Genomic DNA, 144,179 nt, shown 5'->3' on the forward strand with positions numbered 1-144,179 from the left:
GCAAAATTAAATGAGGATTAAAAGAGGAATGCATATAAAGTGCTCAGCTCAATGTTGGACACCAGAAGTACTCAACACGTATTGGGAACCATTATAACTTCGATTCCCAAGTGACAATAATGATAAAGAACCCACCAACCAATGCAGGAAATATAACAGATATGGGTTCTATCCCTGGGTCAGGAAGATCCCCTGGAGGAGGGCATGGCAACCCATTCCAGTATTCTTGCCTGGAAAATCCCATGGACAGAGGAGCTGGCGGGCTATAGTCCACAGGGTCATAAAGAGCCAAACACAACTGAAGTGACTTAGCACGTCCACATGCATTATGACTCCATACTCCTGCACAGGGATCCATTCAACAAGAGTTTGAAGAGTCCTTCCTTCCTGCGTTAGTCGTTCAGTCATGTCTGACTCTTTGCTGGGAACTGTCCTGTCCTCAGGATCCCATACCTGAACTCAACTGCTGACAGTCAAATGGGAAAGACAGATGTGTGGTTGAATAAAAGCTCTACCTCAGAGCTGGGCAAACACAGCCCATGGGCCAGATCCATGCCTCTTTTTGTATGGCCCACAAGCTAAAGATGGTTTTTATACTTTCAAATGTTTGAGGGGAAAAAAATCAAAAGAAGAAGAATATTACAGGACATTGAAAGAGTCCATGAAATCCAAATCTCAGAGTCCATAATTAAATTTTGATGGGGCACAGCCACACTCATTCATTTCGATATTGTCTATGACTGATTACACCCAACAGCCAAGTTGAATTTAAAGAGTTGCAACCAACACCATATGGCTGGCAAAACTGAAAATGTTTACTATCTGGCCCTTTACAGAAAACCTACCAACTCTTGCCCTATGCCTTGGTAAATATTACAATACATATGTGTGATGAAGGATGCTACAGAAGCATGTGGTAGGGTGTGGGGGTGACTAACTGTGTCTGAGAACTTGTGGAAGCTTCACTAAGGAACTGAATCTTAAGACATGAGTAGGTGTTGCCAGATGGAAAAGGGCATATGGATGCATAAAGGTTCAGAATCATAACAGAGCAAGAGAGGTTCTGGGAAAACAGCAAGACACTGGGTGCTTCTTAAAGTTACCTCTGACTTCACTGTCCTAACGACATCTACAGTTGTCATACTCTATGTCCTGTGCAAGAATGCATTAGGTTTTCAGCTGTCTAGTAATCTCCAGAACATTGTCCTTGATGCCAGAACAATGCTCTTCTCTAAGAAAAATCACATAGAACTTGAGATCCCTCGGAGGCTTTTAAGTTTCGAATAGAAATGAGGTTTAATGGCCTCACTATGAATATGCTCTTTCCTTATGTCCATGTCTGGTCTCATTAGTATGTGTCACTGAATTCATCAGTAACTGTGACTGGTACTTATGGCGGTTAAAACCATACTTGGCCACAGGTTTAAGGAGCACTGAGACATGTGATCCATGGATTTAAAAAGAGTAGAAGAAAAAGAAAATAAACAAGAGAAGTTTAGGACTTAGCAGGTGGCACCAAAATGATACTTGGTTACCTGGGAATGGATGGGACAGGGGATTAGTGTCTTCCAATCCTGGGGCCAGAAAGTGAGCAGCACAGACAACCAGAGACATTCCTGAAACTTGGGACACAGAGGAGAAACAAATGGCAGATGCAAAAGTGACTAGGGTCACTAAGATCTGTGACTGGTACTGACTTCAATTAGTGAAATCGACTGAAGGCTCTGCTCTTGTAAACTAAGAGGCTGCTATAAACTTGAAGTCATACGGTAGAAGCTAAGAAAGACAGAATACAAATCTGAAATGTGTACCAAAACAAAAACCAACAACCCCCAAAAACAAGTATCAAGCTCACTTCTGACTTGGAAGGGTTGATTGGCTGGTCCACCATTCAGCTCTACTCCCCAGCCCTTCCTATTTCCATACAAGGCCCAGAAGCTCATCCCAGCTCTTCCAGGCACCCCAGTGCAGCCTTGAGCATCACTGCCTTCCTCCACCCAAACTCCATCCATCCAACAACATGGTGTTTGAGTTCCGCTAGGAGGCAGACCTATACAAAGTGCTGGGGATACAGTAGGGAACACGACAGAAGCCAGCTGGCTCTCAAGGACCTCTGTGCAGAGCGGGGGGAAATGTGATGGCCAATGAACTGAATTCTCTAGAATGAGACAACCAAGGATCCTAACAGAGCCAAGTGAGCAGTGGTCCGCGGCAAGGAGAGGAAGAACGGACCACCCCACTCTGTGGAGAGCGCTTGTGCCCCACTGTTTAGGAATGTTGACCAAACAAATCTGACTTTTGCTTCCAGCCATGAGGGCAGAGAAGTTGTGCCAAGGAGACAGATCCAAGCCACATGCAGGACACAGCCCTCAAAACATCTCCACCTGCTGCTCAGTCAATCTCTCTCATCAAAGATGGTGGTTGCCCAGAAGTCTCCTAAGCCCCCCTGAGTGTAGACTTCAGCGGGCATCCCCTCCAGGTGAGCAGAGATTCCTGGACACATCTGCACACCAGAAGGAGAACCTGCTTGTGTTCCTTCTTGGGAAACTACACAGCCCCTAAGAGAACAAACTGAAATTTTCAATTCATCCAGCCCCTGGTTCATTAGCTATGTTGGACATGCCTGAACCGCACTTAGAAGCAAACCAATACCCAGCTACAGGCAGACGAATGTCACTTACTGAGTGACCCTGGATGCAAAGAAATTGTGCAGTTTGGATTGCTGGGATCAACACTGAATCCACATTGTATATTTATCATCCTCCAAACAATGTTCACACCATAAATCAAGCCCTAGCACTTTGCAGAAATGCTTTCAGGCACAAAAGTACCTCATTGTTACATCCCTCACCCACAAACAGTGCATTTTCTTAAATAGAACCAAAGGCAGCAAGCCATTCAACTAAACAGGGAAATACTCTTAATGCAACAAGTGTTCTCTACCTGCCAAACTTCAATAAAGTCAGAGGGAAAACACATTTTCTTTGTCCTCAATAGAAAGAACATGAGTAAGTTTGAGAAAAGCTGAGGGACCCACTTCTAACCTCTCTCACAAAAGCAATCAAACAAACTACCTGCTTTTTGTAAAGAATGACTGCATATAAATCTCCTACAATCTATGCAACATTATTGTGTTAATATTTATGTGTATACATAGCCTTATACAATAAATAAGACTACCCTCCCCCCCCCAAAAAAAGTAAAATCTCTGCCTAAGGATCTTTACAATCAAATGTATAAATAAAACAAGAAGGCAAACCTCTGATGAAATCCAGAGCTGGAAATGAGAATTCAAGTCAGAAACTGCCTCTAGTTTTGAGAATGCAAAAGGTAAGACTGTAGAAAGAAGGACAAAGAAGAGTATGAAAAAGAGAAAAAGAGGCAGCGAGTAACCACTTCGAGAGTGAAGTACTGTCTCTCCCCCGGGCTCCAACACTTGGGCTGATGCTCAATTCCTTTCCAAGGAGAAGCAGAGCAAAGAAACTGCAGCAAAGAGGGTGAGTGTCAGGTGGCAGCTGAGAGTGAGGTCTCTGAGATAAGACTGGGCTCAAATCCTGGTTCTCACAGGTGTACGATTCAGATCAAGGTCCTTCTTAACTCTGTAAGCCTCAGTAGTAACAACAGCTTAGCAGAGTCCAAGCATTTCAAAAAGACTCAATGACATAATGAAGAAAGCACGGTGCCCAAAATACCCCAAAAAAATTCTAAATAACTCTTATCTATGCTGATTTTTTAGTAAATACATTAGTCTTCACCTTGAAGAGGAAAGGAAGTGGCCGAATGGTGTGGTGAGGGACCCACTGGCTGGTGCCCCATAGCCTTGGTTTTGGTATCACCACCAGGCAAATCATCTCACCACTCTGGAGCCAGTTTCCTCATAGAAAGCAAAGATGTTGGACTAAACTATTCTAAAGCTTCCTTATATGTGCAAAAGAATTCTATGAGAATTGTTTGAGATTAAAACCAACAAGTCCCTATCTAACTCATGTTTCTTGCCAAGATGCCAAGCACCATATGGGCTCTCTTGCTCTCTGTAATCTGGACTTGGTATTGCCACAAATCAAATCATGTCTCTTGAGACACCAGTGACAAATTTAGACTAGAGTGTGGGCGTATGTCTTGTTCCCCAATAAGAACTACAAGAAGGGGTCAATCTCTTTCCTCCTGTACTTCAAGATCAGTCACAAGAAGCAGGCTCTCTTTATTCTGAAAGCCACTTGACTTTGGCATTTTTCCAGGGTTGAGGTGGCAAACATTACCTTCATCCTATAGGGAAAAAAAGAAAAAGAAAAAAACCAAGACCTGGAATTATGGAAATAGACTCAATTTACTTTGTAAAGTTTCCCAAAATCTGGTATCATGGAAATAAAAAATACAATGCTTACTCTGAACAATAAAAATGAGGTTGAAACAGCACTGAATACAGCCAAACAAACCATGAAAATGTATCCTTCCTAAGAAAATATCTAACAATGGGTGACTTCTGAAACCCAGGGTTGTGGTTCTGAGTGGCATACAGGCAATTTTGAAATATCTCTTTGCTCCTGTTTCGCATAACCATCAATGCAATACTCTCGCTCTTTTGATAAGAGACTAGATATCATTTCATTTCCTTAGTGTTTCACAAGCATTTTGAAATCCTGTAACAAAGGGTGATATGAAACAGATATATGGGATTTATCTGAAATCCAATTGTGTTTAAGCAGAATACTTCTTACAGAAATCCCCCTTGTATAAGATCATATGTGATATATTTACACAGCAATAGACAGTAGTCATAATAAATGATGTTAGTGATTACTGAAGCTGTAGGTATTAATGTTGTCCTCTTCTTCCTTTTTCTCTGGCTATTTGGGTCCCTTTTAAGCATAGTTCATTTCTATGTAAACTACATCCCTTAATTAAATTCCCTAACAGCTAAAGATAGTACATAAACCAAGAGAGGACAAATTCCATATGTCTCTATTGTGTTTATAATAATAGATTTTGATTTTTTTTTGTCCAGTTTCAATTACTGAAGAGCAGCTCCAATTTTTGAGATATAGTGCAGAAAATAAAAAATAGTTCTGTCATATCATACTTTATCATAGTGACAACCTGATTGGATGGCATGATATTGGTAAAAGAACATGGATATAAGCCAGAAAATCTGGGTTTCTATCCTGACTCCACCATTTATTATGTGTGTCTGAAACTCAGTTGGTTCATCTGTAAAGTGAGAGACAGGATACTCCCCTCATAAGACCATTTTGAGAATGAAACAGAGGAATTTAGATCAATGAAAGAGCACTATGCAAATATTAGCTGTGATTCTGTGATTTAATCAATGTCATCTCAAATCCTTTATGAAAAGAGGTAGAATGATTAAATCATAGAGATAGACAGATGATAGATAGATAGATAGGACAGTGTTTGAGAAACAGAATGTACCATTAATAATAATTCCAAGTATATGTATGACATTCTATCATTACAAACTAAACTTTAAAAAGTCATGGAGTCTGTGCACACAGCTGTAGACTTCTGACCTGTACCAGAGCATCCACCCAGCTAAGAGGATGAGCAGGGAACACAACCCACACTTCACCCACAAGGCAGATCCTGGGGACGAGGCTGTGTCTGCCTGAAGGTGGGAACACCTTTTCCTCATCATCACAAAGCCCTCCTCACTAGCAGTGAGTCTGATAAGAATAACTGTATTAAACCCTCAAACAATTGAGAGAGATATCATTGCCCCACTCTTATAGATTAGAAAACTGAGGCTCAACTGAAATGAATTGTCCAAGGGATTTAAGCATCAATCAAGGTCTTCTGACACCCAAGCCATTGCTCTGTTTAGTACACAGTGGAGACCAAAGAGCAAACCACGTAAGTGTTAAGCTGTCTGACACAAAACTGCTGACAAAAACTCAGCCACAGGGGTTAAACTCTACACTCTGCTCATCTCCACCTTTCAGGTGGCGCCAGCGGTAAAAAACCCGCCTGCCAACGCAGGAGACATTAAGAGACACGGGTTCGGTCCCTGGGTCAGGAAGATCCCCTGAAGAAGGAAATGGCTACCCACACCAGTATTCTTGCCTGGAGAATCCCATGGACAGAGGAGCCTGGGGTCAGGGGTCGCAAAGAGTTGGACATGACTGAATCGACTTAACACAAACACCTCCACCAAAAGATCCTAAATCCACAAGAGAGAGAGAGATTATGTCAAGAGCTCACAACACAAATCTTCAAAAGACAAACCCAACATCCACCCATACAACACAACAAAAAAAACAATTCTTTCCACCAAATATTTTTACTACAAGCATAGGAAAAAGACATAGAGCTAAATAAACACAATGAACTATTTATTAATAGGAGCCATGATAGAAACACAATGTGTTTTCCACTGTATATCTCTAAATTGATGGAGGGTTCAGATAAATGCTGTCAGGATAGTGTGGGACTGACCGGCAGCTGGGAGGGTGGCCTGGAGGTGTGTGATTATGAACTCTTGTTGGTGAAACTGCCAGGGCAAACTGGCTGACCTGGTCACCGAGGGTGAGGCAGCAGCCACAGCACCCACAGCCTGGGGTGGGCAGAAGACTCAAGAGGTAGAAGGTGAAAGCTGAACGGAGGGGATCAAAGCCTGTAAACTTAGCACACTTCACTGAGCGCCCATTACTAATATGTAGTGGTAACAGTATAGAAGTGGCAGTATTATAGTGTGAAATAGCTCACTAGTGGGGAGTTGCTGTATATAGCACAGGGAACTCGGTTCAGTGCCCTGTGATGACCAAGAAGGGTAAGATGGGGAGGGGGACGATCAAGAGGGAGAGGATATATGTATCCATATGACTGATTCACGTCGTTGTATAGCACAAACTAACACGACATTGTAAAGCAATTACACTCCAATAAAAAATTAATAGGAGTAGCAGTAGCAGCGGCAGCAGCTGACACGTAGCACTTCTATGCCACACATTATTCTTGTTCAGTCGCTAAGTTGTATCCAACTCTTTGTGACCCCATGAACTGCAGCACGCCCGCTTCCCTACCCTTCACTATCTCCTGGAGTTTGCTCAGACTCTCATCCTCTGTCGCCCCCTTCTCCTCCTGCCCTCAGTCTTTCCCAGCATCAGAGTCTTTTCCAATGAGTCGGCTCTTCCCATCAGGTGGCCAAAGTATTGGAGCTTTAGCTTCAATATCAGTTCTTCCAATGAATATTCAGGGTTGATCCCCTTTAGGATTCACTGGTTTGACCTCCTTGCTGTCCAAGGGACTGTCATAAGTGTTTTCCAGCACCACAGTTCCAAAGCATCAGTTCTTTGGTGCTCAGTTTTCTTTACGGCCCAAGTCTTACATCCATGACTACTGGAAAAACCATAGTTTTGATTATACTGACCTTTGTCAGCAAAGGGAGGTCTCTGCTTTTGAGTATGCTGTCTAGGTTTGTTAAAGCTTTTCTTCCAAGGAGCAAGCATCTTTTAATTTCATGGCTGCAGTCACTGTCCACAGACTATTCGAGAGACTTCTAAATCATTTAACCCTTGCTCCCTTATGAGTACTCCTATGGAGGAGAAAACTGAAGCGCTGAGAGGCTAGGTTGCCTGAAGTCATTTGGCTAGTGAGTAGCACCAGCAGGATTTAGATCCAGCCTCTCTAGACCCCGAGTCCATTCTCACATCCTTAACGTGATAACTGACTGCTATATCCATCCTGGTTCTCTGCCAGCTCCCATAGCTATAACAAAACTTGCCCCCTTTTCCTAAAGGAATTTGCCATCCAACAGAAATTTTGGAAAATAAACAGGACCATGGAGGCAAAGGTCCCACATAAAGCTTCAGTCAGTCACAATTTTCCTGGGTAGACCCAGACTTTCTTGCCCTCTGTCGGATCCTCTCCATGGAGAGCGTGCCAATTACAGGAGCTTAACAGTGACATTCATCAGAGGAAGGAGAAAGAATCAGACCTCCCAAAAACTTCACTATCCTTCCAACAATAGATCCCAATTATGCACATTTGGTTTGAGCTCTTAGCAGGTATCTGGAATCTCTTTCTGGTACACCTGAATTGATCAAGAAAAAAAAAAGAGTCTAGAATATCCTATAGTTTGCCATCAAATAAATATAAGCCTCTACCAGGAAACTGTTTTACTTAAGGTGTTTTCTGTGAGAGTTAAATGGTCTTTAAGAAACAGCTCTGAATAGTTGTATTAAAGATTATTTATGAGCGGAACACACTATAAGTATACTGTTGACAAGAGTGACATGGTTCCAAGGCATTCAAACTGCTTTGTTTCCGAAGTCAGTATAATTGTTTCACTGGCGGGCACTGGAGCTCCCGGCTTCAGCCTGTACAGAGCCCAACAGCTTAACCCCATGTGTGTTTGGTACACTGATGCTGCAAAACACTGCTGCTGAAGTTTTTGTTTTGTTTTGTTTCTGTTATTGTTTTGTCTGAGTTTTACGGTTTTATTAACACAAACAAAATGTGCAAAGGAGCTGTCTATTCATTTTCTTAGCTGCACAGTCTGGCATTGGGGTTGGTGACTCCAGTGGACAGCTGGGCTGCTCTTTCCACAGCGGCTTTGCGGTCCTTGGAGGAGACGCTGTGAGCAGTCTCAGCACAGTGACATGTGTTCCACATCAGAAGCACTTCAAGCTCCTGGAAGTTGTGGACCAGGAACTCGTGGAAGCTGCTGGGCAGCATGTGCTTTGTTTTCTAGGTGCTCAGGTAACTGATGTTGGGCATCACGATCCGGCCACTGAATCTCCTGCGCACCCCATTGTCAATGCCTCTTGGTTTCCTCCAGTTCTGCTTAAATTTGCACATATCGGTCTGACAGGTGTCAGATGAACTTTGTGGCCCTCTTTTTGATGATCATCGGACTTCACAAAGGGTCTGAGAGCAGCCAAGGTGCGGAGATGGAGATGACTGCCAACTTCACAGGCATCAGCCAAGGAAGAGAAGTTGCTAGAGTTTTATATTTTCTTTAAATAAACTATCCCAGTTACCTACTGCTACATAACTAACCACCCTAAAACACACCAGCTTAAAGCAACAAATAAAATTTATTTGCGGGACTTCCCTGGAGCTCTAATGGTTAAGACTCTGCACTTCCAATGCAGGGGATGCAGGTTTAATCCCACAGGGAGCTAAAATCCCACATGCCTCTGGACCAAAAAACCAAAACAGAAACAATATTGCAACAAATTCAGTGAAGACTTTGAAAATGGTCCACACCAAAAAAATCTAAAAAGAAAAAACAAAACTTATTTTGGCTCATGAATCTGCAACCTCAGCAGTGCTCAGCAGGGATCTCATCTCCTCCCACTCAGCTCCATCTGATTGGATGCATCTCTTTATCTCCATCACATGGTCTTTACATTATGGCAACTTCAAGGTGCCCAGACTTTTCACATGTGGGCTCCAGGCTTCCCAGGCATCTCTTCCAAGAAAGAGAGCCAGGTGGGAACCGGGTTGCCCTTCACTGCATTGCCTTGGAAGTCATGCAGCCTTACTTCTGCCAGGTTCTATTAATCCAGGTCAGCAGTTCCAAGGCCAGCCCAGGCTGAAGGAGAGGGGGAAAGAGACTCCACCTCTTGAGTGGCAGTGAAGAGGTTTTGCAAAAGCAGGTGGGTTGAAAAATATGGCTCCTGTGACTTTTCAATGCAGTCTAGTATATGAACCCACAGGAAGAATTTGTTTCAGAATCTATACCAGGAATTAATGTGATGTTAACCAAGCAAATGCTGGCTGAACTCATCAAGCTATGGATCTTGTTTCTCTTTCTTTCCATTAGCTTCCAGAAAACTCAGTGACAAATGTGTTGCCTTCCTCTAGTCAGATCCCTCAGTAAACTCCATATTTAATAACTTACCTTGTCTTCATTTTATTTTTCTACCATTAGTTTCCCTCTGCTCCAATTTTCTCACTTTTAAAACACCCTGTTTTTGTGTGTGTATTTTGCTAAGCTGTCTTAAAGTGAGAAATGAATTTTAAAATACTCTAAGAAACCAGTGAACCCACACAATAGGAAATACATCCAGTTTAAAAAAAAAAAAAATACCAAGACAGTTCAGTTCAGTTCAGTTAGGTCACTCAGTCATGTCCGACTCTTTGCAACCCCATGAACTGCAGCACGCCAGGCCTCCCTGTCCATCACCAACTCCCGGAGTTTACTCAAACTCATGTCCATTGAGTCGGTGATGCCATCCAACCATCTCATCCTCTGTCATCCCCTTCTCCTCCTGCCCTCAATCTTTCCCAGCATCAGGGTCTTTTCAAATGAGTCAGCTCTTCGCATCAGGTGGCCAAAGTATTGGAGTTTCAGCTTCAACATCAGTCCTTCCAATGAACACCCAGGACTGATCTCCTTTAGGATGGACTAGTTGGATCTCCTTGCAGCCCAGGGGACTCTCAAGAGTCTTCTCCAACACCACACCTCACTAATAAAGAAGTGCATATTAAAACAAAGCACCATTGTTTTTATTCATAATTTAATCTGGATCCTAACTCAAGGCTTAGTCCTTCACTGGTGAATTTTCAAAACAATTTTCTTCCCTTTAGTCAAGGATACAGGTTGGCATATGAATAATGATATCAGTACTTATATATGTACCTGGGAGAACTGTAAACCTGCACAGTTATTTTCACAAAAGAATTTGGTGATATTTATTAAATGAGTTTATACTCTGATCCAGGAAGATTTCTTCCAAGTTCTAAAATAAGGAAATAATCCAAATTCTGGGAAATCTGTATTACATATTAGGATATATGTATTTCCTATACACACTGGGATACCATCTCAGCTTTTTTTTTATATAAAGCTGTGATAAAAGATACATATATCCTTTAACTAATTTTAGGTGCACAGTCATTGGCATTAAGAAAATTCACACTGTCGTGCAACCATTACCACTATTCACATCCAGGACTTTTTCATCATTCTTAATATAAGCTCTGTACCCATTAAACAATAACTCCCCATTCCCTTCTCCTCAAGAGTGGTTAGCTCCTGGTAACCACTATTCTATTTTCTGTCTCCAAATTTGACTAATCTATGTACTTTATATAAGTAGAATCATATTTGTCCTTTTGTGTCTAGCTTATTTTATTTAGCATAATATTTCAGGTTTGTTCATAGTGTATCCAGCATCAGAATGCATATAATACATATCATAGATATGTCACATTTTGTTAATCCATTTATTCATTCCTGGGCATTTTTATTGTTTCCACCTTTTGGTTATTGCGAACAATGCTACTGGGAATGCTGGTGTACAAGTATCTGTCTGAGTATCTGCTTTCAATTCTTTGGTGCACATACCTAGAAGTGAAATTGCTTCTAACCTATATCAATGAAAAATTAGAAGCAATCATCAGGCACAAAAAATAAGGGAATTGCTAACTAAATTATGGCACATGCCCTTGATATCGTGTCTCCTTTTAAAAGGAGGGCTCTAGAGACCTCACAGGCTGCCTACCCAGGCCTCTTGCTCTCCACGCCTTGCACTGCTTCCATCACAGCACCTGTCCTGCCACGCTGATTGTTTCCACTGCTAGAGCTCTGTCAGGATAGGGATTATGTCTTCCATCTCTGGCCTCAACTCCTTAATAGCTGGCACATAATATGAGCTTGATAAGCGTTGATTAGGTGAAAGAGAGATTAGCTGGAAATAGGACAGTCAAAAATCGCCTCATAATAAATTTGATTCAGATGGCTGTCAGCTAACTGTGAAAATTTTATCAAGGACATGAACCTAGATTCTAATCTGGGGAATACAAAGTGAAGATTCTGTAATGGACAGGAAAGTCTTAGGAGGGGTGTGATTATATCTAGTAATTCGGGGCATGAAAGTTGGTTCCTTTACTTGAGTATTTAACATACAGAGGGAGAGTAAGATTCTTGAAAGATCTGGAATCTTTCAGGAGGGTCCAATGAATCTTTCTTACATGGAAGCATTCACACTTACACATTACTCTTTCCCTTCTAGTCCAATGAGTATGCTACAAACATACATGTCTATATTTTGAGATAATAAATATGTCCAATATTCTAAAATGCCAGAGATGATAAAGATTTAATAGCTATAATATATCTAACCCACTCCTAAGTCTGAAGAAATAAATTGGTTTTTAGTAATATACATCAGTAATCCCAAATCTAACTCACTCTAGATCTTGCCTCTTTTCATTTAATAATGTATCCTCTTGAGAGTTGAGTCAGACCTTTGTTCAGCACCAGCTCCTCTGAGAACTCTTCCCTGGCACCCTTTCCTGGAGCACATCCATCACTCTCTCCTTCCTTCTACGGCTTTACTTACTCTTCATGTCATTGACTGCCATTAGACAAGCCACTTTTTTAATCTTTCCTTTGTTTATTTCCTCTCCCTCACTTTAGAAGGTACATTCCTTGAAGGCGAAAGCTTTTATCCACCCAGCACCTAAGCAATACCTAGAATACAATATCAATTCAATAAAAATTTATGAAATGACTGTAGACAAAAAAGAAACATTTAATTAAAAAGTCAGGACCTATAGAAGAGATCATAGGCAAAACATTCTCTGCCATAAATTGTACCAATGTTTTCTTAGGTCAGTCTCCCAAGGCAATAGAAATAAAGACAAAAATAAACAAATGGGACCTAATCAAAGTTACAAGCTTTTATGCAGGAAAAGAAACAGAAAGACAACCTACAAAATGCGAGAAAATATTTGCCAACAATGCAACAAACAAGGGCTTAATTTCCAAAATATACAAACAGCTCATACAACTCAACAACAAAAAACAAACAACCCGATCAAAAAATGGGCAGAGGACCTAAATAGACATTTCTCCAAAGAATAAATACAAATGGCCAATAGGCACATGAAAAGATGCTCAACATCCCTAATTATTAGAGAAATGCAGATCAAAACTACAATGAGGTATCACCTCACACTGGTCAGAATGGCCATCATTAAAAACGCTACAAGCAACAAATGCTGGAAAGGATGTGGAGAAAAGGGAACCCTCTTACACTGTTGGTGAGAATATAAATGGGTGCAACCAACATGGAAAGCAGTATGGAAGTTTCTCAGAAAACTAAAAAGAAAATTACCATATGATCCAGCAATCCCAGTCCTGGGCATATATACAGACAAAACTCTAATCCAAAAAGATACATGCAACCCCTATGTTCATATCAGCACTATTCACAATAACCAAGACATGTAAACAACCTAGATGGCCATTGACAGATAAACTGATAAAGAAGATGCGTACATATTTGCAATGGAATACTACTCAACCATAAAAAAGAACAGAAGTATGACATCTGCAGCAACATGGATGCAACCAGAGATTATCATGCTAAGTAAATAAGTCAGAAAGAGAAAGACAAACACTATAGAATATCACTTATGTATGGAATCTAAAATGTGACACAAATGGACCTATCCATGAAACAGAAAGAGTCATGGATATAGAGAACAGATTTGTGGTTGCCAGTGGGGAGGGGGTTGGGCAGAGAAGGAGTAGAAGTTTGGGTTAGCAGATTTAAGCTACTATATATGTAATGGATAAACAACAAGGTCCTGCTGTATAGCACAGAGAACTATATTATTAATAAGTATCCTATGATAAATCATAATGGAAAAAACATTTTAAAAGAATGTATTTATATGTATAACTGAATCACTTTACTATAGAGCAGAAATTAACACGACATTGTAAATCAGCTATACTTCAAATGTACTTCAATAAAAAATAAAAGTTACCATTCTGATAAAAAAAATTCAGGACCTCAGTTTTATATACAACACAGACATACAAAGATTACATGTAAACACCTCAAAAGTAACAATAACATCAAAACTGTAACATTGGTGAAACTGTGACTGATTTTTTTTCTGTATTCTAAATGTTCTAATGTAACTATATTACTTTTGTTGTGGGCTATCTGTCTTGGTAGGGTGGGGCCAAGATGAGAGTCTGCTACCAAGAATCTTCATGTTGGTACTTCAGTGAACTCATACTTCTCCAGAATCCTTTCTCTCAAATTTGCAAGCTCAACTAATTGATTTTTTAATAATCAGAAAGTAAGCAGATCATTCTTCAATGGATACACTCAAATGAAGCCTGCATACAAATGACTAGTATATAAATCTAAATGCAAACAATGTCTTTAAAGCAAGAAATGTAACTGTCAAAGGGACCTCGAGTTGTACCCTGTTAACTTAGTGATCATAGAATTAAATCAGCACCTCTTGTCTTTAAGTCCTGATGTTAATGGGATTGACTGTTATATGGGGGGACCTATCAGCTGTGTCATTTCAAAAAAGCTGCTCTTGTCCCCAGAGAGAGGAAGTCCACAGGCCAGGAGAACTTCTCTTGGGCACAGCTGGGATGTTAGGGCAAGTCAACTTCCATAACTTTACAGACTTTCATTACTGATCATCTACTTTCTTTTCTGACTGACATGCTTTTTCTTATAATGTACTAATCCAACTTAACTTATAACTTTCTGACATGCTAGAAGAGGCAGTTATGTACTGCACTTCCTGCTTCTGGATGTGGGCAATATTTATATTTGAGTCCTGTTTTGCATATATTCTAATGTTATTATTATGCTTCGATTTTATAGATAATTCTCAGAGACCTCTGGAAGAGGAAAACGACACCCCACTCCAGTAGTCTTGCCAGGAGAATCCCAAGGACAGAGGAGCCTGGTGGGCTACAGTCCATGGGGACGCAAAGAGTCAGACACGTTAAAACAACTTACCACACACAGACCGTTTCACCACATTTGAGAGGGCTGAAATTTCTGCAGACCAAGTGAGAAAAAATACATAGAAATACTGCTTTGTAATTGTTTCTACCATCCCAAGTTTTACCAAGGTAGGTGTGACCTGGAAAATAATGTTTACACATCTGAAAGTTAAGTTTTGATGGGCTAGAATCCTTTCACTTACAGAAAGGAATTCACTCCCCAAAGAGAGAAGACCATGTAGTCACTATGATTCCTAGTAAAATTAAGCTATATACAACTTTAAAAAAGGGTTATGAATTTGAAAAAAAAAAAAATTTTAATGCCAAAGAGTAAAAACAGCATTATAAATACCCATTTCCACCACCCAAAATAAACATTAAATATTTTGCCATATGTGCTCCAGACCTTATGCCCCTAATATGTGCTCCTAACCTTTTAATAAATAAAGCATCACAGTCAAGGAAACTGTCCCTACATTCCCTTCTCCACGCTCATTCCATCTCAAGAGGAAGTAATGGATGCAATTTGTAAATATATAATAAATAATGTAGCACACAGTTTATTAATATAAAAATACATGTACACCAATGTTCACAGCAGCATTATTTACAATAGCCAAGATATGGAAGCAACGAAGTGTCCATTGACAGATGAATGGATAAAGAAAATATGGTATATATTTTCATACATACATACAATGGAATATTACTCAGCCATTAAAAAGAATTAAATTTTACCATTTACAGCAACATGAATGAACTTGGGAGGTATTATGCTTATTGAAATAAGTCAGACAGAGAAAGACAAATACTATATGTATCACTAATATGTGGAATCTAAAAATACAACAAACTAGTAAATACAGCAAGAAAAAAAGACTCTCCAGTGGGAAAAAAAAGGAGGGGCTGGCAAGATTGGGATAGGGAATTAAGAGGCACAAACTACTATGTATAAAATAAATAAGAAATAAGGATATATTGTACAGCATAGGGAATATAGTCAATATTTTATAATAATTATAAATAGAGTATAAACTTTAAAAATTATGAATCACTATCTTGTATACCTAAAATTTGTACAATTCTATAAATAAACTATGCCTCAATAATAAATAAACAGTAGATAAAATAATAAGCAAAAGTATAAAGACAAGGAATGGCTATATCAAGGTAAATTTTTAATACAAAAGATAGGAAGATAATATTTTACTCTCCTTAAAACTGCTATAAACTGAAATGAACCTGATTTCTTTCAAATTAAAGTAGAAGTAATTAAGAATAGCAAAATACTTTACTGAAAAGTATAACAGCCATAATCTCACTCTTCCTTTTCAGCTGAGTGTGAGAAAATGATAGGAGAAAGTTGAGAGCTGGGAACCAGAGATAAGATAGTGTTTGCTCCTTTCAGCAAGTCTTCCTTTGTAGAAGCTGGAGGAGGAGGAGACTAGGGGAGACCTGCAATGATTTCTGATCAGTGAGTAGCTGGAGGCACCATGATGCCAGCCAAGTCTAAAGGATAAAAAAAACCAATGTCTGGGCACGGCTTTTGATTCCAAGCTAAGAAATTCAGGGTAAACTACAAAAAGCATTCTAATCAGAGCCTACAAGTGATTATTTACAATAAATAGATAAATCTAAAATTAGTTTTAAAGTTACCCAGTTTTTCCCTAATTTTTCCATAGTTTTGTCTGCCTTAAAAGTGACTATAAAGCTTTAAACATACAAGTCATTAAAGGTATTTCAATGAGGTTTTCAACTGAAAAGCAAAAATAATGTACAAACTGGGGCTTACATATCAGGGTCAGATTTCTAATCAAACAAGGAGATTAAATCTATTATTTATTGCTGATTCTTATTAAAATCCAACTAATTATAACACTGTGTGTGTGCTCAGTCTATCAGGTGTAGCTGATTCTTTGTGACCTCATGGACTGTAGCCCACCAGGCTCCTCTGTCCATGGGATTCTCCAGGCAAGAATACTGGAGTGGGTTGCCATTTCTCACCCCAGAGGATCTTCCCGACCCAGAAATTGAACCCATATCTCTTGCATCTCCTGCATTGACAGATTCTTTACCACTGTGCCACCTGGGAAGCCCCCATAATAACATTAAGGGAATAAAAATATATTCACTCCCAAGTTCTCAGAGTATGAGTGGGGCTTAGCAACTGACTCTAGATTGTGGGAGAGAGTACAGGTCACCCAAAAGGCAAACCACAGGAAACAGGAGGGCAGAAAGGAGCAGAAGAAAGGTAGCAACAAAGTTCTGGAAGCTGGCAAAGATGTGGACTTGGGGCAACGGAATAGTCAAAGGGAGAAGGCAGAAAGTACCACAGTGAAGAATAGCGGGAAGAAGACAAGAACTAATCCCTTCATACCAGAGAATTCTAAAAAGATTCGACACTTGGAAGTGCTGAGAGACAAGGCTGACAAATAACACCTCTCTTTTTCTCAGTCGAATATACAACCGGTTAAGACACAGACGCGGGCTTCCCAGGTGGCGCTGGTGGTAAAGAATCCGCCTGCCAGTGCAGGAGATGCAAGAGGGATGGGTTCAATCCCCGGGTTGGGACGATCCCCTGGAGGAGGGCCTGGCAACCCACTCCAGTATTCTTGCCTGGAGAATCCCATGGACAGAGGAGCCTGGCGGGCTACAGTCCATGGGGTCACAAAGTGTTGGACACGACTGAGCACACACTATTGTACTGTTGTGTAAGACACAGATGCAGCAGGAGATCAAAATGTCACGTTTAATGTGAAACCCAGGATTGGATCCGGGACCAGAAAAAAGATTTATGGGAAAACTGAAGAAATTCTAAAGGTCTGTGGGTTAGTTCATTGTAGTATACTATGATCTTTCTCGGCTTTCTACCTCTGGGCTGTGGTTACATAAAACATTGACCTTAGGAGAAACTGGGCAAAAAGAATCCAAGAACACTCTGTACTATTTCTGCAACTTGCCTGTACATCTAAAATCATCACAAAAATTATGTTTCTTTATTACAAATAAAGCTCTTCTTAGAAAACATGGCTTATTATGCCTTGAATTAGACAAATTTTCTGATTCCACTCCTGGGTTAGACAGATTTATCCAATCAGAATCATAAGCCATGACGGGCCAATTCAAGTCCCATCACAGGACAGTACCCTAAGGTGATCACCATCAAAGGCTGATGAGAACACGTGCTCTATTACAGACAGGCCAATCTGACGTGTAAGAACTGAGGATCACGTAAAGGAAAAGTGAGAGGAAAGGGCTGAGCCCTGCCTGCCCACTTCTTCTCCCAAACTCTTCAGTTAAGTTGCTCTTGTCACCCAGAGAGGAGTGAGGCAAAAGAAGAATCCAAGAGTATTATTCTAACCCAGCGACTTCAGACATTTTGATCTCAAGACCCTCTCATACTATTGAAAAGTATTGAAGACCTCTAAGAACTTTTGTTCACATTGATCATATACTAAAAGTAACAGCTTTTGGTAAATTTATATGCCAATATATATTTACACGTATGAGTGAAAGTGTTAGTTGCTCAGTCATGTCCGTCTCTTTGTGACCTCATGGACTGTAGCCCACCAGGCTCCTCTGTCCATGGGATTTTCCAGGCAAGAATACTGAAGTGGGTAGCCATTCCTTTCTCCAGAGGATCTTCTTGATCCAGAGATCGAACTCTGGTCTCCTGCACTACAGGCAGATTCTTTACCATCTGAGCCATGAGGGAAGCCTTTACATGAGTGTGTGTGTGTGTGTGTGTGTGTGTGTGTACATACAAACATACTTGAGCTTCCTGGGTAATTCAGTGGTAAAGAATCTGCCTGACAATGCAGGAGACCCAAGGTATACGGGTTCAATCCCTGGGTTGGGAAGATCCCCTGGAGGAGGAAGTGGCAACCCACTCCAGTATTCTTGCCTGGAAAATTCCATAGACAGAGGAGCCTGGCAGGCTACAGTCCTTGGAGTCACAAAGAACTGAACATAACTGAGCGTGCACAAACACACACATATATATATATATTTACCAAAAACTGATACTTTCAGTATTTATTTATTAATTGACCTAACAATATTAGTAAACCCAGTGCATGTTAACATGAATAACATACTTTATGAAAGATAAACATTTATTAAAAAGAAAAACAGTGAGAAAATCAGCTCTGTTGTACATTTTTACACATCTCTGTAATGTTTGGCTTAGCAGAAGATAGCCAGATTCTCTTACCTGCTTCTGCATTTAATCTGTTGTGGTATCACAACATCATCTTGCCTCTGGAAAATTCCCCTATATGCTCAAAGGAGTATGTGAGGGAAAAGGGAAAATTTTATCTTAGTATCATTATAAATTCTTTTGACCTTCAGACCCCGATACCACACTCTGAGAACCAGTGTTCTAATAAATGCCCCTCAACGTGCAGTAATGTCAAGGTACGCGTTCTCCAAATGGGAGACAGGAAGTGCCTGTGAAGGCTGAAGGGGAGGTGAGCCTCATCCAGAGCGTCGCTGTTTGAAAGGCTTTCTTTGAAGCAGTTAAACCCCTCATCCTAAGTCCCCTCCATTAGCCGGTGTGTGTGTGGGTGCATGCTAAGTCACTGCAGTTGTGTCAGACTCTTTGCGACCCTGTGGACTGTAGCCCACCAGGCTCCTCTGTCCATGGGATTCTCCAGGCAAGAATACTGGAGTGAGTTGCCATGCCCACCTCCAGGGGATCTTCCCAACCCATGGATCAAACCCAAATTTCTTATGTCACTAGTATTGGCAGGTGTGTTCTTTACCACTAGTGCCACCTGGGAAGTCCATTAGCTGGTACAATCAGGTAACTGTCTCCCTCCATGTTAGCAATTTACTGAAAGCCTAAACCCAGACAAGCTCCAGACTCAGAGGTGCCAGCCAGAGCTGAGGAACACCCCACTAAGGCAGGAAAACCAGGTGAAATTGTGCACAAAGTGTGATGAGATTTCCCACCGCACTTACCCAGCTCTGCTCTTAGAATACTGAAGCCTAGTTTGTTATCCATCCCCTAGCATACACACCCTAAAACAAAACAATCCAAGAGGGGGGGAAAAAGATTTATAAATACTAAATTGAGATATCTATCAATGAAAGAGCACCAACCAATTACCCTAAATTAATGCCCATGTCTTGACAATCCCTGCCTCTGAACACAGAGTTTCAACCAGCTTTCATGCATCACTCCTCAGTGTTAACAGACAGTCCAAGTTCACTAAGTCAAACATTCTCATAAAGCATCCAATGGGGGTAAAAAAATAAGACCAAATGATAAAAGTAGAATGGAAGGACAAAGTGTTGAAAAGAGAGAGAGAGAGAAACATTCATCAGACAACAAAGGAGTTCTTAGAAGTTAAAAATATAAACGCAGAATTTTAAAAATCAATAAAAGTCTTGGAAAATAAAGTTGAGAAAATCTTTCAGAAAGCATATCAAAGAAACATTGGTAGAAAATAGAAAGTATAATACAAAGAAAAGCAAAGAATCAATACAGATTAACCACGTAACAAATATGACCCCACAAAGACATAACTGAGAAAATTACCAATAAATAAAAAACTTTATTTTTAAAAAATGAAAACTTTAAAGAATTGAAGTGCTTGAGTTTCCAAATTGAAAGAGCCCATCGCATATCCAGGACAATACACAAATGCATGAAGAAGGAAAAAACTCCCATACACAGTGTGAAACTCCAAAATACAAGGATAAAGAGAAACATCTAAAAGTTTCAAGAACACAAAGACAGGGAGTACACAGCAATAAACATTCACAATGGCATCAGACTTGCCAATAATAACTCTGGAAACTGCATGATGAAGAATAAAGCGCTCACAATTCTGGAGAAAAATGCTCTCGACCTAGAATTCTAAACTGAAACCCTCATTCAGGGATGAGGACAGATTAAAGACAAGTTCACAGATGTAATACCTGAAAAAGATTACTTCCCAGGCAACCTTTTTCAGGATGTGGCCAGAAAATGTAACCCACCCAAAGAAAGAACATGGAATCCAGGATAGAAGATGGGGTAGCCAGTCTTCAAGGTGGACCCAACGAGCCCCTCCTCCTGGTATCCACACCCTTGCACAGCTCCCGCCTGTGCTGGACAAGGGCTGATCTGTGTGACCAGAGAAGAGGGCAGAAGGAGCAATCAGTTACCATTCAAAGTAGTGTCAAAATATCATTACTCAGCCATAAAGAAGGAATGAGTCAATGCCATTTGTAGCAACATGGATACAACTAAAGATTATCATACTAAAAGAAGTCAGACAGAGAAAGACAAATATCACATGACATGACTCATATGTGGAAACTAATTTTTTAAAATGATACAAATGAACAGGTGCAAAAATGATACAAAACAGAAACAGACTTACAGATATCAAAAACAAACTTATGGTTTCCAAAGGGAAGGGATAAATCAGGAATTTGGGATCAACACACACACACATAAGATAGATAACCAACAGGGACCTAATTTATAACACAGAGAACTCTACTAAATTTTCTGTGACAACCTAAATGAGAAAAGAATCTGAAAAAGAATGACTATATGTATATGTACAGCTGAGTCACTTTGCTATACACCTGAAACTAATGCAACATTGCAAATCAACCATACTCGAATAAAAATGTTTAAGAAGGAAATATAATTAAATCAAAAATGGTTGCCCAACTATGAAAAATATTTACTAAATCATAATAATGAGTTTATAGCCAATTTATCCCAAAACTATAAAAATCTCCCCAGAGCATGAGGCAATAAAAGGATGTGTAGTACGGAGGATATGGTGGTAGGATGTACAGAAAAATGAAATCTAACTTCTATAGTAGGAAGTAAAAAGATAACGTGTAGACATAGAAAACAGACCTGTGGTTGCCAAGCAGGAGCTAGATACAAAAGGGATGGACGGGAGTTTGGGATTAGTAGATGCAAACTATTATACATTGAATGGATAAACAACAAGGTCCAACTGTATAGCACAGGGAACTATATTCAATATGCTATGATAAACCATAATGGAAAAGAATATTTTTTAAAGTGGATAAGAATAACTGAACCACTTTGCTAGACAGCAGAAATTAACATTGCAAATCAACTATACTTCATTTTTTTAAAAAATTTAAGAGATATAAAATGTAAAAATCAAAAATTGTGGTATAAGTATGCTATTGGGAAATTCAAAGATTAATAGAATCAGATTAACAGAATAAGAGCTAAACGAATTGATAGTGCTTGACACTATGGAGCAGAAATTCAGGGTGGAGAGGAAGAGAGTCATGCAGTGTTCTTCTACTACAAGGCTTATCATTGTCTTTGTCTTAAAAAAAATCCACTCTAAATAAAATAAAATTTTAATTTAACAGTCTCTACCCATCATAGGACAAAATCCATAGACAATGTCTTATATTTAACAAATCATAAAACAGAAAGTTTCTCCGGGTATCTGTCAGTAGCCACTAGAAGATACCAAAAATAGAAAGGTCAAGTGTGTTTCCTCTGGGAGGCAGGACGGGGAATGGTCTTCCAATATGTATTGCTATGTTACAAACTATGTCACAGTTTAGTAACTTAAAAGGAAAAGAATAATAGAATCAAGATTTAAAAACAATGCAGTGCTTATGTTGACTGAAAAAAGAAAATGGGCAATGTGAGAGGTATGAGTTCAGTTATATTTGGGGACTTGCTAAGGAAAATAGCCAGGGAGACAGCCTCTCAGAGAGCTCCGAGGAACTGCTCCAAAGAGGTGGAGGGGGAGATCAGTATATACATACAATTTGCTAAAGGAGGTAGATGCAATCTAGAAAACACTTTAGGGGACTTTCCTGGCAGTCCAGTGATTAAGACTCTACGCTGCTAATGCAGGGGGAATGGGTTCGATCCCTGGTTGGGGAACTAAGATCCCACATGCCACAGGCATGCCAAAAAAAAAAAAAATTATCTTATTTTAATTAAAGAATTTCTCAAAAAAGAAAACATTTTGGTAGAAAGTTTCTATGCTCAGCATAGATTTCTCTGTTAACAATTTTAATGCTTTTCTAGGTATGAGAAGATGCAAAAAATATCTAACTATCTGAGGGCCTGTTCTGCCAGCTTTTTCCAGAGGACAGATCTTGATCTTCACCATGAATTCCTTTCAGGGTGTGCTGGTCAGTAACTGCAGTGACTAATGGCTAACTCTAGTAGAACCAGGTGGCAAGTGACATTCTTTAGTTGGCACGTGGTAGATTTGTCTCTGCTCCATGCAGAGGCACCTGGGATAACTCAACTGGGACATAAATGATCCTCAGCCCAAATCTTGCACCGTAGCCACACAGTCTCCAATTGTCTGGTCTTAAATCCTGACTCCTCATGCTCTGCTTAAACCCACGCTAAATTTCATTTATGCTGTTTTGTAAACTTGTTGTCAGCCCCCAGGAATATGAGAGAAAATCACCAAGATTAAAGAGAAAGTAAGGGCCATGGAACACACGTAGATTTCTGCCTGAAGGAAGAAATTTCTTCCCAGGAACTGAAGTCTAGAAAGTGGTAGGAAAGTTGAAGGCATTAGTCATTAGATGGTTCTGCTACCCTGAGGGCACCTCTCATGGCTCAGGTTTCCTCTCTGAGAGATGGGCAGTTTACACTAGTAGTCCCCAGTCTTTTTGGCACCAGGGACCAGTTTCCTGGAAGACGATTTTTCTACAGATGGGGGGTAGGGGGAGGATGGTTCAGAAAAGATTCAACTGCATCACATTTTTTTCTCAGGATATTCCCTCTTGACTTTTTTAGCGTTAGGGTTCAAGTTCCTAAGAGAATCAAATACCACCACTGCTCTTACAGGAGATGGCGCTCAGGCAGTAATGCAAGCACCGGGGAGCAGCTGTAGATACAGATGAAGCTTCACTCACTCACCTACCACTCACCTCCTGTCGTGCCCCAGATTCTAACAGGCCATGGACCAGTACTGTCCATGCCCAAGGGGTTGGGGACTTCTGATTTACCTGTTACAGGATGTTACGGCAAATGAGGTGGCCTTTTCCTCTGTTGTTCCTGCATGTTTTCAAAGAAACGACCTGCAGCCAACCCTGGCCTCCTACCTCACGTCTCCTTAAGAACCCAGTTTCATGCTTCAACAGCCAGATGGGTGACAGGGAAAGTCATGATGGTACAGGCTTGTAGGTCATGATGTAGAATGAGGAAAGAAATGCCACTTCTCTTTGAAATGTCCCAAGACAGAAACTTGACTCCTTCATGTCTAAAGTGAAGTGACTGAGTCTAGCTGGGTGACTTTTACAGTTGGATACGGGTGACATTTTTAAGGGTTGTGTCTCAGAACACCCCATTGCTTTGACACTGGTTAGTGAACAGGAAAACAATACAGCTTAGGTGTAATGGGTCTTTCTTAGAAGCGAGAAAAGAGCCCATTTCCAAACAATTTTACTTCATGGTGACTTTAGTTATAGTGACTTGGAAAATGATTTCTTTCTATTTTTTTGGCTTTGCTTTGCTCTTTGGTCTAAAATTCTACTATAGTAATAGTATAAAATGTAAACTAGGCTAAAGCTTTTCTATTCCCTATGTAAGCAATTACAACTGGGAAGAAGCAGAGGTTTCCCCCTATTATCGAAAGTGGAGCTATTCCTAAAAAAATTTTCTTATGAGCCAAAATGGCATAAAGCAAAGAAGCAAGTACCTTAGGACACATCTTGCTAATGATGCACAAAATAAGTCTAGTTAAAGCACAGATGCTCACACAATTCAAAGCCATGGCAGCTTGATGCTGAGATGCTGGGTGTAGTTCCTGGGGAAGCAGCTTGGGGGCGCCACTCTGGCTGCTCAGGATTCCCACTGCTTCTATACCAGCCCCGTGTGAGGCAAGTGCTGTTTCTGCTTCTTACTTCTTTTCAGAAACATGTAAATCCTCTCTGGATTTTTACAGATTGGCGAAAATAGGTATCAACATTAAGTCTTTCGTATAAGCAAAGTGGTTCAAGGTGAACTTTCGAAAAATGGAGGATACCTGTACAGCAAGGAAAAGGCAATCAACAGATAATACCAGACCTTAGCCGCTTGCTCATGAAAGTCTTTGTCTAGACAAACTAATATTGTATCTGTCAAAAATATGTACATGTAACTAAAATGACTTTAAAAATGCTTTCAAAAAGACCATATATTTAAGCCTCACATTCAGCTTGTGTGTGTGCTCAATTGTGGCCGACTCTTTTCAATCCCATTGGCCAATAGCCTGCCAGGCTCCTCTGTCCATGGAATTTTCCAGGCAAGAAAACTGGAGTTGGTTTCCAGGGATAGAACCCATTTCTCCTGTGCCTCCTGGATTGGCAGGAAGGTTCTTTACCACTGCATCACCTGGGAAGCCCCCACCTTAAGCTTAACTTTCCTTTATTCAGATCTTGTGAGTTGTCTATTTGCTTATATATTTATTTAAAAACTCATCTGGAACTGCTAACCTGAAATTTCTAAAAATACAAAGGGATGTACAGCATGTAAATTAATTAACCAAGAGTTACCATTAGAATAAAGAAGACTAAAGGGAGTTTCTAACCAGAAATCAGGATACTTTTCACCTGAAGAGCTCTTCCTCATTTATCTAATCAGAAAATATTTATTGAGGAAGTATGTTTCAGGCACTATTTCAGGCTCTTGGGGATACAGTCTAGTTGCCTATTCCTTGTTTAACTTTTATGCAGAGTACATCATGCAAAATGCCAGACTGGATGACTCACAAGCTGGAATCAAGATTGCTGGGAGAAATATCAACAACCTCAGATACGCAAGTGATACCACTCTAATGGCATAAAGTGAAGAGGAACTTAAGAGCCTCAATGAGGGTAAAAGAGGAGAATGAAAAAGCTGGCTTAAAACTCAACATTCAAAAAACTAAATTCATGGCATCTGGTTTCATCATGTCAAATAGAAAGGGAAAAAGTGGAAACAGTGACAGGCTTTTTTCTTGGGCTCCAAAATCACTGCAGATGATGACTGCAGCCATGAAATTAAAAGACACTTGCTCCTTGGATGGAAAGCTATGACAAACCTAGACAGCATATTAAAAAGCAGATATCACTTTGCCGACAAAGGTCTGTGCAGTCAAAGCTATGGTTTTTCCAGTAGGCATGTATGGATGTGAGAGCTGGACCACAAAGAAGGCTGAGTGCCAAAGAATTGATAGTTTTGAACTCTGGTGTTGGAGAAGACTCTTCAGAGTCCCCTGGACTGCAAAGAGATTAAACCAGTCAATCCTAAAGGAAGTCAGCCCTGAATATTCATTGGAAGGACTGATGCTGAAACTGAAGCTCCAATACTTTGGCCACCTAATGCAAAGAACTGACTCATTGGAAAAGACCCTGATGCTGGGAAAGATTGAAGGCAGAAGGAGAGGGGGATGACAGAGGATGAGAGGGTTGGATGGCATCACTGACTCAATGGACATGAGTTTGAGTAAACTCTGGGAGATAGTGAAGGACAGGGAAGCCTGGCGTGCTGAAGTCCATAGGGTCGCAAAGAGTAAGACACAACTTAGTGACTAAACAACAAAAACAGTGCCTATTGCTGCTAAATGAGAGACCTCAAAATTAAATAACAATCATCTTACAATTATGCCACATAGTTGGAGGTGGGCTAGGGTAACCCAGCAGTTGTCCCTTGGGATCGCTGATATAGTTACAGTCAGATGGTGACTGAGGCCTGGAGTCATCATAAAAGCTTCTTTAGTCACATGTCTGGCAGTCAATCCTGGACCTGATCAATTGATGTCACTGCATCAATGAAACTATTGCAGCCTATTCTTGCAGGTAGGGTTTCCTCACAGCATGGTGGTTGGGTTCCAAGAGAATCTCAAGAGGACTACTTTTATGCATTAGCCCTGGAAATCACTTCTGTCAAGAGCCACAGGCCTGCCAAGATTCAAATGGAAAACCATAACCATCCCCAACACACATCTCTGGATGGAAGATTGTCAATATTACATTCTAAGAAGACAGGCGATCTTATAGCCATCTTGGAAAATTCAATCTGTCACAAGAAGTAAACAAAAAAATAAAGTCCCTACCTCATACATATGTTTAGGAGTGGGAGGAGCCTGGCAATAAACAAATCCAGAGATAAACACAGGAAATATCAGATGATAATTCTATGAAAAGAATACGGGAAAGAAAGGGATATTGAGAGCATCATCTATTTTATGGAGGGTGGTCAGAAAAGGATTCTTGATAAGGGACTATTTAAGCAGAGATTTTGGAGCAACTGGGGGCTTCCTAGGTGGTGCTAGTGGTAAAGAACTCCCCTGCCAATGCAGGAGACATAAGAGATGTGGGGTTGATCCCTGGGTCAGGAAGATCCCCTAGAGGAGGACATAGCAACTCACTCCAGTATTCTTGCCTGGAGAATCCCTTGGGCATGGGAGCCTGGCAGGCTATGGTCCACGGTGTCGCAAAGAGCCGGACACGACGGAAGCCACTGAGCACACACCGGAGCAGATGAGCAATAGAGCCAGGCATTCCAGGTGGAAGAAAAGGCAGCTGTGAGGGTCACAAGGGGAGAGAGCGCTTCCTGTGGTCAGGGAATGACTGGTGAGTAAGTGTGGCTGGAACAGTGGCAAGGACTCAAGAAGCAGGCAGAGAGGTTGCTGAGGACCAATCTTGAAAGGCTTCTGGCCACAGTGTGGGCCATGACATTTGCTCTGAGTGAAAATGAGGAGCCATGGAGAGTTTCTAGTGGGGAAATGGAAAGCTGACCCGCATCTTAGAGGAAAACTTGCTGCTGTGTGACAAATGGAGCCCATGAGCCACATCTAGGGGAAGAAGTGAGACACCAGCTTAGAGACTTTTATAACTATCCAGGTGTGAGGTGATGGTACCTCAGATGATCTTTTAGTAGAGGAGGTGGTGAGAAGTGATCAAGTTCTGATGCTAAAAATACCAAGTTAACCTTCAGATTATAAACTGTGTTTATTGATCTAAATATTAAAACCTTGGCTCAAACAGTAAATACTGAAAGATACAAATGCATCAGTTATCACTGCGTTGTGTATCACAAGCAAATTTTCTTTAACATAGCATTATAGATTATCTCAAACACTTCAGAAAACCTTTCCTTCTATAGCTTTACTATTTTTGCATCCTGTGACATAGTCCAGTCCTCATCTCCAAAGTGAAATGCAAAATTAAGGCAATCAGCAATGAGGCCAAAAACATTTGACTGAAATATCTAGGCAACTGGAGAAAAAGAATTTTAGGGGTCCACAGGATTTACATTGTTAGCTCAAATTTTCACTTCCCTTTACACAAGCAGATAATGGTAGAAGCTGAGTTGAAACTCATGGACAAGAAAAATGTCACCCTTGTGAAGTAAATCGTGCTTTGTAGGACAAGAGAGTAAATCACTTTTCAGGGTACTAGGTGCCCTAAAGGAGGTCATTTCCTCCCACACATCAGATCACTTTATTCCCAGGGAGTTTTACGTTCGTAGCGGCTCATTGACCATGCAGTCAGGACAGTTAGGCAGCTCTTAATAGATTAAGGGTTATTTCCTTATTATGTTTGCTAAATGGTGGTACAGCTAATCATTTTTACCATGCGGGGAAATTTCATGAGGTCTCTCTGGCCTAGCCAAATCCCAAAACAGGATTCCCTGTTTATTCCCTTATGCCCTAACTAAAAGTTAGCGGAACCAATTAAAGGGTACATAATAAGCCAATTAGTAGTTCCTTATTTTTCTTAATGACTGGATAATGTGTGCCTGCTCAAATTACAGCTCATTTGAGAAGATTCTTTGCCACGCTGCTACTACAACTTGGCATTATTTCATTTCTTTCAGTATCAACAGCATCAATTCAATAGTTGAGATCCTCCTTTGAGATTCCATAGGAATTGAGCTTGTCCTTACAACCATTCACCCTTCAAGTCCAGCATCATGATCAGCAGTCTGCATGGCTGCATCAGGGCCCCTCAGCAACACTAAGGTAAAGCCAAACCACATCCAGGAGACGAGGCACTTCCTGGAGAATCAGTTGACTCTTGGGATATAAGGGCTATGGGTACCCTGTTTTCAAACTTACAGTATTATCTTTCTGCCACCAGAGGTTAATCATTATGTTGTTAGGTTCTTTTTGCCTTGATCCATCCACCAAGATCAAGCATGCAAAATGAGCAAAACACATCCAAGGCCAAGGCCAAGATCCTATCCATGGATGATGGGGAAAGATAAACTCTTGGATTATTGCAAAATAGCCAGCTCCAATATCCAAAAAGAGAACAACAATCTTTAAAAAAAAAAGAATAAAAAAGAAAAATTTGTAACTTTGTCAACATTTACTTTCACCAAACAACTCATTAAATCACTATAAAAGTCAAGGCATATGGTCGGTTTTGACAGTTTAAATTCCGGAAAGAGTTATAAGTCAAGTTACACTCATAATACATAATGTAGTCTGGGTGTCTCATCCATGAATTATAACATTTTTATTATATTCCAACTGCAAATTACTAATGTCTTCCCTGTACTGCCAATCTCTTGATTAAATGGGAGACTACTCAGTGTTATGAACATATATTATGATAAAGGATGACTCCATCACTTGTCTCAGTTATCTCAATATTCTTATTTAAAGTTTCATCACTAGAGCAGCTGGCCCAACCTGAACTGTTGATTTAAAGAAAAGAAAGCAGCAGGAACAAACAGAAAAAAAAAAAAAAGATATGGCCAAAAATGCCCATGTTCCATAGTCATTATCTTGCTGTGTCTCATCATATTTTTCTATAATATTTGTGTTCCTTAAATACTTTTGGTGTCCATTTTGATCACTTTAGTTCCTTCTCTTCAAAGCTATTCTTGCTTTACAGGTCATATTCCCATAGGTCCAACTGAAGGGTATTTTATTCTGTGTCTTACACTGATAATGGGGCAATAACTTGTACCCATCAAGTCTCCTCGTAAAATGGTTTACTGTCTTGAAGCTGTGCCAGTATGTCAGCTGAGGGAGTGAATCAAGTAGATACCATTTCACATTTATCGGGGACCCGCAGAGCATTAAGTCCTTAGAAAGAACTTGCTTAAAAATTACCCTCTTTTAGAAGTTTTGATTCTAAAACTATAGGACACATAAATATTTCAAAATATAAATAATAAGTTGATCAATTTTAGTATTCTTTTATTTGTATTCATTTTTGATTAAGTGGTTTGTTCACTTTTTGCCAGTTGCAAATAAATATACATTCACTACAGAAAATTTTGAAGATAAAAAATTATTTAAAAAATGAAAACAATAATCACCCATAATCTCAGTACCCAAAATATGGAGTGGTAACATTTTACAGTTTTCACAGTTAATTCTGATTTATGTTTTCCACTCATAGTAAAAGAGAAAAAATAGTGCAGAAATTTCTCAAGGAGAAAACCATCTTTGTTTAGGAACATATCTATATAGACATGCTTGATTACAAAATTGAAACCCACAAGACTTGACTTGAGTCTTCTAAAACAAGACAGAAGAAAATCTAGTTGATTCCCACCCACTCGCCTCACCAGAAATGAACAAGAATTCTCATCTAGAAGGAGAGAGGAGGAATTAAAGGAGAGAAGGGCAACCCTAGCATGGTAGAAGAAATGACCGGTAATTTTTAAGGCAGATCTATCTCAAGAGTAGAATAGTAATGTCTAATATGCTTTTCTGTTGTTAGCATCAATATATTCTGTAATATTTTCTCTAATATGCTTTAACAGAATCAGTGAACACAGACCCTCTAACCCTCTGGGTCGACCACCATCAACCCCTAAGTCTTCAGTAAAGTCTGTAATACATAGAAGCTTAAGTTGGTGGGGCTTTGGAGAGAAAAGACACTGGATAAGGGCAATGTACAGCAGGACAACACCATGCAGAAAAAGAAACAACATCCAAGAGGGCAAATGCAGAATGGAAACCAAATCTGGAACCAAAGCAGAATCTCACAACCAGAGTGATTATGAAAAATGTCACTTCTCTGGAATCCCAAAGATAATGGGAGAAACATTGAATTTCCCACTGGAATGGAGACATAAGCCAAATTTTATTTAAATATCAAGGATAGATGACCCCCAGTAAGGTAGTTTTAGACTGACGTCTGCATTACATTTTCAAGAAAATACTGGAAGCTTTAGATGATGATAATGACGGAGAAGATGATGCTGGTGGTGCTAGCATACTTAAAGTGCATACTTAAAGGTGGATGTGATGAACATGTTCCACAACTGTTCTGTCAATCAAGTAACCAAATAAAATTTAAGAATTTGCCAAGCACTTCCAGAGACAGTTTGTTGAGGTAGATGGAACACAACTCTGATAGAACACAATCCTGATTGCATCAGGTTTCAGATCTGGTCCCATTCAGTCAGTCAGTCAGTTCAGTCGCTCAGTCGTGTCCGACTCTATGTGACCCCCTGAACCGCAGCACACTAGGCCTCCCTGTCCATCACCAACTCCTGGAGTTTACTCAAACTCATGCCCATCGAGTCGGTGATGCCATCCAGCCATCTCATCCTCTGTCTTCCCCTTCTCCTCCTGCCCCCAATCCCTCCCAGCATCAGGGTCTTTTCCAATGAGTCAACCCTTTGCGTGAGGTGGCCAAAGTATTGGAATTTCAGCTTCAACATCAGTCCTTCCAATGAACACCCAGGATTGATCTCCTTTAGGATAGATTGATTGGATCTCCTTGCAGTCCAAGGGACTCTCAAGAGTCTTGTCCAACACCACAGTTCAAAAGCATCAATTTTTCGGCACTCAGCTTTCTTCACAGTCCAAATCTCACATCCATACATGACCACTGGAAAAACCATTGCCTTGACCAGACGGACCTTCGTTGGCAAAGTAATGTCTCTGCTTTTTAATGTGCTGTCTGGTCCCATTAATATCTTCTAAATCCACTCTCCCTACCTCCAGTTAGCACTATGGAGACTCTCTGGAATTGGTCACATGGTAACTAGGGAGGAGTACAGAAGGCAAGAGAGAATGGGATCAGCTAAGTATGAACCTATTTGCATAATTACCATGTGCACTGCCCTGAATCACAGATAAAAGGAACTACAGGAAAATAACCTTGAACTCACAAATAAAACCACAGAGGTGGTACCAAGTACAATTCAGTGATCAGATAACAGAAAGTCATCAGAAGTTAGAAGAGTCAGGGATGTTTGGTAACTGAAGTGAAACTTTAAAAAATGTATAGAATGTTGGTGGAAAGAAAGAAAGGGAGAGAGATAGGAAGGAAGGGAAGGAGGGAGGAAGGGGGAATCAGGAGAGAGGAAGAAGATTAAAAAAGAAAGATCAAAAAAGAAGAAAGATGAGGGAAGATAATTCCAGTCCAGACAAGGATTTGCTACGGCTTGGGTAACCCAATCAAAGACAGTAACCCAATCAAAACAGCAAGTTCAAGCTCACGCTAGAAATCCAGAGTAAGATAAGATTTTGAAAACTAAAAGGAATCAGTTTATCAGGAGACGGAAAGTCAGTGTCAATTCTTGATCAGGGACTGCCATGATAAAAGGGGCATATTAGGAAGGTCAGTTTTATCCAGTTAGAGGGAGAAACATACTATGGAGAACACAGAGAAGGTTGCTACAATCATACAAGTTTAAAGTAAGAAGGGATATGGCTGCAGGGGCTCAGTAGCGCCATCTTCATATGTGCAAGTGGCTGCGTTCACTGGGAACCTGGTAGTTGCACAGAAGAACAGGAATTTAAGTACCTATTTCTATTTTATTATCTAAACTTCCAATGGATTAACAAAACTAATACACCTCAAAACACAAGGTGGAGTGGGAAGAAGAGGGAGATGGTGGGGAGTTATTCAGAGGAAAGAGTTTGGGTAGGAAAACAAGCAAACCCAGTGTATTCATTTCCTATTAGTATAACAATTCTTTTTTTGCCTTTTGGTTTTATTTTTCATCCATTTATTTTTAATACAATTTTTAAAGGTTACACAGCATTTAAAGTCTTATTAATTTTGTAAAAACTTAACTTTTACAAAATATTAGCTATATTCCCCATGTTATATAATACATCCTTGTAGCCTATCTTACACCAAATAGTTGGTACCTCCCACTCCCCTACCTCTATACTGCACCTCCCCCACACACATTGCAACTACTAGTTTGTTCTCTGCATCTGGGAATCTGTTTCTTTTTCATTAAGTTCACCAGTTTGTTTTATTTTTTAGATTCCACATAAGTGACATCATACAGTATTTGTCTTTCTCCGTGTGACTTACTCACTTAGCATAATGCCCTTCAAGTCCATCCGTGCATGCATGCATGCTAAGTCGCTTCAGTCATGTCCAACTCTTTGTGACCCTATAGATGGTAGTCCACCAGGCTCCTCTGTCCATGGGATTTTCCAGGCAAGAGGACTGGAGTGGGTTGCATGCCCTTCTCCAGGGGATCTTCCAACCCAGGGATCGAACTCACATCTGCCTGCATCTCCTGCATCACAGGAGGATTCCCTACGTACTGAGCCACCTGGGAAACCCATATGTGTGTATGTGTGTGTGTATAGTGTGTATACACACACACACACACACAATCTTCTCTATCCATTCATCTGCTAGTGGACATTTAGATTGCTTTCATACCTTGGCAATTATAAACATTGTTTCTGTGAACATTTGAGGTGCATGTATCTTTTCAAATTAATGTTTCTATTTTTGTTTCTTTGTATATATACCCTGGAGAAAAACTGCTGAGTCACTTGGCAGTTCTATTTTTTATGTTTTTTGAGAAATCTCCATATTGTTTTCCACAGCAGCTACACTGCTGTAACAAATTATCACAAATTTAGTGGCTTGAATAACACTAGTGTATTACCTTATATTTCTGGGAATCTATAAATAGCATACTCTATTTATACTCATTGGGCAGAACCCTGTCATATGGTCACACTCAGCCAGCAATATCTGTGACATCCCATAAAATTATTTCCTTCGTAGAAACAGAAAGTTTCCAAATGGAAACAAATCATTGCTTCACAGTCACGCACCAAGAATGAGAAAAAGAAGGATCAGGAAAAAGAGAAGGAGGTGGAAAAACATTTCCTCCTAGAGAACAACTTCTTGATATTTGATAGTATTTATGGGACATCAGGAGCTATTTCTGAGAGAGTTGGTGGAATGCTTTTCCCTGGAGAAATTTTAAGATTTTCAATTGCAATCAAGTGAATGGAAATAGTTTATAATTTCTCTCTTACCAGAAAGCAAGGAAATTAACCATAGTCCTCTGAGTTGCCATTTAATCCCAATCTATTTTTATGGCATATTTGTTTTCTATCTTCTCAGACCTGTTCAGGAAAGTGTTCCTGGCAATAAACCATAAGCTCCAAGTACAGAAATGAGGCCAAGAGGGAAAAAAAGCCAGATTTTTTTTTAATGATATTGAAATATTCCCACATTAATGTTGTGAATGGTTTGATATGTCATCTTGTGTTTGAACAATAATCTTCCAATCAACATTACCTGTCTTGTGCTCAGTTGCCACAGTCCTGTCCAATTCTTTGTGACCCCATGGACCGGACCAGGCTCCTCTGTCCATGGGATTTTCCCAGCGAAAATACAATATTACCTGTAATGAGTCAAATTACTCACATGAACTTCCTCAATAGCCCCAAATATGTAAATCTGAGACAGAAGTAAAAACAAAAATCATTAAATCTTTTAAGAATCTAGTCACTTAAGAGAGAATACTATCACCCCAAATATTCAGTGGAAATGATCCAATTGAAAGACAGAATGTGTATATGTATGAGTGTGGGTGGTGGTGGGGGGAGACAGAGGAAGAGAATTCGGAGACAGCAACAGTAAAAAGAAACAGAAGTGGTTTTCATGAATAAAACTCTGAAAACACTTCACTCCACCTGTGCAGGAATTACGGAGAGCAGCTTTATTTTGCTGACCCAGCAAGATACGTGCTTAGCAAATGTCTTGACTACCTAAGAACACACTGCCAAATTATTTAACTTGTTAATAACTTCTAAAAACAGAAAATTCTTGGCAGCCTCTTTGCTAAGAGGCCTCACTCTCACTTCAGAGCCCTCTTCGCTGCTCTCGCTGCAGTTATTAGTCCCCCTCCTCATGCTCTTCAATCTTCCTTTTCCCACCGTTGGCTCCAAATCCCAGGCTACCTATTTCTCTCTGTTCAAGAACCTGCATCGCAGGCCTTCATTCTCATGTGTGCTTGCCCAGACTGAATATAATCAGTGGTTCCCTCCAATAAGCCTCTTGTCTGGCCCCCTATAATTTATGAAAAGGAATTCTGTGCAAGTTTAAACATAGTCTGTGCCATAACCAATTTAATTCAATAAATATTTATTGAGGGCCCGCCTAGAATTGTGCTCTACACTGTGTGGAATATAAAAGAAATATATAGCACAGTCCCTCCTGTCAAGGAGTTTGCAATATTCCTGGGAATAAAGCTTGGATGCTGAAGTAATTATAGGATGCAAGATAGAATAGAGCAACGCAATAAAATTATGTAAGCAAGACCAAAATATAAGGCACAGACAACATTATGTTTGGTCGGGACTGGCAGGATGGAGCTATGGGGAATTGTTCGTAGAGAAGATAGAACTTGAGCTTGTCCTTAAGAGATGCATGGGTTCGGCTGGGTACAGTGGTGGAAAAGGGCACTCCAGGCAGTGTGAATAAAATCAGAGAACAAGAACAGCAGGCAGGATATGTAAGAGGGAATTTGAGAGGCCAGGCTGACTGGAGAGAAGGGGATGGAGGTCACAGAGTTGTGTTAGAAAAAGCTCCATGGAAAGAATACAGTGAAACCACAGAATGCCATGAAGGGCACAGTAACAAATCTGGACTTGAACTACATGCTCTTCATTTCTCTGTCTCTTGATGTTGATTCTTTCATTGTCATCAGAGAATTCATTCATCGGCAACCAGCATGATATGTTGAGAAGAACATGGGCTATAGAATGAGAAAACACTGCTCCTGCCTCCTGTATGACCTTAACAAGGTCATTTAACTGCTCAAGCTTTAGTTTCCACAACTGTGAAAATGGGAATCTCATTGTCTGTCATAGGGTTGTTTTGAAAAACAAAGATAATGTGTGCAAAGTACCTTGTGGGTACAAATATATGGGATACTTTATGAGTTATATTCACTCAGTAACTATTATTAAACATGTACTCTGTACCAAACACTGTGCTCAGCATAGGGATTTAAAACACATGGTGACGGTGCTTATTTTCAAGACATGAATGGATACAATTTAAAACAACAGAAAGAGTAGCATCTTAAAGCCACATAAACTTGCTGACGCTCATATCCACCACTTACTGGGTTTTGAATGGGGGAAACTATTTCATTAGTCTGAGCCTCAATTTTTTCATATGTGTATGTGTGTTAGTCACTCAGTCGTGTCCAGCTCTTTGAGATTCCATGGACTGTAGCCCGGATAGTCTCCTCTGTCCATGAGATTTCCCAGGCAAGAATACTGGAGTGGGTTGCCAGTTCCTTCTCCAGTTTATCATCTGTATAATTGGTCTAATAGTATCTACCTTATAGGCAGGCTTTAGAATTAAATATAAATCTGTAAAGAAATTAATATACTGCTTGATAATCAGAGGCAGTAAGGGATACTTCTTTTATGATGGAAAACAGACATGAAAAATCATAACAGTTTAGTAGGGAGTTAGAGAAGTTTTCATAGATGACAAAGTTCCTGCACTAAGATTTAAAAATGAATAGTATTTGCTGAATGGACATGTATTGAGAGGACATTCCTGGAAGAGGAAATAGCATAGAAAAGGTACAGAGACATTAAAGTGACTGGCATCTTCTAAGACATGCAGGTATTTAAGTATTGCTAGTTCATAATCGCAAGGCAGGAGAGAGTCCAGGAGATGACAGTGGTCAGGAAGGGGTGGAGTCCATCTCATGGCATTGGGGAGATGCTGAGTAGAATGCTGGCTGTTGTTGAGTAGGAAAGTATCGTGACCACCTTTGTAGGTAGGATACCTCTTTGCAGCGTGGAGGGACAAGGGCAGGAAAAGCATTAAGAGGGCACTGAAAAATCCAGGTGAAACAAGGAGATGGAGAAGATGGCATGGTTACATAAGACGTTTACAAGTTGGTTCCAACAGAATTAATTTTAGTTGGATTTTGGAGAAGGGTAAAGATGAACATCTTTTTTTTTTTTTTTTTAATTTGTCAACAAAGGTCCGTCTGGTCAAGGCTATGGTTTTTCCAGTGGTCATGTATGGATGTGAGAATTGGACTGTGAAGAAAGCTGAGCGCCAAAAAATTGATGCTTTTGAACTGTGGTGTTGGACAAGACTCTTGAGAGTCCCTTGGACTGCAAGCAGATCCAACCAGTCCATCCTAAAGGAGATCGGTCCTGGGTGTTCATTGGAAGGACTGATGCTGAAGCTGAAACTCCAATACTTTGGCCACCTCACGCAAAGACTCATTGGAAAAGACCCTGATGCTGGGAGGGATTGGGAGCAGGAGGAGAAGGGGACGACAGAGCATGAGATGGTTGGACGGCATCACCGACTCAATGGACATGAGTTTGAGTAAACTCTGGGAGTTAGTGATGGACAGGGAGGCCTAGTGTGCTGCGATTCATGGGGTCGCAAAGAGTCAGACACAACTGAGCAACTGAACTGAACTGAAAGATGAACAACAGATCTAGGATGTTTTCCTTACTAGAAGGTGATGCATTTCTTGAGATTGAGAATGCAGATGGAAGCAGGTTTGGAGTAAAGGTGATACATCCTGTCTGGGACATGATGAATTTGAGGTGCCTGTGGAGCATGCAAGTAGAGATTTGGACATGCTGTTCTGGAGTGGAGACTGAAGAAAAGAAGAGGTGGCTGTTGATGTAAATCTGGAGGTCGCTGACATGGACGGATAGATGGAAATAGCCATGAGGACAGATTCACCCAGGGAAAAGGACAAGAAAAGAAGCAGCCCCCTAGTTAGGCCTTTTCTCTCTAGCCTTAATAATTGAGCTGCTCAAGGAGATGACACTCAAATCCTTTAGGGCAAAGACCTCAGAAATAAAAGTATGCTTGGGTATGCCCAAGGTCAAAAACATCGATTTTCTGGCACACCTTTCCTCCACATGGTGTAAGTTTCATTTGTCTGAAAAAATCAGAGGGAGCTCATGGAGAGAAGCTCTTGGATACTGAGGGACTACATACAGGATGACAATTATAAACACACTGTCTCTAGAAAAGCACTTCATTTACAAAGCAGATTTGACAGCTCAAGTTGCTTTTTTGGCAGAGCGATCAGCCTGGCCCCTGAGCGACCTGGTGAGCGTCGATTACAGCTTTGATGCTAGCTCCACCACAGAGACCCCCTAAAAGGGGAGTGATAGATGAGGTCCTGTCAGGCTTCATTCCCTGGGTGGCCTTGAATCTCTGCCGTTATCTGTTACCCTGCCAGCGCTGACAGTGATGAACACAAGGCAGGCAGCTAACGACACCCCGATTCATTATCCAAAAAGAAGGGAGAGCAGAAATAAAGGGAAGGTGACTGCCATGTCGAAGCTTCACTCACATCAGTGCCATCTTCCTCCTAAAGGTCTGAGTGGTGAAGGAATGATGGAGACCATTTGTCTCAAACAAGGGCTCCAGTGCTACTCAGAACAGAACAAGTCACAATGAAACTTGCCCAGGAAACTGTACCCAGGCTTCTTCATGGCTAAGCTCTTCATAAACCTTTCAGACATAAGAAAAAATATTTAGAGGGCCTGAATTTTTTTCTCAGTCCACTTGCACTCTGGAAAAACATAAAAGAATCAAAGATACATAAAACCATCGATCTCTACTCCTTGCCCAGGCTAAATTGTTATTCATTCCAGGAGAGTACACAGTTTCTCTCTGTACAATTGTATTAAGCCTGTGAGTCAGCGATAGCAAATATTTTAGGCAGGCCTAACCATTGCTTCTCATAATAGACATTTATATCTTTAAGTGCTTCCTCCCTAAGCAATATTTCATCAAGATTTTTTGTGTCAACTGGTTTTTTTCCTGACCTGATGGGAAATGAAGGCTTTTTTACTTACTTCATTGTCTCCTTTTTCTTATTAATGGGATTATTGTGATACCTAAAGACATGGTTGTGTATTCAATAAATACAACTTAAATTTAATGCCCAAGGAAGGCAAGATTTTCCATCTTATTTTAATCTATCTTAATCTAGAGTGTTAATCAGAGCACTGGTTTAGTGGGACATTAAGGCAAAGGGATTTTTTAAAAAGAGGGGAAAAAATAAAAATAAAAAGAGGGGAAAAAGTTTCTGGTCAAATAGACTTGAGAAACCCTGGGTTTACTACGTTGCTGCAGATTTACTTCCTACTGGACTTCTTTTCAGGCTCTTTAATGTAGTAATGTGCATTTTGACTCCCCTAAATAAAATACAATCTCAATCTATATTTTCTTAGAATATTTGTATGGGATATATATCTAGACTAACATTACCTAGAACCACACGTTAGGAACTCTTGGTCTAGACTTGCCCACAAACTCCATCTTCTTGCTCATTTATCCCATCAACAAAACCAAATGATTGTCAAGCTAGATTCTAAGTATTTGGCAGAGAGAGATAGTCTATGGATGGAATAAACACTGAAGATATGGTTTCTGCCCTCAAAGAATGCATGTATCTTGTCCTATATCCTACCCTCTGTCCTTGTCTTCCCTGTCTAAAAGAAAGCATGGGGCAAAGAAGATGCTGAAGCAAAGGGAATGACAATAATCTTAAATTTGAAACAAAGGCAATAGAGGTGATTAATACATGGGTTTTATCCTTGCTCTTCGATAAACATCAAATTTTCTTTCTAAAAACAGTAGCACAGACACTATCATTTATCTGAGGGAGCACTCCAGTTTTTCAAGATAAGTATGAATGAAAGTGGTCAGAGCTCCAGAATACCTAAAAACTACAGCATAAGTTAAAAAACAAAAAAGTACCAAATCTGAGAGTGAGCACAAAAGGATAATTCACTTTGATATTATAAGACATTTTACATGTTTCTTCCCACCTCCCAGAATATTGGAAATAAAAGCAAAAATAAACAAATGGGACCTAATGGAACTTTAAAGCTTTTGCACAACAAAGGAAACTATAAGCAAGGTGAAAAGACAGCCCTCAGATTGGGAAAAAATAATAGCAAACGAAGCAACAGACAAAGGATTAATCTCAAAAATATACAAGCAACTCCTGAAGCTCAATTCCAGAAAAATAAATGACCCAATCAAAAAATGGGCCAAAGAACTAAACAGACATTTCTCCAAAGAAGACATACAGATGGCTAACAAACACATGAAAAGATGCTCAACATCACTCATTACCAGAGAAATGCAAATCAAAACCACAACGAGGTACCATTACACGCCAGTCAGGATGGCTGCTATCCAAATGTCTACAAGCAATAAATGCTGGAGAGGGTGTGGAGAAAAGGGAACCCTCTTACACTGTTGGTGGGAATGCAAACTAGTACAGCCACTATGGAGAACAGTGTGGAGATTCCTTAAAAAACTGGAAATAGAACTGCCATATGACCCAGCAATCCCACTTCTGGGCATACACACCGAGGAAACCAGATCTGAAAGAGATACATGCACCCCAATGTTCATCGCAGCACTGTTTATAATAGCCAGGACATGGAAGCAACCTAGATGCCCATCAGCAGACAAATGGATAAGGAGGCTGTGGTACATATACACCATGGAATATTACTCAGCCATTAAAAAGAATTCATTTGAACCAGTTCTAATGAGATGGATGAAACTGGAGCCCACTATACAGAGTGAAGTAAGCCAGAAAGATAAAGACCAATACAGTATACTAAAGCATATATATGGAATTTAGAAAGATGGTAACGATAACCCTATATGCAAACAGAAAAAGAGACACAGATGTACAGAACAGACTTTTGGACTCTGGGGGAGAAGGCAAGGGTGGGATGTTTAGAGAGAACAGCATCGAAACATGTATATTCTCAAGGGTGAAACAGATCACCAGCCCAGGTTGGATGCATGAGACAAGTGCTCAGGGCTGGTGCACTGGGAAGACCCAGAGGGATCGGGTGGGGAGGGAGGTGGGAGGGGGGATCAGAATGGGGAATATATGTAAATCCATGGCTGATTCATGTCAATATATGGCAAAAACCACTACTATATTGTAAAGTAATTAGCCTCCAACTAATAAAAATAAATGGAAAAAAAAATAAGACATATTACATGTTTCTTGTTATGTAAGACATACACACACTGGCAGTATTTCTCATGTTGGCTGTTCAGTTTATTCTAATAAAGGAAGCCACTAGTTATGTTCAAAATAACTGAGGAGAGCTGAAGTCTGGGCTTCAATACAAAACTAAAAAGTGATAGGAACTAATTGGTTTTGTTTATGAATGTTTGTTAATCAAACCATGGAGTAAAGAAAAAATTGAAAACAAACTAGAATTCTTATTACCCAAAGAATTTTAAACTAGTATCAAAAGCAATGTGTAAGCTGAAAACTTGTAAAGACTAGAAATGGACTATACAGCCTCTGTGATCTTTTTCATCTTCAAAAAGCAATCAGGATTCAGGTAGGGAGAAGCGATGATCCAAGAACTAAAGTAATATCTGGGGGAGATGAAACCATCATTATAAATTAGAAGTAACCCATCATTCATTTTTCTGCTATCCTCTCTCCAGAAGAAAGCAGACTCTGAAAAAGCTAACTTCATTCTTTCCTCATGTGCTCTAGGAATTTAAAAGCCAATCAGGATATTTTCTAAATAAAATGCAAAGGAAGGCACCTCCATTTTTTACCCCTTGTTCCTAGTGGCAGATTATTTGGATCCAGATGTCGTGGAATTTACCATAGATAGGATGACAATAATTCTGTGGCTTTTAACAGAATGAGTTTCCTCTTTCCACAATTTCATGTAAAATTCTCTTTCCAGTTTCCTAGAACCAACTGGGCGCCTTTTACTTTTCCTGCAAAGGCATTTATTTCTGTCTGACCAATCTGAATTGTTCTGTTGCCTTGCTACCCACCAGTGACAAATATACTCCTTCATTTCTGAGTTCTCCAGGAGCTGCAGGATTGATGGGTGTGAAGAAAGAACTGGGATCACCAAGGCAAGGGAGGAATTCGTCTTATTAGTCTCTGATCCAGGTTAATCACCAGGGAGATAGTATTTTAAACTCCAAAAGACTTCTTAGAAGTTTCTAGAATTTCTCCAGAGACACAGATCAACAGACCAGAATAATCAAGAAAAGGGAACGAGTTTGCCAAACGCCACTCACTTGGTAGATTGTTTTACTCTAGTAAGCAAAAGACTTTTAATGGAATTATTTCAACCCAGTGAGGAAAGGAGCAGATCAACCCTCAGGGGAAGTACCTCCAAACTGCAGCTGAAGATAAAAGAAAGGGTGACATTTTAATTCCAGTCTTCGACCCCCAACACAGGCATGCAGGCGGCACTTGTTGGGAACGTGATTCAGTTCATGAACAGCTTTCCCCCGGTACTGAGTAATCAGCGTCCTGTCCACTTAAAATAATGCACGATGATATGGGGGTCCTGGGCCCCATAATTCTGCAGAATACTCCCCCCTTCTCTTTCGGCTGGAAGTAACTGAAAATGAAAGCTGCCTGATTGCGGTGAGGGCTCCTTCGGCTTCTTTGATGTTTAAATATTAGCCCCAGGGCTCAGAACTAACTGCTCCCCATCAGCAAAATGGAGTGAGTCATCTGCCCCGTTATCCTGAAGCAGCGATAAAAATTCAAATATTTAAAAGCAAGGCCAAATTTCTAAAAACAACAAAGGAATTATACAGGGTAGAGTCTGAGTAACAAGTGAACCTCCAGCTCCAAAAGAACATTTCCCGAAATGGCTCCTTTATATTTGCTCGTTGTAAAGCACGGCCATACAGGCTCAGGGATTTCTTCCTCTCTCGATGCCCCTGACCTTGCAACCGAGAGTTCCGTCAGCCCTCCAGCTCCCTCGGGCATCGGCTCTTTCCCAATCCTCTTCTGCCTTCAACTCTCTCCTCTCCCTGCTCCATCTCTTTGTCCGTTCCTCTTCACTCCTGCCAATCTCCCTCCAGGAGCCTCTCTTTTCCAGTTATGGCAGCCAGGGAAGCATCCATAGGTGCTCAGACTTAGCTCAGCGGGCAGGGGCCCATGGAGGCTGCCCAAGAGAAGGGAGACCCTAAGAAAGTGTAAAACGCTGAGCTGGAACAAAGCATTTCTTTAACTTGAAGTCAAAAGCATTTTCTTTAGCCCTTGCTGCATATGCTGTATTGTTAACTTCTGTCAAAGGGGTTCATATCTCGGGAATCACGGGAAAGTTTCACACATGACTGATGGCTGGTCAAAAGAACATCCTCAGCGCGATAAGCCACAGAGAGGGTCTGTGCTGAGCCAGTGCGGGGCTGCCCGGCTGTGCCTTTCAAATTCCTTTCATCCCAATCGGCGACTGTAAGCACTGCAGGGTGAGAACAAGCCAGGACTTTGTGGAATGTTCTTAACTGCTAATACGTAATCCATACAGCCAGTGCTAGCAGCCCGAGGATAAAAGATTTAAAGAAATGGAGATACAGAACTGGTTTTTTTTTTTGAAAGGCAACTTGGAAGAAAAAAAAAAAAAACAGTGAGAATAGTAAGATTTATGTTAACCCATTGGGAGCGCTCTGGAAATCTCTTTGATGAAGGATTGAGATTGCTTTGAAGCTGACTTTATTGAAGCAAAAAGCAAGTGTGGTGCCCAGGGACTCAGGTCGACTGGGTCACTTATCAGTCTCCTGGACTTTGAGCTTCCTTTTTCTTGCAAATGCTGCAAGCTACCATACTCCTAAATGCTGCCCTACCAAAATATTCTCCCTCTGAGGAGGAGGCTTTATTTAGCCTTTGTAATTAGTAGAATCTTAACCAGCAGGGGGACATATGTAAAAGAACCCAGAGAAAAGAATACACACAAACACACACATCAATATAACATGCAAGAGGCTACTAGAAAATCTTAACACTGTTACCCATGTCCTTTCTTACTCTGAGTTCAGATTTCAAACATGACACTGCGGGAGCCTGGGGATAAACCCAGCGGATATCACAGGGAGGCAGAAGTGGTTAGCAGTTTCGCCTGATAGAACAATCATGGCGGGGCAAGTATGGCTTTAGGAGTGAGAAATAAAGATGGTATTGGCTAGAAAAAAAGAGAACAGATGGTTTTGAACCATCAAAGAATTTGCCTGGAACTGGGAATATAGAAGTGTTTGTGTTAGTCACTCAGTTCTGTCCGACTCTTTGCAACCCCATGGACTGCAGCCCGCCAGGCTCCTCTGTCCATAGGATTCTCCAGGCAAGAATACTGGAGTGGGTTGCCATGCCCTTCTCCAAGGGATCTTCCTGACCCAAGGATCAAACCCAGGTCTTCCGCATTGCAGGCAGATTCTTTACCGTCTGAGACATCAAGGAATACAAAAGCTTCTCTTAAACAAATAAGACTGCCAGTTTAGGGATCATGGGAGAAATCCTTTAAAAATTTTTTTTTTAATGAAGGAGGAAAAAAACCAATGAACGACATAATAACTAGAAAAGGACATGCAGCTGATGATTAAGGAAAAGCTAATACTGTGGACTGTCCTTTCTAGCACGAGTTACTAACTATAGCTGTGCTAAGATGTTATTATAAATATTCTTTTCTATCCTTGTCAGCTGTGACCATAAAGTAATGAGGCTGATATTTTCTTAGTAAATAAACCACAGCTTATACATTCAAACAGTGTTGATTTTCAAAAAGATCAATAGTCCTGTTCTCAGATCTTAAAGTCCCTGATATCAGCAAACTATTTTCTTTGTGACTAGTGTTTTGCCTTTGCAGGCAGTTTCCAAAGGGAAGTCCCAGAAATGGTTCAAACAATCACATATCAGCATTCATGGTATCACTGGAATTAGTGCTGAGCCTTCCCAGGTAATTCTTTATAAAGACAATACTAATTTAGGGATACAAGTTGAAGGACAAAAGTACAACAGACGTCAGGCTCTGGTCACAAAATGAAGCCATACAATTACTGGAGCAGGAGGAATTAGTCCTCCTCGATAGCCCTTTCCACAGATACTAAGAAATATATTAATAGCAATCTGGTTCCACTGACCAATGAAGAAACCATGGTAGAAAATATGAAAGCAACTACAGCAGAGAATCCACCTATTCAATCAATAAAGCTCGTAAAGCAACAGGAAATCACTATGCTATCATTTGTCCTGATAAAGACATATAAACACAGCGTACTCTCAGATGTTTAGCAAAACAGATCTGTCCCAGGGAGGACCAAAGACTCAACACTGTGGCCAACGTGGTTCCTAAGAAAATTGATAATAGCACTAAAGGGGCAAATGCTGAAACCCACTGCCTCCCCTTGGATTTCCCACAAGAGGGCAAGAACACTTTAAGACACAAAAACTTCAATATCTTAAATGAATAAATGTCTACACACAACTCATCCTTTCCCTATAGAAGGAAACGGTCCAGGGACCTAACAGTAAACAGATATATCTCCTCTGCAGGAGACTGAGCAGCCCAATCCTACCCAACCTCCAAGAGTGTCAAAATGACAAATATCTTGTTGTTTTATAATATCTGGACCAGTTTCCTGTATTTTATTACAATGTCCATCCACCACTGTTGGAGTTCCTTAGGAGTTGTCGACTCCAGTGCCTTAGAATTATGGTATTCTTCTGTGGTCTGTGGGAAAATAAATATAGGAAACACATAAACTTGGGAATGGTTTTTTCCCTACTATTTGCCAGCTCCAAACCCGGGTCTCCTGCATTGCAAGTGGATTCTTTACCATCTGAGCCACCAGGGAAGCCCAGTAAACTTATTGGTTAGCTGAAGCTTTTCCTCATATGTGAAGGTAGTAACTCAGTGTGAAATGTTGAACTGGGGCACTTAGAAGAGACCCAGAATTCAACAGAACAGATTGACATGATGGTAAATGTGATGAATCCAATGTTATGTCACTTCTAAGGGTTGAGAGGGGATCAGGGCCCCAGGAGGGGAAGACCCTGTGGCCACTGCAGGGGCCAGAGTCAGAAAATTATCATAGGTGATTTCATCCTTGAGGATAAATCACCAAAGTCCAAGGAAAGCACTAAAAATTATTTTGAGCAAGAAATGGTTTCATCACTGGCCAATTTCTCCGATAAACCAAGACGATGCTTTCAGTTCAACCTAAATGGGTGTGCCCATGCACCCAGAGAGAAAGAACAGGATGAAACAGCCCTTGTTGAGCCTCCATCATGTGTCAGAAACCTTACATCATAACGACCCGGTGTGAGAAGAATCATTACCTCCATTTCTGCACATGAATCAGTTGAAGACTCAAAAGCGAAGTGATTTATCCAGTCACAGAGCTTGCAAATGGTGGACCCAAGATTCAAACCTGATCTCTCTGCTATGTAAAGCTAGGTACTTTTCACACCCCTAAGGCAAGCTCAAGTGACATCTAACAAGGGGTCTTAACAGTTGCTTCCTGCTTTCCTGAAGTCTGTTCTTTGAAAATCCAGTTTCATGAAATACTTAAATTAGGAAAAAAAAATCTATTTTAAAAATAATCTGCCATTGAGCTCCTTCAGGAAAAAGCTCACGTGGAATCTTAAAAAGAATTTGTGTCTTGCATGAAGTGATATATTTGTATAAACAGGGTCAATTTTCATGATGCATCCAAGTTTCCTCCCCCCTCTATCTCCTTAGCCTGCTCCCCAACAGCAACACTACCGAAAGCCCCCCAGTAGTAACAAGCATTTACTAAAGGGTGGTCCTCAGGGGGAGCCACAGGGCAAGGCATTGAAACAGGTGAAAACACTTGAGGAGTAGGCACTTGGTAATAACAGGGCAGGGTATATCTCCCCCATGTCAAGCTCCCTTCTACACTATTGCTTCGACTCCCTTCCCCAGCCTCCCACTAGAAAGTTACACAGCATCCATTTTTCAGTATCAGGCTATCATTAAATAAAACATAAACTCTGTGCTCCACAGGGCCAGGATTGGGCTCCAAACAAAATCTAACGTGCGAACAGCTCTTAAAGGTCCTTGGTTGCCATTCTGTTACCCCCATCACCAGCCTGTTTCAGATGCCTCATAACTCGTCCTCTCCGCCAGTGACTTGGCTGCAGAGCAAGTTGTTTAGAGTAGCAGATAACAACGTCCCTTGAAAGAAACCAGTGCAGCACTTTAGAAAATAGGGTCTATAGTAAATGTGGTCATGGAATCACACAGCAACCTCTCAGGACTCGTTTCCTTCAGCATCGCCCTAATGATGCTGCTTACGGCCTAAATGATGGAGAATGGCTCTCCCATACCCCCTAAGGTCTATGATGCCCCAGTATTTTCTGATACAGGGAAAACTGAAAGGATGACAGCACCAAAGAACTTTCTCCTGGTTAAGAGAGAGAATTTGAGGTCATCTGGAGAGGGGCAGTCTATTGTAAAGATTCTTTGAGTGGTAATGAGACTTGAGAGATTGATCTGCCTTCAGGCAAAGACTCCCCTAAACTCCCCAGGATGAGACACTGGCCTATTTTAAACACCTCCTAAGAAAGGGGGTTCTTAACTCTTCCCTTCTGTACAGGAATACAGAGAGAAATGGAAAGGGAATTCATTTATATCTCAAATCAGTACATGTGTGAGTCAACATAATTGGCCAAAGAAAATCTGATCCCATGATACCAGGTAAGTTATCATTAAATCATTCATCATGAAAATCCTTTCCTATCTATTGCCTAATTATAGGATCTGAACCAAGGAAATCCTACCAAATAATTTCCTTGATCAAAATTCTTCTATGGCTCCCTGTAATTTAAGGAATCTCATGTAAAGGAGACTGAAGACGGAAATCCCTTTTATGCTTACCAGGCATGCTTTCACTTAGGGCTTTATACTTTCCGTCCCCAGAAAGCCTGTGGCTCATTCCCTCGCTTCCTTCATGTCTGTATGCAAAGGTCATTTAAACCTTCCACTACTATCCCATTAACTGCAACACACACACACACACACACACACACACACACACACACACACACACCCTGTATTCTTTCACACTGTTTCTCTATCGATGTATCATCACCATCACCATCCAACACACTATGTAATTACATCTTTTTTATTGTCTATCTTCCCCATCAAAATGTCAGCTCCAAGAAAAAAGAATATTTTGGTCCATTTGCTCAATATGTTTGGGATCCACAGCTATTAAAATAGAGCCTGAGCCTAATATATAGTAAGTGCTCTAATATGACTGGTGAGAACCGAATGAACACATGTTCATTTGTTCTAAGCAACACATGTCTTGCTTACTGCAAGACACAGAGTCTTAGAGTTTTGTATAAGCAAACAGATGATTACCTTTCTTAAACAGGAATATGAACTAATAAATATGCAACAGTTATTCCTAGTTAGGATTCTTACTTCTAATTCTCTTTAAGAGTCTGAAATGGTGGGTTTTCAGCCATGATTCCTGGAAACTTGGCACCCCTCTAAGACGTGTCCTCTTCCCCCCAAACCCCTGTTGTAGAGCCACAAGAGGGAAGACCAAAAAGCCAAGCACCTGGCTTCCTGAAGCCTGCTTCAGTTATCTGTCTTATGCACTGGCACTTTCTGTAAGATGCTACCAGGGAGGAAACTGTCCCATTACTAAAAACATAGAAAAACTCAAGCCTGGACCATGAGACAGAAAAACATGAAAAGACACTGGATAGAGTGTCACAGAAATATGAATATTTATAGAGCATCTATTGTGTTCTCAGGTGTGATCTGGACATTGGGAATACACAGAAAAGCAGAACACAGCCAAACTCACATTTAACCAAGTTCACATAACAAACAATATTCTCAGAAATTTTGTAAAATCAAAGGATCACTGAAGAAGGATTTCAGGCATATGTCCTTCCAGAGGCATCTGGTAGTCTTTTTTAATTGAAATATAGCTGAAATACATCTTGCGCTAGTTTCAGGTATGCTACACAGTGATTTGACATTTGCACACTTTGTGAAAGGATAACTACAATAAGTCCAATAACTATCCATCTCCCTGCAAAGCAATTATAATATAACTGACCATGTTCCTTACGCTGTATATTACATCCCCACGACTTATTTATTTTATAACTGGAGGTTTAAAATTCCCTTCACCTATTACACCCACCCTCCCACTCCCCTCATCCCATTTGTTCTCTGTATTGATGAGTATGTTTTTGTTTGGCTTGGTTTGTTTTTTAGATTCTACATATAAGTGAAATCATATTTGTCTTTCTCTGTCTTATATCACTTAGCGTAATACCCTCTAGATCCATTCAGGTTGTTGCAAATGGCAAGATGCCATACTCTTTTGGCTGAGTAACATTCCATTGTATGCATAAACCACATTTTCTTTATCCATTCATCCGACGATACTCAGGCTACTTCCATATTTGGCTATTGTAAATAATGTTACAATGAACATTGGGGTACATACATCTTTTTGAATTAGTATTTTTGTTTTCTTCAAGTAAATACCCAGAAATAAAATTGCTTGATCATGTGACAGTTCTATTTTTTATTTCTTCAGGAAATTCCAGTGCCATTTTCCAATCTGCTAAGTTTTAAGGACAGTTGTTAGGCAGGCAAAGCAGAAAGAAGACTGACTTTCACTTTGTGACTTTAAATAAGACTTTAATCTCTTTAGGAATTAGTTTCTCCAACTCTAAAAAGAGAGGCTTCAAAATTAGCTATATCTAAAGTCCCTACAAAATTTAAGACTACATATCCAGCTTCTCCTACTTGTCCTACAACCAGATAACAGGAATCATTTGTTTCATGGAATATTGCTGAACATCAAATGTTTTGGCCAATTCACCTGAACATTAAGAATGTATGTGGCACATCATGATGATCAGTTGTCCCAAGGACAGTCATTTAAATTAATTGATGTTTTCTTCTACATATGAGAGATTTTTATTGCATTTTCCAGATTCAATTTCAATAATTCCATTATAACTATCCTAAATATCAGTTATGAAGTTATCTTAAAGTAAGTACGGAATTAAAAACTTAATTGTTCACTATTAGCATCAAGTTTGTTTTTACATTTAAGATAAGACATCCTTTCACATTTAACATATTGAACAAGGAAGCAGAGCTCTCTAAATCTGTTAAATTTGGAACTAGGGAAAATTTCAAGACATTTTACTCCTCCATACTTTCAAATCATAACTAACATGTCAGCCAGGAATTTTTTAACTGTCATCAGCTACCGAACTATCAAAAGTTAACAGGTTGGCATGACGATAATGAGTGGAATTCCAGAGTATAACTGCCTGGGGAATGTCTGTGTTGAGTCTGTAGATGTGTATAAATCTCATTACATTCATGGTGCCCAAGAACCTAGTCCCTACACAGAAGCAATAACAAAAATGACTTAGTGGCAAAGAAATCAAATTAATAGCAATACTTCTAAACATAAATACTAGGTTGTCCTTAATTTTAAGAGAAAATAAGGAGAAAGTGAAAGAATATGAAAAGAGATGTTCTTATATTATGAAGTATGCAATGGATTTAATTTATAGTTCTAGTGATGTCTGGCTACATGACTGTGAATAAGGACTGTTTTATTTTAGGACTGTTTTCCTCATTTATCAAATAAGAGTAATAATACCTATCCAACTGGGGAAAACCCGAATGTTCACCAGCTGATTAATAGATAAACAAAATGCGGCTTATCAATAAACAAAATAAGAAATGAAAGTGGGGAAATCACAACTGATGTCACAGAGACACAAAATATCATGAGAATGCTATACACAGTTATATGCAAAAAGTTGAACAAACTAGAAGAAATGGATAAACTTCTAGCAACACACAATCTTCCAAGACTGAATAAGGAAGAAACAGACAATCTGAACATACAAATCACTGGTAGTGAAATTGAATTTCTAACTTAAAAACTCATAGCAAACAGAACTCCAAGACCACACAGCTTCATAGGGGAATTCTACCAAACATAAAAAAAAAAAAAGATAACGTTTATCCTTCTCAAACTACACCAAAAATATTGAAGTGGAGGGAACACCCAAATTCCTTCTATGAGGTCACAATTACCCTAATAGCAAAAGCAGGAAAAGAAAACACACACAAAAAAAGAAAATTAGAGGCCAATTTCTCTAATGAATATAGATGCAAAAATTCTCAACAAAATATTAACAAATCAAATTCAATTATATATATAAAGGATCACACACTATGATCAAGTGAGATTTATTCCAGGGATGCAAGAATGGTTCAATATCTGCAAATCAATCAATGTAATATACCACATTAACAAAACAAAGGATAAAAAAACCACATGATCATCTAAATAGATGCAGAAAAAGCATTTGACAAAATTTAACATCCATTCATGATAAAACTCATCAAAGTTGGTATAAAGAGAACATATCTCAACATAATAATGTCCATTTATGACAAACCAACAGCTAACATCATACTCAATGGTGAAAAGCTGAAAGTATTTCCTCTAAGATCAGAAATAAGACAAGGATGTCCATTCTCACAACTTTTATTCAACATAGTACTGGACTTCCTAGCCACAGCAATCAGGCAAGGAAAAGAAATAATAGGTATGCAATTGGACAAGAAGAAGTAAAATGGTTACTATTTGCAGATGATATGATGCTATTTAGAGAAAACCCTGAAGTCTCCACCCAAAAACTGTTAAAACTAATAAGTGAATTCAATAAAGTTGCAGGATACAAGATTAATACACAGAAATCAATTGCTTTTCTATACACTGATAATGGACTATTGGAAAGAGAAAGCAAGAAAACAATCCTGTTTAAAATTGCATCAGGACTTTTCTGGTGGTCCAGTGGTTAAAAGACTCCACCATCCCACAGCAGGAGGTATGCCGGGTTTGAGCTCTGGTTGGGGAACTAAGATCCTGCATGCTATACAATGCAGCTGAAACTAATTAATTAAAATTGCATCAAAAGAATAAAATATCTATGAATAAACTTAAACAAGGAGGTAAATGACACACTCTGAAAATTACAAAACAGTAATGATGGAAACTGAGGTCAAAACAAAGAAATGGAAGAATATCCATATTCATGAATTGGAACAATTAATATTGTTAAAATGTCCATACTACCTAAAGAAATCTACATATTTAATGTGATCCCTATCAAAATACCCATGCCATTTTTCACATAACTAGAAAAAAAAATCATCCTAAAATTTATGTAGACCCACTGAAGATCCCAAATAGCCAAAGCAATCTTGAGAAAAAAGAACAAAGCTGGAGGTATTATGCTCCCTGGCTTCAGACTATGCCAAGTGTGTGTGTGTGATCAGTCCTCAGTCATTTCTAACTCTTTCTGACCCTACTGACTGTAGCCAGCCAGGCTCCTCTGTCCATGGGATGTCCCCGGCAAAAATACTGGAGCAGGTTGCCATTTCCTCCTCCAGGGAATTTTCCAGACCCAGGGATCAAACCTTAGTCTCTTATGTCCCCACTTTGGCAAGAAGATTCTTTACCACTGTACCACCTGGGAAGCCCAGACTATTCTACAGACTACAACAATCAAACCAATATTGTACTGGCACAAAACAGACACATAGATCAATGGAACAGAGCAGAGGTTCAGAAATAAATCCATGCACTTAGAGTCAGTTAGTCTATAATAAAGGAGGCAAAACTGCACAATGGAGAAAAGACAGTCTCTTCAATAAGTGCCACTGGGAAAACACAGATACATGTAGAAGGCTGAAATTAGAACATTTTCTCATAGCATAAACAAAAATAAACTCAAAATGTATTCAAGACTTGAATATAAGATACAGCACCATGAAACTCCTAGAAAAAAACATAAGCAGAATACTCTTTGACATAAATTACAACAATGTTTTTTAGGATCACTCTCCTAAGGCAAAAGAAACAAAAGCAAAAACTAAACTGGATCTAATTAAACTTAAAAGTTTTTATAAAGCAAAGGAAACTAACAAAATGAAAAGAAGCCTACTGAATGGGAGAAAATATTTGCAAATGATATGACTAATAAGGGGGGATATCAAAAATATTAATATATAAAACAGCTCATACAACTTAATATCAAAAGCACACACAGCGTAATTTTTAAAATGGGCAGAAGACCAGAACAGACATTTTTCCAAAGAAGATATACAAATGACCACAGGCAAGAAAAGATGTTCGACATCACTAGTCATTCAGGGAAATGCATTTCCAAAGAACAAGATACCACCTCAGACCTGTTAGAATAGCTATCATCCAAAGAACCAGAAATAACAAATGCTAGCAAAGATGTGGAGAGAAAGAAACCCTAGTATCCTGTTGATGAAATGTTAATTGGTGCAACCATTATGAAAAACAGCATGCAAGTTCCTCAAAAAACTAAAAATAGAACTACCAGGCGCTCAGTTGCTCATTTGTAATCGACTCTGGGACCCCAAGGACTGTAGCTCGCGGGCTCCACTGTCCATGGGGAATCTCCAGGCAAGAACACTGGAGTGGGCTACCATACCCTCCTCCAGGGAGAACTACTGTATGATCCAGCAATTCCACTCTTAGGCAGAAATCAAAAACCCTGTAATTTGCTCCCCAATGCTCACAGAAGCTTTATTTACAATAGCCAAGATATGGAAGAAACCCAAGTGTTCATCAACAGATGAATGGATAAAGAAAATGTGAAAGACAGATAATCAGTGTACTCGGCCATTAAAAAAGAAAGAAATTTTGCTATTTGTAATGACATGAATGGACCTGGAGGATATTATGCTAAGTGAAATAATCAGAAAGCCAAATACTGTATGATATCATTTATATGTGGACTTTTAAAAATAAAACAAGTTAATGAATATAACAAAACAGTCACAGATAGAGACAACAAACTAATGGAGAGCAGTGGGGAGAGGGAGTGGGGAGGGGCACAATCAGGGTTGGGGATGAAAAGGTACAAACTACTTTTGTAGTCTGTATAACATAAACAAGCTACAAGGGTATATTGCACAGCACAGGGAATATAGCCATTATTTTATAATGACTATAAATGAAGCATAACCTTTAAAAACTGAATCACTGTATTGTGCACCTGTAACATAGAACATTGTACAGCCACTATACTTCAATTTCTAAAATCTCCCACAAAACTATGTGGTATATCCATACAATGGATTATTAAACATTAATGAAAAATAAGGTACTAATACATGCTACAATATGGATGAATCTTGAAAATATTATACTAAGAAGTCACTCACAAAAGGCCATATATTAAAAGGGGGGGGGGGGGGAAAGGCCACATATTAATGATTCCATACGTATGAAATGTCCATAAAAGCCAAATCTGTAAAGGCAGAAAGTAGATTAATGGTTGTCTAAGGTTGAGAAATAAGACATGGCGAAGTGACCATTAATGGGCATGGAACTTGTGGGAGGGGTAATGAAAATATTCTAAAATTGAGTGTGCTAATCGTTCCCCCACTGCATGAACATAAGAAAAACCACTGAACTGAACACTTCAAAAGGTAATTGAATGCAGCCATAAAAAAAGAACAAAATAATGCAACTTGCAGCAACATGAATGGACCTAGAGATTATCATATTAAGTGGAAAAGTCAGACAAAGACAAATATATAATATCACTTATATGTAGAATCTACAAAAAGGGTACAAATGAACTTATTTACAAAGCAGAAATATAGTCCCAGATGTAGAAAACAAACTTAAGGTTACCAGGGTTAGAGAGGGAAGAATAAACTGGGAGACTGGGATTGACATATATACATTACTATTTATAAAACAGGTAACTAATAAGGATCTACTATATAGCACAGGGAACTCTATTCATTACTCTGTAGTGGCCTATATGGGAAAAGAATCTTAATAAGAAGCGATATGTGTATAACTGATTCACTTTGCTCTACACCTGAAACTAACACATTATGTCAATTATACTCCAATAAAAATGAAAATAAATAAACAAGAAAAAAGGGTAACTATATGTTATTTGAATCATATCTCAATAAAGTTGTTATTAACAAATAATACCAGGACATCTCTGGTGGTCCAGTGGTGAAGAAGCCATCTTGAAATGCAGAGGATGCGGATTTCATCCCTGATCAGGGAACTAAGATTCCCACATGCCTGCAGCAATGAAGCCTATGAACCACACTACTGAGCTCACAAGCCCCAAGAACTGAGCCCATGTACCACAACTAGAGAGTCTGAGGGCTGCAACAAAAGATTCTTGAAGAAACACCTGGATCCCGCATGCCGCAACTAAGATCTGAGCCAGCCAAATTAATTAATTAACTGAAAAATAATCCCTATCAGATTTGTTGCAAGGAGTAAAGGACAGTGTAAGATATTGGGCCCTTCTGGTGGCTCAGAGGGTAAAGCGTCTGCCTGCAGTGCGGGAAACCTGGATTCAACCCCTGGGTCAGGAAGATCCCCTGGAGAAGGAAATGGCAACCCACTCCAGTATTCTTGCCTGGGAAATCCCATGGACGGAGAAGCCTGGTAGGCTACAGTCCATGGGGTTGCAGAGTCGGACATGACTGAGCGACTTCACTTCACTTCACTTCAAGATATACGAAAGCTCTCCATTAAGAACATTCTATGTTATGTTAACCATATGACTACATTCAAATTTTCCTTGGAAAAGGTTTTTTGATGCCATCCTGTCAATCCAATGATATTTAAGAATAAGCCTAAAACTTATCAAAGCAGTCACTATCTGCACATGTTCTTAAATTAGCATATGTAACAAGCCTGAAGCCTGGCCCCAAGATACAGTGGTATGCCAGGAGTCTGTCCATCTCACTAAGATCCTGTATTCCATCTCCACTGCTAAAATTTGGGGCAGCAGTCACTTTAGACTTTGTCAAATTTCTAAAAGTCTCAGTACTTGATATCTTACTCTGAACATAAGCCAATAAACAGACAAGGATAAATGTGCTGTGAGGTGGTTTTGACATAGGAAATTTAATGTGCAAACAGAGGGGACTAGGTGTACATAAAGCAGAAAAGTTCAAGAGAGATTTTTCTTGTGACATAACCATGTTAATTCCAATTCAGAAGCCCATTTTCCCTTGAATTTGGAGTATATCCTGGTGAACACAGCTTTCTCTTGTTTCACTTAACAACTGCTGTTAAAATTTTAGTGACAGAATGAGAAAGCCATTCAATGGAGATTGCCAAATGTCTAATTAAATGATGCTGAAAATCAAAGGAGGAGAATCCAACTGCTAAATATAATAAGCTTGGGCATAAAATCATTGATGAAAAAAGAAAGCAGCACCGTCACTTTGTCAAGATGGGGTACATGTATTAGATATTTTCTGTGATTCTCCACTGACTAAGTTCATTAGGACCAGTGTTGACTACCTTAGTTTCAAATCCACATTGATTTCACTTCTGATCAAGCTAAGATCCAGAATTACTGCAAACTCATTGTACTAGAGGAAAAAAGGAACTGAACCTGTCTTCCTAAAATTTAAAAAAGAAAAACCATAAAATAAAATGTAAATTAAATTGGTTACCTGAAAATTTTAAAACTACTTCTAAACAAAAGACACCTAAACAAAGTTCAAAGACAAGAACCAGACTGTGAAAAATATTTGAAACAAATATGCAAGACAAAATGCTTATATCGCAACTATAAAAAGAATTTCTAAACATCAATAAGAAAAAGATGATCCAGTAGGAGAATATAACAGGCAATTGGTTGAAGAGGAATGTCATTGTTCAGTTGTTAAGTCATGTCTCACTCTTCGCGACCCTACAGACTGCAGCACACCAGGCTCCCATCCTCTACTATCTCCTAGAGCTTGCTCAAATTCATGTTCATTGAGTCGGTGACACTGTCTAACCATCTCATCCTCTGCAGCCCCTTCTTTTGACTTCAACCTTTCCCAGCATCAATGTCTTTTCCAATGAGTCGGCTTTTTGCATCAGGTGACCAAAGTATTGGAGCTTCAGTAACAGTCTTTCCAATGAATATTCAGGATTGACTTCCTTTAAGATTGACTGGTTGGATCTCCTTGCTGTCCAAGGGACTCTCAAGAGTCTTCTCCAGCACCACAGTTTAAAAGCATCAGTTCCTCAGCACTCAGCCTTCCTTATGGTCCAGCTCTCACATCCATACATGACTACTGGAAAAACCATAGCTTTGACTATACAAACCTTTGTGGGCAAAGTGATGTCTCTGCTTTTTAATATGCTGTCTAGGCTTGTCAGAGCTTTCTTTCCAAGGAACAAGGGTCTTTTAATTTCATGAGTTCAGTCACTATCCACAGTGATTCTGGAGCCCAGGAACATAAAATCTGTCACTGCTTCCACTTTTTTCCCTTCTAGTTGCCATGAAGTGATGGGACTGGATGCCATGATCTTAGTTTTTTGAATGCTGAGTTTTAAGCCAGTTTTTTCACTCTCCTTTTTCACCCTCTTCAAGAAACTCTTTAGTTCCTCTTCACTTTCTACCATTAGAGTGGTGTCATCCGCATGTTTGAGGTTGATATTTCTCCCGGCAATCTTGGTTCGAGCTTGTGCTTCATCCAGCCCGGCGTTTCACATCATGTACTCTGTATAGAAGTCAAATAATCAGGATGACAATATACAGCCTTGATGTACTCCTTTCCCAATTTGGAACCAGTCAGTTCTTTCATGTCCAGTTCTAACTCTTGCTTCTTGACCTGCACACAGGTTTCTGAGGAGACAGGTAAGGTGTTCTTTAAGAATTTTCCACAGTTTGTTGTGATTCACACAATCAAAGGCTGTGTGGAAAAGGAAATACAAATGGCCAAGAAGCATATGACAATATGTTTGCCCTCTCTAATAACCAGGGAAATAGAAACTAAATCACTAGGGATATTTTACAGTGATCAGATAAGAATAAATGTTAACATTTGAGAATACCCAGCATTGGCGAGGTTTTATAGACAGAAGGATTTATTCACCAGTGGCGACCTTGTGAATGAGAACATTCACTTCATACCACCTGTTAAAATTTTAAATGTTCATATGGGAGGCATGAACATTAAGAAACCCTAACCCTAATCCACATGTTAAACGTTAAGATATCTATTCATTTAGAAAAACACTGTAGTACAGGCAAAGATGTTCACTACAACAGAAATCATGGAATTGTTAAATGAAATTGATGTATAGTTAAGATGTGGAATATTATATGGTAGATAAAATGAATAGACCAGAATAAATAAATGGATGTGTGTGTACATCACCATTGACGGTTTTGTTTTAAAGTCATTTCCATAAAATACATAAAATATAATGTGAATATATTATATATAATATAATGTGAATGCTTTTCATGTTATAAAACAATACTAAACATTTCACAGAGGTACATATATGTGTATGTTAGTGCAAAAAACAATCATGTGGAAGAATATAAAACAAACTCATGATTATGAATACCAAAAAGGGGCTGCCACTTATAAGAGGGAGGGCAAGATTTAAATGATCATCAAAGAGGACTTCAGCTCAATCTACAATGTAAGTCTATCAAAATGTTCAAGCACCTTGCTTGATGATGGATACATTTGAGTTTGTTATTTTCACCCATACAGGGGTGGTGGGTACCGGGAGCTGGGTATGTGTAGATGTGTTTTCCAAATCTCTCAAGTTTAAAGAAAAAAAGGTAGAAAATGTGACTACTATAGTTTGATATTCAGTCATATAGAATAACAAGCCCAACTGTAAGGAGGGCCTAATTTCCATGTGGTAAAAGCACCCTGCATATTATAACCCACTAACTAATCTACTATTATCCATTAGATTAAACATTGGATTAAAAACTTTATTAAGCTTTAAGCTTTCACCTTAGAAATCAGAGAACAGACCTTTGAAGAAATGAGCAGAATCAGTAGATTTTTTTGTGATTAAATATTACTACATAATTTGTCTTAAACACTTCTCCCTTTTAAAATGTCAAGATAATTATATGTTAAATATTACCTTAATAAGCCCTAGAAATTCAGATTTTAATTACAGAAACTTAGAAAATGTGAGCGTCTAGCCTCACATCATTTAACTCTGGCCTCAAGGAATTTGCAGGTTATGCCAGAATCCTTCATTACCTGGTTACACACTAGTGGACAATATGACATTTTGCTTGGAAATGATATAGGATAATATGATGGAAAATAACTGCACTTTCTCTATTGTGCTTCTCCTGTAAGGCTATAAATAAGTTGAATTGTGCTCCCTTGATTTATGTTTATGACTATTATTATGATGATTTATTTGAGGTTGAATGCTGACAGTGTGCTGAGTGCTATACCAGACTCATAAGAAGAAATGGTTATGCCCCAGAGGCTTACATACCAAGACAAACAATTCAGTCATAAAATACACCAGCTAAGAGATGCTTAATCTCAGCAGTGCAATGCTTCTTGGAGTTTATACGTAGGTGGAGAAAATTCTCTCCAACTGGGGGAAGGAGGTTAATGCTCTTTGAAAGATTTTGAGGGCCAGTTTTCAATAGAGATTTCATACGGGGGTAAAGAAACATCAAAGTAGATGCTCTGAGAGCATAATAAAGGGGATAATCGATTGAGGGTTCCCCAGCAAACAAAGAGTTTTAGGTATTGAGCTAGGTATGGTGGATATAAGACTGCCCTTCAAGGACCTCAATCTAATGGGCATACTCAACTGTATGATGCCAGGTAGGTTTTTATATTACGACCATCTTAAATCTATTCTGGAATAATATTGGCTATGGACATCTAACTCTCCAGCCCAGTGTTTCAAAACATATATTTTTAAAGAACACTAGGTTTACAGGATGTTTTTAGGTAGGGCAAAGTTTGAAAACCTGTGGATAAACAAACTTGAGAAATGCTGGGTTAAAGTGAAACAAGTATCTCTATTGTAAGAATTCTCAGAGTCATCATGAAAACTGTGGATCTCTGAGTTTGAGTGCAAAATAATTTTGGTAGAGTATTTCACAGGATTAGAACTGTGGAAAATACACATCGGAAAACACCAAGGTTTGTGGAAAAGAGAATGAAAGAATGAATTAAAACATTTTGTTTTAACCATGATGGTTGTTGCAGTCCCTTGTTTTCTGATTCACTTGCTCAAAAGACATAATGTGCCCCAGTGTCTCTTCCAGCTCAGCTAAACAACGCGCAATGCTTTTCATCACCTTCCAAATGTGGTTGGAAGGATAACAGGGGCAGAATAAGGCACAACAAATGGATCTACACATTTGTGGTAGCCAGCCCCCAAGATGGTCCCCAATAATCTCTGCCTCCTGGTATCCTACCTCTGGGTGGTCCCCTCCCACAGTAAATAGGGCTGACTTCTGCATGGGGATTCCCAGGTGGTAGAGTGGTAAAGAATCCACCTGCAATGCAGGAGACACAGTTTTAATTCCTGTATCGAAAAGATCCCCTAGAGGAGGACATGGCAACCCACTCCAGTATTCCTGGCTGGAGAATCCCATGGACAGAGGAGCCTGGCAGCTACAGTCCATGAAGTCACAAGGAGACAGACATGACTGAAATAACTGAACACACACGTTTAACCAACAGAGTACTTGGAAACAATGAAGTGCAACCTCCAAGGCTAGGTCATTTAAGACGTTAAATCTTCTAACTTGCCGTTCTGGGATCACTTGCTCTAGGGGAAGCCAGCTGCCATATTGTGGGAACACTCAGGCAGTCCTATAGAAAGACCTACGTGGTGAAGAAGAGTTTCTACTGACAGCCATCTCAGTGAGTCCTCTTAGAAGCAACAAGTCCTTCAGATAACTGTGACCTCAGCCAACATCTTGACAGCATCCCTATAAAAGACTCTGAGCCAGTACCACCCAGTTAACCTGTACCCAAATTCTTGACCTACAAAAACTGCATAAGATAATAAAAGTTTGTTGTTTTAAGCCACTAAGTTTTGGGGTAGTTTATTACACAGCAATGGATGACTAATATGGCATCCTGGATTTCTCATGATTTCAAATATTCTGTCCTATGTGTCTTGAGTTGGGGATTCAAAGAATTTGATCAATAAAACTATTGCTTTCCCTGCATACAAGGTTATAGTCACTGAATCTCAATCAGTACCAAAACCAAGAAGTTCTGTATGGCACTCTAGGAATATTCTATCACTACCCAGTTCACCAAAAAAATTCTATTTCCTAGATATGAGTGTATGTGTGCTCAGTCACGTCCAACTCTTTGCAACCCCATGGACCTTAATCTGCCAGGTTCCTCTGTCCAGGGGATTTTCCAGGCAAGAATACTGGAGTGGGTTGCCATTTCCTTCTCCAAGGGATCTTCCCAACCCAGGCATTGAACCAGCATCTCCTGTGTCTCCTACACTGGCAGGCAGGTTCTTAACCACTAACACCCCCTCAGGCAGGACAACTTCTTGAGGAACTGATAAAATCACAGAGAGAGCTATTAAGAGTCTTTGGGAAAACAGGCCCCCTGACCAGGTTACTAAAAGTCAGGAAGTGGCCTCTACCATGGGAGTCAACACTAATAGTGTTTAAACTTCACTATGGTGTAAAGCAGAAGGATCAAGTTGAGGAAGTAGAGGTAAATCCAGCTCACCCCTGTGGAACATTAAAAAAGAAGGAACTGAAGAGTTTCCAAGGATGAGGGCAAGATTGGGAGAAAGAGAAACAATACAAATGATCTGAAGAGAGTGGTTCAGAGGTGCAAAAACATGATACAAGGCAAAGGGGACTGGAACCAAGATAACAAGAGTAGAGAAAGTAGGTATAGAAGGGCCTGGCCAAGGGCATCAATAGGAGCCCTATAGATCGGAGTTGTAAAGGATGCAAGCAACTTCAGATAGACAGTAATCCAACTCAAATATGTGAAAATCTTCAGAATTACAAGAGAAGCAAGCTGACCAGGAAAAAAACAGATACATGAATTAGGCAAGGTTTATGGAGTCCCCTCAGAGCAACAGTCCAAAAGAGGCTGCAGCAGGGTGCGTGCACCCAAAAGGGAAATGCTGCATTAGGAGAGGTTCCTATCTGAGCTACGACCTTGATATGTGTGTGTGTGCACTTACGTGCTTAGTCTCGTCTGACTCTTTGCAACCCTATGGACTGTAGCCCACCAGGCTCCTTTGTCCATGGAAATTTCCAGGCAAAAACACTGGAGTGGGTTGCCATTTCCTTCTCCAGGATATCTTCCCCATCCATGGACAGAACCCTCGCCTCTTGCATCACCTGCATTGGCAAGCAGATTCTTTACCAGTTGATCACACCCAAAACAGGTGAGGGGCAAAGAAAGGGGGAGGGGGCGGGAAAGGGAGAGGGGGAGGGAAGATACACCGAAGTGTGTAGACTTCTTTGCTCATGGCAGCTACCACTCTTGTTGAGGAAGTGGGGAAACCCTTACAGGGTTGTCTAGTTGAGCATGGGATTTCTGGGTGCAGGTAAAATATCGGGACCACGGGTACCTCTATATAAGAGTGTGTGGTGCTGAAGTGTGTGTCAGGCTCCTTTTGCAACACTGGCAATCTTTGGAGAAATTCTGCATGAATAAGTTGGAATCATTTTCTCCCATTGCACTGAGTCCAGAAATAGTCCATGACCAATGATCCATTACAGCTGCCGGTAGAAATAAATTTACTTACAACTTTGCAACAGGCTCAATACACAGTCTTGCCCATGAAAACGCACGTAGCAGTAATCAGTATTCCTCTCCGGCTCCAGACCTGGTGGATAATTACAATTAAGCTTCAATGGATTAGCTGCCAGCAGGACAGTAGATAGTGGTATTTTACATCTGTACTTTTTCAGCAAACTTGGGTATGTGAGGTTTGTTTTTTTTTTCCTTCTCCATGGAAAACAAAAAGTTATTTCCAATTAATTCAGGAGACCATCAAAATTACTGAAAATTGTGTTGTTCCCCGTGATAGGATGAATGAGGTATAGAATGACTCTCCTCATTGTGTTAGAAATGCAAGGGTCACTCGCATTTCTTACAGAGCCCCTAGTTTACATTTTTCAATTAGGAGATAATCACTGTGCCATTATGAGTAAAAATTGTTGGAATGACCTTTTGGCCGTATGTTTTAACCAGCAAATCTTTGGGGAGGATTTGATTGAAAGCATGACAGGAGAACAAGGCAAGTTATACTGATGATAAATAAGAACAATTATCACACCTATTATCTGATAAATAATTTATTGTGATTTGCCATTAATCCATTTCAAGCCACCTCCTGGATAAAAACACACCCCAAAGACTGACTGAATTCAGCTTTTCCCACATCATGTCAGAAATTCTTGTCTGAAAAGCACAAAGGAAGCATTTACCTGGAATATAAAGAGCTGTCACTGTATACTTGATCATTTTAATCAGTGCAGATAAATTATGCCCCTTAAAGAAATGGTAAATCAGTACTTCTCTGTCAGTTTAAAAAAAAAAATTTGTGAGAAGGTGTTTTAAGGAGAAGCCATAGCTCAGTGCTTAGGGGTCTGCTTTGTTTTTAAATCCTGTCTTCCATTCTTGTTAAAAGCCATCAGCCTATGCATTTTCAGTCAAAGCCTATAGCATAATCCTAATTTCCAAGTGTACCTACTATTACTATAGGATAATAAATTCTTTATAATACTCCATAAGTCCAATTGGTAAGGATTGGTGGAATATATAAAAATGATTCTCAGTGTTGGAGTTTAGTGGCAAATGTCGCTTCTGCTACTGCACTCTTCTTCTTGACAATTCCAACAGGCATGTATATATATATATATATACATATATATATATATATATGTGAGACTGTCAAGACTAGTGCCATGACAGGCGCCCTGAGCTAGGAGTGGGCCTAAGGGTGGGGTGATTCTCCTCCTCCTCCAACAGGCCACCAGAGGCTAGCCAATCAGCACGCACCCAGTGAGCCTCCAGAAGAGTCCCCTGGAAAGTCCCCCGCGCGCGAAAGTTTTAAATTGTGTTTGACCAATGAAATTGCTTTGCAAACATGTAACCAATCCACTTGCACTGACTACCCACTGCTTATGTTTGAAATCGAGCACCCTATAAATGTGTGTGGAAACTGGGGCTCAGGGCTCTCTGACTTTGCACCACTGCGTTGGTTGCAGGAGGGGCCCTGACTCAAGTCAGCAATAAATTTCCCTTCCTTTGCGTGTTGCATTGTCATGAAGGTCTTCTCTTTTCCCAGATAGGGGATTCAGACATCAGGCATAACAATATACATACATATATATATATATATTATTTTTAACCCTGGTGCCAGAAAAGTAATGTGGACCTTTTGGACATAAGGATCACATTTATCTATAACTTCCCTGGTGTCTCAGATGGTTAAAAATCTGCCTGCCTGCAATGCAGGAAACCTGGGTTTGATCCCTGTGTCATGAAGATCCCCTGGAAAGAGAAATGGCACCCCACTCCAGTATTCTTGCCTGGAGAATCCCATGGACAGAGGAGCCTGGTGGGTTACAGTCCATGGGGTCGCAAAGAGTTGGACACAACCAAGAGACTAAACACCATGGTCACTTAACAACTTGAAAAAAATTATACTATTTTTTCCCTTTGTGCACTAGCATGATGCATATATGACCCCATGGTGTCTCTTGTTCCAAGATCAGGTTTTAATTCTACTTTTTCTCCTCTTTTGTAATTTTTGTTCCATTTCAAAGATGGACTTTTTTAAATAAATTAATTTGACTTTTTATTATTTACCTCTGAGGTTAAACATATGTTCTTTGTTAGAGTTTTTTCTCCATGCTTTATTCTCTTGATGTTTTTGGTTACTATTTTACTATTATTTACTTAATCATCCTGTCTATCAGCTTGGATTCATTTCACAGGATTCTAGAATATTTTTTAATCAATAGAACATCAATGTTGGGCAGAAATCCATGTACCATTATCAGAAATTACGAACTGTGATGGTTTCCCCCACTAAAGAACTGAGTTATGGACCTAACGTCAAAGGGTTCTGTCTTCTGCCTTCAGGTATCTGACAGAGACTAAAATAGTCTTTAAGGTCTGTTGAGAATGTGATTATACAACTATTCAAGCAATTGGACATCTTCAGCATCAGGAAATTCTTCCTCAGAGCTACCCAAAGCCCTCCAGTGACAATAAAAGCCCATTTTAAACTTGACTTTAGGACTGAGTGACTCAACAAACTTCTTTATTTTACAGATGAGGGGACCATAGAAAAGTAGACACCACAGTGTTTTATGGTCAATGTACCCTCTGCAGTGAATGGGGAGGGAGGGGGTTGGTAATGGTGGGGGGAGGTCTCGATAGGCATTCCCTACCCACAAGCAGAAGGTCTTTTATCCACCATCATGATATGAGGTGGGATCAACTTCATCAACCTCAACCAGAACAGTTCTGAAAGACCCCAGTCACATGTGCTTTACAGAATAAAGCAAGAGAATAGAGAATTATGAGTGCCCTTCACGACATTATAGTTTTAAATAATGGGAGAATTCCTGGTTTATACTCAACTTAAGGACAAGGCTATTTTTCCTAATACACTCAATTTCTAATATATCATACAGAAGTGACAAGACCTCTCTCCATGTGAAATCATAGAAACTGTTTAAAATAAGCTAAAACGACCAGAAAAAAATCTGTAGCGCTTTCTCTTGCCTGACACGAGAAAGAGATGTCACTAATGTAAATCAGTACAGCTGAAGGTCTGGTGATAATGCAACATTCAGACTTTTCATGCCAATATCATGAGAATTAACAAAAGGGAGATTTTTTTCTCTTTCTCTTTCTTATGTCTCCCTGTTATAATATATATATCTATGTGCCTGTCTGAATATGTGTGTGTGGCTCAGATCCCACAGATACAGTACCAGTGAAAAACAGATGACGTGAGAAAAACAGTTTTCTATTCTCTTTCAACCAAAATTAATATGAGTTTCTTACAGGTATGTTTCTCTTTTTAAAAGACAATCCACTTTGAAAACTGATGATCATCCAATTCTCCCCATCTAGAAGCTCTCAGGGAAATTAGGTAGATGACGTTTGATATATAAAGGCTAGCAGATTTCTTTTCTTTCAAGGAATTCCAGATATGGCCCTTCTGTGAGGATGCTTGTGACAGAACATTCCAGCACTCCCTACCAAGCAGAACAAAGCTCCCATTTCACACAATTCCAGATATCCTCAGGCCTTCTAAGTTACCACCTGTGGTTGGATCTAAGCAAAGAAAAACCTAAAAGAGGAGACAAATCATCAGTAAATCTCTTAGGTACCATCCAAAAACACAAGGAGGCATGGGAAATAACCAGGAAGGTCTTGAAGTGATGCTAAGGAATTATGATCTGGTCGGCATCAGGGAACCTGTTGGGATAAATCAAACGACTGAAATGTCAATACTGAGGAATGCAATCTGTGAAGAAGAGAGGACAAAGAGGTGGGGAGAAAAGGGCTCATGCTATAGATCAAAAGAGTTAGACTTGTGATGAAATACAGATGGATGATAAAGGAAGTAGCAATGCTGAAGCTTTATGAGTTAAGGTAAAAAAAAATATATGAAATAAAAGGGAATTAGCAGTAGGGGTCCTCTGTGCACTACTAAATCAAGATGACCTCACTGATAAATTACTATAGAGGGACAAAACAGATACCCATGTCCCCATAAATAAATAAAATGTAGCATGCAGTATCAATCTTGGCATAGATGTTTCACCTCTCCGTTGCTGTCCACTAAAATGTTCCATGTTCTCCTCCTCCTTTCCCTCCTCCTGACTCCCAGACAACCGTGGGCACTAAGACCTCTGCTTAACTTCTTGCCTTTGAATTAATGACTGTATTCTGGGTTTCATTTCTTTAGGTCCCTTAGGCAGACGGTGACCACTTGGAGTTTAAAGGCACAGTATAAATAAACCAAATATAAGTAAAATGCTAAATGACAAGATCACAAAACTTTGCTGCTCTAGATTTCAATTACTGAGACATTTCTTAAGGGATAATAAAAAGAGCAAAATGCAGGTCATCCGGGAATTTTTAGAGCTGTGTTGCTATTAGCTGCTTGTTTCATAAAGTGGAAAGGGCAGCGAGAGGTGAGGCAATTTGGGCCCGCTCATGAAAAACAAGGAAGAAACCATCAGGAATCTGGAGGTGAAGGGCGCTTGGGATCGTAACCTGATTCCATTTGCTATGCTGAGAGGAGACTGATTTGTGCAACTTCTCCCAAACACACAAAATAGGAAAAAGGTGAAGCCATAAGAGAGAATTCTACCCTGAAAGTTAAAACTCACATGGGAAAAATCTGTGAAGCAAAATTACACTGTGAAATGTCATTCTCTAAAGGGCTTAAACAAGAAGTGTGATAAATGTTATTACTCTGCAGCGCCATAAGGGTGTTGAGGACTCAATCACCGCTCTGATTTTGCCCAACAAGTGCAAGAAGGCAGTTAGAGGAAAACAGACCCTGTTCCAAAGTGCTGTCAGGTTAAAGGCTTCAGGGAGAGAAGCAAAATGGGAAAACCACTAATACAGTCATCAAGCTCATAAATAACTTTGAATCATCACTGACTAGTTGCCCTCTAAGGTTTAAAGGCACCTTAAGGTCAGGATAAGCAAAGAATAAATAGAGTTAAAGGTCAGAAAAGTTCAGAGAAATCCCACTTAAGAACCAAAGGAAAACCAGCCTAAACCAATCTTTAAGACTGATTTTCTTAATGATCTCAGCAAAACAGTTGCAAGAAACCCCCTAATGTCATTCCAAGATCAAGCAAGTATGTCTAAGACTGGAGAACAGCTGCACTTCTAATCTGGGATACAGATAAAAGAGCATCTAAACAGTTAGAAATTAACACCCACAGGGATGATGCCCAGATACATGAACACAGAAATTGTACAAAATGCATGCAGGCATGCATGGATATTGAGATATATATGTGTATGTGTGTTTGTGTGTGTGTGTGTTATGTCATGTAATCATGAGTTCTAGTTTCAGTACAAAAGAGACAGATTCATTCTTTGAAATGTCATTTTAAACTTTGCTTCATATTTAATTTTGACCTTTGAAAGAGTCAACATTACACATACATAATATATAATATAAGCTATATTATCCAAGTTGTGATCAAGCCTTTCCAGGCTAAAAACACCCTGATGACATCCTCCATGAAGAGCCAATAAATTAAGCATCTGAGGATACCATAAAAGAGAAGAGCAGAAAGAGCCAAGAATCCGAAGAAAGGAGTTTATTCTCCAAACTCCATTTGCGTGCATGAACAAAGAATGTTCTCTCCCAGTGCACAAGGCCACTTTCAAGTTTATTAGTAAACCAAAACTACCACCAAAACCAAGATCAAAGACTTTGAGCAAGAAAAATACTTTGGGGTTTAGGCTTTCCCAGTAAAGATGCCAAAAGTCTACCCTCACATACCTGCATACCCAGACAGGAAAATATACCAATGACATATTGAATTTTTTTAAAAGAAAGTTATAAAGCAAGACATATGGTATAATCTCATTTTTATTAAAATACAAACACAAGTTATAAATGCACATATTTTATGAGCACAGTAGAAGATCTGAAAAAATATTTTAAAATCTCTAATGGCATTTACTCAAACAGAAGTGAAAGTGAAGGGTTGACTCCTATTTTGAGAATTCACTTTTGTATTATAGTAATTGTGTCTGATTTTTATAATTTTGTAAACCAACATTAATATTCTCAGAAATTAACCTTGAGATTTCCTAGCTGCCTTCTATAACTCTTTGTTAAAATAAAGTAATATTTGTCCATCCAAATTCTATAAAATCTCTTAAAGTCAAGAACTGACATTCTCTTAAAAGACAAAAGTAGTCAAATCACCTATATCCATAATAACTAGTTAAAGAATATACAAAAAGATATAAAATATGATGTGAGAAATGGTAAACACAAGGATGGGGAATTAAAATGTAGGGTGGTTAGAATGTGTTCAAACTTAAGATATCATCAACTTAAAATGATTAGATATAATATATGTTGTTATTATGAACCTCATGGTAATGGCCAACCAAAAACTTAGATACATGCACAAAAAAGAGAAAGGAATCCAAACATAAAACTAAAGATAATCATCACCTCACAAGGTAAGAGAGAAAATAAGAAGAAAGGAAGAAAAGAGAGCTACAAAAACAATCAGAAAACAATTAACGAATAGCAATAAGTACATACCTACTGATAATTACTTTAAATGTACATGGATTAAATACTCCAATAAAAAGATACAGGCTGAATGGATTTATAAACAAGACCCATATATTTGCTACCTATAAGAAATTCACCTCAGATATAAAGACATACACATACTAAAAGTGAGGGGAGCGGAGAGAAGGTATTCCCTCCAAATAGAAACAGAAAGCTGGAATAGCTATACTTATATCAAAAAAAACCTAGATATTTAAAACAAAGACTGTAAGAAGAGACAATGGGTGATACTACATAAGATAAATGGACCAAACAAAAACATAACAATTGTAAATATATATGTTACCAACATAGGAGTAAAATTAACAAACGTAAAGCGAGAAATTGACAGTAACACAATAATAGTAGAGGACTTTAACAACCCACCTACGTCAATGGACAGATCATCCAGACAAAAATATCGGTTAAAAAAACACTGGCCTTAAACAACAAATTGGACCAATCAGATGGATATAAGATACATTTCATTTCAAACAATCCATTCAGAATTAGAAGAACACACATCCTTTTCAAGATCACATGGAACATTCTTTAGGACAGATCACCTGCTTTGCTACAAAACAAGTCTCAATATATTTTTAAGAAGATTAAAAGTATATCAAGCATCTTTTCTGACCACACTAGCACAGTACTAGAAATCAACTACAAGGGGGGGAAAAAACTGCAAAAAATAAAACAAATACATAGAGGCTAAATGTATACTACTAAACAATGGGTCATTGAAGAAATCAAAGAGGAAATCAAAAACTACTAGAGACAAATGAAAATGGAAACACAACAACCCAAAATCTGTGAGACACAGCAAAAACAGTTCTAAGAGGAAAGTTTATAGCAATAAAAGCCTACCTTAGGAAACAAGAGAAAATAAACAACCTAACATTAAACCTAAAGGAACTAGAAAAAGAACAAACAAAATCCAAAGTTAGCAGAAAGAAAGAAATCATAAAGATGAGAGCAGAAATACATGAAATAGACACTAAGAACAATAGAAAAGATCAATGAAAGTAAGAGCTGGTTCTTTGAAATTGAAAACCTTTAACCAAACTCATCAAGAAAAAAAGAGAGAGAGAGATGATCTGCCCAAATAAACAAATCAGAAGTGAAAAAGAAGTTATAATGGACACCAAAAATACAAAAAATCATAGTTGATCACTATGAACAACTATATGCCGATAAAGTGGATAGTCTAAAGGGAATGGATAGATTCCTAGAAATGTACAATCTCCCAAGACTTAATCAGGAAGAAATAGAAAATGTGAACAGACCAATTTCCAGTAATCAGATTGAATCAGTAATTTAAAAACTCACAACAAATAAAATTCCAGAATCAGATGGCTTCACAGATGAATTCTACCAAACATTTCAAAAAGAGTTAACACCTATCCTTCTCAAACTACTCCAAAAAACTGCAGAAGGAACACTTCCAAACTCATTATATGAGGTCAGCATCACCCTGATACCAAAATCAGACAAGACATCACACATTAAGAAAAAGAAAAGTACAAGCCAAAATCAGTGATAAACATGAATGCAAAAATCCTCAACAATATATTAGCAAATCAAATTCAATAATACAGTGAAAGGATCATACATCATGATTAAATGGGATTTATTCCAGGGATGCAAGGATAGCTCATTATCTATAAATCAATCAATGTGATACATCACACTAACAAAATTGAAGAACGAAAATAATATGATCATCTCAATAGATACAGAAAAAACTTTTGACATAATTCAACATTCATTGATGATAAAAATTCAACAAAGTGGTATGAAGGCATGATACCTCAACATCATAAAACATCATATGACAAACCTACATCCAACATCATACTCAACAGTGAAAAAGTGAAAGCATTTCCTCTGAGGTCAGGAACAAGACAAGGATATTCATTCTCACCATTTTTATTTAACATAATACTGGAAGTCCTACCCAAAGCAATCACACAAGAAAAAGAAAAGAAATCCAAATTGTAAAGGAGGAAGTAAAACTGTCAGTGCTTACAGATGATATGATACTTTATATAGAAAAAATAAGGATGAAACCCCCCCAAAAAAAACTATTAAAACTAACAAATGAATGCAGCAGAGTTGCAGGATACAAAATTAATACTAAAACATAGGCAGGACACTCTCTAACATCAGCTTTAGTAGTATTTTTTGGATCTCTCTCCTCGAGTGAAGCAAACAAAAGCAAAAACAAACAACTGGAACTAAGTCAAACTAAAAAGCTTTTGCACAACAAAGGAAACAATCAACAAAACAAAAAGGCCACCTACTGAACAGAAGATATACAGATGGCCAACAGGCATATGAAAAGATGCTCAACATCATTAATCATTGGGGAAATGGAAATTAAAGCCACAAGGTAACACCTCATACCTGTCAGAATGATTGTTTTCAAAAAGACAACAAATAACAATTGTTCGTAAAAATGTGGAGCAAAGGGACCCCTTGCACTGTTGGTGGGATTGTAAACTGGTGTAGCCTTTATGCAAAACAGAATGGAGGTTCCCCAGAAAATTAAAAGCAGAATTTCCATGTGATCCAGCAATTTCACTTCTTGGTATTTATTCACAGAAAACAAAAACCCTAATTCGAAAAGATATTTGCACTCCAATGTTCAGAGAAGCATTATTTATTTATAATATCCAAGATATAGAAGCAACTTAGGTGTCCATCAATAAACAAATGGATAAAGAAGATATGATATGTATAAGCACATATATATACACACATATATGTGAATATATGATATACATGCACATATATACACACATTATATATATGTATATACACAGTAGAATATTACTCAGCCATTAAAAAAGACATCTTGCCACCTGCAACAATAAGCATGGATCTAAACAGTATTAGGCTAAGTGAAAAGTCTCACAGAGAAGGCCAAATACTGCATGATCTCACTTAAATGTGGAAACTAGCAAACAAAATGAAAACAGTCATAAATACAGAGAACAAGCAGGTGGCTGCCAGAAAGGAAGGAGGACTGGAGGTGGTAGAAATAGGTGAAGGGGATTAAGAGGTACAAACCTCCAATTACATAATAAATAAGCCACAGGAATATAACATACAGAATGAGAAATATGGTCAATAATATTTCAATAACTTTGGGACAGACTAGACACCATTATGAAATGGTGATCATTTCATAATGTATATAAATGTCAGATCATTATGTACTATACCTGAAACTAACACAATATTGTATTTCAACTATATTTCAATTTAAAAAAAAGAATTTACCTTCACTATGAAAGATGGAATATATATACACACATATAATATAAATATATACACATATATATGATATATATGTGCACATATATAGACACATTATATATATGTATACACACAGTGGAATATTACTCAGCCATTATCATTTTATAATGTATGTAAATGTCAAATCATTATGTAGTATCCCTGAAACTAATACAATATTGTATTTCAACTATATTTCAATTTAAAAAAAAAGAATTTACCTTCACTATGAAAGACAGAAAGACTGAGTTGATGTTCCAGGATAATGAGACAAGAAACATGATAACTATATATAACACATAAGCCTGGTCTGGGTCTGAACCAAAGGAAGTTGTTTTTTTTTCTATCTTACTTTAAAGGACATACTCAGTCAGTTCGGTCACTCAGTCGAGTCCAGCTCTTTGCAGCCCCAAGGACTGCAGCACACTTCAAATTTGAATAAAGTCTATAGGTTTAATAGTGTTGTCAGTTTAATCTTGATTTTAATAACTGTACTGTGGTTAAGTACATGCTTAGAATATTCACTGAAGTATTTAAGCATAAGAGGCATCTATTTGTCTTTCACTTACTCTCAACTGGGTCAACAAAACATAGATATAGATGGGAGAGAGAGATGACAGCAAGCATGGTAAAAATGTTAACATTTGGGCAATCTTTATACTGTTCTTGAAACTTTTCTACAAATCTGAAATATTTCAAAATAAAGTTTTAAAAAAGACAGAAGGAAGGAAGAAAGGGAGGGAGGAAACTTGCCTTGTCTTCTACTCCTTCCTCACAAATGATGGTTCCAGATTCTTCTGTTTGTTTAGTTGGTTTTATTCATTTACACAATTTGATCTTGTCAGAGAAATCTGATAGATCTTCAGAAGGAAATCGAGTTTTCACAAATACTCGAGACTAATTTAGCTAATAAACATCTCAATGTATTTCAAAAGCAAATATTTGATAGCAAGAGTGATTGACCTTACTAACAGGGCAGAAGATATAAGGAATTTAGACAAAGAAGGAAAAAGTCAGTAGTAGGACTGAAAACAAAAACCAAGTTTCCAAGCAGCTCATTCAGTATGATTTTTTTAAGCCAAAATTTTGTGATGCGGCAGCTATTCTACAGTGGAAAATTGCCCCTGGGAAGAACAAGAGTTCATCAAAGGCAGAGGGTCAGAGTCCTCTGTCTGCTGTGGAGAGACACTGGTCATATTGCTATGCACCCCATAAATCACAAATAATAATATCCCGAGGCATTCTCTCCTGTATTAAAAGATAAGAACTCTGTTTTTGTTTCCAGAACCATTGCTCTCCTTCCCCGCTTCACACAGCTCATGTAATTCAGAAGATAGACTTCATTCAAAGAATGAAAAATAGTTAAGTCTGAATCCCGGTGCCTCTCTTCATCAATTCAGCAACTGCAGAACGTTATCTGGCTTGTAAGCACTCAGCTCCCTCTAACAAGATGAATTTCTTTCCTAAAACAGGTTTGTACTCAGGGCTTCACCACCAGCAATGTTAGCACGAATCTGAGAAAAAGATGCGTTGCTTTAAGAAGCCTATATATGGGCTTTATAGATTGGGGGTAGACCTCATCTTTGGAGAAATAGAGATACACAGTACTCATAAATAATGACTCTTCACCAAAAAATGATAAGGAGGCATTCTCCATGAGTTCTGGCAGAATCAGAGAGGCAGGCTCCAAAATCATCACCCAGCTGAAGATGGCTTCAGAGGTTTTCTGCAGGCAGTACTGTCTACACAGTCTACCCAAAGTGTAGTCCACACCCCAGCAGCTTCAGCGCCACCTGGGAACTTGTGAGAAACGCAGAATCTCAGGCCCCTCCATGGTTATGTTGAATCAGTATGTGCATTTTCACAAAAGCCACAGGATATTTGTATGCACGTTGGAGTCTGAGAAACACTGGACTAGAGGAAATTATGCAGTAGACAGTTTGAGCCTAGAAGCTAAAGGAAAACAACTGTGTCCACATGCACGTACACACACACACACACACACACACACACACACCCTGCTCTGAGGCAAATGGGACCACAGAAGGACACCCCTGTTCCAGCCTGAACTACCCACAGGCTGGTACCCAGCGTTCTGCCACCCCACCACCTCTCCCCTGGGTCTTGGATCCAAGACCGCAGTCACCCTGAGTCACAGACAGGTGCTGAGGAGCCTCACACCCTGTTATCCCAGAAAGATGATCATATGATTATTATCTTTCATTCTATTAATGTGATGAACTACATTTACTGATGTGCATGTGTCAAAATCATCTTTGCATCACAAGGGTGAACCCCTCTTGACTACGGGGTATATAAATCCCTTTAATGTGCTATGAATACCGTTTTGTTGAGAATTTTTGTGTCTGTATTCCTCAGGGATATTGGCATGTAGTTCGCTTTTCTTATAACCCAATTGCTTTATTTTAGTTGTCTGGGAGACAAAAGGAAATAAATGGAAACAAGTCCACTTACTGAGTGACTACTATGTCCCAGGCCCTGTCCCTATGTCATCTCATTGCTTCTAACAACCATGCAAAGGGAAGACCATTAGCTCTAATTTACTAATTAAAAAACTGAAGCTTTGCCCTAGATCACACAATAAGAAAATGTTTAAGTTGGGATCCCACTCTGGATTGCAAGTTCTATTCTTTCTCCTGTACCACAATGACACAGAAACTGAGATTTTTAATCTTATTTCTTAAAGGGAAAAAAGGGCCAGTTCTATACGACTCCACTTTCACAGGAAACTAGATTCTGTCCACGGCAGGATATCTGGTTTCAACAAGGCCAGAAATTGTTCAAGTTGTTATTGAAGATGGGAAGGAAATTTATGAAATGTGATGAAATCTTTGTCTGACCACCTTCTAAGCACCTGTAGAGGTCAACCAAGCCAAATATGTCCCAGAGCATGCATTTCCCTTAAAGCATTGACTTGAATGACGACATGAAGAGAAACCCACTTCCATAAGAAGGTACCCATTCCATTTAAACATTTCACCCTCAAATGGAGTCAAGTAGGTTTCAATTGTTTGTCAAAAGCCACACAGAATATTCCATACCCCTTTCTTCAACCATCCTTTAAGAACTGAAGACAAAAACCAGGACACACACAAAGTAAGAATTTCTCTTCTGCCATTAAATACACTTGGTCTTTAATCTCTTCCTCAGATGACAGGATTTTCAATCCCTTTTCCATTCTGTTTCTGCCCCCAGGCACACATCACGCCCCGCATGAGCTCCGGAACCTAGCCCATCTCGCAATTGTGGCCACCGTGTGGCTGAGGCAGAGTCACTTTCTCCCTTTAGTTTCACCCCATCTGTCTCTTTCCATCCTGATTTTACCCAGCCCCTCACACACAAGCTGATCCAAAATGTAATCCATCTACAAAGGGGCAATGCTGTGATAACTGCACAAATGCATTAACTCTCCGAAGTGTTTCACCAACCCACTCACCCACCTGCCTCCGAAGACTCCCGTTTTGAAGTGGCAATGTGATCAATCAAGTCAGTTTCGTGTTCCACAGCCCACACAGTACGGAGAAAAAATTAATGACACCGACTGTTCTTGCTAGAGAAGCAACTCAACTAGACAGCAGCCTTCATGACAACAGGAAAGGAGCTCTTCACCGTTAGTCATCCTGTAAGAAAAGAAAAAAATACATGTATATGAGGGGTGGGGGTGCTTGGTGTACAGATGAAATAAACAGCCATTTGCCCGAAGGCCACAGCAGGACTTATGCTCTACTGGCCTAAGTAAAAGCTAGGATTCCTCTTCTCACTCAGTACTTGAGCATTTCACAGACACCAAAGGCAATGAAGGCAGAGACTTGATTTAGAGTCTAAACTCAGCCCCTGTGGTTTGCAGATTGGGACTTCCAAAGCAACTCAATGGAAATGGATAGACTACAAGGACAGGAGAGTCCCCTCCACGCCATCCATCATAGTCTCCCGGCGGCTCCGCTTCATTTCCTGCCCACCAGACGCAGGGAGTACAGACCCAGGCTGGCTACATTTCTCTCTCATTCATTCTCTCTCTCTCATTCTGCTCTTTCTCTCTCTCTCAGTCTCTACCTGCCCCTCATCCCTGTTTCAAGACAAGCCCAGGAGCCAGCCTCTTCATTGTAGAACTCACATCCACCCCTTGCAGGGGGAGAAGCATTTCAGAACCTCTCCATCCTTCTTATTTCTATCTACCCAGACCTACTCAGATTTCCATACTCTTTCTTACACATTTGTTCTTAAATTAGATTTCCCACTACCAGCTTTATTTACATAGAAACAGCATAGAGTGGTTTGGAATTTGGATGTTCAAGAACTAACTAATTTGCATGTTTAGAGCAATGGTTTTCCACCCCTCTCCAGCAGAGACCTGGGGCATGTCTGGAACCTTCTCAGCAGCCAAAGGAATAGCCTCCAAATGGGCTTTTTGGTCTCCTTCATCTTGCTCACATTCATATCCATGTGGGGATTTTCTTTGATAGGAATACTCTTCCACTAAAAAGAAGGGGGGAAAAGCAACATTAGTACAGGGAACCATATTCCTTCCCTCACTTATCACCCTATAAACCACAACACACACACACACAGGATGATGAGTACCTTCCTCACCCGGCCATGAATGAGAAAGAGCTAAGGAAAGCCTTCAAGCTGGACACTAAAAAGCCACCAACAGGCAGAATGCTTCTGCTTCCATGTCTCACAGTGCTCAGAATGCACGATACCAGACAACGCGGGATCACCCGGGGCCAGCTGTTCATTATTCAGATGTGAAAATGGAAACTCACGGAGGTTAATGGCTTTGCTTTATTAACTCAGAAGCAAAGTCACTACCACAATTTTTTCACATAGGAGACACTCTGTGTTGAAAGAATAAATGTTTACATAATGAATGTGTTACTATATACCCGACTCCTTCCAGAAAAGAGTCCAGGTAGTTTTCAAAGAGACATAAAAACCAAAAAAGAATGGTATTTAATAGGAATGAACAAAGAATGAGTGGCTGTGATTAGAGTTTTCCTTGTCTCAAATTCAAGCTCCAAAAATTTGCTCTTTGCTGTGACAACGACTCCAGACTTTGAAATTTTACATTCATTGCACTTTTCTAGGCTGTCCTAAATTTTGAGTGATGAACAATTTCCTACTGAGAACTTTAAATAACTAGTGACATGCCAGTGAGGACTTGCAGGCAAGGAGGTATCTTCGCAGGCCATGTGTTATATTTAGGTGGATCTTGCCTTGATTTCATGAAAATGTGTTTGCTCTTCTCTCAAGACCAGACGCTTTCTACTTGCATTTGCTATAAGAAACAGGATCCGGTAAGGACAAAGAGCAGCCCCAGCCGAGGGCCTCACAGGCCACGTAGGTTGACTGGACTTTCACGTGCAGGCCCCTTACAGGATGAGGCCACTGTCTCATTTCTCCAAGGTTCACGCAGGGACCAGTGGCCACAGCATCCCCAGGGGCTTCGTTAGACATGCGGGATCTCTGATTCCTCCCCAGACCCATTGGACAGGAATCTGCATTTCTACAAGATGTCCAGGTGATCTGAAGTCACGTTCAAGTTTGAGAAATAGTGATCCATAGTATTCCTGGGCTCTCAGATGTGGACACAAGGCAGCCAGAGAATAAATACAGCCTGACCCGCACACCTGGATCGGCAGACATCAGTGAGAGACGGTTATTTTGTGGGGGAAGGGAGAGGGAAGCTGGTTTGAGTTTTGTTTGCTTTTAGAGCTTCTCTGCTGTCATCCTTGTGGCTTGTCCTTCAGTGAAAATATCAAATGAAAGTCAAATGGGAAAAAGGTGCTTTTTTGAGCCAATTTGATGAGTCATACCTTGGCACACGCTGACAAAGGGATTCACCCCCAGGGGGTACCATTGTTCTTGAGGACTTTGTTGGAGAGAAAACTTTTGTTTCCAGAGGCGCAGGCTACACAGCACGGAGTGGAATAGAAATATGGCGATTATCCAGTTCATTTACTTGCTGTACACAGTCAGACAAACCAATCCAGGTAGTATGGGCTATAAAAAACATTGAGAGATGCCTGAATTATCTAGGTTCACTGCTAACATTGTTCCAAGGCACTGGAAGTCAGCCAGACCTTGCACAACAGTTTGTGCTTTTAAACATAGTACCAGGGGAACCTGTACCAGCAGCCTTAGAAAGGAAGGGGCAGGCGGAGGTAACCCCTAGACCCAGGTGGCATCTGATGGGGGTGACATTAGGCTTGGCAGAGCTCTGGATGCACGGTCTGCAAAGCACTTATCACATGGAAGGCAGGGCGGCCTGCCAAAATACAGACACCGGGACCAAGCAGAGGATAATTGCTATAAATCCCATACAGAGAGCGAAGACAGAGATGTCAGCAAAACACGTCTCCTGGCTGGATAGCAGCACACACAGGACTGCAGGGTAGAGTCGGACAAGAAAGGGAAGATCTTTGAAAAGGCCAAATTTGTTCAAAGCAGGTATGGCAGGCCAGCTGGAAGACATGTCAGTCAAGGACTAGACTCTCTGCTCTGAGGTATTTCTGTCACTTGGCCATGACAGCGTCCTGAAACTAAATACAAGGAAAAATCACAACTAGATTTCCTCCAGGCCTGGTGTACACTGATTGCAATTTCAGAAGAGTCGAGATTAACCAGAGTTTGTTTAGCCCCTCATAAGTGCAGGTCTCTTTTCAGTCTTACAAATGTGGTTATTTTGGTGGAGGAGGAGTTTAACCAAGGGCTCGCCACCCTTTTTTTTTTTTTAACCAAACTTGCTGGATGTTAGTTCCCTGACCAGGGATTAAACCTGTACCCCCTGCAGTGGAAGCATGGAGTCCTAACCACCAGGGAGATCCTGGGACCACCACCCTTAAGGGGTTCTTGTTTGGACTTTAGGGATCCTGAATTTCCTAAAATTGTATGAAAATATGTCCATGTATCTTTTTTCCCTGGGAGCAGAGACCATCACTTTCATCAGATCCTCTAAGAGATCCGTGACCACAAGGTAAAGAATGACCACTAGCTGGATGAAGGAACTAAGACCTATGGAATATTCTCTATGCAGCCTTGAACTTGGTGACATCATTTAAGTTGCCCACAAACCCTAAGGTAAGTGGCATTATCCCCATTTTATAGCTAAGGGTGAGTAAGGCTAAAAGAGGATAAGAAGCCTTACCAGGTAAACTCACACAATAACTGTCAGAACTGAAACATAAACTCAGACTTATCTAGTCCAAAATCCATGACTTTCTATGCGAGTATGGGCTTCCCTGGTGGCTCAGTTGGTCAAGAGTCTGCCCACAATGTGGGAGAACTGGGTTCAATCCCTTGGGTTGGGAAGATTCCCTGGAGCAGGGCATGGCAACCCACTCCAGCATTCTTGCCTGGAGAATCCCCATGCACAGAGGAGCCTGGCAGGCTACAGTCCATAGGGTCACAATGAGTCAGACATGACTGAACTACTAACACAGAGGACACGCTTCTTGAGTGCTTTATGGGGATGGGACTGCTGGGTGAGGAGGATAAGAATTAGTGAAGGAGGACTTCCCTGGGGGTCCAGTGGTTGAGACTTTGCCTTCCAATGCAGGGGGTGCAGGTTCAATCCCTGCTCAGGGAGCTAAGATACCACATGCTTCCAGGCCAAAAATCCAAAACATAAAAATCAGAAGCAATATTATAACAAATTCAATAAAAAGCCTTTAAAAAAACTAACCCACAGCAAAAAAAAAAGAAGAAGAAGAATTAGTGAAGGAAGGCAGCAAGGAAAACCAATCTGACATTTTAGCTGGCTCTTGAAAAATGAGTTGAGCTGGGACATCTGGAAGTATCGGGTTGGCCAAAGAGTTCACTCTGGTTTTCCATGAGCTAGTATAAAACCCAATCCTTTTGGCCAATACAATAGAAGGGAGGAAATCCCAGGTGGAGGGGACAAGAGTCAGAGCAGTAAGAAGGGGTTAAAGGTTGGGGGCAGGGGGGGCGCCCTCCCTCCTATCAGATCAGGAGCTTCCTAAAGGCTCAAGAACCAAGGAACAGTCCCAGGACCAAGCGCCTGTAGGGGTTAAATATCTGGCTCCTTTAGTTTTAAATTTCCTGTTACCCAAACTGCAGCGCAACCAGAGGATAACCCTCCCTACTGGAGTCCCTGCTACAAAGTCCAGGAGCTGCAGCTTAATGCCTGGCATCCATTCAAACAAGTGCATTTTGTTTACTTCTAATGTGTCTGAGCCCAGGGAGCAGGTTTACGGCAGGTCAGGAAGATGCCAAGAGCTTTACCAGGGCCACCGGAGTCCACGCAGAACACACAGCCTCTCTGGAAACAAAAGATCATCCGTTAAGTGTGTGGCTTTCATGCAGCTCCGTTCCCCCAAGACGCTCCTGTTTCAATATAAATAATATCCCGAGACTAAAATATTCCATGCGCACCCCCAACACGTTTAATCAGGCTTTCGGATGCGCACTGACTCTACTGCAGGCTCCTGCTGCCTTCTGAAATGGAAAAGCCACTCATGTTAGCATGGAATCCCGTGTAATTGAATTGTGGTTTTAAATTCTGTGATTAACAGATGGTACCGTCCTGTCCCAGTGTGCTGTCTCGTCTCCCTACCCCTGGAGACACAACACACACCCCTTTGGATCATCCCCAGCAGCTACGCTTTCTTTAGCCCTGGTGTTATTTTAGCACTTAACTCTCTTTTATAAAGGGGCCATTTCACAAGCACTGTGAAGGCTCAGGTAACAACTCCTACCGAATCTTCTCACTGGCTTGTAAATGAATTTAAGTGTATCACAGCCCAAACCTCTTCAGGCTCCCTGGTTGGGAATTCTGGAGATTTTCTTCCCCAAAAGTGAAAGTCAAAAAATATTAAAAGATAAAGGGACATGATTCATCTTGGTTCAGCAGATCATAAGTTCCTCGAGGGCAGGGAGAGTTTATTCGGCTGATTGATTTAATATTTATTGAGTCGTAACTAGCTTCATGGACCATAGAAAAATCTATTGATGCTCTTCATTACAAGAAAAAGTGTTGCTGTCTCTAGATAGGACCAAGAAGCATTCACTTTGATGCTTTCTTTCCTTTATACTGATTAACAAACTTGAAAGAACAGCTCCTGCTCTAAAAAATATATGAGTAGAAAATACTGCGTTCTGTTGCATAAAACTGGAATAAAAGATTCTCCCTTTCTGAAATAGCTATGTGCTAGGAGACAGGATGACTGCTGGAAAAGGGGGCAGAGGAATTCATCATCCCTGAAAACCTTTCACTTTCACAGCACACCACCTCAGAACTCCTGTATCGTTATGAGATCTCGAACTTAGTATTTTTTTTTTAAACCATGGTTTCCACTGGAATGAATGGGCTGCACAAGGAAACTTAAAAATGTTTAAAGACATACCCAAAAAGCAGACAAACTTCTACCAGAGTCACTGTCGAGGCCAGGAAACACGTGCCCATAAATGCATTACTTACTCGAGCCTGCCAGCATATCACCTAAAAGTGCCATCTTTGGCAGGGAGGGGAACAGATACAGAAGAAAGGCTGGCTGCAGGTTTGCCCACATCAATAAACAACAGGACCATCTACCAGAACGGCACACCCCAGGGCTCCCGGATAATTGTCAGACCAACTTTTGGCAGCTCATTATCAATGCAGTGTGGGTGCTGATTTGTAAACACATCTAATTTGGTTTTAAATTTTAATCCATAAAGTCATTACTAAAGGACTCCAGGCTGCTGAAATGATGAACCAACTGCTTCCAAAGCAGACAGAAAGGCACCGGCGCCAGCCAGGGCTGTCTGTCCTCCCTTCTTTGCCGCCGGATTCACCTTGTCTCTCGTTTCCTTCACAGCAACGTGCGCGGCCTCCCACTCACCGAAGATTTTCTGTTGCTACCCAGATCTTCCCTCTCCCTGTCTCTCTCTCTGCTCATGTCTGTCCGTATGTGTATCCGTCTTTCTCTGTCTCTCAGCCTCTGTCTTTCAGACAGACACACACACACATATATACGCACCTGTATACAAGTTTTTATATCTTTCTGACCCAGTATTCCAATCACCGCCTCCTCTGCTCTTCCAATTTAATCTACTTCTCTAACATAAAAATTGTTCTTTAACAAAAAGATCAGTTTGAAGGAAAGAAACTGTCTTAAAGAGGTAATGGAAGGGAACATAGCTGACTGACAGATGGACTGACCATCCAAATGGGCCACCAGCATCTCAGATATTGCCCTCCTTTGAGGATTGGTTCTCATGGGTACTTACCCACGAGAGGAGAGGGTTTTTTCAATGTAAAGATCAAACAGTGAGTCTTTCAAAACATGGTGTATGATACAATCTGGTTTCTTTAACAAATTATGTATCAAACCTGGTTCTTAGGAACTGATGGATTTTAACCTGTCATGTTCACCCTTCATAACAACCTTGTGAGGACGGTATTAAAGCTCTTCCCTGTTTCACGGGAGACTGGAGCACATAGAGGTCAAGTAACTTGCCCCAAGTCACACAACTAGAAAGTGATTGTCAGGATTTCCACCCAGATAATTTGTCTCCAGAGTCTGCTTTTAACCACTACTCTCTGCTGCTTCTTATTTGAATGACTGCATTTTTATCTAATTAACAGAGAGGAAATTTTCCATTCACTTTTTATGCATTCTATCTACCATTAGATTTTTCTCTCATTACTTTTCTCTACCAAAGAAAAGAGATGACTGATTTACCTAGTGGCTAATTACTACCCTATTTACCCTATTAAATAAATATTTACTCTATTGTACAAATCAGTAATTGCTCAAAACTCCTGTTCATGACTCCCCACCATTAACTAGAGATATTCTAGTAAACCTTTCACCTTCCTTCACCTCACTCATTTTGACAGTCCATATACCTAACCATGGGACTTCCCTGGTGGTTCAGATGGTACAGAATCTGCCTGCAATGCAGGAGACCCAGGTTCAATTCCTGGGTCAGGAAGATTCCCTGGAGAAGGGAATGGCTACCCACTCCAGTATTCTTGCCTGGAGAATTCCATGTTCAGAGGAGCCTGGCGGGCTATAGTCCTTGGGGTCATGAAGAGTTGGACACAACTGAGCGACTAACACACATACACACACACCTAACCATATCCAAATCCCTTTCTGAAAAGCAGCCTATTAAAGAACCATTCGCAAGGACTTCGCTCCACTGCTCAGTGAGGGTTAATAGCATGTCAGAGCAGCCAAGCAAATATTGCCCTGGAGACCCAACACTCAGGCCAGGCAGCTTCCCTGGAGAAGAATCCATGTTGATCTAGAAATTGTTCATGTGCTGTGCTGCTCTGCAATAGCCTACCTCACTTCCTCGAATTCAAAGTGGGCAAAATAAACTCTCCACCATTTGGGAAAGCTGGGAGACAGAATACATTCTTTTCTCTAATCATGGTTTCAGGGCTTTCCTGGTGACTCAGTGGTAAAGAATCCACCTGCCAATGTAGGCAACGTGGGCTCGATCTCTGATTCGGGAAGATCCCACATGCCTTAGAGCAACCATGCCCATGCACCACAACTACTGCGCCTGTGCTCTGGCGCCCAAGAGACGCAACTACTGAAGCCCGTGTCCCCTAGAGCCCATGCTCCCAGCAAGAGAAGTCACCGCAGTGAGCAGCCCACACACCGCAAGGAAGAGTAATCCCCGCTCGCCACAACTAGGGAAAAGACCGCGCAGTAATGAAGACCTCGCACAGCCAAGAGCAAATAAGCAAATAAAATTATAAATAATAATATTTTATGTTCTGCAGGACTGGTGTATTTAGTGCCGTTTTTTCCAAAGTATGCTTTGTTTTAGGATCTGAAAACCCAAAGGCCCGCAGGATTTTTTTTTTTCTTCTTCTCTTTCAAATATGGATGGTTCTGCTTTTCATTTAAGGTGCAGTTTAGAAAGAAGCAGCCTGTGAAACCAATTAACTAATTGGAAATCACTTAATGACTGTGGCAGCATTTCGGATTTCTGGCATGGGTTCACAGCAGTCAAGAGAAATTGCTTTCCAATATTATGATAAGGTAAGCTGTGGAGGTCTCACCAGGGGTGGCTGAAGGCTGCTGGGAGCAACAATCAGCTCTAATCTGCCCACCAAAATAACGGAGACATTATAACACGGAATCCAGTGACTGGAGAGTAAGCACGACATAAAATTCCAAAGATACGCGGAGATCTGCTGAGAAGAAATGTGTAGCTGTAGTTCCTGGCTATGATGTTTGAGAGCTTCCAATCTTCACGCAGACATTATGCGTTTGAAATGGCTCTCAGAGAGACACCCAGACATGTGGGGAACGAGAGGTGACATGAGGAAAGGAAAAAAAAAAATAAGAGTAAATGTTCACCCTAGCACAATTGTCCAACTAATTGTTTTAGTATGAAGAGAATCATTGTTCACATTAAGGGAATAATCCAGTTAATTGCTCAAGAGTTAACAGAGCCAGAGAAAATAAATTACCCCAAACGCAATATTTTATCCATTTGCCATTTGCTTGTTCCAAGGTAGTGAGTTCTCTTAGCATATATCTAAATAGCAGAATTCATGAGAACCAATATCATCAGTGTCAAAAACAGTATCAGCCATCTCTAAAAGTATATCTATTTCCTTTTCCCTCTGTTTTGAAAGAACAGCACAGATATACACATAGGCCTAGGTGATTTAAAACTGCTTTGAGGTGGACCACTGGTTTCATGTGTCCAGGGCCTCAGAATTGTTTTGTGAGTACAGCAAATCTCTTTACCTCTCTTTCCCCTAGTTTACTCACCTGTAAAATGGCCTGACACCTATTCAAAGAAACAGGTATTCAAATGATGGGTGAATTCTGCAAACACAGAGCCAGGTTGCTGTAAATTCTCCCAGCAATAACAAACGTTCACTTTTTCTCTCACACAGACACCATGAGTTTGGACAACAAAGACTCTGTCCCAGAGATATTCACTGTTGTTTTCATCTACAACAGAAATCCTCTACACATGCTTGTTACTCCACTGCCAGCATGGGGCCATCGCCCAGACCCCGGCTTTATTAACTCAGTAATAATGACCCACTGGGTAGTGACTTAGATGCATGCTTTGTACCTGGCCATGACCCAAAGGAAGGAAGATATTCTCTTTTCAGGCAGCAGCATGAAGAAAGACATTGCCACTCAGACAAATCGCTGTGACAACCATTAGCCTGCCAGACAGTAGGACCAGGTTAGCCCTGTTCTCACACCTGCCGGGACATCACACGCTCATTCAAAGCACATTCCACTTTGTAGAGTCTCATCCCTGGAGGTTCTTCAGCCACAAAACCCCCAGGGCAAGAGGTGCAACATTAAGACTATATAATAAACTGATGATTATTGTCACCCTGCTTATTTAACTGTATATTGTCACCCTGCTTAATTTAACTTATGTGCAGAGTACATCATGAGAAACGCTGGGCTGGATGAAGCACAAGCTGGAATCAAGATTGCCAGGAGAAATATCAGTAACCTCAGATATGCAGATGATACCACCCTTATGGCAGAAAGCGAAGAAGAACTAAAGAGCCTCGTGATGAAAGTGAAAGAGGAGAGTGAAAAAGCTGGCTTAAAACTCAACATTCAGAAAACTAAGATCATGGCATCTTGTCCCATCACTTCATGCCAAATAGATGGGGAAACAATGGAAACAGTGACAGACTTTATTTTTGGGGGCTCCAAAATCACTGAAGATGGTGACTGCAGCCATGAAATTAAAAGATGCTTGCTCCTTGGAAGAAAAGTTATGACCAACCTAGACAGCATATTAAAAACAGAGACATTACTTTGCCAACAAAGGTCTGTCTAGTCAGAGCTATGGTTTTTCTAGTAGTCATGTATGGATGTGAGAGTTGGACTATAAAGAAAGGGGAGCACTGAAGAATTGATGCTTTTGCACTGTGGTGGTGGAGAAAGACTCTTGAGAGTTCCTTGGACTGCAAGGAGATCCAACCAATCCATCCTAAAGGAAATCAGTCCTGAATATTCATTGGAAGAACTGATGCTGAAGCTGAAACTCCAATACCTTGGCCACCTGATGCAAAGAACTGACTCATTGGAAGAGACCCTGATGCTGGGAAAGACTGAAGGCAGGAGAGAAGGGGATAACAGAGGATGAGATAGTTGGATGGCATCAACGACTGGATGGACATGATCATTTGAGTAAACTCCAGGAGTTGGTGATAGACAGGGAAGCCTGGCATGGGGTTGCAAAGAGTCAGACATGACTGAGCGACTGAATTGAAAACTGATGATTCTTCCTTTAAAACAATGCTTCAAAAACAACAACAACAAAAAACAGTGCTTCATTCTGACCTGGGGGGAAATTTGCTTAGCTTATTGCCTTTCTTAGGATTTCATTTCTAATCTGCATTCTAGAAAATGACATCCTACTAATACCAAGATTATATCAAGACAATAGGGCTGATAATCAAGACAATAGGGTTAATTACCAGTGAAGATAATAAGTAAAACAGATCAAGGAATGTAAGGATATACCAGGGAAGCCACTGCACCAAGAATTTCCTGGATGTGAGTGGATCTCATGAAATAAGAGGGAAACATCTTCATCTTCATAAGAAAAGAAAAACCTGCAAAATATCAAAGGAGAAAAACCCTGCACGTGAACCTTTCAGATTGACTCAGAACATTTTCCAAGAGGAGGAACCTGGAGAAAAACATGTGATGCGGTTGATAGCATTCCGAAGCTTCTCTGTCCCACTTACAGAACGTTGCTCACTGACCCAAAGGTGAGGCTCTACCCACAAAGACAGGCTGAATGCCAACTTGAACAGCCTCATTTGCAAAGCTCGGCACTCTGGAGCTTAAATGTCCCCGCTTAACAAATGGTGAGCAATTTAGTCCACCACGTGTAGGCAAGACCAAGGCCAAAGTCTAACAATAGCTCCCTTCTCTCTGAGTCCTTGAATTATCAAATGCTATTACAAAAAGAAAATATACTTTTATCTAGGTTGTTCCTTTTTCCCTTGACTGTCTTCTGTGGCTTTGCCTATAAGCTCACAGTTTGTAGTTAAATTGGACAATTACTGGGCGAGAAGTGAATAATTAATGAACAGTCACTGTAGATGTTTGGGAAACTGTGACCCAATCATCGAACAAATAGCTGAACCACTGAAATAAATGACTTGTTCCACTCATTACCTGATCGGCATTTGTTTAGAGGTTCCTAGGTGCCCTATCAAAATTCTAATCAGTTCTATTTAAATTACATTTTTTGCACTGCATTGTTATAAATGCTAATTTATGCCTAGAATGGAACAGCTTTATTTCGTACCTCCTGAAGAAACGGATGAATAAAAACATACTTCTACAGGGCATAAAAGATTATCAAGGGTTCAACAACTATTGGATTTTGCACTTGCCAAAACACATCCTGAAATTCAGAGCTGAAGCTTTAGGAGACAATAAGGACATTCGGATCCTCCCACAACAAAGCTGTCCCCGTTATGAGGCAGAGGATTGTCACAGGAGCATTTGCAACCATGACCAGGGATTTCCTGCCACTTGGGACGAGAGCCACTTTCAGGGTGAGGAGTGAAAAGAAGGGGACATTGTCACTGCCTGAGAATACTGATCCCCCACATCTTAAAAGCAGATGGTTATTTCAGAATCTCTGGGTAACTTCCTCGAAGTGAGAAGAATGTCTCCAAACCTGGTAGCCCATCTGCTTTTTAAAAGATGTCCATCTCCACCAGCTCGCAGGAGGTGGCCGAGTTATCATAGCAAATGGTAACTCCACATCTTTTACAATTAGTTTGGCCTCCCAACCTCAGTACAAAGTGCCACTCTAAGCAGTGAGAAATGCTCCAGCCAAGAAGAGATGGAAGCTCAGTTTTTTCAGAAAAACATTGAAACCACCTGCCCTGGCTGGGCAAGAGAGGAGCCACTTGCATGAACTATTGCTGCAGGAAACTAGCACGCTACCACCAGTGGGGAAGAATTTGGGAAAGGTCAAGAGCAGAGAGGAGCTGCCAGCCCACATGCCCTGCCAACCTCCCAGATTCTTTCTTGCTGGCATCCATCTTGGTTGAGCAATGTGTACCCCACCAGGAAGGACCCTGAGTCAGAATGACTGGCCAGAGACAACCTGGAAACTAACCCCATCACCACAAAACCCAAGACTGTGAGCCACGTGGCAGGGCAGTTCTCCTGGATTCCCTTACCTCCTGCTCTCCACCTGGGCGCCCCTTCCCAATAAACCTCTTGCTTTGTCAGCACATGTCTCCTCGGACAATTCATTTCTGAGTGTGAGATAAGAGACCAAGCTAGGGCCCTGGAAGGGCCCCCCCACCCCCACCCCCACCCCACAACAGTTTTACACTGACATAGAAGCCAGGCCAACTTGTGGCCTGCCGGTGACCAGATGGGCCCCAAGTCATTTGGGATATAGAAGACCTCAGAAGAGAAAGGAGATTGACAGTGGTGCTCTAGAAACAGCTAGAAATCTAATGAGACCAAAACAGTCCTACTTGTAAAACTACTTTGTGTTGCTGCAGGGCTTGTGGGATCTTAGTTCTTCCAGCAGGGATTGAACCCCGGCCCCCAGAGGTGGAGGTGCAGAGTCCTAACCACTGGACTGCCAGGAAAGTCCCTTGTAAAACTGCCTTGATAGATAACACAACGCTCCCCACCCACTCCAGGCCAGGAGGCTGCTGGAAGTCAGGGCGCCTGCCAGTTGCCCCGCTGGGAGTGGGAGGCATCAAATTCGGAATTCACTGCTAGAAGTTTTTCATAAGCTGAGGAATTACCTTGAGAGGATTGAATTTCCAAGTGCAAGTCAGCAGCTGCTGGGGAGGCTGAGACCACCTCAATCATCCTGAACCACGAGTCTCTGGTGGAGAGAGGGCGAGGCGAGGCGGGATCAGCCCGGCTTAGGGCTGCCTGGCCGGGTGTGGAAAACACAGGTTCACACAAGCATTTAACCTCTTTTAAGCAGTGCAATGTGGCTGAGGCTTAAAACAAGGCTGGAACATTTTCTCGCTTATTATCACCTTGATAACCTCTTCTTGTAGCTGAAGGAGTGTGGTGGGGAGGCGGGGGGCGCCGGAGGCGGGGAGGAGGGATCGCTGGGAGAGGAGGGGGCGGGATCAGGCACCAGAACCAGCTGCTGTTTTCTTGTTTTCTGAAAACAGTTGGGAAAAGGTGAAGGAAATTTGCTTTCTAAATATTTCTCCTTTTAAACAGAAACGGTATTTTCCTGACCGCACCGGTTAATCACTTAATGGGGACAGGAAGAAGAGAATAGCTTTTGTTCATCTTCCGTGAAATCTATCCATTAGTTTGAAAGCAAGATTTGTCTAGGAAATACCAACATGAAGGTGGCGTTTCTAAGAGAACTAAGGGCAGGGGAGTGGGAGAAGTGAGGCAGAGCAGGAACACGTGTGTTTGAGATCACTGTCGGGGAGATGTCATCACCTGGGACGGAGTGGCCGCAAAGCTTTTGCTGATGGGCGTGGTCCAGCATGCCTCCCGCTCCAGGATGAGACCAATCCTAAAGGGAGTCTTTTTAGGGAAATTAAGTTGCACAGTGATGTTTCTCCATCTTGTTTAAGATTGAGATCAATATTTGAGATCAATTATTGAGATCAATAATAATTGATCAAATTATTTCTAATTTTCCTAAGAATCTCTCATCCTCCTTTAAAGTGCTTTGAACTAATCACCAGTCAAAGCTATAAGACAGGGACTTCCCTGGCAGTCCAGTGGTTAAGACACCACACTTCCACTGCAGGGAGCGTGGATTCAGGCTCTGATTAGGAAACTAAGATCCCACAGGCGCTGCAGAGAGGCCAAAAGGTAGAGGGGGAAAGCGGAGTTTCCCAGGTAGCATTAGTGGTAAAGAGCCCGCCTGTCAATGTAGGACACCTAAGAGTATTAGGTTGTATCCCCAGGTCGGGAAGATTCATTCCCTGAAGGAGGGCATGGCAACCCACTCCAGTGTTCTTGCCTGGAGAATCCCACGGACAGAGGAGCCTGGAGAGTTATGGTCCATGGGGTCACAAAGAGTGGGCCAGGTCTGAGCGACTTAACATGCCTGCAGGATAACAAGCTTGTGTAAAGGCCATCCCTACCACCAGATGATTCTACAGTCCACTTGCCATGCTCCTGCCTCAGAATCTGAGCCCTAGACGCTATTTCTGGCCAAATCCTTGTTATCACTTACATCTGAGTTATAGAATTTCAATTTTCCAATCTGAAAAAAAGGAAATTAAGTCACTAAGGGAATACATTCTGTCTATTTATTCCTAAATTTTCACAGATGGTGATACTTGATCACCACTGTGATTATCTTCTTATTTTCATTGCAGGAATTTAACATTAACTGAATGGCCACAATTTTCCTGACTCTATCCAGGATAAATGATACGGGAGTTTCATAAAATCATCGCTACCATTGACTCCAGGTCAATAATTTGGCTTTTTACTTTCAAAGGTGATGTCCTCCATCAAAATGTTCCTCATATCAGAAATATGGGCCAAGAGGTCAAATGAGAAGATATATTCCATCTGTGAGGTGATTCACCTTTTCAACATATCAGTTAAGTCTCCATCCATATCAGTTATAAAAATATTGAATAAATCCAAAGGTGGAGAGTCCTGTGACATGTCACTGGAGACCTCATTCCAGATTAAAATCAGTAATTAATCAATATTACATATATCTTATTGTTCAGCATTTTTATCAATTACTTAAAAGATGAAATAGAAGTATATATTAAACTTGAACATGGCACAAAGCTGGGACAGTTGATATTTCAGATCCCACATGACTCAAAAATCCTTGCCAGTCTGGAGCAGTGGGGGAAATTTAATGTGAGATATCACAGGAATAAAGGTAGCCCTGCACTTAGGTTCAAAAAGCCATTTTAGGTATTAATACATTTTACCAGCAATTATGTGAAAAATCAGTGGGGCTCTTACTTTGCTATAAGCCAATGTAAGCCAGTGGGATATGGCTGCCCCAAAATGCCAATTATATTTTAGATGACATTAATAGGCATTTAGTCCAAAACAAGAGAGGTAATAGTTCTTTTGTTTAGTGGTCAAACATCACAGCACGAGGGGAAAAAAGTACAGTCTCTTTCACCAACTATGTGAATTTGAACAAGCCATGCGATTTAAGTCCTAATGTTCTCATTTGAAAGTGGAAATAATAATAGCTGACAGTATGGCAGAAACCAATGTAATATTGTAAGACAATTATCCTTCAATTAAAAATAAAGTCTTTAAAAAATAATAGTTGACAAAATTACTATCGTTCCATGAAAACACTATAAAATCAAATTAGAGTTTCCGTGAAAGTGCTTTGAAAATGATAATGCATCATTACACGGGAAGTCTACTGTTTGTTATCCAAAACCATCCACCTCTTTCCGATAGATGTAACCCAACTCTCCTTTGGGGAACCCCGCCTTTACCATTCTTGCTATGTAGTGGGCCCTAATTTGCTGAGGCCCCAGGAACTGGTTTAGAAATGGGCACATAACCTGGCCAGGGCCAAGGAGACTGTGCTATAACTTTTGACCAAAAAAGCAGCTCTTTTTCCTTTGCTGTATTTGGGCATATAAAAAGTGAGTCTTAGATTGCATCCTACCACCAGGAAGAAGTCCAACTGAAAGTAAAGCTGATACACAAGGAAGGAAGGAAGAAGTGAAAGAGACAAGAAACGAATACCCTCGTGGGGCATTCTGGGTCAGACCCTCCCCCAGATGAAGCCAGCATTCCTCTGGATCACACTATATTCTAAGTCCATATAGTCCATTTTTTAAGTCAATTTGAGCAAGGTGTTTCTGTCACTTGCAGCAAGAAGAGTCCTACGATTGTGCATTCGTTTAAATGTCTTGGAAAACCTAGTTATTCAGATATATGGAAAAAAATAAATGGGAGAGTTTTCAAATGGAGATGTGTATGTATTTTCATCCTAAAGGAAATCAATCCTGAATATTCCTTGGAAGGACTGATGCTGAAGCTGAAGCTTCAATACTTTGGCCACCTGATGCGAAGAACTGACTCATTTGAAAAGACCCATCTGGGAAAGATTGAAGGCGGGAGTAGAAGGGGATGACAGAGGACGAGGTGGTTGGATGGCATCACTGACTCAATGGACGTGAGTTTGAGTAAACTCCGGGAGTTGGTGATGGACAGGGAGGCCTGGCATGCTGCAGTCCATGAGGTCGCAAAGAGTTGGACACAGCTGAGTGACTGAACTGAACTAATGTATTTCCAACAAAAATAAAGTCTGTGTTTAGATTGTGTTAGACCATTAAGATTGTTAAGAGTCTTGTGTGAGATTGTCATATTGCTATGCTAGATTGTGCTTCCCAGTACAAGCAAAACTTCATTATTGAAGTTTTGTGCCTTGGGTCCTAAGCCTTATATAAGGAACTACATAAAAATTTTGCTCTAAAAAAGAATTCTTTAGCATTCTGGCTTTGGAAAAGCCAATTTTCCAGCCTACCCCATTTTGTCTTCCTGCTGAGCTAATAGCCAGATCTCCAACTAAAACAGCAGTGCCCATCTCTGATTAATGGGACCTTTCTCCCCACCTTTTTTAATGGCTTCCTCCCATTGTGATTTCAATCAGAACATTGCTGGGAATCCCTCCTGGTGCCTCTCCAGGACCACTTCTATTGCCATCTTTTGTATACTCCTCCTCAAGAAGAGAAAAGTCAAAGAAATGTCTCCACACTCCAAAGCTGAAATCAATGTGGAAGGTGAACAAACGATAGCATTTTTCTAGCTGAAAGGGGCTTATAGCCATCAGCTGGTACAAGGATCAGCCACGGGCTAAATCGAACCCACCTGATTTTTATTGACAAGTGTAATTACAAATAAAACTTTATTTGAATACAGCATGCCTATTTGTTACATATTGTCTATGGCCACTTTCTTGCTACAAAGGCAGCACTGAGTAGTCAAAGACTGCAAGACCCCAAAAGACTAAAATATTTACAATCCAGCCCTTTATAAGAAAAATTTGCCAACTTCTTATCTAGCCCAGTCATTTACTTTTTAAAAAGAAGCTTAGGTCGAGAATTCCCTGGGGGTCCAGTGGTTAGGACTTGATGCTTTCACTGCCGGGATCCCACGTTTGATCCCTGGTTGGAGAACTAAGATGCCACAAACCATGCAACACAATCAAAAAAAGAAAAAAAACCCGCAGCCTGTAAAGGCTAGTGAATAGAACATGAGAGACCAAATCCAGATTTGTTCCACGTGGTGGTGTTTTCATGCTCTAGTCTTATCCATCTACTAGATGACAGGTGCCTTGTAGGCAGGCATTGCGCCTCCTATCTCTGTGGTATCACAATGGAGGCTGAATACTGAAGTCATCATGAAAGCTAGGAAAGGGATTGAGAAAATAAGGGATTCCTTCAGAGATTTCTCGTCTGTGTAACCCATCTCCCCTCCCATCTCCACAGCCTCCAAGTATCTGTAGCCACAAATCTGTCCTTCTCCCACTGGACATCAACCTACTCTCTGTAAGATCATCTTGAAAATGACATAATAGTATCCACTCCCCAGAAATGAGCCAACGTGTGCAAAGCAGGTAGCCCTGTGCTTGGCGCGTGTTAAACTCTCAAAGAATAACAGTGTAGCGTCATCATCATCAAAAATCGGAGGCATCCTGAGATCTGCCTGGGTATTGGAGAAAATGGTATTACTGAGCTGGCGATTTCTTTTAGATCCCTCTACAGGTAAAGTGAAACATACAAGAAGGTGGGATTCCAACACTCAATTTCTGCAAACAGTTGAATCCACATTGAATTGCCACCACTCAAGGAAGTCAGAGCACTAGTCAGGGGCCATTCTCCCAGATCTCAGCAGGACCTGTGGCCCTGGAAGGAGAAAGAAGATCCCTTCCCTGAGGCTAAGGCATTTTACCATGGTGTGCTCAATCACTCAGTAGAATCCAACTCTTTGTGACCACGTGGTCTGTAGCCCACCAGGCTCCTCTGTCCATGAGCTTCTCCAGGAAAGAATACTGGAGTGGGTTGCCATTCCCTTCTCCAGGGGATCTTTCTGACCCAGGGATTGAACCCACATCTCTTGCATTGGCAGGTGGATTCTTTACCCCAGCACCACCTAAGAAGCCCAAGGCATTACAAATGTCAAGACATAAACTAAGGAAAGACTTAGAAGCATATCAAACAGCATGTGTATAGTACAGACCCAACTGTGGCCAAGGACATTTGTCCTGATCCTCCCCGAAGTGAGAATGGTCTCACCTGATACCAAGGGCTCCCATCGGACCACACAGGTCGCTGCCTAATCTAACTCTTCTTTAGATTTTATGACTGTGACTCTCTCTCAGTCAATAGGAATTTGTTGTCACTGTTCTACAACATACTTTAACTGTGGGCAAAATATCCTCGTCATTAATTCCATCCTTTTGCCAAAGAATTATGCTCATGTTGTTATTTTGTATTTTGACAGTGCCTATCTGGAGAAGGAAATGGCAACCCACTCCAGTACTCTTGCTTGGAAAACCCCATGGACGGAGGAGCATGGGAGGCTGCAGTCCATGGGGTCGCAAAGAGTTGGACGTGACTGAGCGACTTCTCTTTCAACAGGGATGTTAGGGATGGGAAAGGCTGAGGGCAGGAGGAGAAGGGCGCAACAGAGGATGAGACGGTTGGATGGCATCACTGACTCGATGGACAAGAGTTGGAGCAAACTGGGAGATGGTGAAGGACAGGCGAACGTGGCGTGCTGCAGTCCATGGGGTCACAAAGAGGCCGACACGACTAAGCAACTGAACAAAAACAACAAAACAGGGATGGCAGAAAGAAAAATCAACCTCGTGCCAGAGGAAACAGCCGAGTATCCGTCCAGGTCTCCCTCCGCTTTCTGGTCTAAGAGGGCAGATGGCAATCCCCCTTTAGATCAATACCCCTTTAGAACCTAACAGGCACATGAAAACAATGGGGTCTACAACCTCCCCTATCCAATTGCTTTTTGTGATGCTAATCACAAGGAATAAAAACTGTTCAGGGTTGCTTAGCCCATATAGGGAAACGAATGCGATGTTGGGCCCTCTGTAATGAACCCTTGGCAGCCAAAAAACAGGACCAGGGCTAATAACTAGTAAACTCCCATATTAAGAGGGCTTTTCCCACCCCAGTCCCCACCCCTGCTGCTGCCATCTGTGTGTGACTTTTTGCTCTATAAGAATTCAAACTGGGTAGGGGGCTGTGATTTTTTAAAAATCTCTTAGTAGCATCTCTACCCAGAACTAGCCTCATCACAATTACCCTCACCAGACGAGGCAACCTCACATTGAGAATGGATATGGTTTGCAGCCAGCACCAAATGCTTCCCCTTCTGCCTTTTTTGTCTTCCCTATCGATCAGAACATGTGAAACTCCCAAATGAAGAGTAAACACACAGCCCAGGTTCCTTTCATCTCCTAACATATGTCATGAAGGGGAAAAGGAAAAAAAACCCTATTCCCAGCTTCAATCAGCCATTCGTTCTCTGCGACTTGAACCTGAGACTGAACGGGATGCGTGGGGGAATGGTGGAGGAGGGCGGCTGTGGGCTGACTTCTTGCAAGATAATAGGAATTCGCCGCATACCTGAGTCTTGGAGTCATTATCTCCCCTGCGAGCACTTCTGTATTTATATATAATGAGATCATTACCAGGCAGCTATTCCAATTTTATTCAGACTTTAATATTTCTTGAAGAAAAAAAAAATAGCATACAAAAGGGTTTGTGATGCCAACTCAATCAGACGTGCTGTTGATGGAGAATTATTCAAGTGCAAGCCAGAACAGGGGGAAAAAATCATTTCAGAGAGGTTTCTGTCAAAGCCAAGTTCGCCTGTGATGATGTTTCCAGTGAATGTGCTGAAGCGTCCAGAGGTGAGGAAGGAAAATAACAACTAACAGAAGACGGGGCTGTGGACAGGATTAAAAACCGGGAGTGTTCCAGCCTACGCGTTCAAGCAGGCAGGGCAGGGTGTCCTGCCGCGCGGGCCCCCACCCCGGCATTGGTGGGTAATTAGACCAAGGAAGCAGGTACCCTCAGCCCCGCTCGCCCAGTTTAGCAGGAGCAGTCGGGTGTTAGGAATTAACCTTTGTGTGGCCTTGTCTCCTTTTGTGATTGAACACAGGTGGCTGGCGAGGTAGGCGAGACAAGTCCTTTCTCCTTTCACAAGCAGCGTTACTTTAAAGAAGGGACTGTCTCACCATCCCGGTACCCTCTCTCTGTGTCCCCATTCAGACGCAACGGCTAGACTTGCAGGGCCCCCGCTAATCAAATATCCTGGCTGAGGTTTAATAAACCATCCTCTGTTTTCAGCAAATGAGAAAATCAAATGAAAGAAATCAAATCCGGAAACCGAACAGAAAGGCCTCTCTCTTTGATAATCCAGACGGCCCCTCAGGATCAGTCTAAGCCTTGGGTGACAATTACGAAAACTGTTCATCACTGCCCAGCACCCTTAGAAACACACTCTGCTATTATGATCTCTCTGGATGTTTGAACTTTGGATAAACATTAACTTATGTCTTCATGTCTAGCATCTACAGTTTATCCTGAGATTATAAATATAAAAGGAGGATGATCTTAGCTCTCAGTCCTGAATTGCAGACAAGAGTCAGCAGGGAAAGCAGGAATGAAGGCTTGTCCTCAGGATCAACATGAAAGTAAAGGAATGTGGGCCATTTATGGTGATTGGAAGGCACCCATCATTTTTCCCCTAGAATTTCCTAACAAACTAAACCAAAAGAGCATTGGTAGAAAATTTTCGAAATGTCCCTGCTGTCCAGTGGGTCCCCAAGCCTGATGGTAGCATAGAACTGGTAGATTTTTTTATTATTATTTGTATTATCCTACCTTAAAGAGATAGCTTGTAATGTCTACTAGTTCTGGTAAAATCATTAAGGCTATTTTATAGATCCTAGTCTTGGCATGTACTCAACACTTAGAAATCAGTTTGTGAGAGAAAGAAAGGAAGGGAAGGGAGGGTGGTGATCTCCTGTCTCCGTGAAATACAGCCAGCTCCACAACAATCTATAATCTGCATTCTGTAGGCAAAGGATTGCATCAAAATTGTCCTGATTTAAAAGAGACTTAAATAGAAAAATGGCAACAATTTTCTCTCCCTAGGTAAATCCAAGTCATAGCAATCATTTGATGATTTACTTCTTGAAAAGGGAAAGAATCAGCCCAAGTAAGAGTTACTAAATTTCTATTGTCCACTATTTGTGTGTGTGTGTGTGTGTGTGTGTGTGTGTGTGTGTGTGTGTGTGTACGGGGGGTGGGGGGTGGGGGAGAGAGAGATTTTTCATTTACCCTTAATGTGGATTCTCCTGAGAAGCGTGACGACTTGGCATTGGTCCTCCATCTGCCTCCCTTGTCCTGTTATCCACCTTTTTTGGGCTTCCCTCTCCACCTTCAGAGACAATTGGTCTCTTTTTCTCAAAAGCCACTGCCTCTGCAGCATCTACTCCCAGCCTCCACAGGTCCTTCCCTTCTGTCATCAAATATCCTTATGCTCCTCTTCTATGGAAAATGGCCCCAAGGCTGGGTATCAGGTGACGTGGTTTCCAGCCCCTGCTCTTCCATGACTTGTTGTGTCCCTGGCAAGGCTGCTAGGAGCATCATTTCTCCTCATGCTGTTTTCATGACTCGACTTTGCTACTGCCCGCAGATATAGCCTTACTTTCATCCTTTCTTTAACTGCCAAATCTCCACTACCTTCGTATATTCTTCCCTCAAACATCTTACAGACAGCCTTCCCACCCAGCCCACCACTGACCCTTAAAGATCATCCAATCCAACCTTTCTGCCAAGTCTGATTGTCTATGAGGACTTCTAATCCTTTGGACACTTTGTATGTGTCTGACATGACAGAGGAACCCTCGTTCTGAGCTCCCCGACCTGTCCGTCCACCTGCCTCAGCTCTGTCTGGTCCTGCCTGTCTGTGATCCTGACCCCACCTGTTGGCTTCAGTCATAGCGGAGCAGTAGGGATATGTCTGAGGGCTTCGGAGAGGCAGAGACAAAGTTCTCCAGCCCAACAGTCTCACCACCTCCCTACACAGAGACCTCCCATACATGAAATTTGTAATTGAGAAGTCATCTCTCTGGGTTAAAACCTTGTATCTCACAGAATCGTCTGTTTGAAAAACAAATGCCTTTAAGAAGATTGTACACTAAATCATCACATATTAATAAGAAAATAATTTCATAGATAATTAAAGGTTACCTCAGAAGTCAGAAAGTAACATGTTAAAAAAATGCAATATAAAATGAGTCCATTTTGAAGGCATGACAACTGTTGTCTGGATAGACCAAAATAAAATCATGCTCAAGAAAATAAATATATTTTAATACCTATAGAAGCACTATTCACATAATTAAAACAATATAAACATTTCCATAATTGAGAACTGGCAAGGTGATATCCTAACTCCCCAGAACTCTGATTAAGGATGACAAATTTGATTTCCCGCCCCCAAGAGAGTCAAAGCTCTACAGTAGGGAGGATTCTGGGAAAATTATCAATATCTGTCTATGTAGCTCCTGCAATAATGTATTTTACTGTCATAAATGTGACAGAACACAAGAAACTACAGTCCTATAACTATAATAAAACATAATGGAAAAGAAAAAAAAAGAAATATGCGAGAATTTTCCTTTTCTACTAAATGCTGTGGTATTCTTTTAACTGCCTTCCCCTGCTCTAACCAGGGAAAATTAGTCACAGGTTTCTGCTGAGACCACAAAGACCTAATCTTTTTTCCCAAAATACTTGCTTTCACACATGCTCTGTAGGCAGCAGTAAACCCTGGATCACCGATAAAGTCTTAGAGCCTCACCCTAATGATTATCTCACTACCATTCAGACTTGTTGGCACTGTGTATTTGAGGGTTTTTAATTAAGTTATTGATTTTAATTGGAGGTTAATCACTTCACAATATTGTGGTGGTTTTAGCCATACATTGACATGAATCAGCCATGGGTGTACATGTGTCCCCCATCCCAAACACTGCTCCCGCTTCCCTCCCCATCCCATCCCTTTGGGTTGTCCCAGTGCACTGGCTTTGAGTGCCCTGTTTCATGCATTGAACTTGGACTGGCGATCTGTTTCACACATGGTAATATACATGTTTCAATGCTGTTCTCCCAAATCATCCCACCCTCACCTTCTCCCACAGAGTCCAAAAGTCTGTTCTTTATATCTATGTCTCTTTTGCTGTATAGAGTTGTCATTACCATCTTTCTAAATTCCACGTATATGCATTAATACACTGTACTGGTGTTTTTCTGACTTACTTCACTCTGTATAATAGGCTCCAGTTTCATCCACCTCATTAGAACTGATTCAAATGTGTTCTTTTTAATAACTGAGTGATATCCCATTGTGTATATGTACCACAACTTTCTTATCCATTAATCTGCCAATGGACATCTAGGTTGCTTCCATGTCCTAGCTATTGTAAACAGTGGCTCTGTTTTTTATAAAGCAACTGAGTGTTTATTTATCAGAGTCCACTCCCTAGTTTTTGCAGCTTCCTAAGGTGCTTCCTTCCTACAGTCCCAGAATCTGGATCAGTGGGTAGGAAATAAATTGTCTGGATACTGTATGTGAAAGTGGCCAAGATTAAATTTCTCTTTTCTCTGCCTGAAAGATGTACTCTGGTACCAAATTAATAAGTTTACACCTCCACTCTGGAGCAAAGTGCCACCTTTAATCATCTCCAGAAGGGGAGCACCTGACCTTCCACTTGTTGAGTTCAGGAACAACAGGAGAAAGATCATTGAATGGTGTCAAAACCAAAAATAGCTTGTCTCTGAAGACCTTCTCCTCATGAAGCACCCTAGGACTCAAAGCAAAGCATGCTGCTGCTGCTGCTGCTAAGTCGCTTCAGTCGTGTCTGAATCTGTGCGACCCCATAGACGGCAGCCCACCAGGCTCCCCCGTCCCTGGGATTCTCCAGGCAAGAACACTGGAGTGGGTTGCCATTTCCTTCTCCAATGCATGAAAGTGAAGAGTGAAAGTGAAGTCGCTCAGTCGTGTCCGACTCTTCGCAACCCCATGGACCGCAGCCCACCAGGCTCCTCCGTCCATGGGATTTTCCAGACAAGAGTACTGGAGTGGGGTGCCATTGCCTTCTCCAAAGCAAAGCATACCCAGCTGCTATTCCACGGACAGGGAGAAGAAAAATTGAAAACCCCTAGCGAACTGTGCAACTCATGCCAATATCAGAGCCACACAGCATTTGCAGGTAATATCCCTTATCTTGTACTCTGACATCATGAAATGAAATTCTAGGACAGTGTGGATCTGACTGTGAGGTGATTCTTAGGTTGTCTCTTTATGAACCTGACTGGCTGTGTGGTGGGAGAAAGCAAGCTGTGGTTGGGGGAAAAAAAGAGACTCTTGCCCTGCTACTCGAAAAGTCTGCCACGAACAGGGCCTGAAGATAGGAAACATGTGCCTAAAGGAGACATTTAGTTCTTCTTTCCATGAAAAATGATACCCGACTCTTTACCTACATGAACAGATACCTTGCTCGAGAAACCATAGAGCAGGAGTTCTTAACTGCCCTCTCTCAGGTGTTGACAAAGCACAGCCCACAGGCCAAGTAGAGCCCACTGCCTATTTTTATAAATAAAGTTTTATTGGAACACAGTCATGCATACTCATTTCCACATTCTCTACGGCTGCTTTCTTGACATGATGGCAGAGGTGAGTATTTGCAATGGAACTCTTACTTCATGCAAAGCCCTAGATATTAACTATTTGATCCCTCATAAACAAAGTCTACTGACCCTGCCCTATATCCTCTATAGCAGAGTTTAAGATAATTATCACAATGGCCAATGTTATCAAACTTTTCAGCATGCAGTGCATTTCCACACGTACCATGAAATAATCTCCATGGCAATGCTATGAAGTAAGTGTTTTGTTTTCCCCATTTTAAAAGTGAAGGACTCAAGGCTTAAAGAACTAAACAGACCCCAGAACTCAGAAGTGAAGGCAGGATTCAAAGCCTATCAGCCTGGCTCCAGTGTCCACTCTCTTTCCTAGTGAACAATATTTCCTCTAATATAAGAACAGCTACCATTTGCTATGTGTTTACTGTACACCAGCTCTTGCACATACTGTTTTTAAAGCTCACAACTGCCTACGTTTGTACTTTCCAAAGATCAGGGAACAGGAACCCAGACTGGTTAAACAATTTACCCAAGATCAGACAGGTAAGAGTAAAAGAGTAAAAGATCCAGATGCCATAGTTCTTCAAATATATGCCAACTTGTAACAGAAAGGCATTGAAGAGACTATATGATAAGCATTAGAAACAATGGAACTTTTTTCTAATTCTGTCTAGAAAGACTGTGGTTCTCCACACTCAGGTACCAGCCCTCATGTTGTCATTAATTATCTGTGTGGCACTTGGCACATCACTTAACCCATTTCAGGTCTTAGGTTCCTTGTTGTTAGCATAAGAAGGAAGTAAAGATTGGATGCTCTCTGAGATCTTCCAGCTCAAATACTCTCCAAATGTCCCATCTGTCCCCTCACAGAGTTATGGTCACTTTTGCTCTAAATGCATGTGGTCCTGGTAATTGCAAAGTAACAGAACCAGTCAGCTGTTTGATTTCAAGCTCCTCCCTTGGGATAATCTCTCATTATGGATCTTAATTGCTTTCCTTTCAAGAGAGAGAGGCTGAACTCAAGTCAACTCCAGTAGTCACTTATCATCACAGGGTGGCTCAAGAAAATAGCTGCCTCCCTGGAATACCACGAGGACCAAAGACGCTAGTGACTCTTGCTCCTTTTTCATTCATTTCCTGGTTTCTGAGTTGGGGTGTTTTGGCTAATTTATTAAACAGCACATAAGATCTAAATCCTGAGGACCCGGATGGATCAAAATAGTAAATGTACATTGAATATTATGTGATTTGGTGGGAGTGATTGTTTTCTTATATTATAATATTAAATCACTACCATCAACCTAGCAAGTTAAAATAGTAAAACTTATAGCTGTTCATAAAAGGTAGGACTTTTCCAATTAGTTGTTTTATCTATATCTTATTTCCTAATCCTATTATCTTTCTCTGTGGGTTATCAAACTTGAAGGACCACTGATGTCACCATACAGATGCCTTCACCATGTTAAAAATGGCCTCCCTGGGACTCCCCTAGTAGTCCAGTGGTTAAGACTCCACACTTCCAATGCACGGGGTGCAGGTTCCATCCCTGGCCAGGGAACTAAGATCATACATGCTGCACAGTGTGGCCAAAAATTAATAAAAATAAAAATGGCTCCCAAGCAAAGCCTGAGTTCTAAAACATGCCATATAGAGTTTCTCAGATGGTGGCTCTTCTCTGCCTGAATGCCTTCATTTTGACTGGTGGTAAAACTTCAGGGCATACTTCTGTTGAGTTTACTTCTTTAAGTGACTTGGTTTTTTTTTTTTAAAGGGTTGGGGGCGGGGGGGAGAAGCCATCTTGCCAGTGATCCCTCTAAGCCTTTTTAATTGCAAAACTCTCTTTTATGGTGTCACTGACCTAGCCTTAGCAGAGTTCATTTCAGAAATGTGCTGAAGTGGGTACCAGCACTGACAGCAGAAGCTGAGAAATGTTTCAAGTATCACGACTCTACATTTTTCTCCTGTCCGTGGGTTCAGGGATTCATCCTGTCTGAATCATGCCTGCCCTTTGTTTATGCATGAATAAGATATTTTAGACACTTGAGGACAAAGCATAGACACCAGCCCTTCCTGGAAAAATAAGACCTAGACCTCAGCTCAGGGTGAGAACACAGACTGTCCCCAGGGCCAACTAATTTCCAAATGTGAATAAAGATACATTGGTTAGCAAGCTTCTCCAATTCTCCTATTGACCCCTAACCTTTAGCAAGACAAAAATGTCACATATAATGGATCCTAAAATTAATGGCACATTTTACTTTTCGGTTGATCAGATCAGCGAGAGTGAGGTCAATGTCTTACCTCCTCAAGATAAGAGGTTGTCATTGTTTGAGTACATTTAACAGCATCACAGACACCGGGTCTCAGAAAACATTACATAGCTTAGACGATCAGAATATGGATCCAAAAGAAAGAAAACCTGCAAAAAGCCATTCAGCCTCATTCCCTAACCCTTGATAGGGCCACGCCGAAAGCATCTGTTGCTGTATCACTGGGGAAACCTCTTCTTTGCCAGGCTTGGCTCGTTCATTACTAGATAACCATTTCCTGAGCACCTGCTACTTACAAAACCCCACTCTAGGGCTTCCCAGGTGACTCAGTGGTATAAAGCATCCTCCCGGCAAGGCAGGAGACACGGGTTCAATCCTTGGATTGGGAAGATCCCCTGGAGGAGGAAATGGCAACCCACTCTGGTATTCTTGCCTAGAGAATCCCATGGACAGAGAAACCTAGTAGGCCACAGTCCATGGGGTCGCAAAGAGTCAGACACTACTGAGCACATATTCCGTGGAACACAATCATAGGCACTGGGCATGCTCTGAACACAACAAAGTCCATATTGTAATAGATCTTATTAATACATTCTGCTAAAAGAGACACAACAGATTACCCAACCTGGGGACCTGGCAAAAGGACTGACAACACCCAGGGAATCTGACTTTGGAGGCCAGTGGGGTTTGATTACAGAACTTCCATAGGACTGGGGAAACAGACTCTTGGAGGGCATGAACAAAACTTCGTGTGCACCAGGAACCAGGAGGAGCAGTGTCCCCACAGGAGACTGAGCCAGACTAGACTTGCCTGTGAGTGTCCAGGAGTCCCCAGTGGTGGCCTGCTTTGACAGTAGCCTGCTGTGGGTCAGGGGCACTGAGCAGAGCAGTGCACGCACAAGTCCTTTTGAAGGAGGCTGCCATTATAGTCATTGCCCCTACCATAATTTGGCCTCAGGCCAAACAACAGGGAGGGAACACAAGCCAGCCCATCAACAGAAAATTGGATCAAAGATTTCTTGAGCATGGCCCCACCCATCAGAACAAGACCTAGTTTCCCCCACAGTCAGTCTCTTCCATCAGGAAGCTTCCGTAAGTCTCCCATCCTTATCCACCAGTGGGCAGATGGAAGGAAAGCCACAATCACAGAAGACTAACCAAACTGATCACATGGATCACATCCTTGTCTAACTCAATGAAACTATAAGCCATGACATGTAGAGCCACCCAAGACGGATGGTCATAGTTGAGAGTTCTGACAAAATTTGGTCCACTGGAGAAGGGAATGGCAAACCACTTCAGTATTCTTGCCTTGAGAACCCCATGAACAGCATAAAAAGGCAAAAAAATAGGACACTGAAAGATGAACTTCCTGGGTCAGAATGTACCCAATATGCTACAGGAGAAGAGTGGAGAAATAACTCCAGAAAGGATGAAGAAAGGGAGTCAAAGCAAAAACAATGCCCAGTTGTGGATATGACTGGTAATGGAAGTAAAGTTTGATGCTGGAAAGAACATATTGCATAGGAACCTGGAATGTTAGGTCCATGAATCAAGGTAGAAGGAAGTGGTCAAACAGGAGATGGAAAGAGTGAACATCAAAATTTTAGGAATGGATGACTATAATTCAGATGACCATTATATCTACTACTGTGGACAAGAATCCCTTAGAAGAAATGAAGTAGCCCTAATAGTCAACAAGAGTCCAAAATGCAGTACTTTGGTGCAATCTCAAAAATGACAGGATGATCTCTGTTCATTTCCAAGGCAAAGCAGTCAACATCACAGTAATCCAAGTCTATGCCCAACCACTAATGCCAAAGAAGCTGAAGTTGAAAGGTTCTATGATGACCTGCTTCTAGAACTAACACCAAAAAAAAGATGTCCTTTTCATCATAAGAGACTGAAATGCAAAAGTAGGAAGTCAAGAAAAACCTGGAGTAACAGGCAAGTTTGGCCTTGGAGTACAAAATGAAGCAAGGCAAAGGCTAACAAAGTTTTGCCAAGAGAATGCACTGGTCATAGCAAACACCCTCTCCCAACAACACAAGAGCCGACTCTACACATGGATATCACCAGATGGTCAATACCGAAATCAGATTGATTATATTCTTTGCAACCAAAGATAGAGAAGCTCTATATAGTCAGCAAAAACAAGACCAAGAGTGAACTGTGACTCAGACCAAGTGAACTGGTTATTGCCAAGTGAACTCCTTGTTGCCAAATTCAGACTTAAATTGAAGAAAGTAGGGAAAAACACTAGCCCAGTCAGGTATAACCTAAATAAAATCCTTCATGATTATACAGTGGAAGTGACAGACAGATTCAAGGGATTAGAACTGATAGAGTGCCTGAAGAGCTATGGATGAAGGTTAATGACCTTGTACAGGAGGCAGTGATCAAGATCATCCCCAAGAAGAAGAAATTCAAAAAGGTAAAACAGTTGTCTGATGAGGCCTTACAAATAGCTGAGAAAAGAAGAGAAGTGAAAGGCAAAGGAGAAGAGGAAAGATATACCCATCTGAATGCAGAGTTCCAAAGAATAGCAAGGAGAGATAAGAAAGCATTCCTCAGCAATCAATGCAAAGAAATAGAGGAAAACAATAGAATGGGAAAGACTAGAGATCTCTTCAAGAAAATCAGAGACACCAAGGGAACATTTCATGCAAAGATAAGCACAAGAAAGGATAGAAATGGTATGGACCCAACAGAAGCAGAAGATATTAAGAAGAGGTGGCAAGAATACACGGAAGAACTATACAAAAAAGATCTTCATGACCCAAATAACCATGATGTTGTGATCACTCACCTAGAGCCAGACATCCTATAGTGCAAAGTCAAGTGGGCCTTAGGAAGCATCACTACGAACAAAGCTAGTGGAGGTGATGGAATTCCAGTTGAGCTATTTCAAATCCTGAAAGATGATGCTGTGAAAGTGCTGCAATCAATAAGTCAGCAAATTTGGAAAACTCAGCAGTGGCCAGAGGACTGGAAAAGGTCAGTTTTCATTCCAGTCCCAAAGAAAGTCATTGCCAAAGAATGCTCAGACTACCACACAATTGCACTCACCTCACATGCTAGGAAAGTAATGCTCAAAATTCTCCAAGCTAGGCTTCTACAGTATGTGACCTGAGAACTTCCATATGTTTAAGCTGGATTTAGAAAAGACAGAGGAACCAGAGATCAAATTGCCAACATCCACTGGATCATAGAAAAAGCAAGAGAGCTCCATAAAAATATCTACTTTTGCTTTGTTGACTATGCCAAAGTCTTTGACTGTGTGGATCACAACAAACTGTGGAAAATTCTTAAAGAGATGGGAATACCAGACCACCTTACCTGCCTCCTGCGAAACCTGTATGCAGGTCAAGAAGCAATAGTTAGAAGCAGACATGGAACATCAGACTGGTTCCAAATTGGGAAAGGAGTACATCAAGGCTGTATATTGTCACCCTGCTTATTTAATTTATATGCAGAGTACATCATGTGAAATGCCAGGCTGGATGAGGCACAAGCTGGAATCAAGATTGCCAGGAGAAATATCAATAACCTCAGATATGCAGATGACACAAAGCAAAGAGGAACTAAAGAGCCTCTTCCTGAAAATGAAAGAGGAAAGTGAAAAATTTGGCTTAAAACTCAACATTCAAAAAACTAAGATCATGGCATCCAGTCCCATCACTTCATGGCAAATAGATGGGGAAACAATGGAAACAGTGACAGACTTTATTTTCTTGGGCTCCAAAATCACTGCAGATGGTCACTGCAGTCATGAAATTAAAACATGCTTGCTCCTTGGAAGAAAAGCTAAGATCAACCTCGACAACATATTAAAATGCAGAGATGTTACTTTGCTGACAAAGGTCTGTGTAGTCAAAGCTATGGTTTTTCCAGGAGTCATGTATGGATGTGAGAGTTGGACCATAGAGAAAACTGAGTGCCAAAGAACTGATGCTTTTGAACTCTGGTGTTGGAGAAGACTCTTGAGAGTCCCCTGGACTGCAAGGAGATCAAACCATTCAATCCTAAAGGAAATCAACCCTGAAGATTCACTGGAATGACTGTTGCTGAAGCTGAAGCTCCGATACTTTGGCCACCTGATGTGAAGAACTGACTCGGTGGAAAAGACCCTGATACTGGGCAGGATTAAACACAAGAGAAGGAGGGGATGACAGAAGATGAGATGGGTGGATGGCATCACTGACTCGAAGGACATGGGTTTAAACAAGCTCCAGGAGTTGGTGATGGACAGGGAAGCCTGGCATGCTGCAGTCTATGGGGTCACAAAGAGTCAGACACGACCTAGTGACTAAACTCAACTGAGTAAAAGAGACAGGCAATAAACAAATACACAAGAAAAAATGTATAGTAGTGGTTAGTGCTATTTTGAAGATAAAATAGGATAATATAATACTTTGTAGTTTAATTACTAAGTATGGCCAACTCTTTTGGGACCCCATAGACCGTAGCCAGCCAGGCTCCTTTGCCAATGGGATTTCCCAGGCAAGAATACTGGAGTGGGTTGCCATTTCCTTTTCCAGAGCATTTTCCCAACCCAGGAATCAAACCCGTGTCTCCTGCATCTTCTGCATTGGCAGGCAGATTCTTTACCACTGAGCTACAAGGGAAGCCCAATCAATATAATACTAGACTACTTTCATTTGCTTTAGTCAATAAAGATTCTCTGAGGAGTTGACTTTTGAGTTGGAAACAGAATAAAAATGATGACATCCTGGGAAGACCTTGGTTAGAGGAAGAAGAACAGTCTGGACAAAGAGAACTCCTAAATGGAAAGGCCCTAAGGTGGAAGGGAACTTGAAGTTTTCCAGACACAGCAAAAGCAGGGTGAAGGAGAGGAAGACAGGTGTAAGATGAGCTCAGACAGGCAGGCAGAGGCCAGATTTCATAAGGTCCTGAGGACTTCGTGGGAAAGCTTCATTTGACATTAACTATCATGGGCAGCTATTAGACGTTTTCAATAAAGCGGTATTCGTGACCAATTTTTTTTTTTTTTTTTAAGGTGCTCCAGTTGTTGTGAGAGGAGTGGATTTTGGAAGGCAAAAATGAATGCAAGGGAACAGCTTACAAGGTGACGGCAGGGGCCAGGTAAGAGATAATGGAGGCTTTTACTGGGTGGTACTTAGAGAAGAAGCAGAGAAATAGAAATTTCAGAGAAATGTTGTGGAGTTAGAATGGCAGGATTTGCTGATGGAGTTCATGTGGGGAATGAGGGAGTCAAGATCACCACTACAATCTGGGGTCAGCTCAAACACATGGAACCCGTTTGCTCCTCTGGCATCTGAGATTGTGATGTTTCAGTCAAATGGTGCCAGACGCACAACCAATTGCCCTGTAGAGGTGAAATACACTAGAGGAGACTGGCATGTTTTATGAATTATCATTAGAGAAATCATTACTGTCCTGATTTTCTCCTACAGAGCAATTTTGCTCCTTGGAGAGCCTCTCTGGGCTTGCCCGCGTAAGAGTCTTATTCTTAACTTACACAAAAAGTGCTTTTCTTCATTTTGCTCTGGTAGCCAGGAGGCACGTGAAATAGAGAGTGGGCCAGGGATCCTGTGCTTTGTTAAAGTGAAGGGAAAATCAGCACCAGGAATATTAGCCATGGCAGTACACAGGATTGCTCAATGGTGTATGAAAAGAAAAACCAGTCATCTGAATTGAATTTTCAGCTGGAGCCTAAGAGGCCAAATTTAATCATCCACCTAAAATTATCACACAAGTCAGTACTTCCTCCCCTCTCCTTCCAAAGGGAGACCGATGCTTTATTTTTCAGTCAAGCAGGTGGCCTTGAGGCAGCTTACCACCTGGTTGAAATCTAAATACTTTCACCAAGACAAAAGCCAGTAACATGATTGATTATCTTCTCATTGTAGAAGAGAGCCTCCCCAGCCAACCAGCCTGCAGAACTGCTATCAGATTATCACTGAACAAAGCTAGACTCAGAGCTGATAAACAAAGCCGCCCAAACCACACGCCCTGATTGGCTGAGGCTTCATCTACCAGCTCAATTCCATTTAACACATTGATTTCTAACAAGCTTCAGTTAGTTTCTTAGTTGTTAAGCCCTGGCTTTCTTTTTTCAGGCCCTGAATAGGTATCCACACTCCCGGTCAATCATTTAAATATATCTGCTTCAGAGTTGGAATTGGTCTGGCCCCCAGAGGGAATGCTCTTTCTCTAAACCTCTCAGAAGTATAGACTTGTAAGCAGCAGACGGATTCATCCCAGATTCTCTTCTATGTCTTCTGGGAGTGAAAAAAACACCGTGTGTACATCCCATTTAATTGGAAGCCCACAATTAAGATTCTATCTGACCATGGTGTGTTCTCCTGCATCCCAAGCACCTAGAGAACAGGCTGTATGATGGCTGATCCAGGGCATCACACCTGAGTTCTTTGTACCAGGGACCACCAGGTAAGGGTAGGGTGAGGCCAAACTACCTCAGGGACGTGGCACTCCCAAATCTCTGTGGGTCTCCTGCCTCTGTGCTGAAATTCTCCTGGACGTCTTCAATATCTTCTGATCTCAAGACCAGCAGGAACAGGAAAATTGAGACTAACAGAGACTCTATCATAATACGCAGTAGAACAAAGGTTTCAAATACCACTTGCTCCTTGAGACTTACCAAGCCTGTCAGTACCTCATATTCCTTATCGGTAAGATGAAAAGGAAAGTCATAAAATAAAACACTAGACAGAGCGGGTGTAAGAAAGAAATTAACCTTCTCCTGAATGGAAATTCCATTCAAGGGTCAGAATAACTCCTTCTGACACCTTGTAATATAACCACGTCCCTTATTCCTAAGAAAATCAGAGGATGTCATCTACTCTTCCAGCAATCTTTTTTCTTCTTTGTGATTGCCGGTGTTATGGTTTGTAATGCTTGCTACTAACCTTGGTATTTGCACTTAAGAAAAAAAGCCCTGTAGACAGAAGTTGTCATAGAGGCAAAAGAAGCCAAGTCCCCATTCCCCTAAAACCTCCTTCCACAAGCTCAGGGTGAAAACCAAGGTCTTCTTGCAGCAGCACATAAATCTTTCCCCTCCCAGCTCAAGCAGGCCATTTTCCTCCTCAAAACCAAACATCAGACTTGTCAAAAATGTTTCCTTATTGATCAGACAGAGACAGAATATTGATGTTAGAGAGAGATTTGCTGAACTAGGCCTCTGGTTTCTGGGAACAGCTGAACCTGTAATGGTGCCCCTGACCGTGAGAATTGTAGCAGAGACTCTGTCCTGGTGGAGGCTGCACTGAGTTTCAGGCACTACGCCCAATCCAGACATATAAGGCTGATTAAAGGCAAGAACACCAGCCATCAGGCAACCGACACCGGCAGAGGACGGAGAAGCCACATGTGAGCTCAGCGCCCCTCCCACCAGCCCGGTTCGTGCTGCGGTGAAACCACGGGCAAACCAGAGCTGCTTTCCTTCTATGCTTTTAGAGAGAAGCACAGAAGCATCTTGTGAGAGATTTAATAGCAGCGGCAGGAGAGACAGGCTATTTTCCGAGGAATCAGAGAAGCCTCGGCTGCATCCGGAGGGTCCCTGCAGAGCCCCCTCCCGCCGCACTGCCCCCGCTCCCCCGTCTGCAGGCTTCTCCGCAGTCCGGCAGCCACGGGCGGGGCGGGCATCTGTAAAGCATCTTCTCCCTCGGGGTGATCCAAGCTCCGTTAGGGTTCTTTCACAGGAAAGGGAAGGTAGAGAACCGACGGTCTGTGGTTCTTTTCCACATTAATAGTATTCTTTATATTCGGTGGCTTTTTTATTATGAAGAGAGAAATAAATGAGGACTAAGGAGTGAGACAGAGAGGGAGAGAAAGAGAAGGGAGGGAGGGAGCAAGGAGGATTTTTTTCTGAACTTTTTCTTTTGTACTGGAGTACAGCCGATTAACAATGTTGTGATAGTTTCAGGCGGACAGCAGAGGGACTCGGCCATACATACATGTATCCATTCTCCCCCAGATTCCCTTCCCATGCAGGCTGCCACACAACGCCGAGCAGCGTTCCCTGTGCTATACCGTAGATTCTTGATTATTCACTTTAAATATAGCAGTGTGTACATGTGTGCGTGCTCAGTCGCTTCAGCCGGGTCCAACTTTTTGTGACCCTATGGACTGTAGTCCGCCAGGCTCCTCTGTCCATGGGATTCTCCAGGCAGGAATCCTGGAGTGGGTTGTCATGCGCTCCTCCAAGGAATCTTCCCAACCCAGGGATCAAACCCACAACTCTTACATCTCCTGCATTGGCAGGTGGATTCTACACGAAAAACCTAGCGAGCCCAGCAGTATGTACATGCCATCTTAAACTCCCTAACTATCCCAGGAAGGGAGATTTTGAAAGAGGTTAGAGGACACCTGTTTAATATTTATTTATTTAGTTGTGCGGGGTCTTGAGTGCCACGTGTGGGAGCTTTAGTTGAAGCCCTGTAGGATCTAGTTCCCCAGCCAGGGATTGAACCTGGGCCCCCTGCATTGGGAGCATGGAGTCTTAACCACTGGACCACCAGGGAAGTCCCAGAGGACACTTTTTAAATCAAAAGAAGTGGCAGTGAGTATGCTGATACAACATCAAGCACAGCCCCGGGGGCACCAAGTGACAGAGACGGTCCTCATCGCAGAGGGGCCACACGGCAGCAGCGGGGCTGCGGAGGATTACCTCCCAGAATTGCCTGAGCAGCTTTCCCAAAACGCAATTCTCCTCCTCCGGCTAGAGATTCTCAGGGTGATCTAACGGCTCACAATTCAGAGAAACGTCCAAGATGTGTTAAGCGAAAAGGACATGATGCAGAAGAGTCTGTGTAGTAAGATCCCATTTTGAAAATAACACAGACATAATCACATGTCTTATTTGCCTGTGTTATTATGTGCCTAGAATAGCATGGAAGAACATATGACTAATGGAAACTTCTCTAAGGGATGGTGTTGTGAGGGCTTTCACTCTTAAGTTACCCATGTGGGGTATTTCACATTTATTAGCCAGCATGTGTCCCTCCCCCCAACGAGACCCACAAAGCCCTGTGCTGGCACGCTGGCATGAGTGGCACACGCTAGAACAAGAAAAATGAGGCGAGTGATTGATTTCGGGCAGGAAGATCCTGGCATATGCTAACAGAACAAACGTTTAAGGCTGAGCAAGACTGGATGAAAAGGCTCCACAGGCCAAGGAGAAGATGCGGGACACCACCAGGGATTCAGAGGGCGACAAGGAGAGGCTGCAAGCCCCGCCCGCAGAGGTCAGCTGAATGAATTTCTCTTGGCTCCTGAAAGCAGCACCCTGACTGCACCCACCTGTCAGGGTGCAGGTGGCCGACAGTGGCCGCGCTCTCTTCTCCTTGCCCCACAGTGAGGCCCACCCATGGCTGAGGGTGGCTTGTCACTTAGAGCTGTCCATCTCGAAGTGACACTGATCTACACCCCAAGTCTCCCCAGCACCGCCCCACACCTGCCTCCCCACCCACCTCCTGAGGAAACTCCTGGCATCTATTTCAATGACACACACATCTTCAAGCCACTGCCTGGCCCCAGATCATGCAAGACGTGAGCCTGGAGGCTGGTTACAACATAAGAGGGGAGGCCTGCTCTGGACAAGGATGGAACTAGATGCAGCAAGTGTGAACTCAAGGAGCCAAGATGGCGATGGAAATCCACCACCCCATTCTGTGAGCCTTTCACAGCATCCTCATGTTACACCACATGCAGGGACTCCCTCTATGATGAGAAACAGGTTTTGAAAGAATCCAGTGTGACTCAACATTCACTTTTCTCAAACCTGAACTCAAATTTAGCTCTTAAGACATTCTTCCCATCAGCTTTCTATAGGGCAATTAAATGTCTAATTAGTGCTCTGAAGACACCTTTCCCCCTCTGCAGGTAAACAAGCTTGTGTGCACACACACACAGCACACACACAGACCACATACACATCACACACAAATCATACTACACACCACATACACACACAACCCACATGCCACACACACCACATACATAACACACACACATGCTGCTACTGCTGCTGCTAAGTCACTGCAGTCATGTCTGACTCTGTGCGACCCCATAGACGGCAGCCCATCAGGCTCCTGTCCCTGGGATTCTCCAGGCAAGAACACTGGAGTGGGTTGCCATTTCCTTCTCCAAACACACACACATAGTCGTGCTCAATCACTCAATCATGTCCGACTCTTTGCTACCCCATGACTGTAACCCACCAGACTCCTCTGTCCATGGGATTTTCCAGGCAAGAATACTGGAGTGGGTTGCCATTTCCTTCTCCAGGGGATCTTGCCAACCAAGGGATCGAACCAGCTTCTCCTGCTTGGCAGGCAGATTCTTTACTACTAAGCCACCTGGGAAGCTCTAACACAGACACACACACACACACAGCACACACATCTCTCACACACACACACCCCTCATGTAGCCCCTCTCCCTTCCATTTGCACAACCAGGCTGCAATACCATGCCTGGAGTACTCCCCCTTCCACCCCTCTCATTGCCTTAGTTATTAAATGCCGACTGAAATTCTCTTGGCTTCTGAGAGCCGCAGCACTGTTTGACAGTCACTTGATGTGCTCTTGTTTGCCCTCACCCCATGTGAATCAGGCGGCAGTGTTGAGGGCAAATAGTATTCACCCCCCAGTCACAGCCCACAACTCACCATTGCCCACTGCCTCTGATATAAGATTGGAAATTAACTATCCCCCACCAAAGATTATCACTCACTAATAATCCTGGACTCTAAACATTGCTTCCAGAATGTACACTTTCATGCTGGCAAGGGTTTTTTACTATTTCCTGATAGTGGCTGTAACAAGACTCCATTACCAGATTGGCAGATAATGGTGATCCTAACAAGTGACATCTGCACAGAATTTTATAGTTGACAGAGATCTCTTCACACTTGGTTTTCACTTGTTGCTGTTCAATCGCTCAGCTGGGTCCAACTCTTTGTAACCCCATGGACTGCAGCATGCCAGGCTTCCCTGTACTTCACTATCTCTGAGAGTTTGCTCAAACTCATGTCCACTGAGTGGATGATACCATCCAACCATGACATCCTCTATCATCCCCATCTCCTCCTGCCTTTAATCCTTCCCAGCATCAGGGTCTTTTCCAGTGAGTCAGCTCTTCCCATCAGATGGCCAAAGTATTGGAGCTTCAGCTTCAGAATCAGTCCTAAACGCTAAATGTTTTCACTTACAGAATCTCATTCAGTCCCCAAGAAATGAGATAGCAGAATAAGACTCCTTCTGCCTCCATTTCGACTGAGATGCCAAAAAAAAAAAAAAAAAAGGTACCTGATATCAAGATGCTTGGGACAGACCTTTCTCAGAAAATTCACAGAGATGTCCCCAGCACCTCTTCTACAACTCCTGACCCCTGGTTACTATTAGGATGTGAAAAGAGGGCAGAGAGAAGCAAGAGCTTTGTAAGGGGTTGGGATGAGAATATCTATACAGCCTATCTTCTGAGATAGCCACACTGCTGCAAATCCTGTGCACCTTCTCCAAACCCCTGTGGAACAGGGGAGGTGCTGCCCCAGAGCAGAAGGGGGCTCTGGGGACCAGCAAAAAGCCTTCCCTCTGTCCTTGCCTTCTGACTGTGGAACAGGGTAGGTGGAACAGGGGAGGTGCTGCCCCAGAGCAGAAGGGGGCTCCGGGGACCAGAAAAAAGCCTTCCCTCTGTCCTTGCCTTCTGACTAGAATAAGGAACTCTCAGAAGAGTGGCTTAAGTGCCATCTGCACTGCATTCAGCTTGCTTCCTGAGTGTGACAGCCATCGGAAGGTCAGAAGGTCGAAGGGAAGTGAGCTTGGTGGGAGGAGGAGCCAGGAGCTAGCTCCACCCCCTCCCCGCTGGGCCTCTGGCGTCAGCAGCTGGGGAGGAGGAAGGAGCTCTTCCTTCCTCCTGGTTCTGCTGTGTTCGCATCCCAGCTTCCAGGGCTCAGCTGTTGGGAGGCACATGGTACATCCCCCACACTTGCCCTGCAGTTCCACATCACTGAATGGGTATGGATGCAGCCCAAGGAGACAGAACCGTTCCTCATTTGAAGGTCAGGACCATGATTTACCTCTTAGAAGGGAAAGAAAAAAACCTCTTTACCTGGAGAAGAAGGGCAGAGTACAGGATGGGATGGAAGGAGGGGAGGGAGGTAAGAAGTCTTCTGGAGTAGCAAAGAGAAGCCCAAAACCTAGAACATACCCATCTGCTTCCTTATATTGTTCTATTTCCTTTAAATGTTTTTGTTTGGCCACACCATGTGGCATGCGGGATCTTAGTTCCCGGATCAAGAATCGAACCTATTTCCCTTACGGTGGAAGTGGAGTCTTAACGACTGGACCCCACCAGGGAAGCCCTGTATTGTTCTATTTCTGAAAATGAAGTTTGACCACAAAGGACTTTAGTGGGAGAAGAAACACTTCTCTCACCTCATTAAGAGTTTCCACTTTGTTTCTCTCAGTGTCAAAATGAACATGTGCCCTGGACGTCCCCTTCGACGTCCCCTTCCTAAGTGAACAATGCAAAGAAATAGAGGAAAACAATAGAATGGGAAAGACTAGCGAGCTCTTCAAGAAAATTAGAGATACCAAGTGAATATTTCATGCAAAGATGGGCACAATAAAGAACAGAAACAATATGGACCTAACAGAAGCAGAAGATATTAAGAAGAGGTGGCAAGAATACACAGAAGAACTATACAAAAAAAGATCTTCATGACCCAGATAATCACAAAGGTGTGATCACTACCTAAAGCTGGCTGGAATTCGGAGTCAAGTGGGCCTTAGGAAGTATCACTATGAACAAAGCTAGTGGAGGTGATGGAATTCCAGTTGAGCTATTTCAAATCCTAAAAGATGATGCTGTGAAAGTCCTGCACTCAATATGTCAGCAAATTTGGAAAACTCAGCAGTGGCCACAGGACTGGAAAAGGTCAGTTTTCATTCCAGTCCCAAAGAAAGACAATGCCAAACAATGTTCAAACTACCACACAATTGCACTCATTTCATGTGCCAGCAAAGTACTGCTCAAAATTTTCCAACCCAGGCTTCAACAGTACATGAACTGAGAACTTCCGGATGTTCAAGGTGGATTTAGAAAAGGCAGAGGAACCAGAGATCAAATTGCCACCATCTGTTGGATCATAGAAAAAGCAAAAGAATTCCAGAAAAACATCTGCTTCATTGACTACACTGAAGACTTTGACTGTGTGGATCACAACAAAATGTGGAAAGTTTTTAGAGATGGGAATACCAGACCACCTTAACTGCTTCCTGTGAAACCTGTAGGCAGGTCAAGAAGCAACAGTTAGAGCCAGACATGGAACAACGAACTGGTTCCAAATTGGGAAAGGAGTACATCAAGGCTGTATATTGTCACCCTGCTTATTTAACTTATGTGCAGAGTACATCATATGAAATGCCAGGCTGGATGAAGCACAGGCTGGAATCAAGATTGCCAGGAGAAATATCAATAACCTCAGATATGCAGATAACACCACCCTTATGGTAGAAAGCAAAGAGGAACTAAAGAACCTCTTCATGAAAATGAAAGAGGAGAGTCAAAAAGCTGGCTTAAAACTCAACATTCAAAAAAGAAGATCATGGTATCCGGTCCCATCACTTCATGGCAAATAGATGGGGAAACAATGGAAACAGTGACAGACTTTATTTTCTCGGGCTCCAAAATCACTGCAGATGGTGACTGCATCCATGAAATTAAAAGGCGCTTGCTTCTTGGAAGAAAAGCTATGGCCAACCTAGACAACATATTAAAAAGCAGAGACATTACTTTGCCAACAAAGGTCTGTGTAGTCAAAGCTATGGTTTTTCCAGGAGTCATGTATGGATGTGACAGTCAGACCATAAAGAAAGCTGAGTACCAAAGAATTGATGCTTTTGAACATTGGTGTTGGAGAAGACTCTTGAGAGTCCCCTGGACTGCAAGGAGATCAAACCAGTCAATCCTGAAAGAAATCAACCCTAAAGGAAATCAACCCTAAAGGAAATCAACCCTGAATATCCATTGGAAGGACTGGTGCTGAAGCTGAAGCTCCAATACTTTGGCCACCTAATGCAAAGAGCCAACTTATGGGAAAAGACCCTGATGCTGGGAAAGATTGAAGGCAGGAGGAGAAAGGGACGACAGAGGATGAGATGGTTGGATGGCATCACTGACACGGACATGAGTGTGAGCAAGCTCCGGGAATTGGTAATGGACAGGGAAGCCTGGCGTGCTGCAGTCCATGGGTTGCAAAGAGTTGGACACAACTGAGCGACTGAACAACAACAACACATGGGCCTGCACTAAACATGGGATGGCTGGTTAGCATTATGGAAACCAGGAAAACACCATCTAACTCTGGAAAATAAAAATATTGACAGAGAAAATACCTCTTACTTATGATTCATAGTAATAAAAACAAACAAATCTGTTAAAAATAATTGTTCCAGCACTCACTTTGGCAGAACATATACTAAAATTGCATCAATACAGAGCAGCTTAAAGTGGTCCCAAACAAGAATGACATACAAATTCGTGAAGCATTGGTCCATATTTTTAGACAATAAACTCCTACTGTATAGCACAGGGAACCATACCCAATACCTTGTAATAAACCACAAGAAAACTACATGGGAAAGAATGTGGAGAAGAACATATATGTATAACTGAATCACTTTGGTGTACAGCAGAAACTAATGTATCACTGTAAATCAACTACATGTCAATGAAAATAACTGTGCTTTGAGAACTTTGAGAACCTTGGTTGATTTCTCTGAAAGGCAGCAGATTGTCCCCATTTGTGTATGGAGATTCAGTAATTTTTCTTGTTTTGTTTTTTAATAAAAATAAATGAAAAAAAAAAAATATTCAGTGATTTTATCCTTCCTTTTCCAACCACAAGCTTGCAAGGTCTCTAGGTAAGTTTCTGACCCTGCAGGGGTCGGTCCAGAAGCAGATTGTGGAATGTGACACATACAAAATATAGGACTTAACATGTTCTCTCCACGCCGGGCCCCCAGCCAGGTCTTTGTGCCCATCTCTCACAGAGCAGGTAGATTGAGATGCCAGGTGCTAGGCACGCGAGAAGGAAAAAGATGCAAGACCACCTGCCCTAGTCCAGATCCAAGAAATCAATCTAGAGAATTAACTGGGAATCTGTAGATTTCCAAGGAATTGCAACACAACACCAAAGTTAGTTTGCAGTGTGTGGATTTTTTGGCTTCAGTTTTGGTTTTTTACCTAATCTCACATTGCGCACATGATAAATAATCAACACGTAAAGACTCGACCAATAAGGTACCAAAAGGTGCGTCGTAATCAGGAAATTTCAGCCCTTTTTGTTGCGTGGCACTGCTTCAAGAAAGGACCAGTATTAAGAATAAACTGAATACGTGTACATCTATGGCTGATTCATATCAATGTATGACAAAAATATATATATATATAATGCGATGTATTGAAAAATAAAAAAAAAAAAAGAATAAACTGAGATGTCAGTGAATATATTGTGCTGTGTCTTCAGATAGATTCTGCTGTTGATTCTCTCGTTTGGCATTTTTTTTTGAAGTTCTGTCATTCCTCTTAACCAGGAAACATGGAAGGCTATAGGATGGGAAGAGTCAAGGCAAAAAAGAGATGTATTTCTATCCCACCAGTATTTTATTCTTAAACTCCCTCTCAGGTAAATACTTTTTAAATGAAAGAAATTAGTCTCTGCTTTTCCCTAACGTCCCTTCCAAAAATGGAGGAGATTTTCTGTAAACTTGCCTCTCTAACCTGCAGATTCTGTCTCAGTGGATCAATGAGAAAACGGTTTTGACAAGTCAAATGTTCATTTTTTAGGGGAAAAATAACCTTCCCTATCCATGCTGCCAAGACTACGGCTTATGTGTTCCCAGTCCCTCAAGCTATCAATCGGCGTCTCGCCACAGACATTGCCCAGATGTCTTGGTCAGCACACATTAAAGGCTTCGTTTTGCAGGCTTCCTAAGAGAGAGATTTAACATTAGCACATGTTAGATGTTAAGGAACATCCTTCTCCATTGAAAGAGAAAATTTTATTTCTCAGGGAGAAAAAAATACAACATGTAGTCACTAGGATGCATTATGAACCTGTTATTGCGTGTGGGATTTATGATCAAGGTCTCTCTCTTCTACAAGGATTCTTCAGCTAAGGGCGGAATTACAGATTTAAGGGCCTACCCGAAAATGTTTCACGGACCTCTAGCGCCATCTAGTGGCTATAGCCTGTCAGGCCTAGCAAGTGTTTTCCTCTTGGAATTGGAGGCGCCTGAGAGGCTCTGGCAGCGAAGGCTCAGACTCTAAACAGGCTTGGCAGAGGGCAGCGTTGTGCCCCAGTACCCTGTGCTGGGTACGTGGCATTCCCCCATAGATTCCGGAGAGGGAGCTGCACCCGGATCCCTCGGCAATTTGAAAAGAGCCATTTTCAGAGCAATCTGTAAAGGGCTTTTGCTGTCTCTGCTTAGTCACCTGCTTGAAGCACCCCATCTGGAATGCACAGGGGGTGTGTGTGGCGGGGAGGGAGCAGCACGGAAATGCTCGGGGCTTATGCTGAGCTCCGCAGTGCCAACTGGCATCAGAAAGGGACATATGCAAAAACCACACCCCGCGTGGCCTCTAAATTTAGATAAGCTGTCAATATCCTGCACTGGAGGGACCTTCTTTCTCCACGCTCTGGTTTAAAGGCTTAAAAACAGAAGCCAAGTTTAGCCCGTTGGAAAGCACAGGCGATTCGCGGTGCTGTCCAGAAGGATGGCGACTAGCCGCTTCTTGATGGAATGTGACGGAGATCCCGCCAGCCTAGCAGAGGCAGCGACTTGAGTTCGGTGCCCTCCCCCTCCTCAACCCTGCACCTGCCAGCAGACACCAGTCAGAGGCGTGGGGAGTGGTCCTTAGAGCTTTTTCTTCTGCCCCCTCCACCTCTCAGGAGCCAGGAAACTTGCAGAGTAAAGAGAAAACACAAGTCAGGCATAGAGGGAAACCCAGATTCTATTGCATCCAGCAAGTCTACATTCCCGGTGGGGAGAGGGTGACTGGAGATAGGGAAGAGGCATCATCAACCCCATGGGGCTGAGAATGGTCATGACACAAAACTGGAGCGACCCATCTGTCTTACTAATGTTCTCAAGAGCCAACCAGCGGCTGGGGATGGATCTCAAGACGATGTCAGTCATTTCTACTCATGTCCACCCTGGAATGGAATCATCTCCACTCATGTCCAGACCAGCAATCCATCCATCGTTGCTCTATTTTTTTTTCCCCTGCCCTATTTATCCTTATTGCCCTATTTTTTACATTATTTTTACCTGCCAGTAGGGAATTTAAAATGTGGGTAAGACAGAAATACACTTTGTGGATTCCCTTGCCTATTTAATCCCTGAGCAGAATGTGTGCCTCGCCATCAAAAAGATATCAGTGTTCTCATTAACCCCCTTCCTACAAAGTAGAGCTATAAACAGTATCTGCCCCATTGGGTTATTGTGGGAATTAAGTGTGTTCATGCATGCACAACATTTGCCACAATGTCTAAGCTCCAGATCAACTCTAGCTATCGTCACTACATTCCAGCAAGTCAAATGAGCAAGGCCTGGGAGCCAGAAGACATGACTTGCTCTTCAAAAATTCTTTTTGTGTGTTTCATGACTCTGTTCTCAGGAAATGCAAGAGTCTTCTTTCAAAGACTTCTAGCCCCTTAAGGAAAAGATGGCATTAACAGATTCTCCGTGGGATTCTGCAGCCTCTAAATTCCATCCACACCTCCGGAGACAAAGAGAATTTGAATGGGAAGATGTGGACCCTTACTGCCAACAGGCGCCTGGGGGCACCTCCTTGATGATCATACTAAAAGGCCTTGGGGACTCTTCAGAGAAGAGGGCCCCACCATCAGCAGCTGTGATCACCTGTAGTGGAATTTCTGAAAACCCTTAGGAAGCATTATAGATGCATGCTTCAACTTCCAGGGCAGACTTGGAATTTTAATTCAATGAAAACTATCTGAACAGTCCACTCAGGAGAAAGATTGACATACCGCGGGTGGGAAAACACTAGTTCATTATTCATCCTTACTGAGAAGACAAGTAATTTCAGCCTGACGAGACAAAAATGAGAAGAGACAGACAAAGCGAGCAGGTGAGACCAAGGGAAAGAAAGGCAGGTGGATGGACAGACCGAGGGATGGATGGATATATACATACATATGTGGAATGATAGGGTTTCCCTGGTGGCTCAGTCATAAAGAATTTGCCTGCAGTGCAGGAGACTGGATTCGACCCCTGGGTCAGGAAGATCCCGTGGTGGGGGGCATGGCAACCCACTCCAGTATTCTGGCCTGGAGAATCCCATGGGCAGAGGAGCCTGGCAGGCTACAGTCTGTGGAGTCACAAAGAGTCAGACATGACTGAGCGACTTCACTTTCACTTCATTTGTGGAATGATAGAGACACATACATGTACAATACACACGCAGACCCGCAGGCCACTGAGGAGGTGGAACAGCAGACGCACTGAAACAGCCTTTTCGTTCCTCACCCGAGAAATATAATGGCATCCCAGATTCCAGTCTGTACATTGCCCCTTAAAAAGCTCATTGAGAAGTTCGGTCATGATCCTATCCTTATCCCAGTGCTCTTGGGAAATCTTGCCATTACCTCTTACAATTGCCACACCTGCTCATTCACTCTTGGGAAAATATCAAGCTCTCTTTCCTTTTGTGGAACAGAGGTTACCGTGAAGGCACTTTTCTTTTTCTGAGACTTTTTTTCAGAGGAGTTTTTTTTTTTTTCCTTCTTCTGCTACAATTCCAAAGATTTTCTTTGAGCCCACAATGGAAAGCACAAAGAGGCATTCAGCTCAGCCTGCAAGATTGCTAGAAAACCCTTCACATCCCTCGAAAATTAGAGAGGCAGCCGCACTCATCAGCAAGGGTGTATAAATTTGGAAGGAGTGATTTTATAGAATCAGACCATTTGAGAACAAGGAAAAGCATTAGTCCACCCTCCTTATCTCGAAGATGAGGGGACAGAGGATGAATTTGGGATATAATCTTTGACTACTCACTGCCTCGTTTTTTCTCATCTGCAGAGCCGAAGAATGAGAGCATGGTGGCTAAATTAACAGCAAGTTGATATTCAGGGCTGTGCTTCTATTAAAGAACCAGGGTCGTCTCTTTTGAAAGCCTGAGCCCAGGCTGCCTTCTCCACGCCCCTGAAATCTTTCCCCATGCAGCCCCGGCCCCAGGCCTCCTTCACCCCAAGAAGTCAATGCAGGGAAATGTCCTGGCCAGTCCCAGGCCACCTGGTGGTTACAATTCTGTTCTTTACTCCAAGATCCCATGAAACACACACCTGTGGTAGGGAATATTTAATGCAGATGTTGGAAAGCAGCTTTGCCAAAATTGTCAGAAAAATGCATGTGAGGAAATTACCTCCTGGTCCCTCGGTGGGGATTACGTCTTTTATCGTCTCTGTATTTTGAAGCATTTTCTTTTTTAAAGATGCGATTGTCAAAGACCGCTCCTTTGAGAGCAAGAGGAAGGGAGCAGCAGAGAGAGAAGAAAACAGAGGAAGTAACACAAGACGGGGTCCCCCACCCACAAGAGCCTGAGATAGGGCATCTGGACCCTTCCACTCTGCTCCATGGGAGCTGTGAACCAGAGGCCCCGCTGGGGAGGACAGGAGCTTGGTGTGACGAGAAACTCCAGGGAGCCTTTGGAAGGAGGGAGGGGACATAAAGCTGTGGTCCCCAGACTTTTTGGCACCAGGGACCGGTTTCATGGAAGACAATTTTTCCAGGGACCTTGGGGTTGAGGGTAGTTTGGGGGATGATTCAAGCACATTACATTTATTGTGCATTTTGTTTCTATTATTATTACATCAGCTCCACCTCAGATCATCAGGCACTAGATCCCAGAGGTTGGGACCCCTGACATAAAAGATGTAGATTCCTGCAAAGCAAGCCAGGCTCTCCCAGTGGGGCCACGCTGTATCCGAGGGGGGTGGTCTATGGGCTTAAAGTGGCAGAAAAGGATTCTGACATCCAACCAACGTCAAATCAGCCTTAAGGACTGGGAAGTGATGAGCAACTAGCAAGCACAGCAGAGCAGAGAAAGCAGGCCATGGAAGAGAGGAGGCCTTCCAGGGGCCGGGGTCTTCCCAGAGGCTAAATGAGGAAATGTCAAAGGAGCTGTAAGTGCCAGTGTAGGATGGGCCAGACTTCTCTAGAGGAGAAAGGCAAGCGAGGGTTATTTGGACCAGAGTCTACAAGATCATCACAGGAGGGAGGAGGCAGCTGGAAATTGGGAAGGAAAGATGGGCTACAAAGAGTGTGTGCTCCACTCCCCACTCTCCAAAGTATTGGAGAATCAAGGTCTCCAATATTAATGGGGCCTCAGGGGCTACAGCATGGAGCTTTCAGTGGAGCAGTAAATGTGGTTATTTCTTTTTGGAATCGCTCACATCTTAGAGGGAAGACAGCCTGCGGGTGTTCCCTCCCGAGAGCTACCCCCACCCCAGGAATGGTCCAGGAGTTGGGAGGGGAGCACACAGAAGTAAGAGCAGATTATGACAGCCGCCCCGCCTCCTTCCGGGTCGAAGGCCACAGAGCGCTGTCTCTAGCCTGGGAAAGTGAGTCGGTTTTACTCGAGCTGACCAACAGCTACTTTGGAGCTCGGGGTATAAAACAAAATAGCAAGGGAGAGTGTCCTCTGCCTGACTCTGTGCATATGATTTCAGGGGTGGCAAGGGAGACATCATGAGTGGAACACACAGCCTGTGCAAAGCGGTTCCCAAGAGCCTCCCAGGGCTAACCTAAGAGTCCCCACCTAGAAAGATGAGGAAGGAGGGTTTAGGAGGACCAGCCAGCCCATCCTTCTGAGCAGGCCAGGCAGCCTCCAGCCTAATCCAACCTGGGGAGCTAAATCTGGTCACATAAAGTGAGAAGGCTATCCAAGAACACCCCAGAGGGACTTCCCACACAATCTAAGAGAGGCAACATGGGATTATGAATCGTGACTCGTGAGCCATGTGAATATATAAGATGCCTGGAATCTTTGCTACATCTCTGTGCCTGTTTCTTTTCCCTTGGCGAGCGTCCTAGGGGCCCTTCGACGAGATGCCCCACCTGCCCCAAGAAATAGGAAAAGTAGAGAAAGAACCCCCCACTCTGCAACCTAGACTGAGAAAGAGAAAAGTCCCTAAGGAAAAGCAGAAGATGACAGCTCAGAAGAGGAGCATCAGAGTCAGGCTGGACCTCTGGAGCATGCATGGCTCCGGAAGTGGAAGCCAGTCATGGGGCTTGAGGAGGGACCCAAGGGGCAAGAACCTAGCCCCGAACTGTCAGTGAGGAGCCACGGGTGCTGGTCTCAGCTCTGTGAGCAGATCTCCTCAGCCCTCTAAGTCTAGTGTGATCAGAAAAGTGGGAACTGGCTCCTTTACTAAGAACTTGCCGGGACAGTGACGTAGCAAGTCGGGGGAGGGGGGGGTCTGCCAAAAATAAAACTGACCCAGTTTTATCATTGCTGTCACACAAAGGCAATTGGAAGCAATGTCTGTGCAACAAATGCCCCTCCTTGGCAGGATATTTTATCACACACACACACACACACAAACACACACATCTGTCTGTAGGCTACGAGGCCCGAGAGTCCTTAGTTGGCAGGAAGTCCATGGAAGAGCTTTCGAGGGCCACTCAATAATTACAAATGATCAGTGCTACACTAACATTGAAACACTGGATTGCTGAAAAACTGAGAGGTGGTACAGTAGACCAAAGAATGGCCCCAAAGATATCGGGACCTAATGCCTAGAGCTTGTCCATGTTACCTTTGATTCTGTGCGGGCCTGCTCAGTCGTGTCTGACTCTTTTGCAACCCCATGGACTATAGCCCGCCAGGCTCCTCCGTCCATGGGATTTTCCAGGCAAGAATCCTGGGGTTGGTTGCCATTTCCTTCTCCAGGGGATCTTCCCCACCCAGTGATCAAACCCACATCTCTTGCATCTCTTACATTGGCAGGCAGATTCTTTACCACTTTGCCACCTGGGAAGCCCACATGTTAGCTTACTTGGCAAAAACTTGGCAAGTTTTTGGGTGATTATCTCAGATTATCTCAGTGGGCCCTAAATTCCATCACAGTATCCTCATAAGAGACAGGCAAAGGGAGATCTGACATAGAGAAAGCAGCATATGGCTACACTGAGCAGTCATCAGAAATTAGAGACAAGTAACAAATGCCCTCTCAGAGCCTCCAGGGGGAACCAGTCACTGCCGACCCCTTGATCTCAGCCCAGGAAACTGAATGCAGACCTCTGGCCTCTGGAATAGTGAGAGAATACATTTCTATTGTTGCTAAGCCATCAGGTTTCTGGTCGTTTTTTCCAGCAACCACGGGAGACTAACACAGGCAGTGAGGGGTCGGTAACTACAACATGGAGAACACCTTCAAGAGGAATCACAGGGCCTGCAGAAAGGACTTCCCCAGCTCTATTGCTCACTTCAATCTGCACCATCTTCCTGGACCCCAACATTCCAGGTCATCAGAGGGTTGCAGGATGCACCAGAGATGAACCCAAAGTCAGAAAAACAGCTTTGATGGCTCAGCCGTGTAGTTTGTGTAGTCATTCAGGCGTGTCCAACTCTTTGCGGCCCCAGGGACTGTAGCCCACCAGGCTCCTCTCTCCGTAGGATCTCCCAGACAAGAACACTGGAGTGGGTTTGCCATTTCCTTCTCCAGGGGATGTTCCCAACCCAGGGACCGAACCCATGTCTCCTGCATTGCAGGCAGATTCTTTACCGCTGAGCTGCCGGAGCCAGTTAACCTCTGGCAAATCCTGCCCCAAAGAAGGCGGTGCGTCCACCACTACTGCTATTGCCTTTGGGACACTATATGAATTTTCTACCAGACGGGAGTTCCTGCAGCTCATAGCTCCAAACATCCATACTGCAGTGACACCCTGGACAATTCCTGGAAAGCGTCCTAGGCTGGCTAAGCCTCTCGCCCTCTGTCTGGACTGTCTCTCTGGTAAACATCCTTTGTGTGCCATTCAGATGGCAGATCATTTATCCATTGCATGAAGCATTTCATTAGTGACCTACTTTCTCACTCACACATCACAGAAAGTAAAATCCCTGCCTAAGGGGAGAGAGAACAGAGTCACAGTCCAAATAAACAAGTCATGTCTTAAGCCCCAGTGGGGAGAAGTAAAACAATAGGCTCACCTGGGCTTAATGTCCCCCTCAAAAGAAGACAACTTAAGAAACAGTCAAATGCCATAAGAATTAAGGATGCAGGCCAGTTGATAAGCTTAATGAAGATGTGGACTGGCCTGTCACTTAACCAGCTGTGCCTCACGTTTTCATGAGGTGTTCTGCTAGAAAAAGCCCTATTGGTAATGCATTTCTCTGAATCAAAACACGCCTAAATACAGGGGAGGAAGAGCTGCTCGCTAAAGAAATCTTGCAAGTTCTTTCATGATGTGAAGACTCCACTTTTAATTTACTTTTGAGGAAAATCTGGATTCTTCTCATCATATTTGCTTAAGGAGAGGTGCAGATTTACAAGTACAAATTCAAGTGAGTTCTGCTCCAATGCCAAGGTTAATTGCCACCCTTCCTTTGAGGAAAACTGGGATTCTAAGCCTCAACTGTGCCACTTCTGCAAGCATCATCTCTCCTGGCCCCAGAAGAGATTCCCTACCCATTTCCAGATGTCACTCACCAAGTCAGAAAATCACCAAGGGTCCCAACATAAGGTCCATCCCACCTCCTGAATGCAGGAGCAGGGGGAGGTTTCAGAGAGCAAACATAAAGCAATATTGATATTTTTAAACAAGGGGATAAACTCAAAATACAGTAATTCTATCATATAATTAGAGAAATAGGGACAGAATCTCAGAGAAAAATAGAGCAAAGAGGAAAGGAGGGACAATCAAAATAAAGCAAACAAGACAGTGAAAAGAGGTAAGTTAAATATTAGGGGAAGAGAAGGGAGGCTCTGCAGAGAAAGGTGAGTGGGTTCCGAAATTTTAAAAACCGCCTTTATCACTGGGCCTGTGAATTAGAGAGTTCCCCCTGGACTCCTCACAACTTCCAATTGCACAGTTTTATAAATTTTCAAACAGCCTTCCTTTTGATCCTCACAGCATAGTGATGACACAAGCCTTTTAATACCGGGGCGAACAGAGGCTACTTGTTTCCTGCCCAACACCCGTGCTGCAGTCACAAGAGCAGCGCCTGCCTTTAGAGCCCAGGCCCCCTGGTTCCCAGTGCAGTATCTTTTCCCTTATTCTCCCGAAACTCAAGTGGGTGTACAAAGCACCCCAGAAGCCTCACATGCTCCTTTGATTGTGTGCAGACTAAATAAATACCTTGAAATCACCCCCAACCTATTTGTACAAAATTATGCTCATAATCCGTCTTAGTGGCTCGGGCTGCTGCAACAAAATACCACAGACTGAGAGGCTTAAATAACAGAGAGTTCTTACTCACACCTCTGGAGTCTGGAGAGCCTGAAATCTAGGTGCTTCTGATTCGGGGTCAAGTGAGAGCTGGCTTTCCCATCTGAGATGCCGCCTCCTCCGTGTGAGCTCATGAGGTTTCTCCTCGGTCCGTGCCGGCTCTTGACGAGAGCTCTCTGGCCAGTTCCTCTTGTTACAAGGGCGCTGATCCCATCTTGGGACCCCACCCTCATGACCTCACGTAAACCTGATCTTCCAAAGGCCCCATTTCCCAACACCAAGGGCTTTGGGGCTTCCGCATATGAATGGGGAGGCGGGGTGGGGAAGACACAAACATTCAGTCTCTAATATAACCCAAGCCACAGAACCCAGGGTCTGTCAGAAGTTTCATCAGCAGTGAAGTTGTGCTGTGCATGATCACTCAGTCATGTCCGACTCTTTGCCACCCTGTGGACTGAAGCCCGCCAGGCTCCTCTGTCCATGGGGATTCTCCAGGCAAGCATACGGTAGTGAGTGGCCATGCCCTCCTCCAGGGGATCTTCCCAACCCAGGGATCAAACCCAGATCTCCTGCATTGCAGGTGGATTCTTCACTAGCTGAGCTACCAGGGAAGCCGTGTAGTGAAGCTAGGTATTGGCAAAGACCACTGGCTGAGGTAACCTGGGGACGGATGGAGAGCTTGTTGTGGGGGGCGGGCAGAAAGCAGAGAAGAGTAACCCTGGAGGGGCCCCCTCATACCACAGCCTGCCCCCGGACGGAACTGCAAAGCATGGGGGTTTATCCTGGATCTTCCCATTTCTCTCCTTGGAAGACTCCTGTCCCTGGATAGCATTCCCTCTCCTTCCAGGAAGCCTACCTCAGCCTGCCTGCCCACTGGTTGGTTTATTTTCTCCCTGCTATGGACTGAATGTTTGTGTCCTCTCAAATTGTATGCATTGAAACCCAAGTCCCCAGTCTGATGGCTTGGAGATGGGGCCTTTGGGAGGTAATTCTGTCTTGGAAGTGGAGTCCTCGTGTTGGTATCACTGCCCTTATAAGAAGAGACACTAGACAGCGTTCTCTTCCCTCCCTCTCTCTCTCTTTCTCTCACGGTCTCTCCCCTGCCACGTGAGGAAATGAGGAAAACTGTCCTCACCAGAACTGGACCATGCTGGCACTGTGATCTTGGACTTCCCAGAACTTCTGCAGAACTGTGAGAAATGTATTTGTTGTTTAAGCCCGTCAGGCGATGAGAAATAACATTTGTTGTTTCAGCCATTCAGGCTATGGTATTCTTGTTACAGCAGCTGGAGCTGACTAAGACACTCCCCCAACATAAAAACAAAGATTGTGCTGACCCAGCACGCAAGTCCTGATGCCTCCACCACCTCAACTCCCTCTCCCTCTCTCTCTCACACACAGAGTGTTGTGCCAGTAAATGCTCATCAATCCACTGTCTAAAACAGAAAAAACCCTGATCTGTAGGGTTTGCCATTTCAATGGCATAAAAACTGCCATCAGGGCTCATTTCAAGAAACCAACAGGAAGTCACTGACCCACTGGAGGGTTGCTGAAAGGGCTGGACACCAGCGCATCATTACACAGCGTCTCCACTCCACAGACATGACAGAGGCAAAGAGCCTCAGGGCACAGACTTGTTAAATGTAGTAAAAATATGCGGGAAAGGGTGAGTACTGAGTTTGATCTTTGTTTCTAATAATAATTTATTGAGTTATGTTCCTGTAATTTAACTCTTAATAATGACACTTGGGTTTAACAGCCAGCTCACAAATTTCCAAGAAATTGAACAACTGGCTCTCTCTGGCTGTAGGGGATGGCTGCAGCAAACAATTGCCCCGCGCATCCCCCAACACCACCCCCCAGCCCTCCTTCTGGCTTGCTAAGGTGACTGCTAATCGGCAACATTTATTACGTGAACAAAAGAGTAGCTACAAAGGATGAATTTCAGGTAACTTGGAGGGTCTATGAAGGAGCTGTTTCTTGGTCTCCTCTCAAAACCTGTGTTTTTCGGTGGAGACTCTCCCCACCAGCTAGACAACAGCCTCAGGCACTGTGACGCTTGGTGGCTGCTGCCCCTGCACTTTCTGTCGGCTGGAACACACACTCACAAATCAGTGTGGCTCCCAAACATCGGGACGAGGGTGAAAAATCCAGGCAACCACTCGTTGGGGCTGTACCACGCCAGAAGACTGGTATAGCTCCTCTGTTTTTCTCCTCTGAATTGACTGGGGACTCTGAGATTGTCTAGACAAGGCCATATTCTTCAAAACAGCCACGCACGTAGCACCGATCAAGTCCTTTCTGAAAAAGGCTCCTACAGCCCTGAGATTTGGGGGAGGGGTTGCAGTCAGCTGCCAGCTCTGCTCCAATGCCCTTGACTAGAGGTTTCGCTTCCTTGCTCTTCTTTCCAAGCACACAATATTTGAAAAAAAGGACAGCAGAGCCTGCAAATCCTCTCATCAAAGAGGCATTGACTTTTAATTTTACAAATGTGGCTCTTTTCCATAAGGAACAGAGAGAATTCATTAGTAATCTTACTCCGGAGACTTATTCCACCTGCATGTGTCTTTCTTCTGGCGATCATATAATTACACCCCAGATTTCTGATTACAGAAACTTTTCCCCTTAACCTCTCTACAATGCTAGAACCTCTCCTTTTTCCAGTCTCTCCTTTTCTAGTCTGCCTTTTAAAAAAAGAGGGAAGAGGAAATCGGCAAAAATAAGGACATGATTCCTTCCCATCAGTTGTGCTTCATCCACAGATAAAAGTGGGTGAGAAAGCTATGCCAGTCGGACCATCACCATCCCTAGAAAACAGTCCCAGTGTGGGTCCTTCCTTTGAGGGAGGAAGCAGGAGCATCTAAACACCACCCTCATGTACAAATAAAAGAGGCATCGGGAGGGAGCTCATTTAAAACAGGTGACACGCGCGGGCCTGTTCATTGCCGCCTAGAGCGGCCTTGAAGATGTCTTCACCTGTGACAGTCTGTTCACGGCATAGTTTGACCATCAGCTGAAAGGCACAAAGAAAATTACATGAATCAACAGCCTTTACTACTTGCCTCACCTACATCCTTCCCCTGTCCCCTAAGCGTGGCCATTTCCAAAGTCACTCTCTGGATGAACGTGTCCCCAGTATGTTTGCCCTGGTGGGTAGTAGTGCCAGGAGAGGCGTGGGGGTGTGAAACTCGGGAAGAGTCACTAATTCAAGAAGGAGGCAACATCTGCCTGGCTCCTAGCTGCTGTGGCAAATGCCCAGGTCTGCTAGATGGGAGAATTCTCAAACAACGAAACATCTGAGCAGTTACCGTGTCTCTCCCCTACTCACACGCTCCTCAGTTCTTTTCAGAAAGAAAATGTCTCTTTAGCTCGATGTTATTAATCTCCAGTGATAAACAATAGGTTGGAAATTCTGAGAAAACAAACTGCTGAAATTATTATTCACCCCTTGCTCCAGATTGCTCTGTGAGCTACAGAATACATGTTCTGCATTCGGTGACTAAGGCCCCGTCCCATGTGTTTTCCCAGTTCAATCAACTGTGCTAAGAACTGTCACAATAGCCCTTGACGACAAGAAAATAAAATTTCGGGTAGAATGGAAATCCTGACTTGCATTGTAATTCTTGCCTGCACCTGTTTTCCAGCCCCACCACCACCACCCCCGGCTTTATTTTCCCCCATCATTGACAATGTTTGGGAACCTTTTCATCCACCTTAATGACAAAGGAAAAGAAATGGGTTATTTTTCCAGTTTGCATAATTGCTTCTGAAATGTTGTCACAATCTTCCAAATGACTATATTTCTTTCATGTCATACCACTGTGGTTTCCGCCCAGTGCAGGTTGTGATTTTGTTAAGGGTTCTGGTCTGCTGAGAGCCTTGGGAGTTTTGTTTTGTTTTTCTGGGTTTTTTGTTTTTTAAGAAAAAGACAAAGCCGAAACCAAATAAGTCACCATGATAACTTATGACAGAAAAATCAACATCTGAATCGAATGATAATACAGGAGCCAGGCAGCGGGGAGAAGAGGCGTCGTGTGCCAAGAAAAGAAAGGCATGGAAAGTTATTTAAAACTGATCGAAACCCACTAGGAATCACAATCCCATCACAGTTTCCCTTTGGAAAAGCAGTTTTCAGAAGCCCCAATTAACCTTAATTGAATTCTGCCTTAGTCATATCTGAAATTTTAATTGACTGGGAAGTTGATCATAAATCTCTGTTCATAACGCAGCTTAGCCATCAGTAAATCCCCGGATGGCACAGAGCCTTGTCGTGCAGGGGACTGTCTGTTCTGCAGAGGAGGTTGGTTGATCATAAGACAAACATTCAAAAGAGGAAGCCCCTCACTGTCAGAGCCAGGCTGAAAGCGGATTCCGATTAAGCAGTGGTTCACGTTTGTGCTGTTGGTGTCCGTGTCTTCCTAAAACACAAACTGAAGCACCAGCCCCCAACCCCCAAAAAAGAAATTATCCTTCCAATCATTTAGGACAAGTGTAATACTAGTCTTGTTTTCGCTTTTAGAAAATCAACCATCGGCTCACTCTTTTTTTTTTATTAAAACTACTGAGGCCAGGGGACTATTTTAAACCTTTCAAATTACCTGAACACGGCTATTTAACTCAAAGTTTCTCAATAAGAGTCAGGAGGCCTGTCAGAATGATCTCGGTGTCTTTTCAGAACTCCAAAGGCATATCCAAAACTGTGGGAAGAAGCCTGAGCATCTGTCTTTTATTATTTATTTATTCATTTATTTGTCTGCACCAGGTCTTAGTTGTGGCATGTGGGATCTAGTTCCCTTACCAGGGATCGAACGCAGGCCCCCCACTTTGGGAGCAAGGAGTCTTAGCCACTGGACTACCGGGGAGGTCCTAATCATGTATTTTAAAGAAAAAAAAAAAAAAAAGGTAATTTCTCTGGTAGATTCTGACTTGGAGTTCTTCATTGCCCCCTAAGACCACCACTTCTCAGGTGGAAACGCCATGGTTTTAGTCAAATGGACAGGCTAACTCAATCAATCAGATGGATTGATTTTTGCTTTACTACACTGAATGGATGTTTGAATGAACAAAAGCTGCCAGTTATTTTGAAATTGCCTAGAAATAGTACGAATGTGATTTGACAGTGTAGGAGAGCCCTGCACTCCAATCAATGAGTTCCTCTCTTGTTCCTTCCTGTTTTCACCCACACATTCTGATCCCTCTACCATGGAGAAAAATCAGGGTATTTCCCCTGTGGAATGTCCTCTTTGTGTTTGTTTTACATTCCAACAATAGAAACTATTAAAACTTAAAAAAAAAAAATCATCAACAGAAGGGGGAAAAAGTTCTGTATAACCAAGTGGGGAAATGAGTGAAAAGGTGAATTTAAAGAGACCGTCTTGGGCATGAGGAAAATTAGTCACTCTTCTCAAGATTCCTAACTCTCTCCTCACTTCAGTGATGGCTATTTCTTTCAGGCACTACTGATTTATCCAGTAGTGAAACTGGTCAGGCATGAAGCATGGAAACTGACACCCTGCAAACTCAGACAAAGAACAGGGTCACTTCCTCAAGTTCTAATTCACGTTCAAACTCATGAGGAATCCGAGAAGTAAGAAGCTAGACTAAAACAGCTAACTTCCTCGCCATACCCCACACAGATTTTCCTGAAACTTGAAATTTTGAAAAAAGAAGGAATAGTGGTAAACATTACTTTTTCATAAACTTACAAACCCTCCCTTTTTTTTACCCTGTATAACTACCTCCCCCTCTCTCTCTCTCTGTCTCTCATTTTCTCCCTTATCCCCATCTTTCTCTGTCTTCTATACACATTTTGAAGCTTCTCATCCAAACCCCAGTTATCAAGAACGACACTGAAGAAAGGAGGACAGACCTAAGGAAATCTAGACACCAATTAATTTTGCCCCCTTCCTGCTGTGTAACTTTTCAAGCCTCCTTGATAAGTAGGAATGAGAATGTCAATGACTGATGAAAGTTAAAGACGATATCCACAAAACAGGGCTCCCATTCTATTAATTCCCTCAGTACACCTCACTTAGAAGAGAACAGAGGGTATTGCATTTAGTAAATCTGGCGTCTACATGGGTAAGTGTGGGAGACTGGCATTCTCAATATCCTGACATTTGTTTACCAGTTGGCCTATTTCAGCAGTTGTCTCCAATGACCTGTAACTGTGGGTCCGTCACAGAGCACGGCCAGAAAGGAGGCATAGGCTATTTTAGAGTCAGTCTTTAATGTTTAGGCCAATATTTCCACAGTGCCATCTGTGAAGTGCATGCCTCATAACAGTCCTGGGCCCTTATTATCAATGTATACTCCCAACAGACTTCCCTTGTGGTCCAGTGGGTTAAGACTACATGCTCCCACTGCAGGGGACCTAGGTTTGATCCCTGGTCAGGGAACTATTAATAGAGCCCACATGCTGCAGCTAAGAGCCCACATGTCACAGTGATGATCCCTTGTTGTAAAACTAAGACCCAGTGCAGCCAATTTATATGTATATATATACTCCTAAGTTTAAAATACTCCTAAGCCCCTCTCTAGACCTACTGAATCACATTGCCGAGAAGAGGCCCAAGAATATTGAGGTTATATTTATGCTCATTAAAGATTGGAAATCACTGATGTAGACAACAATAATTATCACTTATGAGGAATTTTCTTTTCAAGATTAGTTAAAGTGGTGTCATTGTTTAACAATTGGATTTGGAGAAATCTTCCCCAGATCTATCACTGAGTCCACAAACTAAGTCAGGCTTCTTTTTTGTTCTGTTTTAAAAATATGAAGAAATCAGACTTCTCTGGTGGTACAGTGGATGAGAATCTGCCTGCCAATGCAGGGGACATGGGTTTGATTCCTGGTCTGGGAAGATTCCACAAGCTACGGAGCAACCAAGCCTGTGTGCCACAAGTACTGAGCCTGTGCTCTACAACTACTGAAGCCCATGCACCGAGTCTGTGCTCTGCAACAAGAGAAACCATTGCAATGAGAAGCCTGAACACCACAACTAGAGAGTAGCCCCCACTCATCATAACTAGAGAAAACCCTTGTGCAGCAACGAGGACCCAGCACGACCAAAAAAAAAAAAAAAAAGATAAATGTTAATAAATAAATAGTTTTTAAAAAGTAAAAAAATTGAGAAAACAAATTTAAACCTTTTAGAACTGGAAAGTGATCGTCTGGAGTGACAGAATAACTCCTTGAGTCTTGAGCCCTTTGGTTTTGATATGGCTGGGAAATCCACAGTTGAGAATATTGTTGAGGGGTCCATCAAGTAACATGGTGAATCAGGGTTTGCTACATAACAAACCACTCCAAAATGCAGTGGTGGAGATTCCCTGCCAGTCCAGTGGTTAGGACTCCACACTCTCACTGCAGAAAGTCTGGGTGCAATCTCTGGTTGAGGAACTAAGATCCCATCAGCCATGCAGCACAGCCAAATAAATAAATAAATATATTAATTCAGTATCTTGAAACAACAGTCATTCATTTGCTCACAATTCTGAAGGTTGGTTGGGTTGTACTTTAGTTGTGACATGGCTCAGGTGAGGCTAGGTGGCCTAGGATGGCCTTGCTCACATGTCTGGAGACTCCGCTGATGCTGGGTTCAGCTCAGCTCCCCAGGATCTCCATCAGCGGGCTCGCCAGGGGCTCCCAGCATGGTGGGCACATGTCCAGAGAGCAAGGAGCAGGATTAGAACTGGAACAACATCACTTCAACAACATTAATCATGGTCAAAGACAGCCAAAATACAAAGGATGGGGAAACAGACCGTACCTCTAAGAAAAAAGATGCAAAGAATTGCAGACCATTGGCAATTATAAATTCATAGTGAATCTTCCCTGGTGACTCACTGGTAAAGAATCTGCCTACCAATTCTTGGAGACATGGGCTTGATCCCTGGGTCAGGAAGATCCCCTGGAGAAGGAAATGGCAGCCCACACCAGTATTCTTGCCTGAGAAATCCCATGGACAGAGGAGCCTGGTGGGCTACAGTCCATGGGGTCACGAAAGGTTCGGACTTGACCGAGTGCCTAAACAATGACAACAACAAAAAAGGGTACACTGGAAAAAGGTGGGAAGACTTGGAGCATTGCTGGGGCTGAAAATAGGATCAAAGAGCACACTACATCTGTGCGCCTCACACACGGGGCAACATCACACAGCAGGGTCCCCTTCACCTAATGATACTCACTCTCTTCATATCCTTTCCAACTGGGTGTCTCTCTTTTTTGTTTTCCACTTTCCTTTTTAAAAATGTGAGGCTGTCACGGCTAACGCCATGACAGGCAGCCTAGATTAGGAGTAGGCCTGGTTTCCTGGGGTAACATAATTATCAGGCCTCCTGGAGCCAGCCAATCAACGTATGCCTAGCAAGAAAAAGGGAACCTATCAGGGGAAAGCTGAAAGCCCCACGTTGGGCCAACAAAAATTACCTTGCAACTGTGTAACCAATCCGCTTGCCACAACTACCTACTGTGTAACCAATCCGCTTGCGCCAACTACCTACTGTGTAACCAATCCGCTTGCTCCAACTACCTGCTGCTTTTTTTGACCTAATAAATACCCGAGAGAACTGGGGCTCGGGGCCTTTTCGTCCTCACACACTTGGTGAGGGCGGGAGGCCCTGGCTCGAGTCAGTAATAAATTCCCCTATTGCAAGTTGCATTGTTTTGAGGAGTCTTCTTTCCCGACCGGGGACTCGGACTACGGGCAGAACAAAAGCAATGAATCTTCTTTACAGTGCTAACATTATCAGGACTGGAAACCACAGTGATGGTAATACTTTTTCCCAAGCTGTTCAGCCTCAAAACCTGAGTCACCTCTGACTTGTCCCATGCCCTCTCCCCTCACAATGGTTTGTTGCCCAGCCTTGCAGATACCATCTCTGCCGCGGTTATGTCTCCAGAGCATGTCCCCTGCTGAGGACTCCTGCCACATCACCCTTCCTCAGACTCTCATTACTACCCCACCATTTACTAGTTATGACACCATGGGCAACTCCCTTTAGGCTTCTAGGCCTCTGTGTCCTCAAAATGGGAACAATAATGTACTTACCTGTCAGAGTTGTTATGAGGATTAAAGGTATTCCCCCTGAAGTACTTAGCACAGAGCCTAGCACATTTGCAAATGTTCATTGAAGGTAACCTGTTACACTCACCTGACACAATCATCCTTCTTTTTACCGGATAGTTTCCCCATTTCAAAAAACACCAATGAGTACCCCCCTCCCTGCCAAGCCTTTGAAATAAATTCCTCAAGCAAGCATTTCACACTTGAAATTATATCTTTCATCTTTCTCACTCTTCCACTCAAAATGTCCCCTTCTTTTGAGGACTTTCACCCTTTCCCACCTACCTAAGTCACCCTCACGCTCATTTTTCAAGTCGTGCACTCACAATCACGCAGTGACCACCTACCTGCCCAGGTTGTCAATGTCCTCAAGTACTCAAACAGCCCCCTGCCCTGTCCCTGACCTAGGAAGTTCACTGTCCCCTCAAAAGGCCCCTTCTTCTTCTACACTTTTTCTCATTCTCCCTTCCTTAGCCCCAGCTTCCCATGAACCTTTCCCGTTCTGAACATCCAAAATAATACATGTGCATTTATTTCTCTTGTGACATTTTTCAATGCCTTAATGCTATAGTTCTGACTAATCTTACATACTAGATTGCAAGCTCTTAGAACCTTATCTTATCATCTAACTTCTGCACCTATGTTTAATCCAATTCATGCACATAACAGAACCTCAATAACCATTTTCTGAATTAAGAGAAGGGACTAACCTCTGCCTTATCAGCATCTTAGCCTTATATCAAGCTGTGAGGGTTATGTTCCAACCCATAATTTAGCTGAGCTGATAAAATAATGCACCATAACCTTACTATGGTCTGGTGTACTTGGATCAACACATAAATATGCCTGCATATCTTCCCATATGTTTTTGAAGAACTTATGGAAGCAAGAAGTTCTCAAAGCTCTCACTTGCTCTTGATATTTTTGTCCCTTTTCGTAGAATCTGTGGGTGAATTATCATCTGTGACTGATGGTATTTTAAAATGACCCAGTGGTATCTCAGTTTATCTGCTGGCATTTTAAATTGATCTAATTTATTTATTTAATTGAAGTTAATTAAACATCATCTCCACCTAATGCCTAATCTGATGCCATTTAAATTTACCCCATTCTAGTAGTTCATCTGAATCAATAAAGCTGGTTTAGGGCAGTGGTTCTCAAACTGTGGTCCCTGCACCAGTAAGCATCAGCATCATCGCTTGAGGGTGTATTAGAGATGCAAATTCTCAGACCCCTCAATCCAAACCTACTGAATCAGAAACCCAGGGGGGTGGGCCCAGTGGGCTGTGTTTCACCAAACTTGGGTGACTCTGAGATGCAGGCTGTTTAGACCCACTAGTGAAGGGGCAGAGTGAGATCATTTCTGGGCAAATAAATGCAGATTGGAAGATGGGAAACAAGTTTTTGGGTAAAAACGAACTACTCCTGGGTTGTGGTTTGCAGAGAAGCACAGGAGACCAACAGAGAGAGCAGATGAGTACAGTGGCTGAGAAGCAGCTTCTGTGATTGGCCAAGGTGCAAGATATGCATCTGTTTACTCTGGAACTAAGGGGCTAGAGACTGTCCTAATGTGACACTGGCAGCTCCCAGAGTTATTTCTAGTGCTTGCTTTTTGTTTCACAGGTGGAAAAAGAAAAGTTTTAGAATGTTTCCAAAGAATGCAGTATCTAAAACGTCTTAGAATTCAGGTTTTCTTCTCATCACGTGAGTCAGAAATAAAGGGGGCAGAGTGACTGACTGCACTGTGGCTCGCATTACACGTTACAGGTGGCCTAGCCTGCAAAGCTGGGGGCTCTGGGGAGCCTCATCTGATCCCCCTGAGACGGCAGCTGGGGGCCCACATGCTGTCTCACACCCTCTCACGGGCAACAGGATTACCTTATCAATATCCACGACACCCCAGGGCCAAGCAACTCAGGTCACGTTTTGCTACATAACTACTTCTTATCTTCGTTAAGCCTGGTGACAGCTTTCCCACCAGTAGGAAAACATGCCTTAGCCCACGTTTGAGGACTCCTTGCTAGGTCAAGTTAAGCAAAATCTGTGACTTTCTGAAAAAATATATAGTATAAGCACGTAAAAGCTGAAAATTCATTCTATATGGATTGCTGCTGGCTAAGTTCCTTAATCGAAGGATTTTCAGTGATTTCTTAGAGAATCAAATTGACTGCGGAGATGTAACTGTCTATTTAGAGATGTGCAGGAGAGGTGTAGAGAAAAAGAACAAAGAATAACAAGAAGCAAGGAACTTCAATGAGAAAAGAATTTTGCACAGAATACCTAAGTTTTTTTAAAATCAGAGTGTAAGTGATAAGAACTAACAACAGAGTTGGAGTTCTTGAAGCTGGAGCTAAAATCAGAAGTAGCTACACAATATTAGAATTATAAGGCATATAGAAGTGTGCACAATTCCATCCCAAACTCCCTAATATCCTTCCCCTAACCCTTCCCCCTCCCCCAGCAACCATAAGTTCATTCTCTAAGTCTATGAGTCCCTTTGTTTTGCAACTAAGTTCATTTGTATCATTTCTTTTTAGATTCCACATATAAGGGATGCCATTTAAAATGGATAACCAACAAGGACCTACTGTATAGCACATGAAACTCTGCTCAATGTTATGTGGCAACCTGGATGTGAGGGGAGTTTGGGGGAGAATGGATACATGTCTATGTATGGCTGAGTCCTTTTGCTATTCACCTGAAACTATCACACATTGTGAATTAGCTATACCCCAATAGAAAATATAAAGCTTAAAAAAAATAAAGCAGTATAGAGACAGTAAACTATATTCCGCCTCCAAGGCAGCTCTATCCGACTATTTACTGGCACTAGTGTGTATAGAAAGTGATATTCATCGACAAACAACTAGACATACCTTAGAGTCCTGCAGTCCCAGTAATTCTTTTCTGTTTTATTGAGGTACAATTGACAGATGAAATTATAACACATTTCAAACATACAATATAATGATGTGATATACATAAACAGCGCCAGTAGTTTTGATAGGGACAGAGCCAAAGGACAAAGTAGGTAATTAAGTAAGTAATCCCACTAGGGGATTGTAAGTAGAAAAAATACGGGAGACCCCTATAAGTTAATGATTACTCAAGAAACCACGTTTGCTTAACCACAAAATCAAGCAGGTTTGTTTAGCAACAAAGCTGCACAACAGAAGCACGAGACATACCTCAAAACAGTAGAACAACGGGGGCATGAGACCCACATCCTGCCCAGTGAGCTCAATAAGTTAATGATCCCTAGGATGGAAAGATGCTCATTGTACACAGACTTGAAATAAGTTTTACAGTTCTGGCTTGACCATGTAGGGACAAAAAAGTCCCCTGCCCACACCTGGAGGAGGAGTTGATGATGTAAGCATGACATCTACTCAAGAATGAGGAAGAACATGGTCTTTTCCCCCTCTCCACTTTTCCACTGATTATAAAACTGTAGCCCACTAAGTTCTCAGGGGCAGCATCCTCTTGCTCGCCCACCTGTAAGCCTCACAAGGTCCTAATCCGATATATCACTTATCTATCACTTCACCTCTCACTGAATTCTTTCTACACTGAGACATAAAGGACTGGAGCTCTTTGGAGCTCCCCAAAACATCATACAATGGTTTCAATTTTAGAAGGAATTGACTTTATAATGTCCCCTCCTCCCCTGTTTCCCAGTCCCACTTCTATCAAAACCTGAAACCCAAGAAAAAATACAAATACCTTCTAAGAAGGAAAAGAATCTCTTACCCTTGACAAAGCTGCAGAAGAACTATCAGTAAAGAATTCTTCCTCAGACCCTCTGCCATCCCTTCTCACCTTTCAGATTCAAGGTGTTTTACTCAGTACACAAATGTTCATTCAGGGCCTAATAAGTTCCAGATGCTCCACTATAAACTATAAAATCCCTGGAATACATTCCAGGGATTTACAATCAAATGCAACAGACACAGCCTTCGTCAGAATCAAGGTGCTTGTTGAAATGTTCATTCTTAGACTCTGCCCCAAATCTTCACCAGGATCTCTAGGGGTGGAATCTTAGATCTGTGGGCCTCTGAAGCCACATGCGAGCCCACTGGTCTGTGTTCATGGGGAAACCTTTTTGCCCCTCCTGCCCCTCCAGTTAAGATGGCTTCATCCTCAGGCAAGTGACTGCTTCCATGAGAGGAAGGCAGCCCGCATCATGGCTTCAAGGAAATGTTTTCTCCACTCTGGCCTTACACAGAGACCCCCAGACTTTAGCCAAGGCAAATGGGCCACTAGGAAAAGCGTTACCAAGCGAACTTGGGTCCACTCGCCCCTGTGCAGTATAGCCAGTTAACTGTGGTGAAGCAAAGTGCAGTACTTATTGTAAGGCACCAAGGAGAACCAGTGACCTGTGGCTCATGCTCAGAAAACCCAAATTCACCCAAAGGGTTTCAGCAAAACATTCTTAAAGGCAAGGTGAAGGAGAGGCATCCCAGCATGTGTGATCAGCTCGTGCATAATTCTCTGACTGATGGTGAGGTAACACAGCGGTGTCACAGGTTAATGTTATCAATCCATAGGCGCCAGAAAGTCTGGGGCTACATGCCCATGATCCTCAAGCAGTTAATTTCTTATGTTTGGTGGGGGTTTCAGCATCTGTAAAATAACTCAGGAAATGTGCACCAGATACTGTTATCTAGGTACTTCAGAGAGGCGCTACAGCAGAAAATATGGAGGAGGGGTCTCTCCTGGGAAGGCCACATAGGGTCCTGCTCAGTTACAAAAGGTGTAGTCCACTTGGCCTTCAGCTGAAGCTCTGAACCATGAAGAAGGTCTCAGCAGAGGTGGTGCCTCTTGAACTGGATTGTACTTGGTATGTGTGCTGGCGTGGAATGGGGGTTCCAGTGACGCAGCAGAATTAGAAACGGGAGACAATGATTTGTCTCCAATTTAACATAAGAATGTTTAACTCAAGGGTGACAGATATATATTTCTGATCTTATATCCTTTGGATTTAACATACTTGGACTTGAAATTTCAAGATTTGATTGTTGAACTTTAATTTCTCACTAGGAATTTGATCATGGGAGAAACTTTATACTCACTTCGGTGTATCTCTATGCGGTTGGCATATTATTACTAGATCTTGGCACCAGTAATTTCCTTATAGTTTCTCCAAAATGCTGTGCTGAACAACAGGGCTGTCGGGAAAAGGGTGCTATTTCTTGGGTCCTCTATGTCTTCAACAGCCTTGAGGTACAATCAGTGTTTCTAAACAGCAGAAGCTCGCTGAGTGTCTGTCAAGCGCTTGTTCCAACTGGGTCCCCTGGAAATTAAATGTCTCTGACTTAAATGGCACTAAAAGACATTGAGAGAGGCTGGGACTAGAAAACTGGTAATTCAGTGGTTCTGTGGAATCAAATAGATTTATACTTAAGTACTAAAAGGCAAGACCCAGCAGCAACCATAAGCAGTATTTGGAAAGTGAGGTTTCAAATGCTCCCAGACTGGCATCAGCGTAAAACCCCAAAATGGGACCAGGATCCAAAGAGTCCAATTGACGATTTTAAACTGCTGGTTCTCAAAACATGGAACTCAGAATGGCAATATCAGCAACACCCAAGAAGTTATTGGTCCTCTCTGTGTCTAGTCATCAGTGGGATTCTAGAAAAATTCCTTCTAAGCCAACATGCCCCATCTCATAACACAAAGATACAGAGCTAGAGGTCACAAAAACATGTGATTGTCGGAGGGCTAGGATGCCCTGTAATCTCTTGTTCAAACCAAGTGAGCTAGCCTAAAGGATCAGGTTGTCAAATTATACTCACACAAATCCAAGACTTTACCCCAAATCAACCTGTACTAGCAATTTTAAGGATACAAGGAATCAGGAGGCATAGGTAAAGCAGGTGATGCCCTAGGTGACACCCCAGGTCCTCCCTTTCTGTATGAGACACATGCCCTCTGGACAGAATAACGACATATGGGGGTCTCTAGATGAGGCTGATGTGCCATCAAGGGGATTTTAGGTCACGAAACATCCTCATTTTTATACTCTGGTAATTGTATGGATAACATGATCTTCAGGAATCACGCCTTATAAATCTATAACATCTACATTTGTTGACCTAAGTAACCCTAAATCAAGGTTATCCAACTAAGAACACTCCATATGTAAGGACATTCTTATCAAATATCACTGGTCTACCAGGAGGTACAGTTAAAGCGTGTTTGGTGGTGGTTTAGTTGCTAAGTTGTGTCCTACTCTTGCAACCCCAAGGACTATACAGCCTGCCAGGCTCCTCTGTCCACGGGATTTCCCAGGCCAGAATACTAAAATAGGTGGCCATTTCCTTCTCCAGGGGATCTTCCTGGCCCGGGGATTGAACTCAAGTCTTCTGCATTGCAGGTGGACACTTTACCACTGAGCTCCCCGAGAAGCCCAAGAGCGTGTTTACAGGCACATAAAACCAGGTCACTTCCTTTCTTTTCCAAAAGCATTCCCCCAGGAATTAGAGGACCCAAAGATCACAAGTGAGCTGATTTAACTCCTTCCTCTCCACCAGGACACTTTTGAGAGGGCAAACAAAAAGGGCCCTGTTAGTAATTATGCCAACACAGCAGCTATAAACTGGGGCTGACCCAGATAAACCAGAATGTATTGTCACCTGCTCTATAGCACCCAGCACTGAAAGTATGTGGGTTGCAGAAGAGAAACAAGATTTGAAATGTAGGGAACCAGAGCTAGTCTGTGGAAAATTATTTTAGTCTTCAGACATGTAAAATTGTAACTGGAAGATTCAGTTCGCTTGAAGCCTAGTCAAAACAAAAGTTTCTGTCAGGATAGATGCAACAATGCATGGTATACAATTATAGATGCAGTAGATGTTTTTTTTTCAAAACTGTGCAAAACAGAATGCATCATTAATCCTTTATCAGAGGCCAAAATTCTATAGCTATACTAAATAAGTTTGTCTATGTGTGACATCACATGATTCATGCATTCTCAACTCTAATTTTTTAGAAAAAAGATTTGATCACTCAAGCTAAAAGAAGGAATGAAGTATCTTTCTTTTGTCACTATAGAAATTGATATTACAAAATTATTGTTATATAAAGAGTCAATCAAAAGGTGCTGCCCAAAAATGTAGGGGAAAAAATAAAAGTATCCTAGAAAATAAATTAATAAAAATAGTTCATTATTTTCTGAATTTCATGAGGTTTATAATATCTCTCAGCTTCTTTTTCACTTCTTTTTTTTTTCCACCATACCACACGGCTTGTGGGATATTAGTTCCCTGAGCAGGAATTGAACCTGGACCCTCAGCAGTGAAAGCGCAGAGTCCTAACCATTGGCCCACCAGGGAATTCCCTCTCTTAGCTTCTAGAGCTGCCACATGGTGAGGAAGGAAAAATAAAAGAGGCTGGTTTGAATGAATCCCTGCCCTCCCATTTACCAACCAC

General features: G+C 41.8%; 1 non-coding gene and 1 pseudogene across 1 annotated transcript; both read right to left on the reverse strand.

Moving 5' to 3' along the window:
- Positions 1–8,442: 8,442 nt before the first annotated feature.
- Positions 8,443–77,704, reverse strand: LOC122693157 (annotated as a pseudogene).
- A 33,943-nt stretch (positions 77,705–111,647) lies between these two features.
- TRNAW-CCA lies at positions 111,648–111,720 on the reverse strand. The gene has a single exon. It is a non-coding gene; the product is annotated as a tRNA-Trp (tRNA).
- Positions 111,721–144,179: the final 32,459 nt, after the last annotated feature.

The sequence above is a fragment of the Cervus elaphus genome, chromosome 5 (assembly GCF_910594005.1).
Source record: "Cervus elaphus chromosome 5, mCerEla1.1, whole genome shotgun sequence".
In the NCBI taxonomy this organism is placed as follows: Eukaryota; Metazoa; Chordata; class Mammalia; order Artiodactyla; family Cervidae; genus Cervus; species Cervus elaphus.